The 142,087-nt window shown below is 43.9% G+C and overlaps 9 protein-coding genes across 13 annotated transcripts in view; 4 read left to right on the forward strand and 5 right to left on the reverse strand.

Moving 5' to 3' along the window:
* Nucleotides 1-9,125: 9,125 nt before the first annotated feature.
* numbl (NUMB like endocytic adaptor protein) lies at nt 9,126-73,723 on the reverse strand. 3 transcript variants are annotated; one of them, XM_030443460.1, is made up of 10 exons: nt 73,628-73,723; nt 73,285-73,468; nt 27,708-27,858; nt 23,725-23,799; nt 22,173-22,247; nt 19,001-19,141; nt 16,883-17,090; nt 16,145-16,414; nt 13,123-13,302; nt 9,126-13,006 (listed from the first exon to the last, which is right to left on the reverse strand). In XM_030443460.1, the coding sequence occupies exons 1-10, from the start codon at nt 73,698-73,700 to the stop codon at nt 11,814-11,816; spliced, it is 2,550 nt and encodes an 849-aa protein (XP_030299320.1). In that variant the 5' UTR covers nt 73,701-73,723; the 3' UTR covers nt 9,126-11,813. The 3 variants fall into 3 exon arrangements, with proteins under 3 accessions (XP_030299320.1, XP_030299339.1, XP_030299330.1); XM_030443479.1 differs by lacking the exons at nt 73,285-73,468; nt 73,628-73,723 and adding an exon at nt 41,429-41,631; XM_030443470.1 differs by lacking the exons at nt 73,285-73,468; nt 73,628-73,723 and adding an exon at nt 41,180-41,422.
* Nucleotides 73,724-77,517: 3,794 nt separating this feature from the next.
* Nucleotides 77,518-88,490, reverse strand: coq8b (coenzyme Q8B). The gene is made up of 16 exons (XM_030443539.1): nt 88,372-88,490; nt 87,599-87,780; nt 87,290-87,425; nt 86,535-86,740; nt 85,894-85,960; nt 84,327-84,401; nt 83,784-83,903; nt 83,579-83,664; nt 82,542-82,682; nt 82,365-82,446; nt 81,521-81,614; nt 80,786-80,927; nt 79,940-80,047; nt 79,742-79,807; nt 79,385-79,471; nt 77,518-78,533 (listed from the first exon to the last, which is right to left on the reverse strand). Coding segments are annotated over exons 1-16 (1,905 nt in total). The 5' UTR covers nt 88,373-88,490; the 3' UTR covers nt 77,518-78,221.
* Nucleotides 88,491-90,445: 1,955 nt separating this feature from the next.
* On the forward strand, nt 90,446-102,260 carry fbxo46 (F-box protein 46). The gene is made up of 3 exons (XM_030443489.1): nt 90,446-90,870; nt 97,877-98,509; nt 98,610-102,260. The coding sequence occupies exons 2-3, from the start codon at nt 98,024-98,026 to the stop codon at nt 100,425-100,427; spliced, it is 2,304 nt and encodes a 767-aa protein (XP_030299349.1). The 5' UTR covers nt 90,446-90,870; nt 97,877-98,023; the 3' UTR covers nt 100,428-102,260.
* A 476-nt stretch (nt 102,261-102,736) lies between these two features.
* Nucleotides 102,737-111,877, reverse strand: slc5a2 (solute carrier family 5 member 2). 2 transcript variants are annotated; one of them, XM_030443503.1, is made up of 15 exons: nt 111,422-111,877; nt 111,203-111,274; nt 110,434-110,538; nt 110,223-110,282; nt 110,003-110,107; nt 109,809-109,914; nt 109,173-109,253; nt 108,203-108,432; nt 106,761-106,896; nt 106,491-106,598; nt 106,231-106,381; nt 105,271-105,439; nt 104,934-105,149; nt 103,505-103,640; nt 102,737-103,421 (listed from the first exon to the last, which is right to left on the reverse strand). In XM_030443503.1, exons 1-15 carry the CDS (start codon nt 111,518-111,520, stop codon nt 103,216-103,218), a joined length of 1,980 nt encoding a protein of 659 aa, XP_030299363.1. In that variant the 5' UTR covers nt 111,521-111,877; the 3' UTR covers nt 102,737-103,215. The 2 variants fall into 2 exon arrangements, with proteins under 2 accessions (XP_030299363.1, XP_030299372.1); XM_030443512.1 differs by lacking the exons at nt 111,203-111,274; nt 111,422-111,877 and adding an exon at nt 110,662-110,813.
* Nucleotides 111,878-111,968: 91 nt separating this feature from the next.
* LOC115597523 (kelch-like protein 8) lies at nt 111,969-120,500 on the reverse strand. Its single transcript, XM_030443525.1, has 5 exons — nt 119,833-120,500; nt 119,272-119,425; nt 118,983-119,061; nt 118,234-118,461; nt 111,969-118,023 (listed from the first exon to the last, which is right to left on the reverse strand). Exons 2-5 carry the CDS (start codon nt 119,423-119,425, stop codon nt 116,526-116,528), a joined length of 1,959 nt encoding a protein of 652 aa, XP_030299385.1. The 5' UTR covers nt 119,833-120,500; the 3' UTR covers nt 111,969-116,525.
* Nucleotides 120,501-120,668: 168 nt separating this feature from the next.
* Nucleotides 120,669-128,544, forward strand: sars2 (seryl-tRNA synthetase 2, mitochondrial). The gene is made up of 16 exons (XM_030443551.1): nt 120,669-121,070; nt 122,271-122,366; nt 122,479-122,508; nt 122,620-122,760; nt 122,883-122,937; nt 123,024-123,087; nt 123,370-123,475; nt 123,571-123,618; nt 123,823-123,931; nt 124,999-125,044; nt 125,139-125,226; nt 125,503-125,615; nt 125,760-125,853; nt 126,491-126,583; nt 126,679-126,744; nt 128,166-128,544. Exons 1-16 carry the CDS (start codon nt 120,795-120,797, stop codon nt 128,304-128,306), a joined length of 1,566 nt encoding a protein of 521 aa, XP_030299411.1. The 5' UTR covers nt 120,669-120,794; the 3' UTR covers nt 128,307-128,544.
* A 397-nt stretch (nt 128,545-128,941) lies between these two features.
* On the forward strand, nt 128,942-136,712 carry LOC115597544 (cilia- and flagella-associated protein 251). The gene is made up of 6 exons (XM_030443566.1): nt 128,942-129,281; nt 131,600-131,640; nt 131,756-131,825; nt 132,286-132,351; nt 132,548-133,551; nt 134,808-136,712. The coding sequence occupies exons 1-6, from the start codon at nt 129,236-129,238 to the stop codon at nt 134,874-134,876; spliced, it is 1,296 nt and encodes a 431-aa protein (XP_030299426.1). The 5' UTR covers nt 128,942-129,235; the 3' UTR covers nt 134,877-136,712.
* LOC115597552 (inositol-tetrakisphosphate 1-kinase-like) lies at nt 136,178-141,735 on the reverse strand. 2 transcript variants are annotated; one of them, XM_030443586.1, is made up of 10 exons: nt 141,431-141,735; nt 141,008-141,032; nt 139,056-139,178; nt 138,636-138,753; nt 138,445-138,546; nt 138,090-138,130; nt 137,825-137,990; nt 137,468-137,535; nt 137,191-137,353; nt 136,178-137,112 (listed from the first exon to the last, which is right to left on the reverse strand). In XM_030443586.1, the coding sequence occupies exons 1-10, from the start codon at nt 141,598-141,600 to the stop codon at nt 136,931-136,933; spliced, it is 1,158 nt and encodes a 385-aa protein (XP_030299446.1). In that variant the 5' UTR covers nt 141,601-141,735; the 3' UTR covers nt 136,178-136,930. The 2 variants fall into 2 exon arrangements, with proteins under 2 accessions (XP_030299446.1, XP_030299436.1); XM_030443576.1 differs by having other exon boundaries at nt 137,825-138,130.
* Nucleotides 141,736-141,743: 8 nt separating this feature from the next.
* Nucleotides 141,744-142,087, forward strand: part of LOC115597562 (proteasome subunit alpha type-6-like) — a 6,916-nt gene continuing 6,572 nt past the window's right edge. Inside the window, exon 1 of the mRNA XM_030443598.1 lies at nt 141,744-142,070. Coding sequence (XP_030299458.1) covers nt 141,995-142,070 — 76 coding nt within the window. The 5' untranslated portion in view covers nt 141,744-141,994. The remainder of the gene's footprint in view (nt 142,071-142,087) is intronic.

Raw genomic sequence — 142,087 nt, forward strand, 5'->3', positions numbered from 1 at the left:
GCTGTTTACACGTCCTTGGTCGTCACATGCAATATATTAAGAGATGTACAATCAGCTGATTTGATCTTTCCTAGAATATTAATACCAAATAACTAAAGAGGTTCATTAAACTCAAAAATATATCATATCCTCACCAGCTATTGACATGTCTGACATGTCTGACATGTCTGGCATATCTGACATGTTTATATTTAGAGGAAGAGTGAAAGGATTACGCTTGTATACTAATCAACAATGCTTCTGTTTTGCCTATTTTTTTGAAACTGATAAATATCAGGGAGTTCATTAGCTAGTTCTATGCAGATTGTGGTAATACTGTGCCGCAATAAGTTATTTTTGTTTAATCAGATTCTCCCAGTACTCATAAAACAGTTTTTTCATTGGCATTTCTTTAGAGTCGTGTGGCTGTGGGTGGTGCTCATTCCTTTGTTTTCAAATCAAAGCTTCATATTAAATAGTTTAAAGTCTCTCTTTTCCATTTCCAGCCGCAGTAAATATATTTCATTTCATTGTCATCTAATCAAAGACTAAGAAGGTGGATCCAAATTCTACTTGGTGCACAGTATGTGCTCTCTATAGTGTCTTTCTTCTAGCATGAAGGCCCTTTCAGTCAGGCTCCATATGCCCACTTATGTTTCAATCTGTCTAGATGAGGTTATGTTCACGCACAAGTAGGTGTCGCAGGTGGTCCGTGAGGTTTTTGAAATGACTATCTTGTCTTCATTTATGTATAAGCTTCAGTCCATTAACTAATTCTCCAGCAATGTTGGGTTTTTTTTTTTTTCTCGGGCCTTGTGCCTTTCATTTCTCGTCTTGCTCCCTTTCAGTGAGTTGAGGTGCTGCAGTGGCTCAAACTGCATCTTTGCCTCACACCTGTTTGAAATTGCGTTGTTTACATTGTGTAATTTTTTCCCCCTTTCCCCTCACACGTATGTGATCGGCCACCAGCAGAAGGCTGTTGAGGTGACAGGTACGTACAGATCTCTCCTACGACCTCTGGTTCAAGGTTATCTGAAGCCCCTGGTCCCTGATGTCCAGCGCTCTAATGGATTGCTGACTGATATCCATGACGCCGTGCTCATTTCCGTCGCAAACTGATTATGCAAGCCTAAATTGGCGTAAGCCTCGCAAGCTATATGAACATGTGGAGGCGACAGAGAAAAGCAGAGCCAGCAACGTCTGTAGTCTGCAGCTTCTATTTTTACGGTGTAGCATACATCACAGTAAACCGCATTCTAAATGAAGGATGTGACATAACAGATTTGAGGTAAATAAGCATGAAATTATGCGGTTCTATAAATATAACCTCCTTTCATTCATTGTTGGCTTTGAGGTGCTCATCAGCCGTAGATCATAGTCTCCTTTTAATTTACCTCTACAGCACAAATCTGCTCCGTGCTCATTCTTCCACTGTAGAGCAGCCACACTTTAAAGTTACCGGGCTGTAAAACTGATTTAGTGCGAAAGCGTAGCCGTAGAAAGAGAGCACACATGCCGAAGTTTAGCAGAAAGGTTGTTCTGGTGTTGGTGTGGACAGGCGGAGGGTTTGACTGAGTGACTCTGGTGCTGCTACAGATAAATTACATCAGCCTGCGTGTCTGCTGCACCGCTGTTATGGTGTGTGGTCCCTCAAGCCGCTGTGGAAAAATCCGTCATGGAGCATGAGTTTGAGCAAGACGCGTCCAGCCAGTGAGGCTGGTTAGTTTTCTCCACAGACCTCTGTGCAAAGCCTGGTGGCTACTGGAATAGGTTGGAAACCAGCACATGATTTGATTGTTATGTGCTCACCATCTGTCAGCGTCCTGAGGAAGGGTTATAATTTGATATATCAGAGAGCTGAGGAGAGAGAGACGCTGCACATAATGTGTTTACAGTTTTAAATAATATCATGACCACCGAGTTAGAAGATATTGGTAATGTTCATAGCTTTTCTTTAGTCGCATATTGTAATATGTAGAGTTGTTATTTTGTGCTGGAGATGTGTTTGGAAAGCTGGCTCAGGGGTAGAGCCACTGTTTTGTTATTGGAAGGTTGCTGGTTTGACTCCCCTGGTCTGCATGTTGAAGTGTCCTTGGGCAAGATACTGAACCCCAAACTGCTCCTGATGTGCTGGTCAGCACCTTACATGGCAGCCACCACATTCAGTGTATGAATTACTGACCCTAAATGTAAAGGGTAAATTTCCTAGACTGTAGTTATACATAGTCTGCACCTTTTTTCCTTTTCAACAAATCTTAAAGCCTTTCATAATCATTAAATACATTACAGTATTGTGATGAATGAAACATCTGTGTATATTAACTATATTATCATCCATGCACTAATAATACTGAAAACACATGTGTTGGTGCCGTACCTATCGTGCAGAGATGCGAACAAAAGGGCTCCACAAAACAAGACTAAAAACATTAGAAATGACCATAAAACCACAAAACAATAGAACCCATGGGAAGAATCAAATAAAATAGTAAAAATCCGAATTGAGGAGGTGAAAGGTTAAGAGTCCCGCAAGCAGATTAAAAATGAAATGGGTCTCATAATGTAGAAATACAGAGGGAGCGTTCTCAGAAGCAGAGAGAGGGTATTAAACAGGAACGCAGCCTCGTCAGATTTCTTGTGGGAAACATTCAAAACAAATACACATTTTTTTAAAAAGGCAGCGGAAGATCAGAGAGTTGGAGTTCAAACATCAGTTGATTCAGTACATGTATGACGATCTGTGCTGGATTATGTAAAGCTAAACCGCCTGTTTTTTAACAAGTAAACAGAAGTGCATTTTGTGACAGTAGTTCAGTTTGTACAACATAACGTTAACAATCCACTTGATTTTGTGCTCGTGTGCCGGTGGTTATACGTCAATTTATGCAAGACGAACATGGTATTGATAGAGATTTATCACGGCAGAGGTTTGGATATACAGATGAAGTGAGCAGGCCCATTTCACAGAAGATATTTTCACAAGTCACAGGAGGAAACGAACCAATATGAATAATAAAACTAATCACGGCTGAATTCCATTTAGCTACTTCAGTTTCAGGGTGATGGTAGTGTTGTCATTAACCTCTGTACATTGCCTGAAGGGACAAAATTTCAGCTGTGAAAAAGTCTTGTAAATGTAAATACTGCTTGATTTGAGTCCTGTTTAGTTTACAAGATTATTATGGATTATGTTGCAACGCAACATAATGTTGTATTGAGTTATTACTGGAGTTTAGACGTGGTAATTGGAATCACAGCCAAAGAATTTACTTTTAATATGGGTTATTAGTTTAACATATCAAGCTCACTGAGCTGTACTGAGCCTCTGTGTTTATCAGGACAGTGTCAATCAGTGTGGAACAGCGTTTGTTATGCGATGTTATGCCTCGGTCAATTTTGAATGAGATCCATTGAGCCGTCTGTAAAGATTACAGGCGCTACTCAGAGCCTTTCGACATGCACAGGCAAACAAAGACCTTACAAGAATCCAGGCGTATTGGCTTGAGCAAATCTGTTTGGATCTATTTTGGTTGTGGGAGCGTGATATGGATTGAAATGTTCATGTTGTGATGCCTTGCTTCTACACAGGGGGGCGTCAGATGAGCAGAAATACTGTGGCTGCACCATAGTAAATTTTACATGAGACCACCCACTGCTAACTTTCCTGGGTGAGTCCCAGCAGGGGATTTTACTATGAAACTGTCCTATTTGGAAGTCAGGAAATTAACATCTGCCACTAAGTTATTCATACTTTAAGAAGCTCAAAGCGGCTCTTCATAACCGGAGCCGATGGCACAAAGAGACGGTGCGGAGGAATGTACACCTACTGTTGTAATCCACAGGGGCTCAGCACGAGTCACATGTAAAGCCAGCAGAGGTGGTTACGTCTGTGTATGATTACATGCATGTGCTGTCTGCAGCGATGATGCCACAAGTCATAATGCATCATCACCGTTACATACTCGGAGGAGCTTTATTTGTTACATAAGCATGAACTGTAATCAAAGCCCGACTTACTGCAGCATGATAACAGAGAAAGAAAAACATGAGTATCAGAGGATTTACTCGTATCATTGATAATCTGTCATACATGTGATGTCAAACACTGAGTGAGCAAGTCATTAAGCACGTGACAAAGGACTCTGATGACTTCATTTTGTCATCGCCATCTCCCGTAGGCTCATGGCGTAGAACACAGCACACAGGAAAGCCCCCTCTGTTCCTGCGGTTTAATAAATAGATGATTTACATCACTGCTGAGATGATTTGGATAAAGCAAACAATGAGTGAGCGAGAGCAGACTGGCTCTGGTCCTCTCTGGCACCCACTGCTGATGGGTGGCAGCTGCTGGCAGGGGGGTGGTGGAAGCTGACTCTGTGTTTGTGCATTTGCGTGCGTGAGCTGCAGCCCTGGGCAAAGATGGAGGTCTCGTCTATGCTCTTTCTCAATCGTTAACCAGTCTTTACTAAATAATCAGGTCATGTTCGTGTCAAAGGCTACGTACCTTAGTGACATGTTTACAAAACGAGTCATATCACGTCCACATTACATGTTAATGACCTGACCACCATATTGGAGTTACAGGAAAAAGGCTGCCAAACCAGTGATGTAGATCAGCTTTCGTTTCAACATTCGTAAGAGGGACGTTGCCAGGTATATTTAAGGAATCCTCCTGTTGAATTCCAGTCCTGTCTGTGGCAACAAAAACAGGCATTTTAAGCCAACACATGTTCCCCTAACCCTAACCAAGCGGGGGTTTGTGCCTTAACTTACCCAGATCACAAGCACAGCATTGTTAAAACACGACAACCTAGAGAAAGATGCAACATAAAGAAATGTAAAGCTTAAACATCTACATGGTTTGCAGAAATGTACATTGCCCACATTCATTATGCTGATTTGGTTGACATTTTAAACCTAAATGTAACCATCGCAAGTGTTAAAACATCCCAACATCTGCCGGGCCAATCCCAGCAGTTCTGCCCATTACTCTGATGGGAGTCATCATTTTGCAATGAGTCAGTATTGCCAAAAGAAACAGCAATGGTGCCCCGATTTTCCCTTTGACAGGCAAAATTGTTGTGTGTTGTGTTGTGGTGTGTGTGTGTGTGTGTGTGTGTGTGTGAGTGTGTGTACTGTTTATGTGTGTGGAGATGACGTGTATGCATGCACCCTTGCCTTGACATTTGAGGTGCCTTCAAACCCTGAGGGCCAAAGTCGGTATTTCTTGACGTTTGCATATTTCTACAGATACACATGCACATGCGCACTCACAAATACACAAACACACGCACACACAAACACACACACACATACAGACACACACACACATGCACACACACACACACACACACACACACACTGCATGCATACCCCTTGTAAGTCTCTTGTCATGGCCTGTTTGCTCAGTACACAAGCATTAAAACGGATCACTGCCTCACTTCTTTCAAGCCATATCCTCAGCGTTTACATTACTGGCCCTGTCATGCTGTTGGAGCCAGCTGTGTACTAAACAATAGGCAATCTGCTGCACTAATCAATAGCAAACACATGCAATTAATCAATGTAATTACTTCCTCCTAGCTTTGAGACCTGCAAGGTCACATTGCCAACACTATATACATTGCAATTAGCAGCCTTTAGACCAGTGTGTGTGTGTGTGTGTGTGAGAGAGAGAGAGAGTGCACAAGAAGTCTTGAAAGATTTTCTGATACGTTACTTAAAATGCAGGAAATCAGTAGATCTCAGTGTAAAAGTGTGTGTGTGTGTGTGTGTGTGTGTGTGTGTGTGTGTGTGTGTGTGTGTGTGTGTGTGTGTGTGTGTGTACCTTTGTGCGATCAAAGAGAGATAAATGAGTGTGTGTCTATGTACCATGGATACACTATCCAGTGCTGATCTGACAATCTAGGCATGGCCCATTACACAAACACCATTACTGAGTCTGCGCTCACACAGCCATCACGCAGACAGACGAACACACACACACACACATATATACACACACACACACACACACACACTTAAACGGACACGCGTATATCACATAATCAGGAACATCCTTCTTTTACATCCCCACTGAATTACCTATTTATACACACACACAGCGGTGCAGGGAGCTGAAAGCGGCGACAACCTTCGTTTTGTAGACCATTAAAAGCAGTGGAGGAGAGAATGAGCGAGCACTAATTGGAAGTGAAACAATGTAGCCCACAGTAATGTTTTCCATCCACACACTCAAAGATCTCTGCCTTGTCTGCTAGTATTAGCTGCAATGAGTCACATCACACAAGAGTCACACACACCCTCTTGTTTGATTATCTTGAAGTAATTTGTTCTGAAAGAGCCACATACACACACAAACACACACACACACACGCACACATACTTCAATTTTGAGTGACTGTATTTGCAGAAAACAAGACTTTAAAACACCCACAAAGGGCAGCGGACATCCTTCCTGTTTGTCCTGCCCGCCTCGAGATTCCTTCATGATGATATTGTTTTTTCAGCCACTATCACTTCTTCTGGCACTTTAATCTTACACACAAGGAGGCAGGTTTTTTTTTCCGACCACAGCACTTTTTTATCTGTTATAAATGAGTCTTTCACTGCGTAGCCATGGCAACCAAGCATCTCCATTCCCCGTGTCGGCTGTTGCGACCAACTTAACTGTGCATTGCAATGCACAGAGCACAGGTAGCTGGAGACACTGTCGGTTGTACAGGATTGAATTGAGCAGCACGGTGTTGTGGTTTCATTTAAAGGGTAACTCCACCATTTTTACACATTAAAGTGTGTGTACAGGTCTCGGGGAGTGCTACTGCACGTGTGAAAATACTAGTAAAAAGCCTTTTGTGGCTCCGAAGGAAGATGCATTTGATCTGATGAATTGCCCCCAGTGATGTAATTTAGTGGCTAAGTTGCATTGTCGGTAATGTGAACGTTTGTGCCACAGCTACTGAGAAAAACTAGTGATTTAGGCCTCATTAACACTGGCTTGGATTCAACTCTCATATAAGCAGCATGAATCACAGTGAATAAATTGTAGTAACATGTACCACAGGTGACGCAAAACAAAAAAAAATGTCTGTCTGCTGCAGTTTTACCACACTTATCGAGCTCTGCTGACCCTCTTTGACTCCTCAGCAACACACACTCACTGACTCTGTCCTCAGATCAGAGGACAATGGCTGGGAGAGTTACTGCTACCACCACTCAAGAGCTCAGTGTGTGTGTGTGTGTGTGTGTGTGTGTGTGTGTGTGTGCGTGCTTGCATCCGCCCCGCTTCTCACGGCCTTGAAGAAGAAAAGAGGCCTTGTCTCGTTCCATTAGTGACCCGAGCTGAGGCAGCACCACAGCTCAGCCCAGCCGACTGGAGGACAGTGCTGGTTAGACAGCAGTTCCATCCAGGAGCTGGGGGGGTGGGGCTTGGGGAGACTACTCCGAGAGGGGTGAGACAAGGTGCAGATGAAAGTGGAGGAATAAGGCGGCGTGCAATATAACAAAGTTATGAGGCGTCAACTGTTCCGATCTGTCATCACAGATATCTTCGTATGCATGCACGCTAAATGTATAAAAAGCAGTGACAGCTTGAGAGGAGAAGTTTTGGGAAACTTTCTTATTTGCTGTCCCCCTTTTTTTGTTTAGATATGAAGCTGACAAGGCATAAACACCAGCTGAAGCAGGGGTAAACAGCCCTGTCCAAAGTAAAAACCTTTAAAAACTGCTTTATGAGAACTTCAGAAGCCCGCTGATTAACATGTATCCCTTTTGTTCCATAAAATTGGGGGGTTATACGTTAATCTTTTTCTTGGTTGGACACAGTGACGCCAACAAAACAATTAACTTGTCATTTTTGTACTTATGGTTTTGACCAGGTTAAACAAACAGCATATAACTTGTTGTTTACTGATCTTTAGTCTTTGAGCCAAACTAGCTGTCTTTATGCAATGCTAAGCTAACCACCTTGTGGCTGTCACATATTTAACAGGCGAATGTGAGAGTGACCTCATCCAGGTCTCAGCTAGAAAGCAAGAAAAACTACAAAAAATTACGGTATTTAGGGTGCAGATTGGGTTTTCAGGTTTGGTTTTCACATGCAGCTGGCGGGGACAGCCCATTATTCTGACTATTTGTCCACCAGCCTGTTATCAGAAACAAACAAACAGCCATTGCTGAGAAAATGCACACTCTCCCTGCAGGCAGTGCAGGGACTGCTCGCCCGCCCATGGTTCTGAAACGGCAGGGTTTTGCCCCTGATTGGCTTCCTTTCTGGGGCTGTACCGAACAACATTTCACAAGGCTTTTCTGTCACAGATACCTTCTCAATGTGGGAATAAAGTCATAATAGTTTTAATAACAATAGTAACAGTTGGAGAGAAACAAAGGGGTTGGAGGATAAGGTTAGGAAAATCAACTGCAAGAGAGAGTGTATTTTCAAAGAAACTGGTGTTTGTTTTCAGGATGACAGACTCTCAGACAGCTGGGCTTTTGGTACGATGGGTCATTTTTTGCACCATTGACTCTATGTTTTCGAATACTGGGCCAATCGGAACAATGGCGTAGCCCCCTATTGGCAGCAAATGTAAGACAATTTTAAGGCCTGTGATTGAATGTTTCTTGGCATAAAGCACCTTTGGAGCTGTAGTTAACATTTACCCCTTATGGACACAGAAATCAGACATCATTCAAGCAGTAGAGGCGCTCTCACTGTGAGTAAGGAAAAATCGTCTGTGAGAGAAATAAATGTGACTTTTACTTGCAGAACCAGGAGCAACAAAAGCACTTTTGAATACTTTCCCGGCTTTCCACGGTGTCTTAAAGACATCGAGAAAGCTGTTTAACCTGCTCCAGTTTACTTAATGGAAATACTTCACAGTTTTTTTTTTACTTTTGACATCCATTTGTTCAACGGCTGGATGGAAACAAACTTGAAAACAAAGAAGGGGCAGATCAATAACAAGAGACAGCAGTTGGAATCCTGGGAGACAGAAATGAAACGAAGATGGAGGTGAGCGCAAAAGATACCGAGATTAATTGCACAGATCAAAAGGTCATGAGAGGAGTGATGGAAAAAGACAAAAGGAAAAAAAAAAACAGCAGTTGTTTGTGAAAAGCTCAAAAGCCACCACCACCAGGAGCCAGAGTAATATTATATTACTTTATTTATCTTTTGTACAATGTAATTACAATACAAATATGTAGGTTTAAATACAAAAATTCTGTAAATAAAGATTAAAAATAAATTCCACTGGTTTGCTTTGTTACCATCACTAAACTATGGTTTTACAATCAAGTTTATGAGGTCATTTAGTTTGCTTTAACGCGGAACACAATTAACCTACATTTATAATTTGGAGGGCGTGCAAACAAGTCGAGTCGAGGGCTAAAATATATTTTCACTGAAATAAAAGCGTTGATTTCATGAGTGAATCAGTCTTGTCTTGTAGAGAGAGGAGGGTAGAGAGAGCAACTCGGACTTCGTCTGGTCGGGAAGCAATATCAATTTGTCCGAAAGCGAAGGACAAAACCCTGGGAGGATCAGAGACGGTATAAATCAGGCCGGTGGCACATACATTTCGGTTCTCTGAGAAGGCAGCCTATCAGATGGGATCGCTGCCACAGGAAGAGGCCCAATAAGCTAATTAAACTGCAGGGAGTTAATGAGCAGGAAACTTAATCAGTGGCAGTCCATATCCATACAATCCAATTGCCGAGGAACATGGCAGCAGCGTCTCTGGTCAGATTACAGTTTTTTTTACAGAACATATAGACAAAAACCTGTTCGCTAAAATGGAAAAGCCCTTCTATAATAAACATCTCTACTTTGTAATGGAGCATCTTCTCGAAACGGACCTGAACTTTTATGAAACATGCCAGGAACTGCAAGTAAACACAGAAAGCTTTGTTGTTGACGAGTTTGAACTCTATAAGGAGTTGCACGTACTCTGAAAAAATCTTGTTTATGAGACTGCAGTTATATAATAAGCGGCTTTTTCTTCTTCTTTTTTTTTTCTAAAAAAGAAAAGAACATGATCAAATGTGTTGTTTGTGAGGTTTAAGGAGATGAGGAACATGATGCTTGACCTCGACACCAAAAAAGATGTAACCATGGCAGACAGTGCTTAGGTTGTGGGCTACGTGATGAATGCGTCTTTGTTCTCAGTTTTTTCACACACGCTTATCTCTTCGCTCATATCTTTTCTCCTTTCCCCCCCTCGTCAGACTTCCTCCGTCTCATTTATTTTTTTTAAAGATATAACTCCATTCTCTCCTTCAGTCTCTCACATACAGGTTATCCTTCCCTCTTTCCTCTTTTCTTCTGCCGTTCCGTATTTTCTCTTCCTCTTTATCTGTCAATCAAATGTCCTCAATGATTTAAACATATATCGTTTTTTTTCTCTCCGTTTTTTTGATTTGCCACACTCAGGTCTATGTCTGCTCATGTTCCTCTCCTCTTTTCACCTCTGATCATCGATCAGTGAGTGCAACTGATACAGTAGTAGTACATAGAGGAGAATACACAATCGTACTGTACGTGATGACAATATACCCTGTGTTTGAACACATTAAAGGATTTATGAATGTTGGAATGTAGTGCATCATCTTGTCAACCAGTTGCACAGTGTTGTAGAGTGTTTTTGTGTTTCCTCTGAGTTGAAGTTCCTTGGATTTGTCTGGAGAAGATGGAGTCCAAAGGACTGTTGTGCTGTATTGTCCGGAGTGTCAGTGTGCTGGATATCCTGAAGCGAGTTCCAGTAACCCTTTAAGGAAGGCTTTAACAACAGAAATGGGCTACAGAGCCAAAGTGAAGCCTCACCAGCAGTTAAGTGTATACTTGAGGGCTAATGGGTGGAAAAACATGCTGCTATATACATTTACTGTCTCACATGTTGCACTACACACCACTCCACTGTCAGCCCTTGCTATTTGGTTCCTCTACCACGACTCAGTTTCCCTCTACTGCTGCTCGATCACATCTGTTAGCCTTCTGCTAACTGTTTTCCCTCCTCTTTACGATTCAACAAATATAAATATAGGGGATGAAAAACGCTCCTGAAACACTGCTTTAAAAATTTGATTTTTAGGTATATATAACTTGATAAAAATAAAAAAAAGAAAAGAAAATACAATAAATAAAATAATTTTGGCCATAAATCTCTGCTATTCGTCAGTAAGTCCTTTTGTGTTGGTAAGGTCGGGTCTTACATCATTGGCTAGTCCTTTCAGGTGTCCAGACTTTTGCTGTGCTTGGCTAAGTTCACAATCAGTCTGAACATAAGTCAACAAATCGCTTCTCTGCTCCTCTGCATGTGTTGTAATGTAGTCATATCCACTTAATTCTCCACCAAGAAAAAAACATTTCATGGGTTTGGAATGCATCTGAGTGGAGTCCCCTTTTAAAGAAAGAAACCACTGAGCTGTCACCCCCCCACACACACTTGGTCCTCAGGGGGGCACTTACAGTACATCCAGGGGCTTGCAGCAGGTAAAGTAAAGCCAGAGTGGAAAAGTGTAAGCAGGAAAGAGAGGTGGCTAGCGGGTGGAGTGAAAAGATTCAGTCCATCAAGTCTAATGAGCAAGCGAACCTGATCGTCCAATGGCAGCCCAGCAACATGCAAACTTCTGTTGGAGTGTAAAGAAAGCAATTAAGATCATTATAAGACTGACTCTCAGAGAGCTTGAGGCAGGTTGCTAGGCCGCCACCAGTCAGATGCTAGGCTAACTTTCCGGGCCAGCATCCTATTCCAAGCAGAGATGCTGGAATTAGCGCCAGGCTTTCTCAGGCTTTAATTCGAGGGCTAGAGCTACAGCTTTGGGGGGCCAACTCTGACTTAAAGCTCAATCTCAAATGTCTTTTGAAGATTGTTGGAAAACGGGTTGGCTGCTGCAGCTGGTGCCTTATTTCCCGGCTGCTGCTGAGGCGCTGGTTTGGCCTCCAGTGCGGCCCACTTGGCCTCAAAACGATCATCGTCTTGGGAGGCGCTGGCTGCCGGAGCTGTTAGCTGGCTGCCCTCTGGCGGCCAGCTGCTACTGCCTCCACAATTACTGCCACTGTTGGACATCCCATTCTGGAGGTCCATCATGATGCTGCTGTGCGGTGGGAGGCCATTAATGGCTGTTGATAGTGGCGGGGTGGAGGAGAATGGTGGTGTTGAAAACCCTCCAGTATGCCCGACTGCACCAGGTGCTCCTGGGTGGGGATGGTGCAGCCCAACTGTCCCGAGGGCCCCCACTTTGGGTCCCCCTCCAACTGAACCAATGGCTCCACCTGCACCAGATGAGCCTGCAGCAGTGCAGAAGACATTAGCCACCATTTGCGATGGTGTGATGCCCACCACAGGCACACTGGCGTTGGGATAGGTCATACTGCTGGCCAGGCCTGGCATGTAGGTCTGCATGGGCACGAATGCCGGCTGGACAGGCTGGCTGGCGAACATTCCGACAGGCGCTGGAGTGGTGTCGAAAGCCAAGGGGAATGGCTGCATGGAGCTTGGAAGGGATCCTGGGGGCCCGGGGAGGGAAGGCTGGAGCATGGGGGCCCCAGACATGCTCGGACCGGACATTGTGGGGATCGACATAGAAGGTAGAGACATGGGGGGTCCTGACACTGGAGGGCCTGGTATTAGAGGAACTGATGATATTGACATGGGCGGGAGGGGCATTGGGGCTTGACTTGAGAGTGCAGAGGGACCAGAGATGAGAGGTTTGGACATGGTGCCAAGGGAGAGAGGGACAGTGGACACTGGGGCGGCTGATATGGCGGCCTGACTGGACATCTGCTGACTTGACATGGAGGGGGGTCCGGGGATGGTGGGGATGGTGGGGATGGTGGGGATGGCGGGGCCTGGAGGTGGGGTCTGTTGAGCCTTGACTGCCTTGGAGACCTCCTCCAGCCATCTCTCAGCCTCAGAGGGTGTGCGCCTGTGTCCACTCTGCATCTGCATCTGCATCTGCATCTGCATCGCCACGGAAACCGCAGGAGGAGACTGGAGTGGAGGCTCTGGCTGCACCCAGGAAGAAGTGGCTGGAGGGATAAAGTTAACGATTCAGAAAAAGGGTAATCATTTCCTCACCGCTGAGCTCTGTTCAGAGTGTGCACTGTTTTGAAAAAATCAATATCACTGCTGATCTGATGCTTACCCTGAACTGGTGCAGGTGGTGGAGGCAGGACAGGGGGCACAGTGCAGGTTGGAGGACCATTTGCAGCCAGAGTTGGGTTTGAGAAAAGCTCGTCCGATGGCTTGGTGAAGGAGTTGTTGATCTGACAACACAGGGCGTTGATACTACTGTCTCCCTCACAGGGCAAGCCCATTTCCATCTCTGGTACAAGCAAGAAGAGGACACACAAAGGGGAGGCGTGGTCGGAAAAGAGAGAAAAATGATGGTGAGAAGGAATGGGAGATGAGGAGGATTGAGCAGAGGGACAAACAAACAAAAAAAACGAGAAAAAACATTTAATCATTTGTGTAACAGACCCAGTTAGCATCAAACGCAAAGAAACTGGAGCATATGAAGACTTTGATTCTGGCCGCTATGACCTACAAAACATTAACAACACAAGCTTCTCAAGACAAACATGTGCTAATCAGGGCCTTCTTATTAAAAATAAAAAGGTTCATACAGGCCAAGATATACGGCGTCAATTACCCTTCGCCATGTAGCATCATATCCTATTTACATTTTAGCCTGTTATGTCATCACTTTGTGTTTCTTGTGCACAGGGATGACTCAGACAGAGGCAAATTTGCTTGGCTTATCCATGTTTTAACTGACTGTAACTGATCTGACCAGTGAGGGATTAGGCGGCATAATGTTCCCGTCTGACTTTGGTTTGGACTACAGCTTTAAACCTCTCCTGCACAGACCGCCGATATAAATAGATATCATATCTAATTCCCTCTTCCTTGTCCCCTGGTCCCTCCCTTCACAGACAGAGGAATTTTGTTTCTGCTCTCTTCCACTCCCTCATCCTTCCTGTTTTTGCTGTCCCAATCCATGCTCTGCATGCAAAGTTGTCCAAAACACTTGACAAAGAGGAGTTTGATGACATTCTTGACATTGTGGTAATAAGTCGCACATGCAGAGGAATGAATGAATGGACTGAGATTAAAGTAAAGTAAATTAAAAAATGTTCCCCACAGATGACTCATTGTGGCTCAAACATCCAATCCGATGTGTGCTGTGTCTCTTCTAATAAATGCATTTCTGTCTCATCTGAGTGGATTGTGTGGCAACAGGCTGCGGATCATGTTGGACGCACAGGGTGTTGGAGGCGCGTCTAAGGTCTCCCATTAACGATTCCTCTGTGCTTTGTTCGGCAAAGTCCGACCCTGTGATCCTTCTTTTTCCCTACTCTTGTCAGTGTCCCACAGAGTTCAGAAGCACACACTGCGTGTGTGTGTGTGTGTGTGTGTGTGTGTGTGTGTGTGTGTTTATCTCAGTGCAGGTTTTGAGGGCTGGCAGAGGGCTTGCTGAAGGCTAACCAGGACAGCTGATTGACCGCACAAATCAATACAGACATTGTTCAGAGAGTCACAAGGGAGCAGGGAGGCAGTTGAGTTGGCTGCTAGTGTGTGCATCTGTGTGTGTGTGTGTGTGTGTCTGTGTGTGTATGTATATATACATATAATATGAGAAATGGATTGAGCGGGAGTTCAATGTTTTAGTTTAGTATTCCAGTCAGTGGTGTCCCCTCGTCAACTCGCTCATCTCTCCTAATGACTATAATCAGCCTTGCTACTGAGTGCTATGATCCTGTGGCACCACACAGAGTAGGTGTGTCTCTGTGTGTGGGTTCGTGTGCGTGTGTATACATCAACCTGTGAGGGGTAAGTCAGTTTTTCTTAATTATTCTCTAGTAAAGAGGGCTTCCGGAGCCGTACATGCCCAGCCGTCAGCTCTGGCGCTGACAGCAATAAGGAACAGTGCTTCACACAACTGCTTTTCATCTCGGCCTACATTCAATGGAAGGCGAGCGTCGGGATTACACTGAAGAATTACACCTTCACTGTGATGAAACATGAATATAAATGCATCTGAGATTTGCTGAAGGTTTTGTTCTTCACTGTGATTGCACAGACATCTTTAGATGGGGGTCAGACGCTCCAATCATGACGCAAGTGGAACCAATATGCATGGTGTGAAGACTCTGTGTTTGTGTAAAGGCAGTGGTCATGTTCCTTGACCATGTTTGAACGCACACAAAAAAATTACATTTGCAAAATCATTCTGAGAAATGTGTATTAATTTCGCATTTGCAATCTGATTTCCCTGTGGGTACTGGAGAGACATTTTGATATCAAGAATAAGTTCCTTAAAAAACTAGATCAATGTTAGTGAAGGTAGCTGATGTCACGGCCAAATATCCTCCTTGTACATCCGCAAGTTAATATCATCAGCATCACCATTAGATTTAGGGCCCTCTCAGTTTACAGCTAGTTAAAGTGCTCCTATTTATTTATCTCTGCCAGGCATTTTCTGGTTCATTTTATTTTTTGTATTGAAAATCAGATCACTAATAAAATGTAGCCCAATCCCTCTAAGTGACATTATAAAAATGATTCAGTTAGGGAAGGGACATGTACTTTAGATTTCACTTTATCAAACAGCCATGCCATCCTAAGCAAGCCCTTCACCTTGATGACCAAAAAATCTGCAACACCCTCGCCAAAATTTGTCAAAATAATATAAGAGTAATGAATTGGTACGATCTGTTTTACCATAAATGAGAAATAGTAATTGCAATTGGTGCAACTAAAAATATAAATGGGACAATCATTTTCAATAAATCGCACATTAAAGATTGAATTAGTGAATGTTAAAGTTATGGAACAAAAACACTCAATTTTTGCACAGTGCAATGCACAGTTTCTCCAGTAAGTGAACCAGGCAGAAACACCAACTTTGTTTCTGTAGATGGGCTCTAAATAAATTTTTTATTAATTTCTTTCAAAAGGGACAGCTGAAATAAAATATAAATCAAGTTAATCCAAAGAGCGTCCTCTGCTTTCTCAAAAAATCAACTTAAACCTTATTATAACAGTGTTTCTACAAAAGGGGTTACAGCAGCAAAAGGCTGGGATCCAGGATAACAGAAGTTAGGAGGTCACAAGGTCCCTTCACCAACATTTGTGAGTCTAACTTCAAGAACCTCTCAACTCACCGGGGTTCTTGGTCTGGAAGTCGGTCTTGCGTTGCAATGTCGACGGCAGGTCATTGAGGCGGAGTGACAGCTGCCTCTTGAAGGGGGAGTTCTTCTGGCTGAGGGCAGGGAATCCCCTGAACGACCCCTGACGCACCAGCTGCTCGATGGGCGCGTGGCGACGTGGGATGGCGTGAGGCCCACCTGGTTCCGGTCGCTCCATGGGGGACGCAGCACCCTCGGGCGGGGAGGCGGTCCCAGGTGGGAGGGCTGGGATTGCAGTCGGTTGGTCTGGAGGAGTAAATGGGTATGGGATCATTTGAGACTGCTGCACAGTACAATTGAAACATTTACATACAAACTGTATAAGAGCAGATTTATGTTAATTGTGTGTCATGGTCTGACTGTGATTGGCCGGTCAGCCTATATAGTGTAGGAACCTTTGGGGGCTTGTCAGGTGTTTCCAACCGGAACAGGAAAAACAGTTTTTGACCGCTGCGCAGTATGCTCCGTGCGGATGTGTGTGTGTAGGATTGTGTGATTTAAAGCATGAGATGTAAAATAAATGGACTTGTTTGCATCTTAACAGAAAGGCAGGACTCTCATTCATCCGTCATGGTAAAGTAAACGCGCGCCAATTAGGTTTCCTGTTGAAATGCCTCAGTGGCTTAAAGCATTGGCTTAGCTTCTACAAACTGTATGAGCATTACTTGAAGGACACTTCTGCATATGTGCACGAATTTCGAAGTATCTTCCTACCTTTTTTCTTGTCCGGCAGCTTGTCATCTCGCTCGCTGCTGCTGCCCTGCTGGCTGCAGGAAGAGTTGGCGCGGAAGGAGCCCTCGCGCACAAACGAGGTGCGACTGGCGTCAAAGGAAGCCGTCACGCCGCACTCTTTCTCCCTGCGCTGCTTCCTCTCCAGACAGGCGGCGAAGGCACAGCCAACTGCATGGCTCAGCCTCTCACCCTGGTGAAAGCGAAACACAAAGACATGACAGACAGTTTAGAAGTCATATCCCGTCAGCTGCATGGAATGTGTGTTTTTCTACAGAGGCTTTACAATGTTTATATGCAACACGTGTGATTGTTGTTCACGTGACCTTCGAATCACGTTTCATACATTCACCGAAAATAGAGCGGTCACGGTGAAGATCGGATTAGGGTTCAGTTATCACCCTCAAATCTCTTTCATTGTCAAACGTCAACATGGGTTCACGCTCTGAGGCGCAGAGTGCAACTAATTCCAGGCTGCCTTCTGCAACGGATTTCTACCTTCCACAACCTCTCTCTCTCTTTCTCACGCCCTGCCTGTCTTCCTACACTCCTTCTCTCTTTATAGACAGCCATGGCGGCTACGAGAGAGAAAGCTGAGTTCGATATGAGCCTATAGAGATGTGGAGAGTGGTGGTGGAAATGGAGACAGACAGAGATGGACAGATAACTCCACAGGCTTCTGTCTAATCCCCCTCTCCTAATCCTGCAGGTCTGTGCTGCGCTCTCCTCCATCCACATTAATAATCCAACTCGCAGTCTAAGCTGATGAAACCACCATGGGGTTGAAGCTACAACGTAGGCATGACAGCACTGGTGCTACTGCGGTCGTCTTTACATTACAACCTCCTCATCCCAAGGTCAGTCAGCATGAAACAACAGAGGTGAGAAATACTACAACAGCTCTAAGAAAACAGAAAAACAATGCAGTGCATTTCAAGTGCACGCACTGCCAACCACAGCTGAACTTGGGACTTTTAACTTGTGATTCTTCCTGTGTATAAAATCTAAACGCGGGGAATGGTTTTCATTTGGTCTACATTTTGGACATATTCTTCTCGTATATAATAAAGAATTTTATCATTTAGCACAAAGGACTTTGCAGAAATGTGAGACTAAGTGAAACGGCAACATCCCTGTTCTGGTTCAAGAGTAACAAAACCTCATTCAAAATCCAACTGACATTTGTAACAACAGAAACTACTTAAAATACGGCCCTGAAACGTGTGTCACGTGGTTCCCTCTCTATGTGTAGATACTGGCCTTCATCAAAAAAAAAAATAACAGTCAAATATTAGCGTATATTCTGTAGTTCTGTTTTTTCCTAGCCTGCCTAAAAAAAACACCATTACCCACAGTCCCTGCACTGGTCAAAGGGACGCGGTAAGCTCACACATTTTTGGACACGCTACATGATCCCCTACAAGGCTGTCTGGTCTCCAAACCACAAGTGTCGATTTGCCTTAAACTGAGGCTTTTGAACTCGGCAGTGATGGAATGCAGCTATGTGCCTTTATTCGAGTTCTGTAGTTAAGTACAATGTTGATGTATTTTACCTGACTATTTCCGTTTTCTGCCACTTTATACTTCCACCCCACTACTAAGGGCAAATATTATACTTTTTTCTCCACTACACTTATTTGATAACATCTTACTTGTTTATTTGCAGATTGCATGCTGCATTTTCAATTTCTTTATTAAAACATTTGATTCCAATAACTGAATATTGGATCCGATAATCAGCCAGGCTGATAATCAATTGACCCATAGTATATAATATACATATATGAAATATATACGGCTGTATAATGACTTCTGGGTGATTTTGCTGGAACGCTGGAACTCAGCACAGCTTAGTTAAATTCATAAAGATTTCAACTTCTAATAGAAACTGCTGCAGTGAGGCCAATTTGTCATGACCATTGTTCCCTGTAACACATTAGATTTTTTTTCAAAAAGACAGATGAGAGAAGTACTGAATGAGAGACAGTATTGAATTACATAAGATAATGGAACAGAGGCTAGCTCAGACATGTCGTCTGGACTTCGACTATCTATATAGAGAAAATCCCTGAGGGGCGGATGGAAGGTTAGCTGCCCCCTCACCGAGTCTTTGAGAGCCATGAAGCAGTGGCACATCCACCGTCTGGTGGTACCGTCTCTGCAGATGTAGGAGAAGGCCTTGTCATAGTTACGATCAGGGGCGCAGAATGAAACCTTCTCTATGGTCTGGTCCACAATGAGGTCCTGAGAGAGAAGCAGGGAAAAAGAGACGCAGAGGTCAGAGAGAATCCGCTTTGACAGCGCACATAATATGCTCGAGTCAATCAAAAATGTTCCAGCAGGTAGATTGCATCAAATCACAAGTGACAGGGTTCTGTCTCTTTAACAGCAGCTTAGCTTAGCGATAGCGACAGACAGGGGAATATAGCTTCAGAACTGAGCACACTAGCTTGTAGACTGATCCAATACCTGACACGCTGCTTTCAACCGCAGTTAACCCCACGAAACCCCTCTCACACCAACCTATTCACACATCCACCAATGGCAGAAAAGAAAAGAAAGTGACTACAGACTAACGACACTGGATCCTCTTTTCATCTCTGAGATGTCTCCAGCATCTTGCCCTTCCTTTCTATAAAAGGGTTATTCAGCCTTTCTCCGAGTCTACTACAGAGGAAAGCTAAGAGGGGCCCTTCTCTTTCTCTGTGTACATTAAGGGGCCCTCGGCTCACCTCTTTGACTCACCAGGAACAGAAACAGAGGGAAAACAAGAGGCAAGAGGGACAAGAAAGGGAATAAAGAGCACGAGGGTTCACACACTCATCCACGCACTTCCTTCCTCTCCTCGAGTGTTGCCGAAAACAAAGTGACGGGAGGATGACGGGAGAGGAAGAGGGAGGACGAGGAGGGGAAAGGAGGGCAAAAGAAGGAGAAGGAGGTGGACGAATAATAGTCCATTCATTGTGGGCCAATTAGTGAATGAAGGGGGATGCTGGTGCCGAGGTGAAAGGCTGACCAGAGAGCAATGTGTGAGTCTGTGATCATGTGAGGTGTTTTTTTCTGACGAAAAGTGCAAGAAGAAAGTGTTTCTGTGTGTGTGTGTGTGTTTGAGTGTTTTTGCAGATAAAGTTGACTCAAATCATGTCCCACAACAATGACAGGAAGAATACGGCGGAGCAGCAAGTGACTCATCTATGCAGAGAAGTCTTTATGCCCTGAGCCCAAAAAGACCTTACTGCTTCTTTCTATTCTAATTGCATTATGAAGGTCATGTGCGTCTCCTACTCACTCACACACACACACACACACACACTTTGCATTCGCAGACTGTGGGAAAGCGTTTGAATTATGGTTGTGTGGGCGTTCTTAGGCGTGCTTGCTGATTCATGGATGAAGGCTGAACTGATGATAAAAGGTGATGAAGAGGCGCTGGAAGAGGGGAGGAAGGAGCAGAGACGCTAAAACACTGATGAGATTTATTGAATAGAACTAAAGTTTAAATGAAAGTGGAATTTTTTTGCATCCTCGAAGGAGCTGGTCTACTGCGGCTTCCACAGAAGAGGCGAAAGTGAAGGTGACTTTACCTTTACTTTATGAGAATACTGATAAGTAGATCTTTTGATGACAGTTGTACCATCCAATATTCAGTCTTTGTTACTTTGCTACAATCAGTGAATTAAGAGGACATGAGCTGCAAAATAAATTAGTCTCATTTAAAAGTTATAGTAATGTCTGACCTTCATAGAACTGAACTGAGGCTAGAGAGAAACAGGAAATGTTATTTAGACAAGAAAGCAAATGCAATCTGGTCGAACCAAGCCTCCTATTGGCTGCTTTATGTTGAAGCTATGTGGAAGATCCAGGTCATTTTATGGTCAAACATTATCTTTGCATTATATGTGCCACTGAGCAGCTTTCAAAGGAATCAAAGAGGGCGCCGCTGCTGATGCTGCATCCGGATTTCACTAGATTATCCAAGACACAAAACTCAGAATTCAATTTGCTCTAGTCTTCTAGTCTAGAATTTGCTTTATTTTTTTATTGACTTACGTTCAACACATCCTACCCGTATGAAAAGACCAAAGCAGAAGTTACTCAAACGGGAAGAAATACGTCATTTGTTGTGGGGTTTTTTTCACCTGCAGATTAATACCGATTTGTTGCACCAGGATGGTGTTTGCGGGACTGACTTAACATTAACAACGGTGCCCGTGTTCACCATAATAAAGGAAGTTGTAAACCTGTTCCACAGTGTGGCCCATTGGTGTGTTTTTACCATAGAGCTCTGTGGCACTGAGGAATAAGATTCACCCGGTTTTGTCCATACAGATAATACTTGTCGTCAGTGGGATCAGTTCAATAATGGCTTGAGGATTTGTTGACAAAAAACGACATAATGCTGCCAGCCTTATCCTTTAATATGTCAGGGCGAGATCTGTCACTGAAGGAGAAATAGGAGGGAGATTAAAACGGAGGGAGAGGGTAGCGATGGGACTAAGGGATTGGGAGAGGTGAGGTCGTGTCTGTGGCCTCTAAGCACAAGAAGAAAAGGGAAGGCCAGAGAGAGAGAGCAAGAGAGGCTGCACCACTGGCCTCGCTCTCTCTCCTCCATTCTCTGCTGCTCTTTATTCGGCTCTGATTTCAATAGAATCACAGCGAGCTGCACTCGCTCTGTCGGAGGCCTCCCTCACCACCAGACACTCCTCAAGTGTGCGTGTGTGTGTGTGTGTGTGCCCGGTTTACTCGATCTTTCCTCCCCCGCTAAGCACCTTCAGCAAGAAAGCATGAGTCACATTTGTCAGCTCGGGAAACACATGCACAGGCCCGGACGAGCCCAGGAGCATCGAGACGGTGGACGCTTCTGTGGTCAGCCGTGACGTGGCGTCATCAAACTGGGGCAGAATGACCCTTTTGTCGGTGGCTTGAGGACGGAAAATGCGCCTTAGCTGAATGTGAAAACATAAAAGAGGCTCGCAGAGACGGGTGTGTGGTAGAGAGATGACAAGAGCATCGGGGGGCTTGAGGAGGTATTTCTGTCTTTATTCAACCTGCATACTCTATCTCCGTAGGCAGAGGCGAAGGATGAAGACCGATAAAACACCTGTGTTGTGTGTAATCGTACATGACTGTAGGACACAAACTTCCCCCCCCCTTGTCCCGGTTGCCTGGTGAGTGATGAGGTAGGTTGAAAGCGAAAACAGAGGGGAGGATGAAACAAGGAGAAATGGGTGACACACACAAACACACACACACACACACAAATGTGTTTGCTTACCTTAGTTTTGTCATCCACCACCCTGAGGCCATCAGCTGACACCCACAATACTGCTTTGACTGTCTTTTTCCCACTCTGGAAAAAACAGGAAAAGTAAAATGAATTATTGAGCATATTTTTCAACAGGCATAAACAACAAGCCACTAGCATACAAAGCCACATGTACTACTACTCATAGTTATGTAAAGTGGTGATGACATCCTCACAGCAGATGAGGTAGTGGTGGGTAAAGAGCAGAGAGGCGGGCAGAGGTAAAAACTGTGCCAGCTGGCACCAAGAATCATTTCTCCAGAGGAGGGCACCAGGCAGAGCTAATAACACAGTCAGCATGGGCCGGGCTAAAAATACCAGGCTGAAACAGCAATGACTCCATGTGTGTGACTGTGTGTGTGTGTGAGTGTGTGTGTGTGTGCATGAGGCTGCATACGAGTTCGCGTGTAAGTGAGGGAAACAGAAATCCGGAGCACCGCAGGAAATGGCTTTGAAACCCGCAGCGAATCGGTGAGGAGCCTCAATTTTTGCATAATCCCATTGAGAGGAAGACAGAGCGAGTGAGAAAAGGAGGTGAAGAGACCCAGAGCGATGGAGGGAAAAAGAGTGGGGCAGGAAAGGGGAGCTATATGGAGAGACAGAGCGGGGGGAATCAAAAGGAAAGGATAAGTTTGGTAGAAAGTTCTTGGCGAAAACTGCAGAGAGGCGAGAGCGCTGCGAAAGAAAGGAGGCTGCTATAAGATGGAGGATGGAGAGAGGTAGAGTCGATTCCAGCAGGGAGAATCAAAGGAGGGAAACGAGTGAAAGAGAAATGGTGGCGAAAAGAGAGGGAGACGAGGCTAAACTGGCTGTGATTCAGTTAAGTCCGACAAAGTGGTCCCTTTTGTGACGTTCGCACTAGGCGTGTCAAGTTTGGCATGGGTGTACACTGAATAAAGAATATGCTCTGCAGTTTTGTTGTGCAGGTTTAATTCCTAAGAAAGCAGCTTACAGATGTGATGACTGTGGAGAGAGTGACACAGACTCCTGTTGTCTTCACCGCAGAGTGTGTGTGTGTGTGTGTGTGTGTCTGTCTGACACTGGCCCGTCTGTGTCACTCTGTTCACACGCTCCCTGTCCGACTACAGCTTCCCAGGGGGGCAAAGTCGGTGTGTGTGTGTGTGTGTGTCAGTGTCCGTTTATATGTGTTTATGTTAGCTCAGATCTCATTTTCCGCTCTCTTGGGTGTAGTGGCATCAGAAAGATAGACAGACTGATGAGCAGACCGACAGACGCATGGAAGAAGACCCACCAGCGAGTGCGATGAAGGAGATGAAAGTGATAAGGAAAAAGAAAATAACAAGACCATGGAGGTAACTGCAGAGAGTATTGAATATGTGTGTGTTTGTGTGTGTGTGTGTGTGTGTATGCTTCTCTGTTCGATACTTTGGTGCGTGAGCTGTGCGCAGCTGTGTCTGTAATGAGCTCCAGTAAAAGTTTGCAGATCCTTGGGGTTAGTATATATTATCGCCTCCATCCAGCAATGCAGCAGAGGAGGTATGTGTGAGTGTGGGATACTCACAACTTTTAGCTTCTTCACCGCCTCCTCGCACACATGCATCCCCCTGGACTCCTCCACCTCGACCAGCCCCAGATACTGCGGAGAGAAGGCAGAGGTATTAACATCCTAAAAACCCACAGAACAGATGTTGATTGTGAACATTTTTTTTTTTTTTCTTGCTCTGTTTTCACGTTTTAGAAACGCTCTTCATCCAGCCCCCGTGTCAACAAAGCAGCTGAACTGAAGGGTCGAGACAAAAGTGACACAAAAGCAGGCAAAGCCTCATTAGCCCCTTCTCAGTATTTCTGTAAGTGACAGGCAAGTAGCTAATAAGCACCAAGCTGGATTTACAGCCACATGTTGCTGCTGATAATAAGGACAGGAGAGAGAGAGAGGGAGCTGTAATAATTTATAGTCTCACATCCCCTTTTGTTGTCTCTCCAATGTCTCTCTGCACTGTGTTGTACGGAAAGCCCACAGGGACACAATTAAATCTCCCCGTAGCTCTGCTCCAGTCAGAAACCATGCGATGGGGAAAGAGGAAAATGTGTTTTTAGAGTGTTGAGGAGAGTTCTGAGTTTAGGGGAGATCAGTCCCTGAACTGAAATATCTGTTGTAAACAACTACAGCTGGACAAGTGTGGTAGATTTATGAATGAGATTTCTTTTTTAAATGACAGAAAAATTGCCTGTGATGTCATCACGAGATACACACCCAGACATACATTAACGTGAGAAACGGTTTGTTTGTGTCACGATGTAAACCTCTCTATCAGCTTGGAGCGCATGATTAGCTTTTAGCATCCAGCGAGCTCCGGATTTGAATAAGCCGCTGAGCGGTTTTGCACGGAAACAGATTTTAAAGTAAGAAATTAAGACTTATCTCCCTGTTACTGCCTGCTCCTGACGGGTTAATTAATCCTGCTAATGTTCACTCGGCTCTATGATCCATGCTTTGATGATCACCTTGACGTGAGGGACTTGGCGACAGCTGATGAGACAGCAGATTTATTATCAACTGATGCTGCAGCACCCTCAGCACCCCTGGTCCCCGCATCCATTACTGTGAATGATACTATTAACTCCTGCACGGACAAAGACTGTTTGAAGACTGTGAAGTGTTGCCTGTATACATAGAACTTTTGCCCAAGATAGGCTAGACATCAAATATGGATTGTTTCTGCTGTATTTTGATGGTAAACAGCAGGATCCATATGTATGCTATTGGTATGCATGTTTGGTAACGTCACTTGGGCGTGCTTTAATACTGTGCTGATCATTTCTCACTACCTGCGAGAGCCGACTGGGTTTAGTCTGGCTTTTTTGCTATCATCGCTGTGTTTGCTTTGTTTCTCACTTCAGTTTCAAGAGCCATATCAGCTAGCTAGAGCTGGAGGATGTTTGTCAATGCGCGGCATCTATTCCACTTTCGATAGACAAGGCGATGAGTGATCTGATGATCAGTCAGCCACTGATCTGTTGAGGGCCACTGTGATTTAAGTGTCTGTGAGCTTCACTTTTTGCAAACTTTCCAACAAGCTACTTTTCTCCCAAACTATCTGCTTTTCTAAAAGTCAAGCCTTCTCTCAGTATCGAGCTGGAGCCGGAGAACAGGGTTTGTTTCCTCTGGTTCAGTTCAGCAGCTCTGGAGGAGGCATTAATAGTGTATGACTTGTGAATACATTTGGAGTGAGAGAGAACAGAAGAAAAGGGGAACAAAGAGGTAGGAAAAACTACAATAGAGAGGCTGAGAGGGTTTTTTTTTTTAGGGAGACCATCCCTCGCTGCAAAGCTCCGAGCTGCACCCCACTGCCCATCTCATCGCAAACTCTGTGGCGCATTACCCTCAGGACCGTCCTCCATGCGAATTGAATTTTTTCTTTTGCTTCTGGTTTCTCCGCTCAATCCGCAGCCTTTCTCTCTCTTCACCTGTCTTACCCAGTTCTACGTCTCTCTGGCTCTCTCATTTCATATCTTGCAATGTCTCCCGGTCCCCTCTGTGTACCCTCATCCCTCACCCTGTCATTTCCTGTGGTCCCCTTAATCTGTAACTCCACCTCGACGTCGTCCCTCCCTCTCCGTCCTCTATCTCTTACTGTCATCGTCTCTCCCGCTCTTCAACAAATGACTTCGGCTCTCAGGGATAGGCATATGGTACACGCTCAGACTGGCGCTGGATATCAGTAAATTGGGCCATCAATTATGTTGCTTATTTGCATTGACTGCATATGAGACTGGGAGTCTGCGCTTTATATATCTCTTCATAAGACGATTTACATTTCTTTGATATAAAAAGCAAAAAGGCCGATGATACAGTCTATTTTCATGATGATGGAAATCAGAGTACAAAATATATCTGTCTCATACCCAGCCCATTACAATTAAAAAGTTATATCAGTTTCCTTGTGTTTTAAAAGGAACAGTTCATCTTTTTGAAAACATAGGCTTATAGGCCTGCTCTGATACTACTCTCATGTCTACACAATGACTACGAAGCCACACAAACAGCAGCCGACTGGCTTAGCCTAGCATCAGAGTGGACACATGGATCTGTCCACAGCTGTAAAACCATGTCATGTGTTGGTGAGTGTCAGAGTGCTCGTTGGCAGAATTGACCTTTGGATGGAGCCAGGCTTGGTGGTTCCAGTATCCGTGCTAAGCTAAGCTAATCAGCTCCTGGCTCCAACTCCACAGTGTACAAACATGAGAGCTGATCCGCTCATCTAACCAAGCTCGCCCACAGAAACGACTGGGCACCTGAACAGGACCAGTGAATGGACACTCCCCAAATCTACTTTATTCACATCAACTCAAATGTGTGCTCTTAATTTCCTACATAATTACAAAGAACATCTTAACTATTATTCACTTCATCCTCTCTCTCAGAGGTGGTGGTCGCTCCTTCGCTGACACTAGCTACCTCTTGGCTGGTAACGTAAGCCTCTTTCTGAGTTCACTGAAAAAAGCTGGTCATTAGATAATTATTTGGGTCAAAGCCCTGACTAGCTCCCTCATTTCCTTTTGCTTTCTTTTCTGGGATCCAGATTTATGTGCAGATGCAGAACATTAGCTAGTAGTTAGTTTAGATTAGTTAATTTCTGAAGTCACGTAGCATGTAGCCAGCTGCCTGCTGTGCACTTCTGATATTTTGATGTTACGTCCAAAAAAAAAAAAAAAGAACAGGCTTCACTTTATGAAAGCAACAATAAGTACAATGTTTGTTTTGTGATGTTTTAATAAGTAAAAGTGAGTATTTTGGTTTAAAATAACATTTTGTTGTCCCTGTTTCAGGTGAACAGGATAATGGAATGGGCTCCCCTCTCTCAGCTGGGCCCCAGAAAGCTTTCAGTATTTGTCCCCCCCCCCATCTGCAGCTTCATCTAAAGAGCAATCGTTAAAAATGGCAAACTTTTCCTTTAAGTAAAGCAAAAATAAACCAAACACTTATAAACATGTATGTTTGTCCATCACATCCATCATATCTTCTACCCAAACCACTGACAGTTTAGCTAAATGAAGGATATACTGTGCACAATTAATACAGTATGATGCTACATACAATGCTGTTGCATAACAGAACTCCTCGCATGAGGTGTAGATAGATCACCTCAAACAGCTCTGCCCTGAAGCAGATTGTGGGTTTGCTCTTCTTCTGTAACGTTCAAGGATAAAGTGTTGGATAAGTGAGGATCCAGTGCACCTGTTATTGTCTAGTGTCTTTATACAGCGCTGAAATGACCCGTGACAAATGCACTGTGTCTCATTTACCCCTTTTGTGTAGCCCTGTGATTTATTTAGTTGAGGTTCATGTTACTATATACGCGGAGTAAAGTGACTCCTCCCCTGCACTGGTCTGTTCTCTTCGGTCACACACAACGTTTTCATTAACAGAATGTTATTTTATAGCTCATGATGCAAAATGATAGTGTTGGTGATGTCAGATGTACGCTGTGACCGTCCGAGGTAAAATGTGACTTCTGTGTTATTCTGGTGTTTGATACTCACCCTGACAGCGAAGTTACATTTGCCCTTTCGTACAGCCTCCTCGTCAGCCTGCCACTGATGCGGTCTGCTGGCCTCTGGCACGTAGGTGGGCTTCTTCCTCCTCAGGCTCTGCCGAAGCTTGTTCATCTCGGGGGTCACGTGCTCCCTGGTACTGTGAACGGAGAAAAGGGACGCAGGTTTAGTTGTGTAGAACAGCCTGAAAGACCACAGGATAGCTCTGCAATGTGCACAAGACAATTCAGAAACACTGAAAAAATGACAGTGGCATCACAATCAACTGACGCACAAAAAAAAGAAACAATACAAACAGCTTTCATTTACTCTCAATTTAACAGTTGGCTCATTCAAAGTTAATTAAATGCAACAGTGCCAAACTATGTTTTAAAACAATGCCACCCGAGAGCTTTGTACAGAAACTGTAATCCTGTGTTCCATACAGGATTATGAGAGAAGTGGCATGGATTTCATTGATTAGCTCAAGCTCATTATGCAGTAATTATCCCTAACAAGGCCGTCAGTACATTAGCGTCATAAACACTACCCGCCTTGATGCTCCATTGATTCTCCATTCAGAGACAGGCTGTGCAAATCACACAGGTAGAACATTAACGCTAATGAACACAAAGCTTGCTTTCATCTTTCCAAGAAACATCAAGAATGCTGAGTGAATACTGATCAACGCACATGCACACACACACACACACACCCATACACTCCAATCCTTCCCTGCACACGCACAATTCTCACTGCGCTGCTTAATTAGACCATTCAGCCCGCTGGCCTGTTTAGCGATGCTAATTTCCCCGCATAATGAAACATGACGCCATCAAAAACATGACCTGCTTAAAAATGATAATTACTGTTTTCATTCCTCCACAGTCACACCCACCCTCAACAGAAGATCTGCTGTACAATAAACACATCTGTCCTCCTGTGCATCCTCCGTCTTTGTCAGGACTCAATTAACTGCATCACCAGCAGCCAAAGGTTTACATTGGACTCCGCTGTCCCTCTTCCTCCTGTTTTTTCCTGAGCCCACTCCCTCCAAACCACCTCTTGTTTGTCTCTCTACATGTTGTTTACTTCTGAGGCTTTTTTCCGGCCACTCTTGTCAGATAAGAGATGTGGCACAGGGCTAGGAAATAGAATAACAACTGCGGAGGGACATAGCAGATGTTTATCTTTGTCAAACTCCACTTTCATTCTTCAATATATCTTGGGTTAATCTGAGTAAAGAGAATACTTGTTTTCTTACCATCTGGTTGCCCCATGAATCACCATCCTGCCATTTACGGGGGGTAAATGCACACAAATATTACACTGAAGATATATAATGTCCATACGTAAGCAGCGCACTGAAGTGGAGAAATCTTCCTTCTGCTCTGCCACAGGTCAGAGTTTACACACACACATATATACGTATGCACACCGACACATCACTTCTCATCATCACTGCTAAGTTACTGGTGGTGGGCGCCACGGGCTGATGTACCGGAAGCGTCTGCAATTACCCCCCACCCCCGCCACACACACACACACAGACGTGTGTGTTATGCAGAGTATTCAAATGCAACAGATCGAGTAGCTTTACACATTTCTGGCATGTGAGGCATGCGCCCTCTGCCAAGCCCACACACACACACACGCACACACACACGCACACACAAACACACACACAGACCCCTCTGCAGCCGGCGTGCACACACATGTCGAGGCTTGTGCCAGTCATTTCTGGGCCAAGCGCCAAATGACTGGCACCTGGCTGGCACCAGCAATGCCGCAGCAGGTGTGAACGTGTGTGTATGTGCGGCTGGTGCATAATACTGCACAAGGGAGGTGGAGGGGGGGGAGTTATGAGGGACAGGGTGGGGGAAAGGAGGTGGTGGTTAGGGAATACAGGATGCCCTGTAACTGCCCTCATATGGTTTGGGACAGAGGGGAGAGGAGGAGGAGGAGTGAGCGAATAGGACTGGCATCTGATGCCAAGCAAGCCACACGGGAAAGAGAAATGAAATCATTTGAACCGAGGGTACTGGGACAAGTGAAAAATGACTGGAAGAAGCGGAGGAATGGGAGAAATGAGGTGAGAAAATGAGTGCTAGAACAGACAGTTATTCTGCTGATCATCCATCACTCTTCCACTTACAATAAAATGGAAATGTGTGGGGGACGGCTGCGTTGAGAGAAAAAGAGACTAAAGACAGACCAGCAAACTTTTTTGTCAACGAAACTGAATTATGTTTATCCACCTCAGACCGCAGACATTCATACCTTACATTCATATCGCAAGAGATATTACATTTTTGTGGCCGACACCCGATGAACATCTAGCGCGATTCAATTTCAAATCAAGAAAAGACCATCCCACACATTTTCCCTTGTGCTATTCTGTAAAGTGAAAAGAGGGTTCGAGCACTTAAATGCTTTGGATTAAACGAGGAAATGTAAATACTTTGTTGGCTGCTCAACAAATTTCAAGACAAATTTATGATGTTATTGGAAGATTACATTTCCAGGACGCCTTTTTCTATTAAACAGTTACACTAATGAGGCCATCGACTCTGCCAGACTATTAGCAGCTCATATCATAACTCTAGTGGAAATGTCAAAGATTCTAAGGATTGTATATATGTTTTTAAAGTAATTAGGTGTGAAAACTTGTTCTGCGATACAACCAATTATCCTGTCCATCATCCATCAGTCATCCTGTTTAATTAAAACAGAAATGTAAGGGGGACACGTGCTTTGACAAGCTGACCCGAGGGAGGAAAAACCAGATAAGGACAGAAAAGGACAGACAAACCAACACGAATACGAAAAATAAATAGCTCCAAGAGGGCAATCAGAGTAATGTACTGACGAGCAAACATCTGGCAAAATATGTGAGACGGCAGATGGGCAGCATTAATTCAAACTCTGTGCCTTAAAGATATATCATAAAAAGATGGCTGCATTAAAATGTGCAAAAACAACTTGACCTTTGTTATGTGTTCTGTTGTAGGTGTGTAACATATGTCCCAAATGTTTTCAACAATTGTTACAACCCAGAGAAAACGGTGTGTTTCATTTGGCCGCCTGTAGCTTCAAAACCCCCGGGATCCCACGCTACTTATGTCTTTTGTTTGGATTTAGAGGCTCCAAGATACATTTCCTGTAAGACATGAAATTGTTATAATACATTGCTTACTAATGAAACATTTCCTTAATGTTTTTGACAGAGTTAGCCCCTTCACACTGTCTCAAGTCATGATGTGGAGCCAAGCTAACCTGCTGCTGGCGGTAGCTTCATATTTACCAGACAGCATCGATTTCATCCCTCAATCATCTAACTCCAACAGAACACAGTGTAGTGTATTTCCAACAAATGTCCAAACTATCATAAAAAGAAAGAAAAGAACAGACATACGACATAAAGTCCATGTACGTGTCTCATTGTTGGGTGACACGAGAACACGACCTTCGCCAGACTGCACTGAAAACACGCGTGAAAACAAGCCGATGGTCCTGAAATGAACAGAAACCTGGTAGTAAGCACTCTGTGACAGAGACGCACATTAGGGTGGAGACACTACCCAGCATGCAACATGTAAAGGCCTTACATAGCGGTGACCTCACCCCGCACAACAAGAACCATCTGCGCGAGGCAGAGGAGACAGGAGACAGACAGAGGGGGTGGGCTGGCAGGCAGGCGGGCGAGGATGGAAAACATCATAATAAATCTATAAATCAATGGCACAGATGAAGTCCCGCTCTCGTCATAAACCCACGCAAAACTCTTCAGCGCTTCAGTGTAGACTACACAAACAAGAGGCCCGCTGCCAAAAAACACATAGTTGTTCCCCATCCAGTGTTTGAGCTAGCAGCCATCTGGAATGCATTGTTGCAGCGGGGATGGCAGGAGAGACGACTTACAATCAAATGATGTTATGGCGTAGACTTTCGAGTTTGTTCACCCGAGCTGACCTCCCCTCCGTCGGCGCTCGCTTCCCCCCGGTTCCTCCCCATTCTTCTTCCACGCCGGTGTTTACAACGCTGATCTCTTCTCTGCTCTGTTCTTGTGCGAAAGATGCAACGGCGGAAGACAACAAATGGGCCTGAAGCTGCATGTCTGCGGCTCTGGCGATGTGAAAGTGAGGAAATGGGTTTCACAGGGATGAATTCAGCGAGAAGAGATCGCCTACGCATGCAGTCCAATAAAATGTGGGGGGAAATTTTTGTGCTCCAGCTTGTAAGTTTTTGGTATTTTAATTGCCAGTATGTTGGAACAATTGTCATTAACAGTATGGGCGTGTGTGCCTCTTTGAATCGGAGCAATATCGGTTTATTAGCCTGTATTGAAGGCGCTGCAAAGTTAACATCGATGCCATTCTGCATTCGTACGAGTGTCACCTCTCCGTTCCCTCCGCATAATCGATGTTAAGACTGCATGAACTCATGTGTGTCCAGCTGTGTTTCGTGCTTGCCAGATGCGAGTCTGATTGATATCTTTGGCACTCTCGCTCCCTTTCACACACACTCACGTACACACAGTGTTCCTCCCTGATCCAGATGTTCTGTGTCGAGCGGCGGCTCGGAGATTTTGGCAAAACAGGACACACTCCTCCCTCACACTTCTTCTCAACCAGAAACACACCTCTTACAAGGGAGGAGGAGGAGGAGGAGGAGGAGGGGTGATGTCGCCGCACACACACACACACACACACACACTTAAACACAACACACATAACACAAATACACACAGTGACTCATTGCCACCTTGCATTACGGTAAGCCATGTGTCCGTGAAGCTCCGGGGAGACGAGGAGGGGACAGCGAGAGGTGGAGCAAGTGTTCAAGTGTGTGTGTTTGTGTGTGTGTGTGTGTGTGTGTGTGGCAGCAGGGGATTGTCTTGGCTTAGTCATCAGTGAGCTGACCACTTTACATGGACACAACGTACCTCTCTCCGTTTCCTTCTCTCTGTTCCGTCGAATTCTAGCGCTGATTTACTGGCCGTGCAGCTCAAAAGCTGGTGTGTTTTGCCAAAGCATCAAGCGTGACTCAGAGCACATTTAAAACCGTAGAGGAAGGGAAAGCATCAGAGGTCGGCACTACTACAGCTGCATACAGTGCGAAGTCTCTCAGATACATGCGCACAAGCCATATGCTCTGTGGTTCTGTTTATTGAAACCATTTTTACACGACCATCTGACAAGCAGAAACACATTCGACAGTAAAGCCAGTTCATTAATTCTCCATTTTAGAGTTTTTGTTCCAGACACTGGCACTCTCTGGCATACTGAAGACATTTGTTATTGTTTCCATCTCGGTAACTCTCACTGCTGACACGTCACTAAATGTGTTGCCATGAAACGGACTTTGTGGTGCCGACTTTACTCACACAATGATAAGCTCGAACGTTTGCTTTCCCGCAGGAGCATTTTTTGCTTGACTACATCAGTGTCACAAACAAAAAGTGTGAACAAGCATGACCATTTATGCCTCAACACAGCCCATGGTAAACCCACTGTGATGTGACCCACTGGTTTGAGGACTACTGCTACGAAGCCCCGAGATTGGCATTACAGCCGTCGCCATGTTGTTTTTTGGGAGACGAGAAGGTGTAGCTGGGGAAGACACGCAATGCTAGTGACTAGCGATCATATGCTCATTCAGAAACTGATTATTGAGGTAATAAATCAAGCTGAAAACAGGGTCGTTTTCTCGTAAGCTTACATACAGCCTGACTTCTTTCTGAAACCAGTGGCGTCATCCTTTGTTGGCCATTGGAAAGAATGCAGTTTTAAGGCACTTCCGCATTGGCTTCCCTTCTCAGACTTCAGATCATTAATAAAGGTTTTATGATGCTTCATCAGTAGTTAAGCAGCCATGAACCATGAACCACAGTGTGCTTGGTTCATTGTTGTCCACGGACCTTTGTTACATGTTATTCACCATATCTCTATCCTTAAGCTGGGATGTGAGAAATCCCTTGGACCAATTCTAACTTTTTGATAACGTTCCCCATTAGAAAAGGACAAAAATCAATTTATTACCAATTGTTATAAACATTTACAGCTGTAGATACGATGTTGTACTGAACAACCCCCGAGCTGTTGAATCGCCTCAAAACCTTTCATAATTAATCTAGAAAGAATGAGTGATTGATTTATCAACAGCTGAAGTTATTATCTACACCATCGTTGTCAAGTTTTTGATTGAACATTTTTACCTTCAGCAACTTTGTGATTGATTCTATTACGTACGTACATCTATTTTAGTCAACTCAGGCATGTACGCTCAATTAAACAGGCAACACAAACAAGTGTTCTCCCCCGTTCATTTAAGACCTGCTTTAAATGTCACTATAATGGTGACTCATCTCTGGGCTAATGGCAGACAACAAACAGTGATCTAGTTAATTGAATAAAATCCAACACACATTGGACAAAGGCGCATTAGCTGACACAAACACAAGCACACACACACACACACACACACACACACACACAGAAAACTGACCCAGTTTCTGGGCCCTGCAGACTTCAACTGTCACTGGATGACCCGGATAGGGACACTAACTCTTACTATCATCCAAAACTGTCTCTCTCTTCCTCTTTCTCTCACACACACATGGCAAGTGGCAGGTGGTCTGTGTTTGTGTGTGTGTGATTAAAAAATAAAGGAGTGTGACGTAGCAGAGATAAACCAGGGCACTTGTGTTTAGACTGAAGGCTGACCCAGGACAGGATGGCCTTATTTATTGCAGAGGTTGATGGGGCCGTGTAGAGGAGCGTGTATGAATGTGTGTGTAGCTCAGACATTGACAGGCAGAGAGAGAAAGATGGGAGCTCCTGTGAGGTCAGTGTTCCTTCCTGGAACAAAATTGTTTGCCAGCTCTGTATTCGACAGGCAGACATATTACACACATGCACAATTTAGTGTGGAATGAATGTCCTTGTTTTCTTACCCGGCAGTTCTGGTAATTGAGTGATCTCAATTCAATTAGTGATCATTAGTGTTAACTTGAGACAGACTTAAGATTGACAAATAACAACCTAGGACTTAGACATTTAGAAAATAGCCTTGACAAGACAGCATTGAACAGGTCTTGTAGTGCTAAATAATAGACAATATTATGAGCTAAATCATAGTTTAGCCACATAAAAACACTTTTGACGCAATATTCTGAAAGACTTGCAATTTGACTTACAAATCTGGTGAAAATTACTTTGGACTTGATTAGGTCCTGTACCCAATATGCTTAAAAACAGCCACGGCCTTCAGTACATAGGTTGAAGGGGTTTTAGCCTAGCTCAGCAAAATAACTGCTAACAAAGTGAAAAGCCTCGTTCTGTCCAAAGATGCCTCCAAAGTGCTCAAACTTACACAATGTATTTATAACATAATAGAATTTAAAATAAAAACAGAGGCATTTTGATTTAACAACTGGTTGGCTAGCAAGCAGCTAACTATTTAGCCAACTAGCCAAAAACAAATGTGGCAGACCAAAATGTAGCCCCTCAGATATCGTGTCCTGATCAAAAAGCAGATGGCACTGACGACAAGAAAACTGGTAACATGGACACAACATGTACATTAGGAGGTTTTGCTGTTGTTTTAAGGCGGATTTTTCTCTAGCAAGCCGTTTCCCGTGCTCGGCCAAAACCGTCCTCAGCTAATCCCTCCACTAAACACACAAAGAGGAAACTGATCTAAATGTTTTTGACTGACTTTTTTTAGTAAACAGCACGTAAGCATAATCTCTAGATTAAACAAATACTACAGTACAGACGAGCGGTGAGCTTAATTTTCCACCTCAATATCACGGCTGGGAAAACAACGCGGTCCCCGAAATTATTCACCGTCACGACACCAATAAGTCGTCTTCCACATAAACAAGGGGACCCACTGCAGCAGAAGCAAAACAGTAATGCACAGTCTGTGATCATGCACCAGCTACAGGGAGCGAATGTGGAGCCTCTCTAGCAACAGCACATACAGATCAGTGGAGAGCTGTACGTGGCACAGTGTGTAGGAGGCATACGAACCATACTTTTCTACAAGAGAGGGGGCAAACGCAGCCGTGTTACACCGGTAATGGTCCTTTCTGCGAGATTAGGAGTGTGAGCGAGCGGGTACACAGTGATATACAGTGACAGCTGAAGCAGAGCCATGTGTTTGACCATCAGCCTGGCACCCACTGTGACTATTGTCTCTGTCTTTCTCCTAGACACACACACACACACTCTCTCTCTAACACACACACACACTCTCTCTCTCACACACACACACAGACCTCAGCCTGCTCCATAAACTACGTCCTCTCTATAAAAAGAGGTCGGTGGGTTTGTATATCTGTCCCTCATTGGAATTCAGGGCCGATCCACAATCCATAGCACTGTATTTTTCGTGCAGCGCTCATACTGTAGAGCTGGTCAATACTGTTCATAACAGCATATGACATAAAACAGAGGTATGTCCTTGAATGATTTTCCAGACTGTAAAATGCAATATTTCAATGCTAGTCCGTTCTGTCTGTGTGGAATTACATTTCCCAGTGTTTCCTGCATTGTGTGAAGGGTTAATATTTTCTGAATTTGACGAGGGGAACGAGAGGAGGACTAGAAAGGAAGTCTAACTTTACGGTGAGTAAAAGAAATTGAACCTCCAGAAGCACACAAGTAATAAGGGTTAGCCTAACCCTAACCCTAACCAAAAGTGAAAAAGAAATTTGTTTCAAATGATGCGTGTGATTATTTTCAACTGTACTAACGCAATGTCTGAAAACAGATTTAAATGTTTTCAGGTGGCAACTCACACGCATGATTGAGCGTTTCTTGCTTTGTCCCACCATGTTGTTATACTGCCTGTGTTGTATTTGTCACTGAGCTCTGTGAGCTACAGCGTTTTGTCGGTGTCTGCAAGAAGGATCAGAAGCTAGATGAATAAAAAGTCAAGTGTGTGTGTATGTGTGTGTGTGTGTTGAGTAATAAGGACAACAAGGTTACACACAGATGTCAATTTGATTGACACTGACTGGCAGAGACACACACAAGCACGTCCTGTCCTTCCTCTGATCCTCTAATGTAATGTGATCATTCAGGGGGGCTTCTGGTCAGGGTGAAGCATTACAGAAAGCTGATATAATTATAGACAGTGTGTGTGTGTGTGTGTTTGTGTGACTGGTGGTCATCTTGCATAATGAGAGTGAATGGCCGTCTGTGACTCAGCGTGGGAATTTAGCTCTATCATGACAGCAACAGGTGAATGGAGCCTGAGCGAGATGGTGTCATCATGATGCGGTCACATGACTGGATGAAGAGGTGACTCAGCCCGCTGATCCAGGATCAGTTCTCCCGCTGCCAGTTTGTTCTGAAATCAAAACTTGTCTGCGACGAGTGACTCACGGTCACAGGCGGAAGGGGGAGAAGTTTACGCTGCATGTGCATGATGTGAAAGCAGAATATGAGCTTTTGGCAGGAGAATGCTGCGGATCAAGAGCCTCCAGAAGTCTTCAGGAAACAGCATCCTGGACGTGTTTAACCCTTGAAAACAACTATTCTGACAATTCACCGCTAAATCGTCTGTGTCTAATTTTCGGCAACATCATATGTCGCGAAAAAACACGAGCAGCCAGATCATGAGCCACAGTTAACAGTTTAGTCACACTGTCTAAATCACTCTAACTTGAGGCACCTGAAAGGTCAAAGAGGTTGGTGGAATTGTAAATGATGGCCGGTAATGATCGCGATATCGCTCCTGTTTCTTGTCAAGCCTGACTTATTTTTAGTAATGCTCCCTTACGAGAAGAGATACACTCGCTGTCAATCTTTATTGTCAGCGAATAATTGAATTTCCAGGAGCACACCAGCACTAACAAATTTAATATATTTAGATTTTTATGGGAGGAAATAGCACTAGCAAAGTCATTTCTCGGTTCATTTGACTCAGCACGACGGCTGCAGACTCGATACAGCACAAAGAACCTGGAGGAAACGCATCAGTGACTCAAACCAACCAAAATAAACATGAAGGTCTATTTTCAAAGTTTTGAACTAATTCATTACCAACTGCATCTAATAACAGACTGAGGGAACTGTTTCCTCAGGAAGAAAAATTCACTGGAAGCGCAGGAGTAACGGCTAAAACACTGCAGCTGCTTTAACTTATCCAAGCAGATATTATTTTATTTTTTCTTTGTATAAACAACAGCAGACATAAGGCATGATTATGGCACTTGCATGTATTTGATTGGTCACTGCAGCATTTTGGCATTGCACTGCAGCAAGTTAGACTTTCTTGCCGGACACTCCTGCGCTTTTTGCTGCGTCGGCACCTCAGCTGTACCGAGGGACTTGCTCCAAAAGAAACGATCCTTTAAGTTCATCCTGCCTTACTTTAAATCAAAATGTGAAGCAAACAGAGAGAGAGAGACGTCGGCATTGTTAATCTTGTCACGACGGAGTCAGCTGTCTTACTACAAAACGTATCATAAGATAACTGTGTCAACCTTTAGACAAGACAAGGTTCACTAAGAGAAGTTCTGGAAATGGAATGAGACGTCGACAATATGAAGATGGATGGGTCCATGAAGCCGCACAGCTGTCCAGAGACGACCCTAGTCATGGACTGTAGATAATGCTCCAAGACACACATGAGCACACTCTCATAATTTTCCACACATACATACAATCCACGTGCACGCATCATGTTCCCCGCTCTTCCGGGCCTCAATCGCTCGAGCCGCAAATCAAGTGATGGGACCGAGAGGGGCCTGTGGGCTGGAGCTGGGAGTCTGGGAAAACATCCTGCAATTAAAATTATCTGCTTCCCCGTCTTCTCTGCAAATAGGATTTAGCTGGGAAACTTCAACTGACATTATGTTAGCTTTGCAGAGAGAGTGTGCGAAAGCCTAGGAGACGCTTGTGCGCGCTGCAGCGCTCACACACACACATTCACACGCACTGTCACATGAACACCGGGAAACGCACACAGCTCCTGCACCTATTATCCTCTTCCTCCAGGCTTAACACGGTGCTGTGTCACTGCCCCTCCTGCCACTGTTTCAATTCCCACCCACCCAAGTTAAGCCAGGGGAAGATTGTCTGTGTGTGTGTGTGCATGTGTGTGTGGTAGTGTGTGTGTGTGTGTAGCTTGTGTTCCTGCAGGGCAACTCGCTTCCTGTCTCTTTGTTTTTTGCAACAAGTATTCGTGTCCTTCGGTCTATACATCATTGAATACATTGCATTTGTTCCCAAAAGTCTGTCCATGAAAGTCCTGGTACCTGTGTGTGTATGTGCACGTATGCATGTGTGTGTGTGTGTGTGTGTGTGTGTGTGCACGCGTGTGTGTGTGTCTGAATGGGTTCCAAGACACAAAAGAGAGGCAGATTAACATAACAATATCCAAATCCCCCTCTGCCCTTGGAACAGCATGCAAAGCGGGCACGGACCACGCTAGCTTTTACGTGTCTGTGCGTGTGCCTGTGTATGCCATTCATATGTGTGTGACATGTGCCCGCATCCGTGTCGAAGCACATCCATTAATGAATGAACGCATGCATGCACGCGCGTGTCTGCGACTGTGACTAAAACAGTGTGCGTATGCGGAAGCTAATCTAAACGCAGTGCAGCGAGGCATGAAGTGGAGCAGTCTCGTCGATATGCTGCAGTATCATATTGTCGTGCTGTGTTCCCACTTTGTATCCTCTCCTATCAGTCTAGACCAGAGGCACAGGCCGGCTTATCATATGTACCACGTCTCTGATATGATAGAGAAGCGCGCGGCACAATTTCATCTCCGGGGTGGGAGACGAGGCACCAAGACCAGAGACTATGCAGAATATAACCTGAGCTTGTTCAGACCAGTGCCCCAAAACTGTCACTTCTTTACAGGCGTCGCTTCAAGAGATCATCGAAAAACGCACATGAAACACAATGGCCCACTGGACTAGGGAACATTCAGGACTCTGAAGCTGCCAAGTTCACTTTGGTGATCTCAAAAACTGCCGCACATGATTTAAAAACACATTGTGACCTCACTCAAATGTTCCCAGGCTGAGGAACCCATTGTTGTTGCAGTAATTTCTCAATGTCTTGTCAACCCCACCCTTGAGCTTTGAATTGTGCAGATTCTACGTCAGACTCTTGGGTCAGAGAAGAATGCCAAGTGACGCATACACCACTGAGCTCTCACAGTCAAACGAAGCAGAGTTTACCCTTGGTTTTTCGCAGTTTTTGGCAAGTTCAGCGTGTATATTATATTCCTCTTTCCTCATGTCTTCTTCATCTGCGTTCCGGCCCCTCAATGTCCGTTTCCTCGAGTCAAACCTCTTACAAACTCATTTTGAAAGCGTTGAAATAATTCTCTCTGATGCAGGCCCCAGCGGTTCATATAATATGCTATTCTGCAAGTTCAGGTAATGATAGCAACCGAGTATCATGATCGTCTATCTATTTTTAATCTCCCGATTCCTCTGCTGAAAGGGGAGGAAATTCAGTTTTTGTCCATAATAAATCCACATTTCCCCGACAGTTTCCGTCTCTTCCCTCCTCCCATTTTTCACTCGTCCCTCTTCAAACTTCTACTTTCACACCCCTCCTCTCATCATCTCCCTCCTGTTGAGTCTCCTTCTTGCTGTTCTTCATTTGTCCCCGGGTCTCTATTATCCACATTATTCTCACTGCTTCGTTCTTTTCTTGTTTTTTTTTATTTCTTTTTTGCAACACACGCGAGAGCTGTCCTTCTCAATTATATAATCATGAGGGCAGAGGGAGGAAGGAAAAGAGAGGAAGTGTTGAATTTGAGAGGGGATTTAAGCGAACCTGTCCCTTCTGTCAGCTTGACGAGGCTTGGGAACACAAATCTTGAGTAAAAAACGGTCTACGGCAGGTGTACGCACAAATGAACACACGTATACGTGCGCACACAAACATGTGTAGGCACTGACGCTATGCAAGAAGAAAAAATGCTGGGCGTTTGTATCAATTTAGCAGGTTTAATCTCTTCCATATGGGCATGGGGGCTAATGCATCTGCTAAGGCTATTAGCCGCTATGAGCCCTGTGGATACAGGCTGGACTAGACCTATTATCAGTTTGGCAGTGACTGAGAATTTCCCCCGTAGCCAATAACCCGACAACAACAGCAACAACAACAACAACAACAAACCGCAGCTATCATGAAAAACCCCAGATCTCCTGTTGACCTCTATAGAGCCTGCAGATGTCTGCCTTGTTGAAACAGGGTCAACTTGATGGACAGAAAAAGAGGTGAGGCTGAGAAAAACAGCCCAAGGTGCTGATTGCTACGGAAACAGTCGACCCAGTTTCAGAGCAAAACGCACCCAGGTGCTCAATCACATGCAGAAAACTGATAAACGTATGCATATATGCACAAAAAGTGGTTTGTTTGGATGTCACCCGCCAGCTGCCTGACAATCACACACCCACGCCAACACACTTTTTCGCACCCCTTCCTCTGCGTTCGACTCACCTGAGTTCGATGGCCTCCCCCATCTCGCCACAAGAACTCATCTCACACGGGAACAACAGCGGATGAGAGGAGATGCACAGATGACAGGCTGAGACAGAGAGAAGTCCCTCACACTAGCGGCCACAGCAATAACAACAGCACAGGAAGAAGATGAGAGGAGGAGAGGAGCGAGAGAGCGTGTGATGATATTGCGCTCACAGAGAGGGACAGAGAGGAGAGGGAGCGCAGAGCGAGGAAACAGAACCACACCTCTTCTTAAGGGATTAACTTGGAAAAAGGAGCCCTGACACACTCACAGATCCGCGCACGGTGATGCACCCAAACACAATCAAACTGCCCACGACCCAGCGTGGATGGGCGTCTGGTGTGCAGATACACACTGTACACGCACGCATGTACGCTCACAGCTGCTCTAAAAATAAAGCCAAATCAATGTTTGATGCTCCAAATCCTGGGAGTGAGGGAAGAAGGGAGTGGGTGGATAGAAAGAGAGAGAGTTGCAGAGAGAAAGAGAAAAGGGGAGGGGTGATTAAGCCAGTCATGGCTGGTGGTGACACAGTTTTCTTTGCTCTCCATCTGCTATGGGCGCACTGGTCAAGAGTGCACTGGGGGAGAGGCCAAGAAGTGGGACTGGAGCCTGGGGACAGGCATTGGAGCTGGAGGATGTGTTTAACGTGAGGACTGGAACTCGGCCTGGTAGTATGTTTCCACAGGGGCGTTACTGGACACGACGGAGAGTGCTGCTTCCCAGTGCTGGATGCTGAAGGGCAGGCCATATAAATGCAGCAGGCAGAGTTCCCAAATGATGATTAAGTACTTGCTTTTCAAACTATTGAAACCCTCAGTCCACACCCAAATGAGCACCTGGATATATAGGAGCTTGCCATGTTTCGGTTTCTCTTTCCCGATTTCAAGCTGGAAAACAGCTGGAAACCTTATCAGTTAACGGTTTCCGACAACTCTGAGGTGCAGTTTTGTGGTGAGAATGGACCTGTGACTCATTCTATATCAACAGTCGCATTAATTCTAGTGCGACAGTTCGTGCACAAGGGCTGGCGGTTTCGAGAGGTTTGTGGTTTATGTTGCAAAGCCTTAAACACACCGTTTAGGTCAGCTCTTGACTGTATATCAGATGAAGGGCAAATGCATTTATATCCCGATTTAAATATAATGCAGAAGAAACTGCACCACAGGTAAAAGAATATATATACTGTCTGCTTTTATTCAGAGTCTAGCAATAGTGACATGTAATGGTCGAGAAAAGGCCTTAATGTATTTAATCATAAATACGTATCATGAAAAATGTACGTCCCCAACAGATGTTTGTTTAACCCCACACTCGTGTTAAAAGTCAGGTCAAAGCACAATCAGGTGCTCTGCCTTGTGGAAGGGTGGGGGCCGAAGGTCGAGGGTTACTGTGGGGGATAGAACCTTCAGGGATAAAGATAGAGATAAAGCTGGGACTGGAATAAAGACTAAAGCCAGGTCCTGACAGACAACACTACTGCTTGGAAAACACAGCCAGCTCATTCATCTTTACAGAGCAACTGCATTCTCACAAAAGGGGTCGCAAAGGTTTGGTCGGAAAATGAAAGATTGTGCTAATTCAAGTCAACAGTGATTCAAGGTACAAGATAAGCAGTGTTTACATTATTGGCAATCAGCTGAAAGCATGATCTCTTAACCAAAGTGCTTTTATTTTTCGGAGTTCGGAATTCAGGATTCACTACGCACATCTCGGCCTCTGGTGTCAGACTCCTGTGTATCACACGCACACCGTTGGCCCGTACCACCTCCTCACTGGTACCCAAAGCAACATGTTCACCACACAGCTCTTCACTTTGCCCGGATACCCGTCAACACTGGGTGTAAAGTTGGAACTGAAACTGTTGGTGTGGTCTGGAGAGAGAACTGATGATCGGAACTTTGGGACGAGTGATGCCGAGCAGCGCAGGAGCTGAGGTAAGAGAGGAATGGGGGAGGACATTTAGAAGTCAAGCGAGCAAGAGTGATGGAGGGCCGTCCCTAGAGACGACAGGTCTGGGGATTAAGGACTAACATAGGTGCAGTCATGAAGGAGAAACTGACCTTGAGACTTTACAAGGCTCTCAGAAAATGACATCCCTGAACTTGAGGAGATGTGTTGGTGACGAAGGTTAAAAGGCCCGTTGGCACAGGGGTTTAGGGACAGACATACACATCCTGCACCACAACGCACACGCCCGCGCAACTAAGTATAAGTGTACATGCCTCTTTAATGTTGTGGGAATTAGAATCTGCTCACAAAAGGTCACTCAGGATGGATTTGAGACAACTTCTGATGTCAGCCCAGGTGCAGCTGCAACTGGATCCAGACATTGGAGCCTGAACATTAGAAGGCCAGGCTAGTGGATAGGCAGCTAGAACTGAGCCTGGAGAAACTGTAACTCAATGCAGTGCTGTGTGTTAATGCCATCGCTCTCTTCTCACACATTTCTCGCCTTCCATGATGCCAGTTCATCCCCTAAGCTGTTTACCCTTGCAACACCCAGGGCTAGAGATCAACAGTAGATGAGACTGAGAGGGATCAAAATGTCCTTGTTGTTGCGCTCGCTTCGTTCACGCGTCTGTCACAGACACGGCATTCATTTGGAGCGGAGAACATCTCTCTCTCTGTCTTAATGCTTATCATCAGTTGTTTCCATTTTATCTATTAGGTTCACAAGCCTAATTATTCCGATTGTGATTCTGATGACAGGGGAAACCTGTCAGTAAATGAGCACACGTGAGCACCGAAAACAAATATTTACGACGTTGCGCAGCTGATACACAGATCTGAACACTCTGAACTGAAGCCCCCGACACACGTACACTCACAAACAACAAAAGCAACGCTGCGCAGTTTAGGTTTAATGAAAACCTTTGGGACGGGTGGGAAACTTTGGGAAACAAGAAAGAAAAGTTGAGCAGGAGACTATGTGGAGACTCGAACACGTGACTTTCTATCATGACATCATACCATTATTTCTGGACAGCGCGGCGCTTTTCTATTGTTTAACGGTGCATAGCAACAGCAACTGTGACATTTACAAAATCAGATGAAACCCCACACAAATGTCACTGCGGTATTAATGTTGCCAGTCGACTCATTAAATCTCATGTCACGACTCTCTATCCACATTAGATGTAATTTTCTGCTTTGGCAAGTATTTGAAGCCAAAAACAACTGTATAGACCCCATCTCTGTGAGTCTACGAGACACCCTCTGACGTCTCCATTTAAAGATAATATAAAGTGGGCTTGTTAGCATTAGTAGCAAAGGTAATAGCACCTCATTTTCTGCTCTGTAATCTATCGACCTTTAATCTTCATCTCTATTAACTTGTACTCCTTCTCTTTCCCTTTGCACTGCCGCGGGAGCGAGATGCACGCGCAGAAAGACGAGGAGGGCGAGAAAGAAAAGGAATCTAAAAATAGGTGAAGAAAGGGGAAGACGAATCCACAGAGGAAAGACAAAAGGGCCAGGATTTTTAGCTGATCAGAGGAAGGTTCTGTAGACGTTATCTCTACAGTGCTGTATCGTGCATGTGTGTGTGTCTGCGTGTGTGCAGGCATCTGTTTGGCCACGCATATTCATCTGTCTGAGTGTGTGTGTATCTGTCTACCGGGCAGACACGAACCCTAAGCCTATTAAAGCTGCTGTGTACTTATGAAACATGATGAGCTCACCAACCAGGTGGTAGCAGACACACTTCCTGCTCACAATAAATAAGCCCTCTGGCACATGGTTCAAGTGAGCCATTCCACCTTTTAGTGCAGAAACAGAGAAACTTAATTACGCTGTCTGTGCCGTGTGTGTGTGTGTGTGTGTGTGTGTGTGTGTGTGTGGGTGTGTGTGTGTGTGTGTGTGTGTGTGTGTGCAAACATGTTAAATCTGAGACTCTGTGGTTTTACAACCACCATGCCTCAGTGACTTCGTAACAGCCTGTTATTTTAACCAACGCTGTCTGAATGTAAATTAGGCTCCTTCTGATACACACACACACACACACACACACACACACACACACACACACAATTTACAACTACAATTAATTATCAGTGGGGTTACAAATACTCGATAATCTAACTCTGTGTGCAAATAAGCAATCTTCCAATGTGCCAGCGGCCTGCGGGGCCTCCAGCGCACACATGCTGACAGTAACAAACAATAACCTACATACTGCACCCGGACTGGAAACCGCAATATCACCACAGTAAATGATGTGTGATATCTACACAAGTCATTCATCTTGAGGATGTTAATTAGAGTTGTTGTCCCTCGCTCTTCTTCTTATTTCAATACCGTGCTCAGGTAATTAGGCCCATTTTAACCGAGGACACTGGGTGACAATCGAAAAACAATCTGACCCGGTAAAGTCGAGTGGAGAAAGGTGAACCCACTCAAAGACAAAAGAGTTGATTACATAGCACTGTATTTGTTTTGTCCTCAATACTCCGCCAGTCATGTGGCTGCTTTTAAAATAAAGCATAGGCTCACATGGACGACAAACACATGGACATTCTCCTCACTGCTTATTTGCGCATGTTATGTTCACCTCTTATTGTATATTAACTGTGCCACTTAAATCAAGCATCCTCTTCTCCTCCCTGTGAGAGCTCCAGCCCAGTTGCCCGAATTGAATGTTGGCATTTAAAGCAACAGTGTCTTGAGAAAGATGTGTAGACTGTTGTGTCTCTTTCCATCCATCCATCCATCCATCCATCCATCCATCCATCCATCCATCTTATCCTCTGCAGGATTTGGGGGGGGGGCTGGGTAAATGGCAGGGTACAACAGTTCTTCACAGGACTGAGTCTCATTTCTAGGTTCTCATATAACACTTTAGGTTAATGACCCGGGTCCGACGCCAAGCTAGGAAGGAGACTCGACAAAAACAGACAAATAACCTCTAACCCTAACCTCTAACCCTAACCTCTAACCCGAACCGTTTTTGCATTTCCAGGTATTCTGAGCAAAACATTATTTTTTTTCTTACCCTAAGCAGGTACTTTTTGTGCCTAGCCTAACCAGATCACAGGCAAAGCAATCACACAACACAAAATTGATCCGAAAGACACGTTATGTTGCAACATCAAAAAATGTAAAGTTTCAACGCATCCGTGGTTTGTAGAAACATACATTGCCATTATTATTTTTTTATAGACTGGGTTGAGAGTTCCTGGGTTTAATTTAGCAGACCCTGTTTTTGGAGGAAGGAGAAAAGACACGAGAGGCCAGGTGTACTTATCTTATGAGAGCTTGTATTGTTTAAGCAGAAGGAAGGATCCCTGTTATAACAGCTTTGATTTATTTTTGTCACTGCTTGAAGGAGAATGTGACGGATCGGGCTATAAAGGTTTGATTGTTACTTTATTCTTTGGCTCTTTGTCTCATGAAGGTACGAACCCTGCGAGACAGCTGCGTCAAAACTCTGAAAGGACTGCTTTGTTGAATTCACTTCAGATATGAGTGTGTCCTCATTCGGCCAAACAGAGATAATACTGGAAGAATAAAAACTTTCAACATTTACATTTTCACAACATTCAAGTCCATTACTCATTTTTCCCAAATTATATACTGCTTGTCATGTTTCCCTTAATAAAAATGTGTAAAATGACACATGACCAATAAATAAAGTTTTGTTTTCTTGCTTTCCTTTACTGTGACTAAGCCTAGCGGAGGAAATTAAAAACCAACAACTTCTTATGACATCATTTCCTTTAACATACCACATGCTTTAGGCCTGTTCCCAAAGCCTCAATAAGTGCGCGTGCATGTTTGTGTGTGTGTCCACAACGCATGGAATGACTGCTCCGTAATTTGGCAGTATCTAACAGTTCAGAATGGAGTGCATGTTTAGAGTTTGACCTGATGTGAAACCCACATTTTTAATGAAAAACCTGATACTGTACTTTCAGAGGAGGACAAACATTTCTTAAACCTGCATTACTTGTTTTCTTTTTTCGGGCCACATTTGGGCCAACGGGACAAGCTTAAAATACAACACTGACACGTTATCACCTATCAACATACAGTTGCTTCTTTACACATCCAGCAGATACTGAGCAACACCAGCACTCATCTGCAGTGTCTTGTGACACCTAGTGTGAATGCAAGGAATGAATGAATGCAATAAAAGGAATTCTGATTCCGATTCTGATTCTGAAGCGTGGACCATCACGACATCACCCACTGGTTTGTGGACTACTTGAGAGTGGAACTACGGCCGTCACCATCTTTGTTTTCCGGGGTCATACAAGTGACCATGCTTGGACAAGAGGGTGGAGCTCGGAAGGATATCCTGATGGGATCCGACTGAGGATGTGCCGTGGTAGAGACAAAAAATTGACATCATGTTGTATTGAAGAAGACTGTTTACTGAGGAAGTAGATCAGAAGAAGACAAAAGTAGGGTCATTTTCTCATAAGCTTACATACAAATGTACCTATTTTCTTTTGAAAGCAGTGGAGTAACCCCCTGCTGGCCATTAGAAAGAATGTGGGTTTAAGGTACTTCTATCATTATGGCTTTTATCCAGTTAAATCATGAATGAAAGTCCAGTATTCACATCCCTCTTTTTTTAGTCTCCGACTCCTGAAGGTAAATATCTGGCTTTTGTTGCCAAATGCTCCACTATGTTAACTAATGAGCCACTAATGTTGCTTGTCTGCCATTTGGTGCTGGACAGGTAGCGCACAATGAGTTTATTTGAGTTGCGGGCTTTCAAACCAAAACATTTCGCTGAAAGACTCTTAAACAAACCCCACATTCGTTAGGCTTGGAACAGTGCTGGCGCCACTTCTCACAATAAACCTGTGTTAAATTAGAATATTGACGAGTGCAGCTTTTGCGTAACATACTAGTAAACAGTGCACGTATTCAGACGAATTCTGTGAAGAGTTATGTCATTGTCAAACGCTGACTTCTTTTACTGCAAAGAAACAGTTGGATAATCTCAGTGTGGGTTCACTCTACATGCTCTGCGTGGAGGTTTCATTCACTGCAGTTCATCATCATCATGTTATATCACCGCCGCCGTGACTTCTGCTAAACCAAACACAAGCTATCCAATCGTCTGCTGAAAGGGCCGCCTGATACATTTTGATTAGCCAATCAGCTCTGCCGAAGGATCCACCCAAACTCCCTCTTTCATCCGGTCACACTGTGTAAAAAAACTGCTCTCGGATGGACGGGCTGTCCAATGAGGAGTCATGACAGCCGAATTCACTGCCTTATCCCGACAGGCTGCTTATCGATTTCTGCCTCTGGTCAATAGCACTCTCTCTTTTTCTTCTTTCTCTCTCTGCCCTCGTCCGTCTCTCCTCTCCTCAATGACTCTCCATCAACGTACGTCTCCGTTATACCCGACTTGTCTTTCTCTACACAGCCAACGCAAAAGCCTATAGTTAAGGACAAAGCCTCATTGACCAAACATAAGATGATGGAGGAGTGTGTGAGGGTGTCTCCAAGTAGCTTTGACACATAGGCTGGGTGTATGTCCACTGATCAAGCTCGGTACTACATTACATGATCGATAGCTTTCCGTCCTCTAGGGTGTGTGTGTGTGTGTGTGTGTGTCGGTGTCGGTTGGTATATGGGTCAGGTATTTGGGCCCAACTAGATGGCAGCGGCCAGTTTTGAAACCTCACATCCTAACTCCACACCTCTCCCCCTCTTCCCCATCAACATGACATCCAGACTCCGTCACGCTACAGTAGACACGCACACACACACGCGAGGACCATGTGAAAACCTCGCTGCTGCATGGCAACCGGATCCCATAGCAACCAATGGTATGGGTTTTTTTTTTTTTTTCTTTTTTTTGTGGGCTTGTAGAGAGAGGGAGAGAGAAGGGGGAAAGAGGAAGGAGGGGTGGATGGGGTGACAGATATTTGGGAGAAAAAAACGCAACTCTGGTAAAGAACGAAAATAGACGGAGCGAAGAAGGCAGAGGAAGTAGCGGAGCAGCATGAATACGTAAACACACACACACACACACACACATTTCTTTCAGTGTGCTGGGATCAGATGAGCATGAGGAGAGAGAGAGACGGACAGTGACAACATTGTGGGTGAAAGAAGACCTCCCTCTGCGCTGATCACAACAGGAGGGGAGGGACAGAGTCAGATGGAGAGGGAAAAAAAGTTATCCTCTCAGTCATTATACGTTAACACGTCAAAGCCCGTTAATGACAGTGTACGCATACATATAGAGGGTATGCATAAAATACTGGCTGGGTATCTGTCGGCCTTTTGAGAAAAAAGCACAGAGAGTGCATGGTACTTTAAGAAATTTAAGAGGGACCTAGAACTTTGTCAATACAATGAAAAAGTGGCTGCTTTTTGTACAGTCCCCATACACTGTCCTTTTACCATGATACGACATTTTTTGAATTTTTTGAGTGAAGAATACAGTACTTTTTAACCTGTATTGTGTCCAATAAATGGAATATCTTTACTGTCCTTGTACAACAAAATTTATAATGGAGCTTCTGTATACAATATTTTAACCCTGCATACTTTCACCGAGGCCCAACAGTCCACTTTAGTACTCACTCATTGAGACCATGCAGGCACCTAAACGTGGCTGATGGCTTCTTTCATCAGGATCCATGCACTATCCCCTGAAAAAATCAACAAAACTGTTGCAATGTAAAAGTGAGTGAGAACTGGATCCGTCCCTTTATCTGGATCTGCACCAAAAGTTAATGGAGTCTGTTCTGTGGGGAGAGACCCACCAAGTTTCCATTGATATCTATTCAGTAGTTTTAGTTTTAAGTGTAACTGGGAGGAGATATAAACAAAATAAAAGCCACAAATAGAAGAAAACATATGTTAAATACCAAAAATTAAGTAGTCGTAGAGGTAAGTAGTGCAGGAGCTCAGTTGTGCAAAACAGCAACAAACCAGTGCAGTACACAAATGTAGCCGAGAGTCTTCATAGAAACCTAATGTGGCTGAGTATATTTATCCCGGAGAACTGAAATTCGATAAAGACATCTTAATAAAGCTTTTGCGTGAGAGGCTGAGCCCAAATCTACATCACAGTCCCTCTGCATATTAAAGTGGACACAACTATTTCATGGCTGTCGCTCAACACACTCCTTATCCGCCCCATTGCTTTGATCCACATTAACAATAATCCTGTACACTGTCAATAAGTCATACATTAACATTTTTACAATGTCATTTACTTGTTATTTTTTGTGAGGTTATATTCAATTAAAAAGCATAATGAGATAAATTTGTTACTCCCTCACTCTCTAACCTAATTGGTACCCAGTAATTATTTTACTGAAACCTCACATGTACACAACAATTACGCTGTAATTTGCAGGCTGTAATCTAGTTTTCAAGTACAAAGTACACACATGGATGGATGGTGCTGACAGAATGTCGTCCTGCAGTGCCATTATTGTGTACTATTAATGAAGATGAGGAGAGGAGAAGAGAGGAGAGAAGAGGAGAGGAGAGGAGAGAAGAGGAGAGGAGAGGAGAGGAGAGGAGAGCTTGGATGCCTGTGTAACAGCGCCCCTGCTGGACTGTAGTGGTAACAGCAGCTGTCCTGGCAGCAGGCCAGCTGCATGTGTTCATGTTGTGTGTGTGTGTGTGTGTGTGTGTGTGTGTGTGTGTGTGTGTGTGTGTGTGTGTGTGTGTGTGTGTGTGTGTGTGTGTGTCATTATCCGGGTCACTCTCTGTGACCTCTCACCTCTGACCTCCAGTCAGATCTGTCCAGACGGAAAGAGTCTTTTCTTTTTTGCTGACACATACATTTCTGTGTTCGCTGACTGCACAACGCATGCTGTGTTACTGTGAACATCATGTAAAATCACCTTTCTTCAGGTTTCTACTGTTGACTGTTGATACAAAGCATTCATGAATAACGCATGTTTATGTATGTAAAGCAACTAGATACAAAGCCAGAATTCTAAAATCAATGAGGCTTTTAAAGCTTTTAACATCAGCCCCATCACTCTCTGTCTGACTGCCTATCTGACAAGCTCCTGTCTGTCTCTGGTCTGTGCATTCCTAAACAGGAAGCCCCTGGAGATTAAATGATGACATAATGGTCTGTATTTAAAGCATAGATCCGGTTAAAATCAAATATGTTGCTCCTAAATATGCAACATGTGTTCATTTTATACATCTGTTCAAATCAATTTAAATATGTTTCAAATCATTTTTCAAAATATTCTAGAATAACACATTTGAAATTGGTTGCCTCTTACAAATTGCAGCTGGTCAAAGGTTGCCCTGCATAAATGCATATATTATCAATCTGTCTGTTGATCCATCTGTCTGTCAATCTACCTATTTGCCTGTGTGACACTGACCATCTGTCCGCCTGCCCTCAAATTTGCGTGTCCTCCAGCATTTTCTGGTCCACATGTATATGTCCCCAAAATCATCCTCATAGCAACATCTGGTGACACGGAAAATTCAAAACACACACACACAAAAGGAGACCTTTTCATTTACAGTGCAGTGCAGAGACAAGACAAGAAAATTACAGTCATACTGTATTATCATTGTGGCTATAAACACAGCCAGTGGCTGGCTTTACAGTGGTTTGGGAGTTTGGGGTGTTGTGGGGAGGCGAGACTGAACGACCTTCACAGGGTGGTCGTGTCTTATCGACCAGCACTAAAAGCTCTAGCTGCTCACGCAGAAACACAGGCAGAGGAAATGGGTTTAGAAATTCAGCCAGACACACAATGTGGTGGCGCTGCAGGACACGTCTGATAGCTGATCGACACGTCTGATAGGCGATATCATGAATAAATATTCAATGATCATGGATTTTCATTCTCAGTATTTAGACAAAATACACGGTGACGGACATATCTGTTTGTTGAAAGCTATCAAATGGTAGTTTGTGGATTATAAAGCTTAGATTTTCTTGCCAAACAGAGTACAGGATGATTTAAGACATTTACATAATAATCTCAATATTGGCCTCTAATGGCCTCTTGACACAACGCAGGCAAAATGTTTCAGAATTATTGATTCACAGCTTTCAGAGCGCTGTCATCTCCTCATGAAAGGACATGCCCTGCCCTGTAGAATTCCCCGTAGCCATCTGTTTTACTGATGTAAGGATTGGGAGAGAAGAAGAAGAAGAGGCAGAGAAGAGATAATAAGGGAGGATTAGGAAAGAAAAAGAGGAAATGCCAATCCTAGGAACAAATAAGGAGTAGTTAATGAAAAAGTACTAGAAAGATAGATAGAAAAAATGAAAGAGGTTAAATAGAGAAGGACCTACGGAGAAAGAAGGATGAAGGGAAGGAACGCACAATGGGAAAGTTGGGAAGTGAATGAATGCAGGAATTAAGGAGGAAGCAAGAGGGAAAGAAAGAAAGAAACAAGTCATTCACCGGGCAACAAGTCGGGACAGCCGTCTCATATGTCAGCTCGGTGCAAACATCCCACCCATGGTGACTTCCAGAAACTCGCCCATGTTAAAGCCTCCAGTTCAGAGAACATCAGTTAACCTCCACAGAAAAGGGAAGTGGAGGAGGACCGTGAAGACGCAGGGTAAACACTGCCGAGGTGAAGACCCTGAGGGAGACCGGGTCGTCCGAGGCCAGGGAGAGAAAAAGAGACGGAGACGGAGGAAAGACAAGTGGACTGGTGTTTAGGCCTGTTGCTAGCAAACAGGCACTCAACAATAGTCACTTTGACATACAGAAGAGAGGAGAGGACACACAACATTCTTGTAGTCCCTCTCTCTCCTAGATAGCCGCTTCAACTTCAACCATATCGGCCCCTTTGACACACACACTCTCTCTTTCTCTCTCCACACCCCACTTTAGAGCAGGACAAAACCCCATCAAAAGCAAAGGGGAAGCCACCCCAATAGGCATCATGCCCTTAGAAAAGCGTGGCGAGACAAAAGAGAGGGATTCTTTTAGTAACCGAGAAGTGTGTGTGCGTGCGTGTGTGTGTGTGTCTGTGTGCAGTACCCCCAGTCACTACAGATTACAGACACGCACCACAGATGGCCAGCGCGTCTCGTCTTTTCACCGCCACCACCGCCGAGAATAATGGCCAGCGGTGGCCCCTCCTCCTCCTCCTCCACTCCCTTTCTCTTTTGACAGCACGTGTGTCCGTCAAATGGGAGCGTGTGTCTGGGACAATGGCAGCCAGACAAAGAGCCCGCCTACCCCCCACCAGGATGCTGAATAGGGGGGCACGTGGGCCTTGTCATCGAGGGAACAATAGCACTGGGGGAGAGGGAGAGAGAGGGTGTGGCAACCGAGCACCCACTGCAACCGGGGATGGTGAAGTGCAGCCTGGGTGGCCTGAGTTCAGATTTGAACTTGTAGGCTTTAGTGCTTTTAATGGAGAGCACATACACAAGCAAAATAGTCAGAAATCAATATGTGGGCCGGAGGATGAAGATGAAAAAAGAAAAGAAACACATCAAAGGCAGATTCGGCATCAGTGTTCCCCCTGAGCTGTGTGCATTTGCTCAGGCTAATAATTTACAATTCATTCGCCAAGTTATTACTTGCCGTGTTTCCAGATTTAAAGATAATACTGCATGCTTCAGCCCATTACCAACAAACTATGCATATGTGAAAGGAGTGCTGCCTTGTTTCTCAAAGCAGGTCATACAGTGTATGTTTTAAGATTCACCGGAGTCCATTCATTTCAGAACTGCATGTTATATATTCAACTTGCAGAGACATGAAACGCATGCATGAGATCAGTAATCCATCACAATTACGTCCAGCAGAGTTTTTTGTTGTTTCGTTGCAGGTGAAACACTTTAAAACTATTCAAGGAATCAGGGTTTGGGACTGCACACTTCTTAGCCATGCTAAATGTCATTCGGTCAGTCCAGTCCATAACTCTGGTCCAGACTGAAATATCTAATTAGCTAGCAGATGGATTACAACACAGTTTTGTAAAGGCATTCATGGTCCCCAGAGAATGAAACCTACTGGCTGTAGTCATCCAGTCGTTTCATATATTGCCAGCATGAAGCTGATGTTTGTGATTTTTAGTGAAATGTCTCATGCACTTGTTGTTTAATGTTTTACCATTACATTTGGGGCATGGAATGATAATCAAAATATGGACAAACCAATTAGCCAAAGCTTTATGGGTTTATGGCTGTCGTTAGCATGATAGCATTAGCTCAGAGCAGCCTCACAGAGCTATCATGGCTGTACCACATCTTTTTAATGCAATTTAAGAAACCATCCATTTCGTGACATTGGTTTTTCTTGGTTACGCTTGCTGATACCGTCGTGATTATTTCAGCAAAGGAGGAGGTCAGGTGAAGAAGTATGAAGAACGGTAAGTGCGAATAGGAGGGATTGATGGTCAGGTCAGGTCAAACAAGCACAGGACTTTCACGCAGGAACGCACTGTCGATGTCCTGTGTGAAAAATAAAGTACAACTGTGAGTTATTCTGACTTACTAATATAGTTAAGTTATGTCAACTACGTGACATAACTAACCCCAATGGTTTCCTAAACCTAACCAAGTAGTTTTGGTGCCCAAACCTGACCAAACTGTACTGTACTGTGTACAGTGAAGGTGCGGTGCGCCTGTCCATGGTACGCTGCAACTGTTACGTAGTCTTGAGAACTGTAATATACGCTGTTTTGGGGTTTACTGGCATTGACCTATCCAGTTGTTTATGTATGAAGGTTGTGTTCCTTGTTTGCACACAAAGCATTTGAATTTAGTGCTAACCATCAATATATCAAAGCAATTAATGTTCAATTTGCCATGTTACTGAATGTGATATCCTGTCATATGGGTGTAGTGCGGCTGGCTTTCCTGTTTGTTTTCTCTTGCCTCTGTATGTCACGGAGGTAGTGCCTTGTGCTATGGGCCCACATGCCTGGGCATCTCTTTGCTTTATGACACTTCAATAAAAGTATTCATTATAGTACTTCGCTGTTATTCTTGGTCAGCACCACCAAGTTTTCCAGTCACAATGCTGACGTGTGGCTGATGAGTCGATTCCTGTGAACAACTACCCATCCAGAGCTCGTTTCAAGTCCTCGCAAGTTGAGTTTCAAGCTGATTCTGAGATGGACCGAGTGACTATAAAAGGAAAATGGTCACCAGTGACATTAATTATGCAAAACTTGCAGTTAATCAACACATTGGCACGGCTCTTCAAGATGCGGGGATCTGCCCCACAGTGTAACTGATGCCCATAACCGAGCATTCAGCAGAAACACTGAAGTCCACACTGAAGGGCTCAGACCCAGCTGGTGGATTTACTCCACCCTCAGGCGTTTACTCACTGTCCAACACAGGCCTTACAGATACAGCAGCACTCCTGAGACACCTTTGATGTGACTTACGGGATTACCGACTCCACTGGGCAAAAATCTCTACGCGCTTATGTGTGTGTGTGTGTGTGCACACTCAGGAACGTGCACACTTGTTTGTAAATGCAGGGGGAATGGGGGTCTGTTTTTCCTGGGGGTCAGGGTGCATAGTGGCAGGGGTGGAGAGTAGAAAGCTCGGAACAGCTGGGCTGAGTCTGCAGGGGGACAGGACAGAGGGAGAGCTGGAGGGGGAGATAGGACAGAATGAGAAAGAGAAGGAGAGGGGCCAGCACGTACAGGCAGGCGGGCGGGCAGGCAGGCTGCTGACGGGCTCTTTTGAGGCAGCAGCTGGTTGGAGTGGGGGTCTCACCAGCTGTGCCTCCACTGACCTCTCCCCACACTTCTCCACCTCCTCTTCCTCCCCAAACTCCACTACCCTTCCCCCCACAAACTAGAATCCTCATCCAAATGTAGGCAGAAAGAGACACACACACACGCACACGCGCGCGCACACACACCACACCACACGACCATCTGTCAGTAGGAGGAGAGTTGCCTCTCTGATTGCTCCATAACGGTGTTGAGACACTCTTGGTAAAACACAGCACCACGCCCCAAACAAAAGCCCTGGAGACATGGAACTATTCTTAACCAGACATCTTCCAACAAGCCTCCTGTGACGCTTCCAGCACAGAGACAGGTTCCCTGGTTAGATCACTACGGCCCAAAGCCTGTGACTCATACACGATTGTGAGGCAATGCAGAGAAGCAAAATCATCTTCAGCAGCGCTGGAAAAAGATCGAAAGCGGACCGTTTTTTCATATCTTCCAAAAAAGACAGTGCCACATCACAAAGGTTTTAATAGTTAACAGTGCAACTTTTTGGTTGTTGTTGCATAATAACAGTCACTGAATACAGGTCATGCCTCAGCTGGCTAAAGCTGATTAGCTTTTATTATGCCTGTAAGAAAAAATAAACAATTTATGCCAGGTCATTTGGCAACTACCACGAGTCAGTGAGGAATCATTACTCAGTAAGGTGATTGTCTAATAAGCATCTTTAGATTCCAACAGCGGATCTCATATTTCACAAACCGAGCCTTTCGGGAGAGAGAGAGGGGGGCTGACTCACGGATCTCTCACCACCTCCCCGTTTGCCGCCTCCCTCATTCCGATCTGCATCGAGGCTGACAGCGGATCAGCGCCGATCAGCTCCGATTTATACGAAACAACAACAACAACAAAAGTCGCCTCGCCTGACGCGGCCAGCATCACTTCAGAAGTGCTTATTCAGAGCGCCACTAAATCAAGTGCATCCACAGAGTAATTGATTCAAGCTCTGTTCTTGTTTTTCAGTCCATCATGTGCGGCTGCTGGCGGGGCGACTCCGCTGTGTCGGAGGACAACGGCTTGAAAAAAAGATAAGAGGAGGAGAGGAGACCGAGGCCAGAACAGTGATTGCTTTAAAGAAAACGAAACTGGAAAAAACTAACAAACAAACAAAAAAACATATTAGGTCCCGGCTAAAGCGGGGTAGAAGCTGTGCCAAACAAAGCCGGGACTGTCACTTCACAGGGTTTTATTAGAAACAGCTTCAGGAGACCGAACCCATTTTCTATTTTGTCTCACTTGCCTCACGGAGCATCTAATTGTGTTTTATAACACGCACTGGGGAATAACTACATCAACATGTTTACGACCTCAACAACACAGGCAAACAATATAGGTGTAAATGAAGTGTGACTGGCTCATGCTATAGCACATCGCGGGGCAGAAGGACCATATTAAAAGGGAAGCAAAGAGGTTTTCTGTCAGTCTACAAAGAGCTTCTTCTGTCCTTCAATCTCCTCAGCTATGCCAACTTTATCCAGGCACGTTCCTTAAAGCCCCGTTAAAGGTGGTTTCAAGGCCCAAGTAGCATTAAATATTCAGGAATAAATGCAACTATACTGCATAGGATTTTTCAAGTTTGGAAGAAAACATCAACATTGTTATTATTTATTAATCCAATGTGTGTACTTTTCACGAAAAGTATAGTAATCAACTTGCAAAATAAGCAGACAACAGCGCGTTCTCACCCTCACATGTGGCGATTACAGCAGCCCCGTCAGCCGCCATGCGCTTCTCTGGTTGACGCTGTAGTTACGCAATAGTAAAGACAGAGAAAAGCTGGGCAGAGTGCTTGGACGGCATGGGTCACACTGCGAGCCGTCTTGTTTGCGACCAGGAGTCAAGAGTGATTTTTTTATGTAATGACGTTATGCAATGTAGGTGACGAGAGTAGCGAAAGCGACGCAAGCACGCGACTTACAAAGGGTGAAGTTATTCTGTCCCAAAGTGTGATCATTTCCCCCACCTAACCACGCAGTTCTGGAGTTTGTAACGTTGCGTCATAAAAGTCAAAGCGTCTTAGCATATCATCATGTGTAAAGTGTTTGTCAGCAAGCCTTATTTTGAAAGTCTAACCAGATGTTGCATATTATGGGTGTTTACTGACTAAACCATGAAGCCCCTTCGCACACAAAAACTGACGCTAGGGGGGGAAGTAAGAGCGTCATAGTTTGAAAGTGTGTCTACCATCGTTTGCAAATATATGCTTCTCAAACTTTGTGTTTTTAATCCACGTGCTTCTGAAGTGTCAGCAGCAGGCCGCAGACGTACTGTACCGTACTGGGGACTGGGCTAAGTGAGTGCAACGGCATTCGCGTGTGTGTGTGTGTGAGTGTGTTAAATCTGTTTTGTGTAAGATTCCCTTTTAAAGTCAGGAGACTTCCAGGAAGAGTTCTGTTTATTGGCAAGCAAAGTCCTCTCCTCTCCTCTCCTCTCCTCTCCTCTCCTCTCCTCTCCTCTCCTCTTTACCCTCGAGGGTAAGCAGTGTGAATATTAGATAGGGACAGATTGTATTAGATAACGCAGACCTACATAGAGCCATGCACAGATTCACACACACAGGGAGCTTTATGACTTGCAAACACACAGATGGTCCTGAGCGTGTACTTGAGGAACACTTCACGACCGCTCAATGCAACGAGAACGGCACCTGCAAGCAACGCATTTTTTTGCTAAATACACACAAAACATTTCTCATTTGGTGTTTCAATGCAAATGTGTTCATTTCCAAAATACTGTCCGTAATGTTTTACTACTGTTTTAACATGTGCTGTATTATGATACCAACACTGACATGTCTTTAAGAGGAGGGACAGTGTTAAAAGTAGATGATTAGCAGTGATTAGTCGATTATTCGGTTGATTGAATGAAAATTCATCGATTAATCATTTCAGCCATTTTTCAAGCAAATGTCAGATATTGTCAAATACTGTCATATATTTGTTGGTTCCGGCTTCCTCAATGAAAGGATTTACCGCCTTTCTTTGTCATTTATGATTTTAGATGAAAAGTCGTCGGGCTTTGGACCGTCTGTTGAACAAAAGCAGCGATCTGAAGACGTCACTTTGGGCACTGAGAACATTTGATGAGCGATTGTTAGGTGCAGCCCTAGCTAAAACAGAATAATGATAAGGTATTAAGGCTGAATACGAGGCAAAATTTCTTATACGTGTGTTGCAACATAACACTAACTGAACACTGTTTACGTCTCATCTCTGTTTCCATAACAATGCATATTTCTGTTCCGTATCTTGTAAGACACACATATACAGCAGTCAACTGATACACATGGGAAGGAGGAGCCCACACAGCACACTGGGGGGCCTAACCAAATCTCTCCCAACTTTACTTTGTAAAGCTGGCGCCTGAGGCAAACGCTTAGATTAGAAGATTTCTTTTTGCGTGTTAGTCAAGGTTTAAAAACTGTAGATGTGCGCTGAGGGATCTGTGCAAAAGGAATGAGTGCAGAGCGATGCAGAACAGAGCATGATGGGGATGTGAATGTGTATACATAATGCATGTATAGGACGGTTTCTGTACGCGCCTCATCAAAACTCCGAACATCTTATCTCAGTCACTGAACAAGACACGGAAGCACACACGCACACACACACACGCAGGTAAACTTAGCTTTCATATTCAGTATAGGGATCAAAAGATTATGGTGTTGCCAGAGAACTAAATATGGATCAGAAACTCTCCCCACTGTCAGTGGAAACAATGCGCAGCAGACATCACAGAACTACATGGACGCAGACAGCATGCATAAACAGCCTTACACTTCATAGGCAGCCGCTCCGTGGGCTGCACTTTAAAACCAGGAAAACGACAACACTTATGCCGTATCGCAATACAGCGGCATGCAAAATATAACAAGATATACAGTCTCATTTCATGATAACAATATAATATCGATACATATGCATACACAGGCCCGGATACACTTCACGGGCAGCGGGGGTACATGCAGCCACTCTGTGGGCTGAGAAGCTGTCCATCAAAACAAGTCTGCAGGGACAGGGAGGGGAGGGGAGAGGAAACCAACGTGTTCGGTTGTTTTAATAAAAAAAAAATAAAAAATGTTTGACGGGTATTTGTGCCAAAGCTGTGACTTAGTAGGCAAATCATCATCTCACGCAAACGCAGCTCGACGAAGCAACACCTCGGCAGGAGATCATGCCTACACTACCCATACAGTCCCTGTCTGTCTGTTACATGTGCTGTGGGAGTCGGCTGCCAGGATGTAAACAAAAATCCATGTGAGGGAAGAAGCTGTGCAGAGTGTGTAAGAGTGTGTGTGTGTGTGTGTGTGTGTGTGTGTGTGTGTGTAGATGTGAGAGAAGAGAATGAGAACAAAATAAAACTTCAAAGCTGGTCTACAGCTGAGGGGTGGGGGGGGTTAAAAGGGGTTGAGATTTTCCTCTGGCTCTTGCGGAATGCGGAGCAAGAGCAATAACACATTCCCTATGTGGCGCACAGAGTGCAACATGGGACGGCCAGCATGTCAACACACACACATATATACAGGAACGGGCAGTCTGGTGTGTCCTGGTCTGTTCACTCTGCACATTTAAAGCAGCCATCTGGTGAACTGGACGATCCAGGACGTGACTGAGTCAGACTGCTGTCCAGCCCCGCAGCCATTTATTTTTTATTCCCCTCACAAACGCTCACCGTCCCAACATCCTCCTCTCTTCTCTTTTCATGACCCATACCACTCGACTGTCACCCATCCTTTGAAAACAGGTTGGCAAGGGGGTGATGTCGAGGGGGGGAGGGGGGCCTTAAAGAGAATGGCAAATGCACGCTCACCTCTCCTGACACGCTGACTACACAGAGGGTGAAGCGGTGTTACGGGGTGAGCGATAGAGGGAGAGGCTCCACTAATCACACCATAGTGTTCCCATTACATCAAATCATTTCCGCGCTGGCGGCGTGTCGCCTTGGCATCTCCACAATATTCCTCTGTGATCCGAGGCGAGAGCAGACACAGCCTGTGGGAGGACAGTCTATATACTTTCTATTGATCTCCTTGTTAAGGCTTGTTGAAGCATGAGGTGCCTGGAGCCTCATCCATTAAAACATAACTAAAAAAGAGAGAGCGAGGGACAGGGAGAGGGAGAGAGAGAGAGAGAGAACTTTGGCTTTATTCTGGATTTCATCATGCTTGTAGAGTAATTTCAGAGTGTAGTCAAAGCTGAGAAAGTGATCTCAATGAGGATCATGTTGTGTGTGTAATGATGTAAAGTAATTTCAGCTTTTAGGCATAAAAGAAATGCAATCCCACTGGATGTGTTTGGTTTCCAAACCAAAAAAGGGGCTTTAGATAAGGCTGGGTGAAGAAGTTTGTGTTTGTCTCCTTTTCCAGTGAGAGGAGGGAGGTTATATGAGCTCCCCAACCAATAAGCTGCCGTCGTTGTAGTTTCAGGACCTCTTTGTGCCTCCTTTAGCGCCTCTCTTTGTGTATTTATTCAGTTGATCTGAAGTGTCACTTGTAATTGCCCCATTGCTACTGACTCATATTTCTGCGAAACTAGGCAAATAACATTAACGTCGGAGCAACCCTAATCTATAAAGAACAGTGCAGGAGAGAGAGCCAGGCAAACTATTTCCCTCTTTTTCCAGACTTTGTGCTATGCTAAGCTAACCAGCTGCCGGCTGCGTCATACTTAAAAGAGACATGAAAGTGAGACGTAGGCCTGAGTACGTGCATTTCCCAAAATGTCCAACTGTTATTGAATTAACCTCTGTAGCTTACAGGCTACATCTGCAACTCTTCTTAACAGGGAACTTCCCGTGGAGTGAGGATAGGCCTTCTGTTTTCAGGTCAGCATGTCAGTAACTCAAAATCGCAGCCCTTGTGTTTTATTCTAGCTCTTCCAGTAAAAGAAACCCAACAAAAATCGCTAAAAATGATTTTTCCCCTCATATCTGTGTATGAATTGTAGGTATTTTTCTCTATCACACGTCAAGTATCATCATACAATCCTACTTTGTGGAAGCTAACAGTCCTGCATGACAAATGAAAGTAAAAAAAAAAAAGAAAAAGCAAAGATAGGTATTATGAGAGTGCCATAATGTCATGTAGCCTTGTCAAACATCTGCCAGTTCCCACCGGTTGCGCTCAGTTCGAGGCATGAGGTAATAAATCTGGCTGCAATTATTTCACATTCTGTCATTTCTCCAAGTAAGAAGGGGAGTTTTTGAATGGCATCGGTTCAGGATTCAAAGTCACTGCGCATTGGAAAAACATCTCACCAGGGTCTGCAGTCTTTACGTCTCCGTCCGCACCATGCTTTCCCATCCAGTCTGTCTAGTAGCCACGAGTGCCTAGCAATATACCTGACTGACTGGCCTGCTAGCTATACAGACCGGAGAGGCCCAGGCTTGAGTGGCTGGCTGATTTACAAGCGTTCTGGGTGGCTGGCTCGCCGCAGACAAGCCCTGAATCCCTACTGGGCTTTTCTGGGCTTACTGGGTGGACGGGCTACTCATCTTCCTACAGTGCAGGCAGACAAAGGCAGGTCTGTTCCTCTGGGAGCCAGCAGGCAGCGACCGCCACTTCCCCTGACCGGGAGAGGCAGACAGAGACAAGAGGGGAAAGTGAGCTAGATGAAGAAAATTGATGTTTTGAGTGGAAAGGGAGAGGACAGCGAAAGATAAAGACCCGAAGAGAAAAGACAGAGGGAGCTTTTAAACAACTGAGCGCTGACAGGAAATTGAAAAAAAAAAGGGGGGGGGGGGGGTGTTATAAAGAAATTAGAGTGTGGAGGAGAGGTCTGCAGGTCATAACAGCTGTATACAGTCCAATATGGTTCTGGTGTAAAGACCCACAATCAATCAAAATGTTGCTTTCTATTGCCCTTTTCACAAAATATTTGCCTCACAGCATATAAGCGGTCACGACAGGAACAAGCCACTCTAAATGCTAACAGTATCAACCATCTCCACGATTGTTTTTTTTTTCTTTTTTTTTCTTCGTCGCGGCCGTGGCATTTTCCTCCAGCTCGCCTGCGAAACAAGACACCTCTCCGTCCTCCATCTTCCCTCCTTTCATCTCTCCCTCCGCTCTGTCCATCTCTCCAGCACTACAATGGCTCCTCACCTCTTTCCTCTTGGCCTCCAGCCTCATCCGTCTGAGACAGCCAGTGGCTGCTGTCGTTTTTGGATTCGGATTCTCATGGACCCGTTGTGCAGATTTCTCTGTTGTTAAAATGCTGCTCGTGTTTTGTCTTTTTTTACGTCTCACATTTCATTCATTCACTTGTAAAAAGAGCAGTTTTTGTGGCAGACAGTATTAACTGGTTTATTCCATATAGCTTGAAGCAATAAAACACTCTCTGGGCGAAGTTCAAAGAAAGTCAAGGGTAAATTAGCGAACACTTGTGCTAATTATACACTACTTTGAGCCAATAAAGTATAAAATGCATGCTTTTTTTTCTAGTATTTGTTGTGACCATTATTGGGATGAGTACAACAACACGTTTTTGACGTATATTAGAAATATAAAATACTTTGGTGTAAACATTCTTAGAAGATTCGACATTAGCTTGGTACAAACGAGCAGGTGGAACAGCTAGCCTGCCTCTTTGAACAACCTGTAGCCCCTCCTTCATACACAAGTGCTCGCTTGGCTTGACCTGAATCCAGAGATGATCCATGTCGAGCAGAACTCAGCACAACCTCGTTACATTTAAAAGGTGCAATATGTAAGAATTTGCCACCTGTCAAATTCATGCTCCAAACAAATAGAGGACAGCATCTCACCAGAGTAGCTGCTACTGCTAACTGTAGCTGCCATTAGGTAGTTAGCTCAGTTAGCTGTGCAGCTAGTGGTCCAGATTGGACCTCGGAGCAGACTGCTGCTGTAGCTTCATATTCAGTGGACATTCACAAGAGCGGTATCAGTCTTATCACACAGGCCTAACTTTCAGCAAGAAAGTGAATACGTTTTGTCCCCAAAATGTCCAGCTCTTCCTCTGAGGGCGAGAGGAACACCGGCTGTGTGGTTTCTCCGAGCGTTGTTCTCACTTTAAGCGGCTGAAAGGTTACGTTTGGCTGATATGTTTTCACTCCGCGGTGACACTCCTCTTCCTCTCCTTCACACCCCTACCTTTTCACCTATTGTATTCACACTTACAATTCAGGGTGTAGCCCCATTTCCCTTTCCCTTCTATACCTCAAACACAGCTAAACTAAACAATCAACATAAGGATTTTACTGAAGACATTTTCATAAACTCGTGCTGGGGTGTTGCATACTCTTCCGCATCTCTGCAATGTGGTTTTATAATAAATGCAACAAGCCTCTAACACTATTTAATGACATTTTCATCTTCTGTGTCATCACTTTAATGTTCCCATAGGGATTAACAGTGTGTCTGTGGTACTCACTACAGTGTTAATGACTGGCTTCTCTCCTATACGGCTGATCAATCTTAATAATCTCATATGTTATGGCCTCCCTCTACAAAAAAACACACCAAAATTATTGACGAAATCCTGTTAATAATTTTGGTGTGCTTTCTTTGTATTCTTCCTCTCCTCCTCCTCCTCTATCCTTCTGTAATGAGGATTACTATGCCCTCTTTTTTTCAGGAGAAATGATTTCCACCTCAGTCCTCTTTCCTTCATGGTCATGATGCCAACAGCTGGGAGAGCGGGCCTCATCTGGCGTGCAGCTGGCCACCATAGAAAGACAAGCAGAAGGATGGGAGTGAGAGAGGAGAGTCGCAGAGAAGAGGAGAGAGAGAGAGAGAGAGGAGCAGTGAAGGGCAGTGGTGTGGTAAGAAAATCTATATGAGGTATATTAAAGTTTGTTGAGTGCCGCAGAACTACAGCGAGAGACGTGACGAGGAGGAGGAGGAGGTGGAGGAGTGGGAAAAAAAAACACACAATGAAGCAAGGAGGAGAAAGATAGTGACACCTGGCCGTAGAAGTGATCGCAAGAGCGTCGCAGAGCAGGAAAAAAAGAGGCAAGAAAGGAAAAAAAGAGGCCGAGATGAGGAGCGACAGACTGACGGAGGCGGAGAGAGAGGAGAGAGAGAGACAGAGAGAGCGGAGTACAGTCATGTGGAGTCAGATGCTCCTAATCAGCTGCGTTGCTGTCAGAGCTCCTCGCCATAACAACCATGAGTCATAGCACCGGTAAACAGAAAGGTTGTTTTATAAACTGAAAGCCTCGCTGGCACATCCACACGTTCACAAGCATACTGTAGCAGGAGGCGAGCCGCAAACTGGTCCCGGCAGAAAGCACACACGTGCCACTTACAAGAGTAATCTCTCCCTCTGCCACTCGTTTTGTACAGGTGGATTTATTACAGTGATCACAGTCAACATTAGATGGGTTTCAGCAGGGGAAACGATTTTCTCTAAGTATGTAATATCAACTGTCAGCGATGCCAAATTAAAAAAAAAACAAAAAACTACTATACTACCTACGTTTCATGGGACAGAGGTAAGGCGATGACTGATGTCCAGCAAGAGAGTTTCATTTGGTCAGTATGTTCCCCGGATGAAATCTTGTTTTGTGGTTTTTTTTCTCAATTTCATCTCCGCTCTCCATCACAAAGACATAAATAACGTGATCACATTAAGGTCACAGAGGGAAACATCGGATTGGCGGTCTGGATGAAATAAAAGTGCCTGATTTACTACAGTGGCCAAAGATCACCTAAGAAGTGCCAAAAGTGGCGAAACAAAGAGTCCAGCTGAAAATCAACGCAGAGTTACACACCGTAACAAAAACCCACGGAGAGCGCCGTGTTCCCGTTGTGCTTTTCATTACCCAGTAAGAGTCATTTTATCCTTTTCACCAAGAGTTATAGCTGCTGGAACAACAACAGCCGAACAGAGCAGTCGCTGCCTCGCGAGAAAACATTTGTAAAGTCAACTTTGGTATTAAATCTCGACGAACTGTTGGCTCAGGGTATCAATTATTTGCCAATAAACAGTAGCTGAGGTAGGCCATAACCTCACAGCCCAACCAATATGGGATTTTTGACGCATTACATGAACAATCTTTTTTTATCATATAAAGACCAATTTAAAGAGTGGAAAAACCCCAACACATGAGTCTCATAAAGCTTTTTTCCAAGTAGTGTTGACACACCTGATCTCACATACAGGTATGGAGAGATATTTTATCAGTTTTTTGTATCCGATAAATTTGGCTAATAAAGGGGAACTGAACTCTGATTACTCGTCTTCACTACACATTTGAAAAAGGCTGTTAGGAGCCCGCACAACGCCTGATTGGTTGACTCAAGTGATGTCGCTATGTCTGCATTTAGGTGGAATCAACTGAGTTATCAGTCCGGCTGTAATAGGCACTGCTATAAGGAATGTTTACATTTCACAAGCATTTAGTTAAAACACTGTGCAAAATAACACCGTAACGACCTCACACCTCACCAGCGTCATTCCCTCACCTTGTGTAGACATTTCGAACAGTTATAATGTGCAGTCATGACCTTTAATTTGGACAGGTCATGATTTGCCACATGCACAACACTGCACACACATACAGTATGCACACGCATGAAAACAAAGGTGAAGACATGTACCCGTTTTCCCTGGTGACTCTTTCTTTTTTCAGATGGAGGTAACGTGTGGCTGCTTTCCCACACAAACTGAGACTTTCCCTCCTCTTCCTGACTCGAACACACACACACACACACACAGACGAACAGATGTAGAGCTCGATTACTATATGAGTTACCTATATGTGTCCTCTATGAGCAGAAGACTGCCATCAGCTGTCCTCCATCCTTCACTCAGTCTCTGCTTCAGACTGGCCCGTGGCACTAACACCGCACAGATGCAAACCGTCAACCGTAAAAAACACTTTAAGTGTAGTCACCCCGCTCCTCCCCACTTCACTCGCTGCCACCTCTCCCCCTCTTTCCGCCTCTCTTTCCCTCTCCACTCTTCGCACAGCACAGTGAATAGGCCCCTCTGTGCTCTGGAAGACTTAACTTAGGTTCTGTCTGACGCTAACAATCTCGCTGTCCCTCTGCGTCACTCTGAAATAGTGCGGAGATGAAGCCAGCGTCACATTAAATAGTGTTTCTTTCCACGCTGCGAGACTAAAGCTCAGCGGCACACACCCTGCACAGTCTTTGAGTTATAACAGAGAAGAGTAGTGGAGAGTCGTTGTGCGTGGGCTGTAGGTACTGTAAATCACACAAGATTATAAACTAAGAATGGCAGCGTTCCTCAAATGCATCACAGTGCAGACAGGCCATCTGGGCTCATTTAGCGCCGCAGATAGATCAAGTGGAGAATCCCGATTATGCAATCATTTCTTTAAATGCGGGGAAAGTCGAAAGCACCTTTACTGCTTTGCAATCCGGTCATACCCTCACACAGCTAAATGCAATCTAACTTAGTCCAGAACAGCCATAATCTTCAGACAGGGAACGGGGCTCTACTTATACCCTAGTGATGAGAAGGACAAGCCTTACTCAATCATTTCTGACCCTCAGTTTCCTAACTGGTTGGAGGAATCATACTGGCAACATTCATGATCGTCACATTTATTTAAAGGAACAACTTGCTACCTCTGCAGCTCACAACCACATGCCGAAGTGTAAACACGACAGGTTGTGGGTTTTATTGTGGGTAATGTGGCAACTGAAAGCAATTTTTTATTTTTTTTTTTATTACTTTTTGTTTCATATATACTGCTTAAAATGAATGCTGCAGCATGTTTTTTCAAGTAGAAAGATTTCTTAAATTAACAAATGGTTCCTTGCTTAGCTTATGCCTCATTCAGATTTGGATACATAAGACATACATACATAATTACGAGTTTAAAACTTGCTCAAAGTTTTCTTATCAGCATCCAAGTGAAGTTCAAGTGAAGTTCAAAAGTTGTTTAGAAGCATTTTTGTAATATTAGTCAGTCAATAAATCAAATCTTCTGGCAAAAAAGGAAATAAACTGGTGCCTGTGGCTGTTGCAGGCCTCTAATCAGCATATCTAATCATTTCATTCAAACCAAAGGAAATGATTGAACGGCCTAATTGCTTTTCAACCTATTTACCTGCCTCCCCATCGCATATCTGCCAATGAAATCATTGCACATAGATAAGCTAGATAGCCAAGCGAGCTAATCGCACAAGAATGGCAGAGAGGGGGAGAACACAGCCAAATGTTCCCAATGCTAACATGCTAGCTTGGCAGAGGTGAATACTAACAATAGCCATGTTTTTTTACATCGTTTTAGATAATATCAGGTGTTTTCTTAAATTTGATTGAGACATGAGTTAATTGGATACAGTTAGCAATGACAAAGATGCACTGCGCTCACGGTTCACAGGCCATGAGCCGGTTGTTCAGCAGCAAACACATTAGCACACAGCCACAACAAAAAGCAGTAACCCCCGCGCTGGTTAGCCTTTCCAGGTAGGTTCTTGAGAGCTGTGTTGACCGAAGCAGCTCACACTAGCCACTGACACACATCTCCCAGCTGGCTAGCAAGAGCTAAGGGACAGTTAGTGTAGTCAGGCAGTTCGCTTTTTCATTTTGGAGGAGCGGCTCTGAAGGGAAGGCTGAGGGGAAGGGGTAGGAGTCTAGCTGTTCTTGTTAACATGGTGATCTCTATCATCTCTGCAACCCATCCCTTATGATGTGATCGTAGCATTAGCACAAAGACTGGAAGCAGTTTACACTTTAGTTTTGGTTCACATCAAACGATGGAGATAATGTGTTGAGTGGTCTCAAGTATTTTCTTTTTGCCTTTACACAGAGCTAGCTGTCTCCCTCTGATTCCGGTCTTTACGCTAAGCTGAGCTATTTAACCCGTCGATGCTACTGTGATATGGATCTTCTCATCGAACGGTCAGCAAGATTGCTAATAGGTTCATTCTGCCATGAATGTCACACTGAGACTGTTAAACCTCCTCTGTAAGCCAAGCAAAGCCACCACAGCGGAGTGTTCACACTGCGGAGGGAGGTACGGGTTTAAAAGCATTCTGTATTGGACATTCATGGCCAGTTCTAGGCGTCATTTGGGACAAACTGTGTGAAAACAATCGACAGGCAGAAAGCAAAGCAGTTGCTAAAAGCCTGGAAAAGAACACATCAAATCAGACCCAGTGGGAGGGATGTAATGCTTCAGAGGCTTTTTTTTTTTTTTAGCATTTCAGTTTTTTTTTAACACACGTCCCTCATCGAGTTGTTGCATCTGAGCTTCAACCGCTAAACAGGCTGAAGTAGGTCATCACCAAAAAATAAATCAAGATGCCAATGAGACAAAAAAATGCAACCCTCGCAACTCAAAGTGACAGCTATTAGTTGCAATGAGCGCTCTGCTCGGATTTGTGGCTGGCGAGAGAGACCCATTTCCACTTTCCTTGTTATCTGCAGAGAAAAAAAAAAACGCCACTGAAGCAAAGAAATAAACTGCTGATCGCCGGGGAAACACGAACACACGCGCACACATGGTCAAACACACGGAGAAAAACACAAACAGCTACCTTCACACATGAGCGTCCGCTGGACAAGCGTTCAAATCCATTGTTCCAATCATTTATCAATCCAGATCAACATAATGCACGGCAATGAGAGCCCATCAACGCACACAAGCAGACACACAGACACAACAGTAGGCCTGTTTTTTTTTTTTTTTTGCACTGTAGGCATGCCATTAGTGTGTGCCGTAATGGAACTATATGGGAGAAAGGAGTGGTTGCATTTAACTAGCCTGCAGAAATCAGATAACTCCACTCAGCACATACTGAAGGCACTTAGGCATCAGACAGCGGAGTTGGAAGAGTGCGTGTGAGAGTGATGGAGGGAGAGTACGAGGGAGGATGACGTGGTAGTAAACGTTAGAAGACAAGTACATCTTCTGTGTCGCAGGTTTCTGTGCAGACTGTCACGATCACATCCAACAAGGAGGGGAGAGTCTGCCACAGACCGAAGACAGTGACCAAATGGTTTCCCTGTTGGCTGATTCCCACTTTTCCCTCTCCCTTCTGTTCGGTCCATCTCTCCCTTGTTCTTTCATACTGCCACTCCTCAGCCTCGATCTTTCTCCCTCCCTCTCCTAATTTCTCCTCTCGTCCCCAGCATCCTGCTCGGTCTCTGAAGCGCTTCCTCGTCCCGCCACTCGCCTCTTTCATCCGCCCTCCCCTCACCGTCATTTAAGTACTTCAAATGTCATTATGTTTTTTTTTTTTTCCTTTAATTAATTCCTAACTCCAGAAATAGAAGTGTGTAGTCAATTAAAGGGTTTTGATTGCAGGTTTTCATTCATTAACTCACTCGCACACACATATTCAAATGCACAGCACATGCAAGCACAGTGGCAATGGCACGCTGTGAGTCCTCAGCCCATGTGCGGTATAACAGTCAGTTTATAGTTCAAATTCAAACTTTTTGTGCTTCTAGTCTTTCTCCACAACGGCTCAAGAGTTCAAGTTTTTCGAGAAGAAGCTGATTACACGGCAAATATCTAGTCATGAATCAATTGAGGACTTTCTCTAAACTGGGCAAATCTCTGACCTGCAGTCTAATAGTGTCCAGAGGCTGAGGAAGCACAGTGTGCCTGCCGGCAGCAGTGGCAGGGCCGGGGCTGGAAGTGGAGCCGCTTGTTTAGCAGACCCACCCTGACCAGCACAAAGGGGGGCAACGCCCTCCTCCGCCACCAGCCAACCCAGACGGCACCCTGATTGGCCAGCTGGATGACCTTTGATCCCCGTTGCATTGTGGTCTCAGCTGCACCCACCCTCCCCCTTGTGTGCGTGTGTGTGTGTGTGTGTGTGTGTGTGTGTGTGTGTGTGTGTGTGTCTGTGTGTGTGTGTGTGGACAACAAAAGACAGCCAAGTCCTAATGCAGCAATCAGTGGAAGAGGGGAAATGGTCTGAGGGGAAATGGATAGTGCGTATGTGTATGCATTTATGTGTGTGTACTGCTGTGTGACGGGGGTGGTGTAATAATGTTCTAGCTGTGATGACTGAGTTGCAACACTGATTAGCTACATCAGAGAATCCAACCTGCCTCCAGTCCTATTTCTGGACCAAAAGGAAACTTCTAGTCACAGCTGTAGACCAAATTTAGTCTCCTTTCAGCCCAAACCTGAGACCAAACCAAGATTTCTTCCTGCCGTAGCTTTAAGCCAAACATGACCTTTCTCTAGGCTATCTGACCCAAACTTTGGACTATATCTAGACTCGTTTAGCCCCAACATGAGATCAAACCTGGCCTTCCTCTTGCCCCACTTCTGGACAAAACCTTGCCATCCTCTTGTCCTAGTTTTCAACCAATAGCCTTCTTCTCATCACAGCTCTAGACCAAATTTAGTCTTCCCTCAGCCCTGACCTAAGGGCAAACCTAGATTCCTTCTAGCTGAGGTTTAAGCTACACCTAACCTTTCTTCAGGCTATCTGACCCAAACTTTGGACCAAGTCTTGCCTCTTTAGTCCCAACATCAGACCAAATCCAGCCTTCTTCTAGCCCAAGTTCGGAACCTGACTTAGCCTTCCTCCAGTCATAATCCAAGAACAAACATGCCTTCATATAGTCCCAGCTCCAGGACAAACATTGCCGTCTCTATCATTATGTCTGGACCAATAGCCTTCTTCTAGTCAGGGCTCGAGAACAAATTGTGTCTTCCTTCAGCTCCAATCAGAAACCAAAACAAGACTACTAGCCTGAGCGTCAAGGAAAAACCTTTCTCTTGGCTACTTGACCCAGACTTTGGGCCAAATCTAGACCCTTTTAGCCCGAACACCAGACCGAACCTTCTTCTAAGCTTTAGACTGAGACACAGACTAAACGTAGCCTCCCTCGAGCGACAAGGTTGAGATAAAGCTAGCCGTCCTTTAGCCCCAGCAACGGACCAGACAAACTAAGCCATCCTCTACTCAAGTCTCGACATCAAATCTAGCCACCTCCAGGCCTAGCTGTAACTAAAGCCATAGCCTAAAACTATCCTTATCTAGCTCCTGCTCGCGACCCAATCTAACCAGCCTCTAAACCCATTTAAAGACCAAACCATGCCCTCCTTCAGCCCCAGCTCTAAACCTTCAGCTTGCCCTGATGTAGTTCATGCTCCAGACAGAACCGTACCATCCCTAATCTCAGGCCAGACGAAGAGCTTCACGGAGCCTGATCCTGGGATAAAACCTAGCCCTCAGGCCCGGTCCAGGAGCTGTCCGTGCAGGTGGTCTATGGCTTGTGGTCTGGGACACCCTGAACCCTCTACTCTCTTCATGAACCCAGTGTAACACACACACACACTCTCTCTCTCTCTCTCTCTCTCTCTCTGGCAGTGGGTCAGGGTGGCCCACCCCCAAACAGCATGACTGACTGTCTGAGGAATGCCATGTCATGGAACAGATGGAGCTCCACAGACAATAGATCCGCATGCATTTTACTGGGCCCTATATACGAAGGCATGTGCCAAGTGTGTGCGTTATGACTGCAATTTCTGAGTCCTCTGAATGCCATACTTTTTTTTTTTTCTTCTTATTAATTCGCTCTCACGTACTAAGAATTTCCCATTCATGTCAGGGGACAAGAAGTGTGGGAGAGATCACAGTGAGCTTGCCTGCAGCCCTCAAAGAATGAGCTCTGGAGAAGTTTGAGAAATGATGCAACCGAAACCAAGACGACTATCAGGAGCATGCAGTGTGTAGCAACGGGAGGGCTGAGATAATCCTGCAGCCAGGTAGAATTATGGTCGCACATATTCAAACTCAGGGCGCGTGTTTCGGTTGCCATGCTGTCCTGGAGGACCAAAAAAAAAAAAAAAAAAACCCCACGAACAGCCTGAGAAAACAATAATTACCCAGCAATCAAAGCGGGTCATTACAGCTCAATCGATGTCACATTATCTCACTCCCACGCCAATCGTGACGCAATCACCGACATTCCTGGTAATAACCGGCGTCATGACCTCATAATAAGGAGCTATAATTCAACCTTAAGGCCTGAAGGTACAGCTTTTCTTTTTTTTTTTTTTTGCTTTTTTTTATTATTATTATTCGCGTGGCTTCATTGGAGCATCTCAATGAGACCCTGAGACTAACTGTGTGCCAGTAGTTCTGTGTAAGAGCCCACCACTACTACTACAGTCCTTACTTATTTCTCTTTCGTTATGTACAAGACATGCACACCGCTATCAAAGGCTCGGGCTGCCACACTTCATTCATTCCACACATACGGGCCCCGCCGGCGAGATCCATATCCAAAAGCGCTGCAGTTGTGTCCAAACATTAGGATGACTCGATAACTCGCCCATCAAGCATTCAGCCTCATTACGAGTGGGCCGATCACTCCCAGACCGCCGATTCATTCATTATGAAGGCATTACCGGGCGTCCAGATAACCCTGGAAGTGTCAGCGGACGGGGATGCCAGATTGGACGGGAAATCCAGTGAACTCACCCAAGAGAACGACGGATGATCGGCTCCCCGCTCCTCCTCTGTGTAAATCCAGGACCCCGGGGCAGAAGACGCGTTACACACAAGAATACGGTGCGAAGTGTGTTAAATGTCACGAAATCTTCTTCATCCGCGCTGTGAGGGGCGATGTATGGAGGCGATGTGGAGCCGCAGATCAACCTGGTCGCTGCACGCGCATACGCACACACACAAAATACGATTTAAAATAAGATAAAATAAAAAAATAAAAAAAAACAGGTTCACAACAGCGATTCAAGGTAGATTTCGGTGAAATTGGTGAACCTGTAGTAATCTCGGATGCTTTGGTTGTTGACTGTGCACTTACTGGGCTGCTTCCCCCGGCTCCACCCGCTAACCCAGCCTTCCCAGTGCGCCCATTGGCACAGACGGCCGGACATGCAAATACACTCTCCCCATTGATGTTTTCCAGAGAAGGGGAAAAAAAAAAAAAAAAAAAAAAAACTCAGCAGGGCTCCGTTTCAGTCGCTCCACTGCGCCACCGTGCGGCGTCTGAGCTGCTGTGGGGATGAGTTACTCCACTCATCCCTGTGGGGTGGGGCGCGGGGGGGGGGGGGAGACTGCTGCTTGAGCTGGGAGAGAGTAGCTGCGGGGAGGTAAAGGGTGCAGGTGCCTTGCTCCAGGGTGCTTTGTCAGGGCAGTTGCTTTGCAGGTCAACACTGTGAACTTGATATCAGGCTTTTAGACCATTACATGAGAGGGGCAGCTTGTACACACACTTTGTAGTTTAGTTGAAGACTTTTTGATCACAAGAGAAAATATATCTTCACTGACAGATTTTTTCTTATGCTTAAACAAACTAAATTGACCAATTCCTTTTTCTTCATTTTCATGACTAAATAAAACTGAATAAACAAACTGACCTGAAAGGACAACAGACTTTAATACTGTTTATCTTTGTTTATACATGGCGGACCCTGCCACATTTCTAGCTTTAAACAGAGTTATGGGGACCTTATTTTCCTCTGAGAACAGCTTGTTTATTCAGTTATGTAAAGAAAAAATACGTATTTCTGAGTTTGTGTTATTACCTCATTAATATTGTAAATGTTGATATTCTTCGCTTCATTTCTTTTTCTTCCGCTTTTTCCGCGAGGGTCGCGGGGATGTTACCGCTTTTATCCCCCTTTTTCAAGGGGTCACGGTGGTTACTGGGGCCAATTCCAGTTAACTCTATGGGCGAAGGCCAGGGTACACCCTGGATGAGTCGCCAACTCATCGCAGGACCCTTACTGATGGCAGAGGCTGCCACACAAGGTGCCAACTGCACATCAGGAGCAATTTTTGGGTTCAGTATCTTGTTCAATGATACTTCGACATTATTGAAATTCTGAGTTTGAATTTCTTCTCCGAAACTGCATAGTGCTCCTTTAAGTATTTCAATCATCAATCAGTACATTTTCCATCAACCTTTTTTCTAATCATGTTGAGTCAGTGTGAATAAATTAATTACCTCTGTCAGAACAAAATAGATTAATGCAGACTTACACATGAACCTTGTGTGTTTTCTTTTACATAAACTTCTACATGTACATAATCTAAACATTTTTCAAGTGTTATTCACATTGACTCAAGGTGATAAAGACTTTTTGCAATCAAAGTGACTCTTATGTAATACATTTAAATGGAAACTGTACATGTAATTAAAATACTTAAAGTCACTGTTGGGTCAAAGTATTTTTCTGAGTGCAGGTTAAATGCACTCTGTGGACTAATGCCAAGTGGAGATGCACGATAATCACAGAAGAAAGGTTTTAAAATATACGACTATATACTGCGTCTGCAAGTGGGCCGTCAAGTTAAGTTAATGATTTTTTTTCCACTGCAGGAGAGACCTGATGTTTTCAGCAATAGGTGGAAAAAACTATGTGTACACGTATCAGTATCAGTGTCAGCAACGGGCCAAAATGAGTTGGAAAATATCGTTACATCAGATATTGGCAGAAATCCCAAATTGCACATCCCTGATGCTAAACTCTTTGTGGTCCAACACTTGAATTATTGAATGTATGAGTATAAATAAGTCATTTCTTTTCCAGAGATTTTGTTTCAAGTCCCTCTGCAGGCTGTCAAAAATAACATTCAGATACAGGAAAAGTCTGAATACATTTCAAACTTTTTGTTGCCCTTAAACTACTCAACTTAAAAAACAAAAACAAAAAAAAAACTGTCATTTTGTTTCTTGACTGTGATGTGTGAGCTGTCCAGAATGATGCATGTGCAGCGTTTGACACTCGTGGGTTGTTTCCACATTATCCGCTGAAGGGGGAAATTGTCCCTGCTCTCACCTGTTATCTCAGTTTAACACCTGGACATACAAGCAGGATACTTTGGGCATTTTCATGTGTCTCGGGGCCTGGAGGGGATCTTTAATGATACTGCCTCTAAAACTGCAGAATGTAAACTACTCTCAGATTGCTGCCAAACCCCCCTCAAAACCTTAAAGGCCATGACCTCAATCTCCACAATCGTTGCTACAGCCCTGCTCTAAATGTCAAAGTGATACCAAATGAGCTTAAAAATAAAAATGAAAAGCACACAAACATGAGGTTACAATTGCCAGTAAACATCTCCAGGGAATTCTAATAGTAGAAGACAAGTTCCAGGATAATCAAGGCACACCAGCCTGTGTAAGATAAACAGTAAAAGCCTACTGGGCAGAGAAACGGTCCCTTAATGTTCACACTGTGGTCCCTAGTAGGCCTTAACTCCAACAACGTTATATTATCTTTCACTCAGCAGCACCAACAACCATTAAAACCATAGCTGTTTCTCTGCACAAACATAACGTTAGCATATTCTTATCAGGTCTCATCTCTCCTGGTAGAAATAAGCCCTCACCAGTCCTGTGTTAGTGCCAATACAAAAGGCTGAGACTGGGACCAAAAAGAGCCAATTCCTCTACAATAAACTGAAGCCAGCTGCGTCTTACACGCAGAGAAAAAGCTCCAACTTTCCGTTACGTGAAACTCAAAAGAGAAGAATGTCCTTTTTCTTCTCTCAACATGTGCTGCAGTTATTAGCTGTGGCCCGATCCCAAACTCCGAAAAAGCAAACTGTGATTTTGATGGAGTGTATCCGAGGCGGCCTCACTGTAGGAACAGCTCAGCAGCTGTATCATACAGGATGTAACGAAGCTCAATGGAAGGACACTAACGGCAAGTGCTAATGGAAGATACAGTAAAAAGGCTGCGTCTTTTTCCATCAGGTTTTTTTACGATGTCAGTGGTGTCAACAGCGACACTGAGCTAGCAAAAAGTCCTGCATTGCTGTAATGGCTGGATTTTAGACAAAACAGACATCACTGCCATGAAACAAAAATAGCATCCGAAAAAAAAAATAGACCCATCAATGCCACCATTAGCTCTGAGTCTTACATTTCGTGAGCCAAAAATATTGTACCAAGATGCTTAACGGTCAATACAAGAACTGTACATGTGGAGAATGAGATCAAACATGGCCTCCACTCAATGACACTTCCCGAAGAGGACTATAACTGAAATGGAAAGATCAATACAGAGTGAACCAAGTCCTTGGTTTATGGCCTCTTCTTGACACTTGCCAGTAAAGCTCAATTTTGTGCTACATTAAAATATTTTATTTCATAACCAAAAAAAACACACGGCACACTGCCTTGTATCTTACAGTACACATCTCTGTCATAAAGAAAAAAGGAGTAGTAGGCAAGTATCTCCCATTATAGAGTTTTATGTCATATATACTTTGTAATGCAAGGCCATCACACAATTGGATTCAATAAAGCGTCCCCACTAACTCCTCTCATAATCTGCTCATCTAGTCTGCCAGTCATCACATGTAGGAGAAAGCTTTATTCTCCAGCTCTCCAGGCAGCACAAAGACCTTCAAACAGAAGAGGACAGGACAGAAGACACCCATTCTTTTGGAAATATGGAGGACCTTCCTGTTGGAGTGAATTCATTTTAGCCAGAAGAGCACAGAGAGAACATGCATCATGTCTTTAAGCTGCGCACAAAGATGACATTAATGTACGTCTGTATTATGTGATGTGTTTGCTGTGACAGAGATGTAACCATTGGGCCAATATGATCAAACACGCACACACACACACCAACACTCAAAACGATAAAGACAGTTGATAAGATTTATAGATAGTGTTCCCATTATGGATTCTGCTTATTCGGCTTATTGAATAGAAAAAAATTAGGCCTACACAGGTTTACAGTATGAACACAACCATTTTATTATCTGAGTCTGACTGTTCTTATAACACAGAATATTCATCCTCCTTAACCGACGTGCTGCTCAGCTGGAAAGCACCACTCATGAACAAAGTGTAAAAATCAATGTCATTTTTGGAGATTAAACCCGTGTTGAGTAGACAGATGTTTCAGCTGGCAGCTGGGACCTCCATCCTAACTCGAAATTATCACTTTACGGAAATTACAACTAGCACTGGTGTCATCTTTCTTTGCGAAATGAAGGCGGGATCTGGACCGTTTCTTCCTCTCCACTATGACCATTTCAGTTTCAAGCAGCATTAGATGCATGAGTTTGAGGTTGTTGTTTTGTCATGTGAAACCCTTGATGATCAAATGTCATGTCATAGTTAATAATTAAATATTTATGTTTGGCTGCGCATGAGTCTGAGAGTTTAGCCAGGCCTCAATGTTGAATCATCATTATACACATCACAATCATGATACGCTCACAGTCATGCCAAACTGTAGCACTGTAAGGAGACTCCAAGGCGTGGAAAGTCAAGCACACTCATGCTCCTCATCTGAGCATGTGGGCATTGTCTCTTATATATAACATGGTATAAAGTCTTAGGTAAGTTTGATCCAGCCTCTGCACTTGTAGACTCCATCTTTTCTGTCCCTTTCCCCTGATAAAGCAGCAGTGACCTTGTCCCTGAACATCTAAGCAGCAGCGTTTGCGGCATGCTCCACCTGCCTCTGCCTCCTCTGGTTGTAGTTGTTGTACACTTCTAGGAACATGTCTTTGCACTGTATGCGTGCATTCAGTTTGGAGCAGATGAGGAAGGAGCCGGCCATCTTGCGGTGGAGAGAGTACGTCTCCTCTGGTGGAGGGGTGAGGCGGTGGCGGAGCATGACGGGGATGAGGCTCTGGATGCGCTGGGTGGTACTCTGGGTGCCAAAGTCAAAGGGCTCTGCGGCTGCGAAGGCTTCGCCGAGGATCATCACCGCCTCCACGTGGGCGTCTGCGAAGGCCTGGTAGGGAGAATGGAGAGGCGTTACAATGGCTGTCTGTGTGCATGATAATCAACTGAACTAAGCCTTTGATATATTGATGCTGGAAATGAGAACGCACACAGTGACTTTAAGCTGCATTTTTAGTGTACATTCTGAGGTAGCCTGAGGAAATGTTTACTGGAGATGTTGGAACCAAAAGAGCACATTATATATTATGCAGACACAGAGTATATGTACACATTTTTATATTTCCAACTCATAGATAAATGACTGGTTTTCTCCCCATGTTACCTCTATCCAGCATGTTATCTTGTAATTCTTAGAATACAAAAGGTATTTATAGGTAACAGTCTAGTGATAATCATGTAATTATAACTGATCGTGGTCATATATTATCGATAACCACAGACTCTTTAGGAGTCTAGTGAAATATCTGGTATCAGTATTATTATACTTTTTTTATGATCATTGCTGACATGCACTTTAAATGTCTGCCTGGAATGTGACAACATCAATGATGACTGCTACAGATGATCTGCAGATAAGGCTGCTGTTGTTTGTGTCTGTATGTTTGTGCTGTATGACAAATTGCCTCTCAGAGGACATCAAGTTATTTTTGAATCAAAGTCTGGGTCAGCACAATAGGTTCGTCCAAACAGGCAAACCCACAAAGAATTTCATGATATATGTAAAATAGAAAAGAAATGTGTTAAGAGAAGCTGGAACATGCACCGTGACTACGGGGAAACCAAAAAAGAGCACATGGAGTGAGACCGAGGAAGGAATAACTGGAGAAGACAGAAGAGAGGGAGGAGGATAAATCATATCAAAAATAAATGGGTGCAGCAGCAGAGACTGAAATATCTCACCTTGGCTTCGAAGCCTGTCAGGAATTTCAGGTCCTTTGATTTGGAGAGAACAGTGGCTCGATCACCCACGGAAGCTGCGTGCACAACCTGAACACACACACAAGAACATACACACAGCAAATGGTGATATAGATGTTGGAATCACGTTTAACTCAACTTAAAGGCTCCAGTAGACTGAAGTGGCTGCAAGTAAAAGAATGTGCCCACATGCATTTGATAGTATGCGATCATTTTCCCCCCGCTGTTGCAAAATTTTTGCCAAAGACCTAGGTGCTTAATTATTCACAGCAACCCTGCTGCATAAATCATGTTGTGTTGCTCATAGGTGGGTGTTTTATAATTTCAGATGCATCATACCTGTATGTAGTCATCTGTGAATGACTCTTCGTAGCCTCTGCACGCTCCGAAGTCCAACAGAACAACCTACAGGCAAGACGAGCGTTATTCATCTGCTGCTCATCGTGGGATTTTTTGGCAGAATTAAATAATTCGTCACCATGATATCCTTTTCTGTGTTCAACTAATTTAAAAAATTCACTCCAAGACTGCCCTTACCTTGTTGGTGTCTGAGTTGTAGAAGAAGTTGGACCAGTTTGGATCAGTCTGCATGAACCGGAACTCAAACAGCTCCCTGAGACATAACTGGAGGATATTGAACGAGATCTGGAGACGGGAGGACAGGAGAGGAGATGTTCGTGTTTACTGTCATGCTGTTCTTAACCAACGTGATATTTTCCTATTTTTATTATGTGGCTCACAAACCACTGACACAGTCTAATTTTCATTGCTGCAGTTCTATTCACACTGTGTTTTGAGGTCCTGCTGCATCATTTGCCAGCAAGTAACTTGAAGTTAATGAGTCAGCTCAGCCCTGCACTTGTCACACTGCAGCATATGTTGCATATTTTACAAATAAAAGTGATGTACATTATGCTTCCTGTTGCCAACAAGGGATGGACTACAGATATACAATACACTAATTAAGTTGCTCTTTCTACTTGTCACAGGTTTCAGCTCTAATGGGTGCTGCAATTGAGGTCCAGACTGCAATGGGCGACATCTCTCAGCTACATTGTGTCCTATGGAGCCCTTACATGAGATTTCACAGCCTTTGCCTCTTTCAGTCCAAAAGTGATAGATTCTAACGCTTTAATTACTTAGTACTGGTTTGTCTTTTCCAGTTTCCTACTGTGATGTAGCTTTGATAAAGATAAAATTGACACAATCATATGATATTCTGCTATAGCTGTGCAAAACTCATTTGACACATTTTTTGTAACATCTTCAAAATGCCAAAGAATTCCCTGACTCTCCCGGTCTCCACCGCACATTTACATTTCAATAGCATTGAGGAAATACCACAATAAATGAGACCCTTGTACCTTCTGAGTCAACTCATACCTCGTTCCTGGTCTCCTGGTCCAGGTCTACACAGCGGTCCAGCGGGACTCCCTGTACCAGCTCCATGGCCAGCACCCTGCGGCCTGACAGCTCATCGATCACCTCTGGTACTTGGAAAAGCTCATTTCCCTCCAGCAGGGACCTGGAGGCCAGATGCAAATAATTACAAAAAAGAACATAATAAAAGAAAATCAATTCATGACATCTGTGAAACCAGTTAGAAAACATGCACATAAAGAAAGTCAACAATGACTCAATACTGTGACACAATAAAACAATGTGTCTGTATTTGAGTAAACGAAATGTACTTCTTTGAAATGCAGTCTGTGCTCAAAATTGTTATTACAATAAAACAATATGAATGATCCGAATTAATAATATTATTGGTAGTGGTAGTGGTAGGAGTAGAATACATTGTAAATGAAAAAATACCCAAACAATTTGTAGTGCAAATCCTAAAGGCCAAATTTCTATTAGGACTCCACATATTAAGGGAATAGACTGATTTTGTAACAAAAGAAGAAAGCTGTATCAAGTCTCTTTCTGATATCTATGCAGTTTTGTAGCAGTAGCAAACATTGAGTGAATAGTTGGCTACTTTTGAGTGAGACCGTCCTGAAACTTCACAGCTAACCTGGTGTGGTTTCCATTCTGTGTGGTTAAATGGTGCACAACGGCTCACCCGAGGGCTTCAGTGTAGCAGGCTTTATGGTTGAACATTCCACATGAACCTACCTGAACTTCTTGGCACACTCTGCTTCCCTCTTGTAGTCACATTCCCATGCCAGTTCCCTCTGAAGGACCTCTAGGCTGCTGTCTGCAAACAGTCCTGTGGGAAAAGAAAGGAAAGAAATCTAAAGAAAACATACAGACGCCAGCATCTTTAAACGCATCAGTGTAGTTTCTGCAAATTATCAAAGCGTGACAACTAGTGTTATGCTGTACTAGGGACTGTAGAACATCTTTGACTGGGGTTGGCATGTAGAAAGCAACATCTCGATAAATGATTCAGATGTCCTCATTCTCACTCAGTGGCAAATGTGTCACCCAGTTCTGACCTGACACTATAGCACCACCTCGTGGTCTAAACTGCAATACCAAAAATGCTGGAATGAAAGAAAAGACCAAAGAAATCCAAATTGCATCTGTAGTCAGCGTCCAACTTAATGATGGGGGAACAGTCTTGAAGGATACGCATCTGGATTTCTTTCCATCAATGTGGTGTTACTGCCAAAGCTTCAGTATTCAGATACTCAAACAGTGGAACAATATTTGTTGTGACTCACGCGCTTCAATTCTGGATCATAAAGCTATTAAATAGAAGAAAAAGAAATTCAGCCCATTTCTGCTGATAAATAATAATTAGATCATTTAGGATAATGTTTGGCTTTGAGTAATGAATGCACTCTTCAACATGCAACAAAGGATAATGAAAACTCCCAGGGCCTTTCATATGTAAATATATATTGTTGACTTCAAAACAGAGCTGTATTTTGATATTACCATATGTATAAGCAGTTATTCACTGAACAAAGTCTTGAGGGGACAAACAAGCACTTAATATGAATGTGGTTGTTACCTTCTGGCAGGATAACACTCATTTTCAGAACTGACATCAGGTTGTTTATGTCACTGTGGATGCTCTCTGCCACTCCAGGGTACTGCGACAAATGTGAGAGCAAGAAATGGAATCAGTCGAGACAGATTAAGAAAGAGGTTGTAAGGGAGGCAGAAAAAAAACTGCGTGTATGAATACCTGGATCTTCATGGCGATTTCTCTGCCGTCTTTTAGCACCGCGTGATGCACCTGGCCGATGGATGCTGCAGCAAATGGTTTGTCTTCAAAGGATGACAGCTTCTCTCTCCAGCCGGGCCCCAGCTCCTCCTCTAGAACTTTCTATATCATCAGAGCCAAACAGAAAATATGTATCCAACCTTCAAAATCTACTTACATCTATCTGCACTGAAGATCTTGCAAACAGTTGCAAACAGAATTGGTCAAACTATCTTTTGTGCAATCTCATCAGAAACTGCATCACTTTTCCTTTGAGGTTTTTGACACTATAGATACATATTATACTGTATAACAATCTTATACTGATGCTAGTTCACACAAGGACTAAGCACACCAAATGAGGCATTGCGGCAGTTACTGCAGGGGTGTGCAGCATCGACAAAGCTGGAAGAGTGTCATCATTTTGTCTATAAATGCCACTTGTATAGTGCAGAGTTTCTGGCCTCTGGCTCGGAAGTAAAAACACTTATAGAGTATTTCTTAATCTGCAACGAGTCTGCAGACTTGCTAAGTATCTCCTCTCCTCCCCTGCCAGTGTCGTCTCCTGGCAGCACATTGTTCTTTGAGGCACCGAGCTACATATCATATACTCAAAAAAATGTGGGGGACCTCTGAATGTTCGTGCATGTGTCTGCTCTTCGTGTATATGACTAGCTAACCTTGTTAGTTGCAGCCCTATATGACAGTGTGCGTTTCTTCTTGACACGGATGTGTCATTTCAACAAGAAAACATGCAAAAACTTTCATCATAACTATTATAGTGTTGCGCTATATTAATAGTGTCATTTCATATATTCCGTGTCAGTGGTTTAATTGATTGAATGCATATGTGATGGCCACCGCAGTGTGTCATCTGGTTCTGCCAGTTGATTCTGTTTTTCTGTTTGTTTTTTTTTTTAAATCAACCGCAGCAGCCTAGACGCATTTCCCAAACTCAAACTTAATGGGAAGATTTGCATTTTCATGTGGGGATGGGGGGGGGGTCAGTTCATGCTTACATTCATCTGCCAAGCAGGCATAAAGTCTGCGCTCTGCCGGACCCTCTCAAAGATCTTCTGCAGCTGGGGGTTGATGAAGGTGTTGTCTGAAGAAAACATAATGGGAAGTTGTCAGAAAAAAAATGCCTGGAAAGCCTCTGATGTGTGGACAAAGGGAGGACATCTGAACACCATTTTGCAGTGACGCCATCGTTACAGTGTGTACCTTGAATGCTGAGCATCTGTCCTATCTTGAGCGCGGCCCCACGGACCTTGCACAGTGTGTTGACAATTCTCTCAGCATTGGCCTCTGACAGTAGAGGAGAGTCTAACAAGGCATTCGCATCTAAAAAGGCACAAAAAACACAGAATAGGATTATTAGCAGTGATTTAGAGCACATGGTATTAGAAGAACAAGAGCAAGAGTAATTTGTCTAAGCAGTTATCTTCACACTGCTGCACGGTAATTAAGCTTCAGCTCTTACAAGCCAATTGTTGAGAACAGCGTGTAAAAACTGACAGCAGTACATCATTAAACACCGCTCATTTAACACATATTACAGCCTCTGTATAAGTTCTTGTTAACAGGTTTGATTTAATGCCTGTCCAGCGCCTGGCAGGTGCTGACACACAAGAAACTTCTCCAGGGTCCACCAGCTGCCCGTTGGTCTGCTGGATCTGCCAAGCGTGCAGAGGACCAAAAGCTAGTTTACATAGGAAGAGAACAGCAGAGGACAGAGGAAGAGAAGTGGGACGAAGATATGTATACCTCCTTTGTTTTTGCCTCCTAGTGACTGTTTTGCCACTTCTGCAATGGCGCCAATCCCCAGTCCTACTGCCAGTCCTGCAGCAGAGAAACACAAGTGATTTAGATTTAGGGCCACTCAACAGATGCTTGAGGGAGGCGCTGACATGACGCAGCTGCTACTGCTGCTATTTTAGTGGTGAAATTATATTTCATGTCTGGTATCTTCTGTAAAACATTTTTTAAATTCAGACACTTGAGAAGAAATTTAATTAAAACAAGTACTCATTGCTTGACTGTTCTTTGTCAACACAGAAAGCCCTTAAACAATAATTGTGATTAGAGCCGCAAGAATTAATGGATGAGTTATGAACCCTTAAATCAGTGAGTCTTTTGATAATCAATTAAGGGATAGTTTTTTTTAGAAAAAGGTCAACATTCTCTAACTCCACCATCTTTTTTTTGGTTTCTTTATTTCCTCTATGACAGTGAACAGAAAATGTCGTTGATTGCAGACAAAACAAGATATTTAATATCACCACCTTTGGCTTTGGGAAGCACTGATCAACATTTTCCACAATTTTACAACATTTCCTAGACAAATCACACATTGATCATAAATAAAAATAAGAGTTGCAGCCCCAGATGTGATTAAAAATATGCATGTACTGTATATATAGTATGTTTTTTTACAGCAGGCATGGAGTGGAGTCAGTTATGTCATTCATCATCTTGTGATATTTACAGTGTTCATTGTTCGTCTGATAAGGGCAAAACATTGTCTTGTAGATTGGTCCATCGATGACTGACTAGGGAAGTCTGAACATTTGGTTTTATAGCTACACTGTATGTGTGTAATTACTGCTCTCTATGCTCTGTCAACCGTGGTATTTCACATTTTATTGCACAAGTTTTTATTACTACAGCTGTACTTGGAGCCATTTGACAACCTGGATGACAAAGGGAAGGACTCTCTTGAACAAAAGGGTAAGAACAATGTGTTTTACCACACATGATATGCACAAAAATGGGATAGTATTAGAATTAGTGATAGACCGATACATCGGCCGGCCGATATCATCGGCCAATTTTTGCGTTTTTTACATGGATCGGCATCGGCCGATGCAGGCTGCTGCGTTCGCCGATCTGGCATTATTTACAGACAGGCGTCCACAGGCAGCTCTGTGTTGCTGGAGACGCTGCAAGAAATGGCAGAGCAGAAAACCAATCCAGTGTGGCAGCATTTCACAGAGCACTGTTCTACCTCACCTGTTTTTAATATTTGTTAAATATTGTTTACTTGTTCTTGTTCTACCTCACCATTTTTAATTTCAAAAAAGGTTCCTTTTTTTAAAATTGAGACTCGTAACATTTGTTATCATCATTGTGTAATTTTTATGATGTAAATTGAGGGAGCAAAAGTAGTATCGGCTCCAAATATCGGCTCAAGAAAATCGGCAGTCCGTTTCGGTCATCGGCTAAGGCTGATGGAAAAAAAAAATCGGTATCGGCATCGGCCCGAAAAAATCCATATCGGTTGATCCCTAATTAGAATAGAAAATAAATAGTATAAAAAGTATGTTCTTCTTACCTCCAAAATTAACCAGCCTGCTGATTCTTGTGGCGGGTACCTTCCTCTCTCTGGCACGGTCGCTCAGCTGAGCAAAGACAAACCAGATAATAAAAACAATTTATACATTTACTTGTAACCATTTCTAAAGCCATTTTAGATTTTTGTTTCTTAACACTTAAAATAAAGGGCAAAACTATCCAGACAGTGACCTTGAATTAGATCACAATGGCAAACATACTGTAAATGACAGACATTACATAACATGGGTCAACTCCAAATATTGTCATAGCAACTGCTTTGGGTTGTCTACTCTTGGATTAGATTATGAATAATATATTACTGTGTATTTAGTAAGCTTGGTGAAAACCCCCATTTTTTTTTCCTTGATGACATTTTTTAATTCATTTAGTTGGTGAGAGTCTATGACAACTGTTTTTTCCTGAATTCTTATAATGACTTTATAATGACTTTATTTGAAGCATATTTTCTAAATGTCTGAATGTGCAGTCATATGACTGTCTCGTCTTTACATGATAAGTCTTTATGTACTGGCCTGATGCACATATTAAATGAATAAATATAATAAACCAATAAAATACACAACAAAATAATAATCTGCAATGACACATATTGCCCCCCTCTCGTTTCCTTTAACCAACCTTCTGTCTGACAGGTTTGACCAGCGCCTGCTTGGCCTCCCTGGCTTTCTTGATGTCCTCTGGTGTGAGTCTGGCAACCACCGTGTCATGAACAGACCTGGTCTGGTAGTAGTGCCGGTGGAAGTTGTGGGTGGTGTGGAGGAAGCGAGCGCTCTGTCCTGGCCAGCCTGCCCCTGCAGGAGATGCTCCTGAGGGGGGAGGAACTCCTATGGTGGAGAAAGGAGAGGACAATGTGTTATTGAATACACTGAGTGAATATGAGAGAACCATGATGTTACTATTTTGAAGTCTTGTCATTTAATCTGTGTTTAACCTGTTGAAGCATAAGAAAAAAAAATCTTATATATTCTTATATATACCTGGTTATTATTATATACTTATAGTTTTCAATCAGTGGAAAATTCAAAGGCAAAATGCTGACAATGTTAGTAACAAAGGGTATATATGCCTATTTTTAGGAAAAACAATAAGGATACATTTGAGGTCTATACATGTCCTAAAATTCGTCTTTTTTGCAAAGACCTTAATATGTTAAAGACGTGAAAAGGATTTCTAAAATGTGAATATTTTGTACTTGATGATTTGTCTTCAAATAACTGTTGACGCACAGTTGATACGAATGAGATAAAAATGTCATGACAATTACAGAACAATCATTGCAATAAATGAAAAAAAGGACCTGCAGCATGAAAATATTCATATACAAAAACAGTGTATGTCACTTCGAGTAGTTAACAAGCTTGTATTGACCATACCTCCAACTTCTGTCTGGCTGTGCTGCGAAGCATCAGGGGGGAACTCGGAGCCCACGGACCATTTTCCTACTTCATCAGGGTCCATATTCTCCCAACCCTCCGCATCCGGAAACACATCCTCCTTTACTGACTGTTGCTACAAACGCAGCAGAGTGGGACATGTCATTTAGCCATAAAATATAAACAAGACTATATGTACATACAACTTGGGCTGCATTTATTCTAGCTATTTTCATCGTCAATTAATCTACCAATTACTCCATAACACCACGTTCCCAGAGCCCAAAGGAACATAACCAAGATCCTTACCTCACTGCTGCCGCCCATAAAGGTGCCCACCAGTCCTTCCACCACATCCTGAGCAGCTTTGACCCCTGCTGCCATGGAGGAATTGCAGGCCATTAATCGGAGCTGCTCTCCCTGGGTGGTGACCAGGGCAGACCCCACTTTACCTGCCCCACGCAGCACCTGAAGGACTTCTGATAGCATCACTTCATACAGAGAAGGGGAGAGAGGAGGGAGTCAAGTTACACGGTGTCAAATGGTATGAGAGAAAATAACAGAAAGAGTTAAAGTACACGGAGTACCAGACACACCCACTACACATCTTTAACCAAATATACACATGCTTAACACATCTATGAAGATATCTGTGAAGTAACTGATCAATGTAACGATTGTTGGGGCTCATATGTATGTATTGGCATATTCTTCACCCTGTTTATTGGTTTAACCTTGGGTGTGATTGTCTGCCCATGTGTCAAGACATGCTAAAGTGTCATGAACACGTGTCGCCTACAATAACGGTGCAATATCTGACTTGCGGTCTGCTAAGTTAAAAATTGTATCTCAACACAAGACAGCAACAATTATATGACAGAGTCTGTGCTAGGTTAACTAGCTCACTGGCTAGCTCCTGTATCATGGTTAGCGTTTACCATGTTGTGTAACGTCAGCAGCTTCATCCTGAGGCTTAAAATGATGCTAGCTACATCCAAACACTTACACATAATGTTTCTCTCCTACATAAAAAATACGTTACTGAAGGAGAAACGTTGCTGTTAATATATTTAGTGACTCACTTTTCAAAAAGCGACGTTATCCAGGGTTTTCCCGGTGTATGTCCTCCTCCACCACTGTTTTGCAACGATTCCACACCCGGAAGTTCAAAGTTGACTGACTTGACCGCGCACCAACCACAGCCCGACTTTTAATAAGTAGGCGGAACCCAGATGTGACGGGAGGAAGGGGTGTATTCATTTAACCAACAGTAGTGCAGAACACTTGATGATGGACGTCTAAAGTTGGACTGTTGGATCAATTACAGTCCACATAAGGCGGGACTCAAATGAAACAACGTCCAATGAGAAGTAAGGGGGTGTTGCCGTTTCTGAAGTTGTCCACATGCACGTGTAGCAAGGTACAGTTACCAAACAAGACACATAACGGGCTGTAGTGTTTACTAAGAGGTAATATGCAGTTACACATTTCAGCTTTAATTCACGACTCTTTCGAAAGGTGTGTTTTGTAGTCTACGTGATCGGTTCCGTCCATCAACTTATATTAGATGTAGACTTTACGGCACCATTAAAAGCACGTTTTGGCCATAGTGTATTTTACAATGTAGCTTACTAGCTGTGATTAAAGGCCAAATTACCAAGTGTTAAGGCGTCACTTGAAATCAATCCAAAAGACCGACACAGAGGTCATCCTATCAAGCATTACAGGCAATCCCAATTTGATACGTCGTAGTACGCTACATTTGTGTCTCACAATACAACTTGTGATTTCTTAACTTAAATTAGGGATAGTTTAGAGGACACTAAGTGATGGGGCGTACAGGAGCTGCAGATCACAATCAGAACTCAGTGCAAAATAAACGAGTAACCTGGTGTGTAACCTACAGAATGCTGTGAAAATACTCACAATGATACTTAATTACAGAAATTATCACTGTTGAAAAAAATAATGACTGTGAAATAATAAAGTAACTTAAGGTGTTGCCATTGATGCACTGTGAATAACAGACAATGATAATCACCAAATCCTAGCCCACCGTGTATCTTCCTCTTATTAGAAGAATAGTCAGTTGTTTCGTATCAAATTGACAATGTAAAGAATCATAACTGGGCTGCATCACACCTTGTTTAGAATAATTAATCAGTGAGGATCTGCAAGATCATCTCTTTCAGTACTATAGAATAACACTATAGAATAAGTACTCCTATATTTGATTGTGTTAAAAAGGAAAAAAAAGAAAGAAAAAAAGAAACAATGGTGATACTAACTGAGAGAAATACTGTTTGCAGATGGACCAGGCACATGTACACACACTGTAGTAGTGTCTGGCCCTCTGCTGGACTGAGAAGGTGCCGCTCTAATCTTTTGCTCCTCTCCAGTTTATCTCAAATGCAAACATGTGCAGAACATACTGACCACTATGACACACATGCTGTGTTTCTCCATCACTACTTATCTAAAGATAAAGATTTTGATGAGTACAATAGCTACATGTACATTAAAGTTACTATTTTAATAACAGCTGATGCAAAAGAAAAAAAAATATATTGTTTCATTTCTTAACCCACAGGTTTTGGGAGATAAGATGAAACTTTAATGATCCCTGTTGGCAAACTGGGTCATGGTAGCAAACAGAAATAGCATGCAGAAAGTTTGATATGGTATTGAAACAAGTGTATAACACTGGGACAACATTGTCAATATCAACAGTGGAACACTGCAATATATTATAATGTTCCAAATAAGCTGCACAGTGGGAAAAAAGAAAAAGAAATGAGAGTTCATGATGAAAGAATGACGAAATGTTTACAGCCTGGCCAGAAATGCAGGCAGTATGCATTGTGAAATATTTCTGATGAAGAAATGCTGGGACACAATTATAAAGTCAATGAAGGCAGAGGATAGAATTACCCAGTGGGCAACATGTGGATAGATTGTAATTAGTTTACTATCAGGGGAAATGTTCCTTATAGGTGTATTTGGATTTTCCCAGCTGTCTTTGACACAGTGACCTTTTGATGTTGCGATTTTACAGTGTGGTCCAGTGTAGTGAGTGTGGGGGGGCAGGGGGCAGCAGAGGGAGGGAGCTGAGCAGACGCCATATATGGGCACACCACCGACTCTGCAATGCTATTGGCTGTGGGCCTTATGCAGCTGCTTGTCAACAAGATGGCCTTCCTCCTCCTGCCGTTTTGACACTGATTATTTTGGTATCCCCGAGAACATACCGTGAAAGCTTGTGTCACTTCTAAATGGATAGTGGGGGAGCGACTGCTCAGAGTCCTAACAAGGCGTACTGTCAGCTAGACTTTGTTCAGATAACTGACAGGCACACAAGCCTCGATAGCAGACATCACTAGACAAGGCTGATAACAGAAAGTAGCTGCTGGCTAATGTCGACGTTAGCAAGCGAGTGAGCTAGCCTAGCTACGTGGACACGGATAGTTAACTCGTGTCACCTGCATTTAACCAGACAAACTGGTTTAGTTAGAGTGAGATACGGCGAGGAAAAACCTGTCATCGACAGTTTACAAGGCTGTCTGGAGATTAACGCTGCTAAGGTGAGTAGGCTAGCAAAATATGAGGTTGAGGGTTTTTTTGTCGTGTTAGCTTGCTAGCAAGCGCTGTCATGTTATTATCCAGGTAAGTTGTGCTATGCAGTTAGCAAGCTCGTTAGCTAATGAGCGTCTATTTACTATGTGCAACTATCTATGAAAAAACTGAATAGAGTGTTAAAGCCACTAGATGTGTTGTTGCTTCGGGTCTGGTTAATGTTAAATATGAATTGACCACTTGACCAGTAAGGCGCTGAACAATTTACTACGACGTTAAGCTAACTGTTTGCTAGTTGGGTAACTTGACCAGCTAGTGGTTGGCCAAAGCCGTCCCATTAGACGTCCAAAGGTGATCGCTGCAATTAAATTAAACAATCAGATCAATGTTGTTGCTGTTATTTGTCGTTTGTGACACCACACTTGTTGGATGTCACTGGAGAAGCTGGCATTTTTCCCGCTTGTCTTGTAGGGTTAGAAGGTTATCCAAAACAGAAGCAGGAAAAGTGATAGTCAGGTGACCTCCAGGAATCTAAGAAACGTAATCAGAGTAAGGACTGTATGTATATTGAGTGTTGTATATGCAAGTGAACGAATAATCTAATTGACGCATTGTATGGCACACATTAGTTGCTGCTGGGCGACATGTACACGCTAAGATGAACAGATCTAGAGTGATTTCTCTTTCGAGGACAGAAGCATATGAAAGTCTGACGTTGCCATTACTCCAAAGTCATCAGTTTTACCTCTACTCGCGTAGAGGTAACTGTCAGACCTGATATTGTGAGGCCATGCATGATTTGGCCTCTTTCTTCCAGGTGTTCAACTAGGTTAATACACTATGTTGACACAGTGGCCTTTGTGAGTGTAGTATCAAAGCTTGCATCGAAGTCTAACTCGTGGTGATGTTATAGCACTTACAGGCAGACACTCCAACACACAGACAGCCCTGTATCGCCAGTCGGCCACTTTCTCTAGGTGTCCTGACAGAAAGGCAGCTCTTGATGTAACGACGTTCCTAAGCAGACTGCTGGATTGATGCACTCAGCGCCATTGTTCTTTTGACAGTGTGCCGCAAAGCTGGCCTGCTGGCTGTGCGTCTGTGGCATTGTCTTCACAGGCACACATGCTGAGAAGGAGATTGAGCTAAGACTTTTTGGCATTCGTCCGCATTGTCATTTGTCAGCTTTTGGTCATCTGTCTGAAATGCTGTGAAAGAGAGTGTGGGAGGATCATATGAGGGGGCTGAGTTGTGATCATCATGCTTACTTTTTTGTGTACAACTAGCCTTAGTCCTGTGAGCTAATAGGTTTAAAGGGAATAACACAAAGTCACAAGCTTTGGAACTGTTGCTCCATTTGCCAGTCCAACTAAATATTACTGTTTAAGAGGGTTGTGGTACACTATGTGTTCTGAACTACAAGCACCTCACATAGTGTCACCATTATTCTGGTCAGAGTGCATGCTACACTGCTCTTGATTTGTATAGGGAAATTAGTCAGTCCAGCAGAATTCAGTTTTAATGTAGTGGGACCAACCTGTCAATCTCACTATGCAAACAGCAGGATAGTAATTTGTGAACTGATCAGTATCTCCCTGTCAGTATTTGTGTGAATGTGTTGTCTGGATTTTGGCTCCAGCAGCATTCCACAAGCATTTGCCTCTGACACAACAGTGCGTAAGCTGTTTGTGTATGAAGACATTTTTCGTAATGTCGTAAAAACTTCAAAATATTCCACACAGAGAAGGAATGATGTCCTTTGTATTATTGACATAATGTAGGATACTTGTATGTAGGTTAAACAGCGGAACTACTGTGTCTCTATCAGTCCACCTAACACTGCCCCTTTTTCATATTTGATGGACAAATCTGTAGTAGGATTTGATTTAGTATACCTTCTGTTATAAAGGCTCCAGTAGCAACATCACTGCCCACTGCGGTAAAGTCGCTAGTGTCATCTAGGTTCACATGTCCAACCTGCAGAATTCTATATATGTTGAAGTGAAGTGGTAAGTAGTACACACAGAGAATCTCCTTCTCTTTTGACAGTTGCTTTGTGAGACAGCTTGGATACCTAATGGTGCAGACCCCAGCACTGTAGTGCTGTTGTGATTTCGCTGGCTGCCGCTGTGCTTGGACAGGATTTGAAGGATTAGGTTGAGGCAGAAAGCTTAAAACCAACTCAGGCTTTGACTCGCAGAACTGTTTCAGATGAAAAGAAAAAAGTAAAAGTAGCTCAGTACGAACTCAAATCAGTAGAAAATTGATTGAGAGGCTCTGTAGCTGTGTCTGGATGTGAGACACTTGAAATGACAATGTATTACCACTTTTATCACCAAAATTGTCGGTTCTACACAGGTTTTTTCAAATACAGGTTGACCTGCTAGAAATTGCCTGTTGACCCCATTCCCACAGGCAAGGCGATTGTGATTTTTACCTGAAGCATTAGGTTGTATGTCACTGACGTCACGTTTCACATTACGGATGCGCCAGAAACAGGGAACAACACCAGCTAAAAAGTAAATGGTAGGCAGCATGGAGGCCGGTTACCATGCTATGTTGATCACTGTTTTTTTATATTTTACTACAGTATCCTTATTTATCCGCCTCCACCGGATGTTTGTAATGCATCAATTCACGTTGCGGGACATCAGAACTTGGCCATGTCCACACGTACCAAAATGATCTTTTTTCCCCCGTCTTCCCTTCCTCGTTTCAAGAATATTTGCGTCCAAACGGATCCAAACGACTCAACGCACTTTAGTTCATATTCCATAGGAGGCGCTTGAAATTCACTAAAAACAGAAGAAGAGACGGAGCATGCGCATAAAGCTTGCGCACTCTATACATATACAAACAGACAGTAGAAGGAGAAACCAAAAACAACAACAAGACGAAAATGGCTAGTCGGTTGTCCATAATCCTTTTTTGCTCAGCGTAGTGGCAGAGGAGCATATTATTTTTCCCTAGTTACCCTAATAGGCTCAATATCCTCTGCAGCACAAACACAAGCATGTAGTCCACCGTTGTTGTTGTTGTTGTTGTTGTTGTTATGAGACGTCATAGGGGTAAGAGGTTGAAGGCTAAAGGTCGAGGGATGGGGCGATGGCATCATCGATACGCAAAGTATTCAGATTTGCTGTCCACACGAGACCGCAGCGTTTTCGAATTTTTCCAACCTGAGACCAGGTTTCTAAAAAGTGCGTTAACAGGATCTGTTTGGTAGATCGGCCAAAATGATGCAAAACATGTGCATTTACACACAAAAGCATTTCCATGTGGATGTGTGTTCATCCGGGTCTTACGTTTAGATCATAGCCAAGCTAGCCGAGGTGTTAAATATCTGCGTCTACTGCAGAGTCGGTTGATCTGGGTTTGAATGCTGAGTGCACACATTCCCACTGCACATAGAAAACCTGGTCTTAGCGGGTTTAAGTGGGATTTTTGACCAGTAGAATCACAATATCTGAAATTCTGGGTGTCTATTCAGTTGTTCATTTATTGTTTTTGGGATCTGAAAATACTGGTGTGTAATGTGGACACAGAAAATTGGGCCAAAAAACAATGGCACATCCCTGCATAGAAAAGTTTGGGTGCAGCATTCTGTTTGCATCAGATCTCTATAATCACTCTTGTTGAGTACCAGTGAACCTGATCACACATGCAAAGTGTTCTTCATTGTCCGATGACATTTCACCAAGGGGTTTGATTGACAGAGCAAAAGCACAGAAATTGCTGTTCACCTTGGTTATCTGGAAGAGTTTATGAATCGCTGTCAGCTGTATTCAGTAAACAGTTAATGTGTTAAGATACTGTGTTTTGAAACACGATATAAGTGATCGTAGAGAGCAGGCAGGAGGTGACAGAATTTAACCCGCTGAGACCAACAGTAACCTGGCTGTGAGTGTCGCTCTCCTTGCCAAATGTTGGCTGCACTGCACAATTTTGTTGTTTGCCAACCAACAGGGGAGGAGGAGGAGGAGGAGGAAGGGGAAGAAGATTTGAGTTTGAGTTTTGAGCTTCAGTGTAGATAGAGGACGATCCAAAAACACTGTGTAGACAAAGACATTTTTATATCTAAGCAATGATTTTAGATTTATCTGCTCCAGTGTGGACATGGCCTCTCTCCCAAACACCCTATATTGAAAGGAAAGTGAGAGCTATTCTGCACTGTAGTTTGTTAAGGTGGATGATGTCCTGTGTGTGTTTGTTTGTGTGTGTGTGTGACTTTGTAGTGGAGCACTGCAGTGGGCGGACCCTCTCTCTTCTGGCCCCTCTTATAATACCTTCCAATCTCTTATGAGAGATGGATTGCATGATGCAGTGAGAGGCAGGGAAAAAGATGAGTTGATGGAAAGGAGGTAGAGAATAAAAGTGGTTAAATAGAGAGTCACAAGGGATGATGGAGAGAAAGGGCAGTTAAAAAGGTTCTCTAGCTTTTTTTCTCACTACAGTATAATCTGCCTGCTCTTAGCTGAGTTGTTGCTGTGTGATTATAGAGGAAGCATTTCAATTGGTTCACCACACTGTGTGGGCGGTGTTTGCTTTTTGCACCCCTCTGAGCCATTCCATTTGTCCAAATGTGCAAAGCACCACCCATTCAGTGTGTCACACAGAAGCACAACAATAACATGAGTTAAAAACCTGTGGATTGAAGAAGTCCAGTGGCTGAAGCAGACTACAGTGTCATCAAAACTTAGAGAAACCAATCCTGAACAAATATCAGACATTTGCAAAATAAGCTCTTTGATCAACCTTGTGTTATGCAACACGATTTTTTAAAGAGCTCTGCACTGATCGCATGGAGCACTGTGGGATTTTCAAGTGCTGCAATACTAGTTTTTATTGTACACCAAAACACACCCTGTGTGAACTTTTATGTTGGCATCATTCCTTGCTACGACACCTTGGAACATTTATAACACTACTTTTCAAGCCAGATTTATTTTGGGCTATTGCTACTTTTGTTATGTGTTTTTAGTGTGCATATATACATCACTCTGAACCAGTCCTAACAATCCGTTACCTGCCGATAATACAGACTAATGCATACGTTGCTGCCATACTCCAAAGATGTAACAGGCAATCTGTAAAGTTAATTTTGTCAAAGATAAGAGGACAAGTTAATCCAAGGTACATGATCTCACTTGAGATGACCATAGATATTGATATATCTGTATGGAGCTGACTACATGTCTTGACCTGTAGAGGAGAATGAGAGAGACACCACACAGAGAGACATGGGACCTAATTGGTTGTCATTTATTATGTATGGTGAAAGAAGAGGACATGTCAACAAGTGATTTTTTTTTTAATTTGTTGTGCATCATTAAAAGATCAGTTTTACTCAATATATTGTACATGAGGGCTAATTATAATTTATTGCAAAAATAATCAAAATTGCAAGAACTGTAATTGTTTTACAAAGGTAAAATGTGTCACAAAACAGTGTTTTAATGAAGTTTTTATAGATGCTCTGGCCAACAAAGCTTGTTCTCCAGACGTAATAAAACATGTTTGGCAGAGACCAGGAGAAATGCCACATCATCATGATTTTAGTAGTTTTTCAGTGACAGTGAAAATTGTGATGTAAAATGTAATCATCCATGATAAACATGAATTATATCGCAATGGCAGTATCCGTCAAAATATTCACAATATTACTTTTCCACCACATCGTGCAGCCCTATTACTACTGTACATGGGTTAAATAAATTCAAATCGATACTACGGTAAATGTTTAGAGTGCTCACCTTTATCATTTCATCTGTTTCTTCTGGATGTTGTGCATTGTCTCTCATGTTAACAAAAGTTTCCAAAAAATGTATGGCATTATCTTGGTGTTTTATGTAGGATATGTATAAGCTGATGATTAAGGATATTCTCAGCAGTCTCTTTTCAATCAAACCAGCAAAAGATTTGACTGTAGTCAGTTATGTTTTGTGTTTTTTGTCTAGACTAACAAAGCTATAAAATTGATATGGAAATTGCATTGTTTAGAGTCAGAATTTGATATGAAGAAGAGAAGTTGTGTCCACTTTAATCCTACAATACAGTTTTAAAAGTAAATGTGTAAGGAGTAAACCTAAAGAAAGAAACTCTGGACGGACAGGTGAGGCGTAATTGTGGTACCAAACTGTTCTCAGATGCAGAGGAGGCCTTCATATCAGCTGTGAGCATGAACGTGTTGCTTCATTGCCACTTGTTCCTCTCCTTAAGCATGCCGGCACGTTCCTGGCAACCCCTACAACTGGCATAGTTGCAGAAGCAAAGCATGCTGGGTGGACTAAAGGCTTTCCCTCCTAGTCTGTGGCATAGGCTGTTTGGCAGCGAGAAAGGGGTGAAGACAGGGTGGACAGCTACAGTAGTTTCACTACTACCCCACCCCCGCCTGCTGTTTTCTAAAAATAGGTCCAGCATATGCCTGCATGCTCCTCCCTGTGTTGCCTCCTATTAAGCAAGTCCTCTTTGAAGCACTGAGATGCAGGAGAGGAGCAGAGGGAGAGAGGGGGAGAGTCCATTTGGAGCTTTTGTGTTCCATCTTTCATCCCTTTCATCTACAGGCCGCAGACACCAAACCTGAAATGGAATCCCTTTAATTTGATTTAGAGGCTCCAAAGCTGGGAGATGATCTTAGTACACAGTAACAAATGTAATTGCTAATTGAGTTTGGCCAAAGTAGAAGGCGGGCCAGTTGTGTTTAGTTCAGTTAGTATCACGACCATAGTTCTACTCTCCCCAGTCTTGTGGCTGGGCTGCTGGTGTACAATTCTAACACTTTGTCTGAATTGTACCTCGAGGCAACTATTCAATACAGCCTCAATTGGTCATTGATTATCTGAACTGAACCTGACGAGCATTGTTGCTGTAGAGATATGAACTCTGTTTTCAGTGACTGAGCTAACATATAACTTTGTTGTTTCTCTCTTTTCTCTCATTTCGCTCACCCTCCCTCCATGCCTGTTTGCTGTTCTCCACCCCTTCCTCTCATCTCTCCCTTTCCTGTTGATGCAGTTTGTATGCCCAGTGTTGCTGGTGAACTTGGTGACAGACAGTGCCCATCAGGTTGGCACTGGGACAGGGAGCTGACAATGAGAGCTCTGGCTCTGGGTGTTTGCTGGCCTGCGTAGATGCCGATATGCCCCTGGGGTCCGCTTCCTGATGGACCGAGACACTTTCTCCCACATCCGCCTGTGGTGCCCACGTCCCTTTGGCACCTACTCCCAGAACAAAGCAAGGAGCCCGGGCTCAGGGGGCAGTGGTGGGGGTGGGGGTGGGGGTGGGACAGGGTCCCCCTCCCTCTGCAAGGCTGAGCCCTCTCCAGATGCCAGGAGGACAGTGGATGGGAGTGAAGATGGGAGGATGATAGTGGGAGTGCAGGAAGAGAATGGAGAGGAGGACGATTTGGGCTCAGAGAACACTCCACCCGAACCTGAGCTTGTTTCCAGCCCCCTGACACAAAGCCAGGTGCCTCCTCCCTCTTCAGCCCCTCCCTCTCCACCCTCTTCCGGATCCCAGATGGAAGATGGCCGCGTGCTGTTAGACACCTGGTATGTCATCAAGCCAGGCAACACCAAGGAGAAGATTGCCTTCTTTGTTGCACACCAGTTCAGTGGAGCAGGCCAGCCTAGACCCAGCGCCATGAAGGTAAGGAGCTGAAATAAAATCTGCACCAATGATTTTTCTTTTTAGTAAGAGATCTTGTTTTGTTTTTCAACTAAATATGAATTATTTTCTCTCTCAATAGGTTAAAGGTAACTGGGCAACTGACTGCAGTAAAGCCAAAAGACGAAGACGATGCTCATCCTACGACCCTCCAACTCGCTCCCAAGCGTCAGAGCCACACCTCAGCCATGACTCCTCCCCTACACTTCAAAGCCCTGATGAAACACTTTTAGGCGGGGTGAATGAGACCGATCTGTTGTCGGTGGCAGAGATGGTTGCCTTGGTTGAGCAGAGGACCGCCATGGCCCTCCAGGGAATTGTGGCTGCTCACGGGAACCAACACCAGCCCCCTACTACCCCTCACAGTCAGGGCCTTAACACCCACCAGCACACCCTACTACGGGGCACAGTATCAGACCCCAGTCCTGTTGTGTTTGTGTCAGACAGTTCAAATAGCCAGCCCTCCAAAGAGGCAGAGGAGTCAACATCTCCCATCCAGACAGACCAGGAGCTGGAGGAGCAGCAGGAGTCATGCAGGGTAGCCCAAGCCATCGCGCACTTTGAGTCCCAGAACCTGGAGAATCGGCTGCATCTGGGCGCTGGTCCTGGAACAGACTCTTCTAATCAGGACAGAGAAAGGGAGTGTAGGAGAGGAGGGGAGTCTGGCATTGTAACCCCTCCTCCACCTCCCAGCCACAGCCACGGTGAAGTTAGGATAGCTTTCAGAGTGTCAAATCTGGACCCGCGGTCTCAGTTGGAGCCAGCTGGCAGGTCCCGCTGTATGTTTATGAGCTGTGGTGGTGGAGGTAACCAGGCAGCAGCCAGGGCCAAAGAGAAAATCACCTGTGACCTCTACCAGCTCGTCAGCCCCTCATCTAGAGACCCCAGTAGTCTGCTGCTTGCCGCCACAACTGCTGCCCCCAAACCAGATGGAGATCACCCAGACAGGCAGGCCTGCGGCAGCCCAGACCCAACCCAGGAGCTTTCCTCTGGGGAGAAGAAAGCTGTGGGTGTGGGACGGGAGCGAGTAACAGGCTTCCATGTGGAGGTCGTAGTGACAGGTGCTGTGGACCAGTGTGTGTTTTATGGCAAGGACAGTACAGAGAATGTGCAGGAGGAAACGGTGTGTTTCGCTATACCAAGTGGGGGAGGGGGTGGTGGGGGTGTTGGTAGCTCCACTGACCCTTCATCAGATGATCCCCCTCCTGGACAACTCTTCTTCCTTCAGGCCCCTCGGTGCCCAGAGGAGGATGTAAAAGGAATGGGGACTGGCAGCGGGTCAGGAATGTGCTCTTTGGACTGTGCCAACAATAATGGCCCCGGTACTGGAGTGGGAGTGGGCTCAGGAGAGCGGGCACCTCGACCAGATTCTCCCAGTGTTGGGGATGACTGTTCAGACCCTTCGCTGTGTCGCCTCTACCGCCACGTGTCCCATGACTTCCTGGAGATCCGATTCCAGATTCAGCGCCTCCTTGAACCACGCCAGTACATGCTGCTGCTGCCAGACCACATCATGGTCAACATCTTCAGCTACCTGCCGACACGCTCACTGGCAGCTCTCAAGTGCACCTGCCACTACTTCAAGGTGTTGATTGAGACATATGGGGTGCGGGCAGTGGATTCACGCTGGAATCAAGACCCTCTCTATAGGGATGACCCCTGCAAGCAGTGTAAGCGGCAATATGAGCGCGGGGATGTTTCCCTGTGCCGTTGGCACCCCAAACCTTACCACCACGACCTGCCTTATGGACGTTCCTACTGGATGTGTTGCCGGCGTACAGACAAGGACACACCAGGTTGCCGTGTTGGGCTTCATGACAACAACTGGGTCCAGCAACCTGCTGACGGCTCTCAGCCCATTCGCAGCAAGAGGGAGGACAGGAGGGAGGAGGCCAGGTAGAGAGGAAAGGGTACACCTCACACATACCAATTCTCATCTCCTCCTGTTTGCCTCCTTCTTTCTCCCTCTCGCCTGTTCAGCGGAGTACAAGGAGGAATCAGCACTCCAGGACTGTTGCTTTTCTTTGCTCCAGCACTCCCTTCTCGTACTTGCCGTCAGTGGAGGGCGGTTGAGAGGTAAAGAAGGAAGAGAGGTGTGACACTCCTTGCCCTTTTTTTTTTTTTTCAAGCGTTCCAGAATCCCTCTCCCCCCCACTGTGCTCCAGAGTGGCACCTTTTAAAAGTTTGCATACCAGGGTTGGGGTCCCCTCCTGCTGCTGTCAGTCAGCCCTCTTTCTGCCTCTCACTCAATCGGGTTTCTGTCTAACTCCATACATGGTTTGTTAGGTAAATCATGTGAAAACTTTGCAGTGTATTTGATTGAGATTAGCATTCATAAAGTGACGCATAGAAATGTAATGCCCTAGAGCCTGCTTACTGTTCCCAATACTTGTTCTATGTTCTGTGTTGTATCACAAACCTCCATGTTAGCTGTACAATGGTGCTTCAAGGAATGAGCTGTACTGAGTCCAACACATGTAAAAGTTTTCAGTGGTCGAATGTCCAGCATTGCTATAGAAATGTGATTGTATAAAGCAAACTTGATTTTCCGTTGTACAAGATTGCCATTTGTACCTGTCCTGCGCCATGCGTTTCTATTTCTCTGAATGTGCTGTAACGTTGTACTATGTTGATTAGTCCCCTGATAATGCTGCTGAAATCATTGCCTGTGTCACTGACGATAATTCTTAAGTAGCCATACCATTGGTTAATGACAGGCACAGTCTCACATTATCGGCCAGTCTCACTGGCCACTGAGAGCTGTTCTTGTCATTGTTTCAGAGTGGACCCTAACCTTGCTGACCAGACATAAAGAGGAGCCAACGAATACTTTCTGGTTTACAGAGAATTCTGGGAGATGGACTGAAGTGATAAGGACCAGTGGGATTGAATGGGATTAAAAAGAGAAACTTGATGTCACTTTGGAAAGGCCTGATGTCACTTTGTATGGTTTGATTGAATTGCTTGTTTGCCATTTTGTTTTTTTGTTTTTTTTTTGTTTGGCTGTTTTATTGGGGTGTGTGTCAGAATGTTTGCTGTTGTTTTTGCTTTTATTCTTGAGGACTGTGTTCTCCCTGTATCAGCCTGTCATCCTACTCAACCTGCAAAGATGTATTTTTTTGAATACTCCATCTTTGTTTTAACCCCCAGCTCTCTTCCTTTCCTCTCCCCTCCGTCCTCCTATTCGGCAGAGGGCAGCATTTGCCAAAGCCGTCATTCATGCTTTGAAGCGGGTGAAACAAACTTACCACAAACCGCAGAAATACTCTCTACACCAGCTTCCAGCCTTAAAAGCCCCCCTACCTCTTACCCACCCTGCAGGAGATTGAGGCGTCAGATACCTCACAGATCAAGAGTATTGGGAGTTGCACAGGACCCTGTAAGTGGCTAGATTTCAGATGCTCGATAGACTCTACTGGATCCACCCATAACTCTTAAGTGTGGGAGTGTAAGATGAACAGTGCCTGGTGACGGCTCTGACTCTTCATTCTTGGAAAAAGATCTCTCTCTCCTCCCCCACTCTCCCTCGCTGTTACACTCCCCCACTCCTGCAAGCTGACAGACTGGACATTATAAAACTGATGTGATGAATGATGCTGAAACTGCATGGAGGTTGGAAGATGGTTGGGTAGTCTTGGGAGAACTCTGTAGGTTCCAGACATGTACAATGCTAATGGGAAATATCTGCTTAAATAAAAACAGAAGTGATGATTAAAACTGGAAATCTGAATCACTACCTGGTCTGTGTGGTGTCTGATAAGTATAAACCAGCAACCGATGATGGCTTTAAAGCCATTCCTTTCACTGTGATTGATTTAATCATTTGACATTGACAATGACAGTAACAATGCACATTAGATGTAATCAGAGCTGATTTTACTGTGACCAAAGGCCAAAACTGCGTTCAAATGTACAAAATGGGTCAGAAAGCATGCAATTGCTTGTATTTTTTTAAAGCTAGAACAACCAAATAATTGTAAATGACTGAATGCAGTCTTATGATTAGTCTTACGTTTGAGTAAATTAAAAAAGCACAGGTAAAAACTAATCAGAGACTGCATTAACAGGAAAAACTAGACATTTACATTATCCTACAGCATGAACCCATGAGTAGTAATGAGAGTTTTAGAATATGTCATTACATTGCTCTTTAGTGTCCTGTAAAGTGACTCTGTTTAACCCTTTTCAATAATTTCTGAAGCCAAAGTATTTCACGGCAACTTTTGAGTTTTATTTAGTTCACATTTTACCTGGCTTCCAGATTACAACTTTTTCTTCTAACACCTTTGATTTCAGTGCTGGAAGCAGGCACAGATTGACAGTGATTGAATCAACATGTAATAGTATACAGTAATGGCTTTCTAACCTGATAAAACATTTTTAGATTCCATTACACCTGCTCCGCTAAACTGGAGAAATGCAAGTGAAGGATCAAAACCTTTTGCACTCTGCACAGAACTCAGACAGTCGGTAGTATATTTGCACGACTGTCTATTTGGAATCTTATTTTTAATTGCAAAAACCTTTGATATACAGTGCAATGACAAGTGATTACCAACAGAGGGCAACACTGTTGTATGTATCTAAAAGCCCTTTTAAAATGTACTGTGCAATGTGATTAAATCTAGTCCCATCAGGATACCAACTCTTATTTTAACATCCACTTTCAATTAGAATCAATAGGACTGTTAAGCATAGTAACCCCACATAAAAACTGCTACAGCCATCATAATGAGAGCATTGGAATCCACAGTGTACTTCCACACCGGGTCCTCGCTGATGTCAGGCAGCTTCTCTGGTGCCTCAGGTGTATCTTGCTCCTGGGCCTGGGAACCCCCGCCACACAGCCGACCAACCAGACTACAGATACCAGACTTTCCTTCCTCTTCAGCCACTGAGGGGAAGATGGATGAGTCAGTATTTTCGGTTGAGTGTATGTGCATTGCGTTTATCTGTCCATTTGACCTCCTTTCTTACCTGCATCCCTGTTGTCATTCTCCCTCATCCTCTCTGCAGCCTCTCTCCGGGCTCTTCTCCCTTTCTCCTCCTGCTCCCAGTCCAAATCCTTCCTCTCTTCTTTGGAATGGCGCAGGCTGAACACCAGACGATAGAGCTACAAGGAAAACACGAGAGCAAAAAAACAGGGAATTTTCACTTAAATGCTTCGTCATCTGATTTCAGATCAGGGCTCTCAAAATGTTTTTCATGTCATGGACCCTTAATGAATTAAGATGCGGTCTTAAGAAGCTTTATTTAAGTTTTGTTAGTACTGAAATGTGTATCGTATATACTCACATATGTGGTCATAGGTCTTAGTCAATGCATCTGTGCACACAGGAGTAGATTTCGGGGGAGGACAGAGGGGACGTGCCCTCCGCAGTAAAAAATTGGCAGAGGACTTTTAATTTGACGAACCAAAATAACGTCTCACAGATGCAACAAAGCCTCCAGCAGCAACTAGTTTCAACTGTGATGGCTTGTGTGTTCATTTGAGTTTGGAGCACAGAGTTGTTTTTATTTTTTTTCTTGAATTATTTAGAGGCTATAAAAAGGGCTCAAGGCTCTGATAGATCTGGTCAACATTTTAATTGTTTATGACCAAAATGTGTTGTAATCTTGTTTTTAGCCGGCTTCAATTATAGTTGAGATTCATTTAAAATTTAAATTTAAAATTCATTCCAAAACACAGGTTGCTCCTCTACCCATCAGAAAAACTACCATATGGGTTAACTGTGCACACAGCTTATGACAACCCCTATTCATGCTTCTTGTTAGACCGCGACATCTAGTGGCTGAAGTGATTACTACAGCAGGAAAGGAGGAAGTCAGATGGCATAGCTAGCATAAAGTGCGACAAAGTCCACGTAGGGAGGATGAGTGAGATAAACGTTTACCCAGGAGACCGCTGGTTGTGTTCCATGGGAAACCAAAGGTCAATGGTGAGTTATTTTAACTTTCAAAGTTAAGTTGTTCAAGTAACGTACTTATCTTAACCCAAGCCAACCTGTTTTCCTAAACCTAAAGACATATTAGTGCTCAAATCAAACCAAGTGGTTTACTTTCCTGAACTCAACCAAACTGCGTTCCTGTGCCAAAAGTCGAGTTAACCTGGTTAGATATATATGTTGTTTTAGGCATTCAACCTATCCAGTCCTTGAGGTATTAAGATGTGTTGCTGATATGTGGGATATGTCAATATGGAGTAGGTTTTAAACATTTTACTGAAAATGTGCCGCATGCACATTTAAAGGTGTGGTGATCGATAATTCACCACAATCCAGGAAATTAAGCTTTTAATGCAAACAATTTCCAGGGGAAGGGTTCTCCTGACCGCCCTTAAATACACATCTCCCCAGTGTCACCTACGCTCTCGCCCGTGAGCACAGGAGGTTAAGAAGTCACTCACATGTTGGTCGTCTATGGGCATGCTGCAGTAGCTGACCAGCAGCACCAGCACTGACGTACAGAAGAAGAGTATGATTCCAAAGTGGAGGTAATGGATCCCACACACCAAGAAAGGGCAGTTGGAGGGGAAGATGCAGCTGCCGGTACCGAACCAGAACTCAGGCAGCATCCGACACAGACCCATCAGCAGGCCACCTATCAGGCCCCAGAATGCACCCTGGTGGTGAGGGCAGATAGGAAATCAAATGTTCTATTTACATGATTTCAGTAGGTGTTTCACGGGTGATAATATGCCTTAATATGATAGCATGTTACCATGTAGTGCTGTGTCATCTCACCATTTCATTGACCCTCTTGACAAACACAGCCAGGAGGAAGACTGAGGCGATAGGCGGAGCCAGGTAGCTCGAGACTGACTGGATGTAATCAAACAGCTGACCGCTCTGAGCCGCCTGAACAACGGGGATCCAACAGATACTGATGGCTACGATGCACAAAACCCAGACTCTAACGAAGAGAGGACAATTAATATCAATAGTTAATCAACTGGTCAAACTGGTCTAATTTAAACTCATGGTATTAAAGCACTTTCAATTTAGCATTTATGTCCTCAGGTGGAGCTGAGAAATTTGCACTTTTGCACTTGATGGCATTTCATTGGCCACTCTTTGGAGAAAACTTTCATTAGGACAATGTACTGTCTAGTTTATAATAAGGGAGCAAATGGGGAACATTATGGATGTTTTGATCACCAAATAGTCCAGTTTCTAAGCTCAAACTAACAACCACTTGTTAAGTGCATGCAAAATAAAAATTGTAGTTTAGCTGACCCCTAACTCAAACCATAGCATATCATACCATTTATTCTTTGCTTTGTTTGTTTTCATATATGTTTATTCCACTTTGTCAAGTGTCCTTGGGTACCCTGAAAGGCACTATACAAATTAAATCTATTATTATTATTATTATATCAAATGCCATCACCTATACATGGATTATCATCATAGCAACATGAAGAGGACTCCATGGCATATGAGGAAGTAGTCAGAAGGAAATGTTGCAGAGGAAATGTGTCTTTATATTCTACAATCATTTTTATGCGCATAGAAAACTGTCCAGGAACACTGAACTGCATTCGGGACTGCATTATTACGTGTTTGGGAGTTTGCAAAATGTAGTACGCCGACAACCTCTCCTTTTCAAGTGGTCCAGTTACATATGGTTTGTAATCGAATAGTACAAGAGGAAAGCACATCTATCTGAGAAGAAAGTTCTTTACCATAACACTGTTCACTTACCTGCCAACAATAATGAGCTCGCGCTCGGCGGCCTGTGGTCGGATGCGAGTCCAGATGTCCATGGTGAACAGAGTGCTGCTGCTGTTAAAGATGGAGGCCAAAGAGGACATGAGAGCCGCCAACATGACAGCCAGCATCAGTCCTCGCAACCCTGCGCAGAGGGAAAGGAGAAGAGGACAGAGCGAAGATCAGAGGAAGGTGCTGAAAGGAACGATAAAACTTCTTTTTTAAAGGTATGCGCCATTGTTATGTGTCCTTACCATTGGGCATGACTGACACCACCAGTTTAGGATAAGCTATGTTGGAGCAGCCCACCTCAGTCCCACACACTCTCTTACACACCTCAGGGACAACACAGCCAACCTCATCTGCAGGTGGACGAACAAGCACACAGACGCAGAATCAACCTACTGCTAACACATTTGCAAGAACGGTGTCTACTGCAGAGCTTTTATATGAGCTTTTATATTGTTTCTTCTAATATTGCTTTTGTCAACCATGTATAAAATGGACAAGTGTCAGCCACCGACCTGGGTAGAGGACCCTGCTGATCATGCCGGGGAACACCATGAGGAACATTGGCAGCAGTTTCAGGTAGCCACACATGATGCAGCCGGCCTTCACATGGGTCAGACTACGAGCTGCAAGGCACCGCTGGACTATAACCTGGAGAATTACAAGACAGCATGGTTTGTTTTGTGAGAGGTATTTATATTATATATTTGTTGTTTTATACAAAGAGCAGGGGGAAGAAATCTAGTGGAGGCTTGTAGGGAGTTCGGGTTCAGTTTGTGAGAAAATACCCACAGGGTTTCATCAATGTTTCAAACAGATGATCTTTACTAAAGTTGTGCATGGCTGTGACGAAGGTCGCATGGCAAAAGTTGCACCCGGTCATCAGATTTACCTCAGCCGGGTTTAAGTGGTGCATTATTGGTTTATTAAATTACATTTAAGTAACTTGCAGTTAGTTGCAGAGCCACACTGACTTGCAAATGCAGATAGCAGAAAGAGTGAATTTGAAAAACAAGGGTTTGAAGTTTGAAGGCGTTTAGCCCGACTAGAAAACAGATCATCATTTTTAGTCTGATAATTAGCTTCAGCCTCGAAAATACTTCCAAAAACAATGCAAGACAGCAGGGAAAAACACAACTGCAAACTGTTTCTTCTTCAGCTTTCTTGTTTGTTTAATTGGTCTTTAATGTGACAATATTGCCATATCAAAACATGTGACTTCCACTTGAGCCAGAAGCCGCGGTTACAGCTTTTGTGCCGAGCTAGGCACATCTATCTAGTCTATTTTCCCCATTATGATTGGAATGAGCTGCTGCATTATTTATGTGGTATAACAAATTCAGACGCCGAGGTGTTGGAGCAAAAAGGGGGTAAATTAGCTGGAGCTTAGGCTTTCTCACCAGCTAGCTGTAACTAGCCACTGCACTCATTGCACATTTCTTGGATAATAATGACGTAGGCTTGGGTATGTAGGATTCTCGTTGACATGTCTTTACATTAGGCACTACTACCACCTCTCTGTGCGACTGGTTCCACGCATTGTTCCAACAAAACTCCATTGTCTGAAAAATGTCCCACTAGACAACAAAACAAAGAGAAGCCCATTTCTGTGAAAGGCCCACTACAGCCTCCCTGCAGTTGTTAGCTCAGTGACTGCTGGCCCTGTCCATGGTGCTGAATCAGCAGGGGTTTCACCCTTGATAGGCTGACCCTAACCCTAACCTGACATTAAGGGCAAAAGAATCCAAGTAGAGTGTGTTTTCGGTTTTGGGAGCAGTGGGAATTTGTTTTCAGGATAATGGAATGTCAGATGAATGGACTTTCAGTCCAGTGGGACGTTTTTTGGACTACTGGGGATTAGTGGGTGTTGGAACAATGAGCAGTCCTTGAGTCACTTTCTGCCCTTTTCCTGACTTTGAATTTCAACTGACAGGGTAAGACTGAGCGAGATACTCACCTGGTCTGTACACCAGTACCATCCTCCCACTATAGCAATCCCAAACACCACTCCAGGCCAGGGCAGGTCCCCGGTGGTGGGGTCCCTCAGCAGGCTGAAGGCGTCCGGTCTGGGGGTGTAGCAGTCGGGGGAGATGTTGTAGCGCCGGGGATCCATGGAGGAGAAATTACTCGGAATAGCAGAGCTGTATTTCACCACCAGCGCGCTGTAGCCTCCCACTTCAGCAAAGGCTTGAAGTGAAAGGGAGAAAAGGGGGACTTCTTGGTCATTTAAAGGCTCATTCCAGGCAAATTATAGAAAAGAAATCCAAAAGGTGTCTCCAGAAGCATAGTTTCATCACGGTCATTCACCAAGTCACCTACAGATTTAATCAAACTGCCTTAAATTCCTATTATATTAACATGTAATATATCAGCATGTAAACAAGTCTGATTCATGTGAAACAATAAGCACACTGTATTTGTTCTTTCCTAATCAGCAGTCCAGAGCTCTCTTGTTGTGTGACAGTGTCCTGCCTGAAGATATGAGTCAGCTGCTGATTCAGCACAATGTTCTCAACGCACCACCGATTCACAAAAGGAGGTGGCTGTTGTTTCCCCCTCCATTGGTTTCTTGCCCACCTTTATCTTATCTGCCTCCCTCTCTGACTTTGTTGTAATCTGCACCAGGATTACACTGATATATATTGACCCTTTTATGACAAAATCAATAAGGTTGTGAGCGGGAGGCTGCTGTTCCGTCGGCTGGAGGGAGAGAGTTTCGCAGCCATGCAGTGTCAGCAGACTGTACACCGCAGCGGCGAAATGAATGATTACTGATGCCTAGTTAATCTCTTTCCTGTTGTGAGCGAAGATAGCCACAGGCCTGCAGGGACTGACAGGGGCGGAAAAGATAAACTGTGTGCCGTGTGAATGAAAGGAAGAATTATTTGAGGATCAAATGTGGAAATGCTTTACAAAGTTGTACTTACAGAAGCCGGTGAGGACGAAGGCGCCGGCAATGATAACAAAGGTCTGAAATGTGTCGGTGTACATCAGAGCAGCCAGGCCACCTGGGTAACACACACACACACACACACACACACACACACACCGAAATGTCATTCTTAAAGGGTCAGTTCAGTGTTTTTGTATTGCACTTACATAAACTTACAAGAGACACCCTGAAGCAGCAGAGGCCCTTTGGTGTTTAAAGTAAAAAAAAGTCCAACATTTGTCACAACGGCAACGCAACAAATTACAACTTTTTATTAAACCATCTCTGCCCTTCAAATCTTCCCAACCACACAAGCTCAGTTTGTAGCAGAGGTTTTGTGGTCTAAGCTATACACTTGTAGTATCCAAGCCTGATGACATCACTATGACATCACAAGGGTTATTTTCCTAAAGTTCTTCCTTCCAGAGTCACAGATGATGTTATTTGACTTTCTTCACAGGCTGGGGAAAAAAAATCACATCAAATTCAGGTGTAACAAGGATCACTACCATCACGACTAGTAAACTGACCCTCGTCTCACATTGGTGGAGTGCACCTTTAAAAGAATAGTCATAGATAACTTTATAGGAGCAGGTTCAGTGGATACAAATACACACATTTGCATACATACCCGTGACAGTGTACAACGCTGTTATTAACAGGAGGGTGATGACGGCCACGTAGATGTTCCACCCTAACGCCTGCTGGATGAACACAGCTCCTGAAAACATATCCACCTGGAGGGAGACGCAAGGAGGGACGGAGTGAAGGGATGAAGAAAGAATCTCTCACCGCTAACTTTTGCTCTCACACAGGATGACTCACCGAGATCTTGGTGAAAATGTAGAGGAACAGGGAGATAACGGAGAGGTAGAGGCTGATCCTGGACCCTCCGAACCTCTTCTTCAGGTACTGGGGCATCGTGATCACCTAATTTCACGTGATGTGTGTCAGTGTAGGAAATCACAGCAAATTTCAGTGAATGATACACTTGGAAACATACATGTTGATGCTATAAAATGGTCAAACAGCCTGAACGACTCACCCCGGCCGTGAGGTAGACAGGTACAAACAACCAGCCTAGCAGCAGCACGATGAACAGAGCCTGACACGTGAGACAAACAACACGCAGTAACATATGACACGTTAGACCATTTTTCTAGTCCTCCGTGAGACAAGTCTTTTATGCATCTGTTGAGCGTCGAGGAATGGGAACTGCAGATTTGTACCAGTTGTGAGTACATAGAGTTACTTACATTCCATTCAAACCCTCCCACAGCGATGCCACTGGCGGCCCCGGTGCCTGCCAAGCCCACAAAGTGACCACTGCCAATGTTGCTGGCAAACAGAGATGCACCAACCTGAAAAAAAAAGAAACCCAACAAGTAAATCAAAACCAAATTGAGATAAATTAAGACTTACAGGAGTACAGCAAAGCCACACAGTATGATGACTATGACCAGAAATGCACAAAACAGACATACCAGTGCATTGCGATGCATGTTGAAGAATTCAGTGCCCTGCCCCAATCACCTTCTTTGAAAAATATTATAAAAATCTTCATAAAGGTTTAAAAATGGAGCCATATAATGCTCTTTTCCTCAAAAAAGAAACCCCACAAGATTTGGCTGCTTATCCCGGATGTGACCAGAATGGGGTCAACCTTGACAAACTCAACATCCTTCGGTTTTTGCCTGAACACGGGTTTTGTCAGATGGATACAGATTTGAAAATTGAAAGTGATTTATAAAAAAAATAAAAAATGACATACTTTTTTTTTGGGAAGGATTCTCTAAATGACCTTTTATTCAAAGGCATGTACTGAGCAGGACATTTTAAAGTGTAGAAATAAACTTGTCACCACCCTCTGGTGGACAAATTATGGAATGGTAACAATGTCTCTGAATGACCTGCAACATGTCGCTCTGTCTGCACTCCTGCTTCTTATCAGTCAACATATAAGAGGATACTAATAAGCTTCAATTGGGCCACTTATTTATTGGTCCAGCTCTACACCGAACTCACCGGCCACCAGGTCATGGAGCGTCCTGCCAGAAAGTACCCTCCAACTGTCCCACGTTTGGTCCGAAACATGGACTAAAACACAGACAGGACGACTCTGTTACTCTGACAAACCAAATGCAAATGTTCTCCGTGTCTTCTCCTCCTTTCCATTCTTTATTCAGCCATCAGAATCTCCTCGCGATTAATAACAATAATTCAGACTAACAAAGGTGCACTCACCCAAATGCCCACGCCAATCACCATGATGAAGTATCCGACAATGATGGAGAGGTCTGCTGGGTTGTTTACGGACACTTTGTCCGACAAGGGATTCTCCATTTCTCCACTTACGCCTGAATACACTCTGCTGAACCTGAAAGCCTGATTTTATTAGCTCTCAATAATAGACAACCTAATTTTGATTATCTTTGCCTTTACAAATCCTAAAAACACACCTAAACTTGTATATCAATATGACAACAGGGCTCAAAGGCAACACTGCACTTGCTGAAGACCGATGCACAGGCAGGATATGGGTGGTCAGTGTAAAGTGAGAACTTTGACCAGCCGTTTCAATGGGCAGATTCAGCAGTTTATTCATTAGAGTAATTATTAACGGCAAACCAGTTTCAGTCATACACTTCTACTGGATTTTCCACATTTTACAAGGAAAAAATGTACCCTTGTATCTCTTGTGGGCCTCTGGTCGCTGTATGTGTCCCCACTGTACAAATGTTTACTAGTCAGGTGCTTCATCAAAAGTCAGTAAAGTCATCACCAAAACACATGTAAGCAAATAGTCCTTTAATCATTTGAGAGCACTGCTTTCATCAAAACATCCATTTGCCTTTCTGTTCACAAACTTCATTAGATTGTACAAATGAGGGCAGCTTCACGTCTCTGAATGGACACACAGCGTGTGGGTGTGCATATGTGCAGAGAGCTTGTGTTGGACACATTTACGCCTCAGCTTAGAAAACATGCATGCGCACACAGTATCACTTTTCACATCATACAAGCTGTAAGCACACAGGGAAAAAAAAAATCATTTGACACTTCAAAGTGAAAATTCAGAGCCTGTAATGGATGAGTGTGTGAAATGTTTTTTTTTTCTTCTAGAAACACAAGCTGAAGCTCACATCTCTTGACAAGACAAACTAAAATGACTAAAAACATATGTTTGTTGTGTGTTTGACTAGTGACTGTACTACTTAAGTTCAAGAAAGCCTTACAGATTGAGGATTTTGGTCCACCACACAGTTCATGTTGTACCCAACAGGTATATCAATATCAATATCAGATGAGCCCTAAAATCTCAGCTATCCCCTTTGACTATTACTATTGTCTTCAGGACTTAGAGATAACTATACCCTTTTATATCACTGATCTACCCCAATCACCTTCTTCAGAAAAGGACCCTCCATCTAACACTGATGGTCTCTGCTGATGGTGCTGGCAGAGCTGAGGGCAGGACACAGCACAAGTGACAGATATCTGCACCTTTACTGATCAAGCATCTTCTTTGTGGGAGTTGGCTGACGCAAGGATATCCTAGAAAATACCTGAAAATAATGGTGATATGATGTGCTGATTACATATAGGGGAACTGAAGGTATGTGCTAGAAGCACAATAATATGCATTAATTTGAAGATCACAATGTGAGGATCACAGTGTTATAATCAAGCTGTTAATATTTGCTGTGTTGAAGGGGGAGCTCTTGTGTTCGCTAGAAATAGCGTTAACACAGTAGTGTTAAGGAGCTGCTATTACTGTAGCTGGGAGATCGGGGAAGTTCCACTATTCTGCTCTCTCGGGAGCTAAGTGATTTTAACAAAAGCTCAAGATGGGAGGGTGGATTCACTAAAATGTACTTGTGATTCTATTGGTTGGTGGTCGCACTATAAGCTAATGGAAAAGCTGAGTGATGAGACAACCTGACTGCCTTTCTGTGGAGAGATCTATGAATTTGGCTTCAGTGGTCTGTTTTAGTTACTACAATGGGCCTGGGCCACAATACAGTACCTGGCCTGCCTCTGCCTTTGTCTTTTAGGTGCTACCTGACTCTCCCACAGCACTGACGGAATGGCCTCACCTGTTTGGAGCCTAATTAAGCTCTGTGGTTTAAAAATGGCTCCCTCTCTTTCGCTCCTGAAAGGCTAGGGTGTATCAGGCACTTGATACCCTTACCTCTCTACCATTAGGTAATGAAGTGTGGGTATTGAGTGCTTACGCTGCTTAAGTTGCGTTATCCCTAAAACATTTATCGTTTACTTAAAGGGTGACTCCAACAATTGTATACATTTAAGTGTGTTTACAGGTTTTTGGAGTGTACTGCTGCATATGTGAAAAAGAAATATAAAGCCTTTTGTGGTTTCTGAAGTTGCACGTAATCTGATTAATTTTCTCCGGCCATGTCACTCAGTGGCCGAATTGCATTATGGGTAATGTAGTCACCCAGTTTTGCCATATCCGGAGCTGCTGCAGTGACTTTGACCGTTCATAATGTTCAACTGTTCAACTGTTCAATGTACACATCAGAGGACTGCTTTTCAAATCCTTTTACCTACATTACCCAGAATGCAACGTAGCTACAGAGTGACTACTGCATTACATGCAGCTTCCACTGGAGCTACAAAAGGCTTTATACTACTTTTTCCACCTGAGCAGTCATACTCTCTGTAAACACACTTTACTGTATAAAACTGGTGGAGGTGCCTTTTAAATGGATGCTGTGAGGACCTGCGAGTCCCAACAGTTAGGTTATGAAAAAGCCTCAGCATCTCACCAAATGGGTTCTTTCTAACAGGTTTAAATTCTTGTGTCAGACTGTCAATGATTTACTAATCCACTGTGCAGGTCAGATGAGAGACACACGTTGTCTTATCTCAGTAGTAAGAGCCGTTACAGACACACATCCTGTATCTCTATTTATTTTCCTGTTTTAGGCTGAAAATGTATTTACAGTCAACTATGAATGTTGCTCAATAATCTAAAGTTACATCAGAAAACTAATATCTGGCCTGCAGCGATGAAAACTCACCAAGCTCTCAGTGAAATAACTCCCTGCTAGGATTTATAATATGAAACTCGTTCAATTTCATCATTCATTTTCTCTATCTGACATAAAAATTTCAGCTTCATGGATTGCCTCAATAATGGCACAAATCCAAAACAGGTGTCCTAAACAACTCTAATACCACCCCTACTTTTTATTTTTTGACCCGCTAGTTAGCGATGTGAAAACATCGGTAGATTTCTGACATTTTTGCTCACAGCTGGCAGTGTTTTCCATGTGCACATATCTCCCACAGAAGTATCTGGATTTGATCAATAAGAAAGGAAAAAGGGAGAAAAAGAAATCCAAGAAAAAACACAGTGGCTTACAGCAAAACAATGCTCACACATTTCAAACTTTCTGACCTTCCATAAGACAACAATTTAAGAATTAAGTTACTACAAAACCCTCCGTCCCTTTCGCATCTGAACACATGTGCTCCGGTTTGACAGGTCCGTCAAAGCTCGTGCCATCCTAACGTACAGGAAGTACACTGCATTCAGAACCAAAGTTACCATTTCAAGACATCAAAAACCTTTAGAATACATCTCAATAAATTAGGTGCAGTGCTAATGTGTTCAGATAATCCACAGCCTCCATGCTAAACACATTCACAAGTCCTGTGGCTGGAGCAAATTGTAACAAAAAAAAAATGTCAAGTTGACATGGCAGCTGGATCAAGTAAAGACTACTGTTCACCTCAGATTTTGGGAAGGTGCTGGACTGAGCGTCGGTCTAGACACAAGGATACTGTCAGTCATCTTCACAAAGAGCTTGTACATTTACCTTCTGTCTCAATACTTAATGCATGGAGTTGATGGTTACTGTACATTATCATTTACACCATGTGAATAAATTCATTCAGTATTTATTTCTTTGCACTATTTGTATTGTTGACAACTTACAGAAGACTTAGACCTTCTGTAAGTTCTTTCTTTTTACTCACTTTCTAAACATTCTTGTGTACTTTACAGTCTTGACCATTATTTACCTCAATTTGTTTGATTTTATTGTCCTTGTTCTCAGGTGTATGTCTATGTCTGTGTAAGTACACTGAGAGCAATAAAAAAAATGGAGATGAATTCCTAGTATGCGCACACATATCTGGAAAATTAAAGCCGATTGTGATTCTGTTTAAGAATGCTCGCTGAAAAGGACAGACCAAGTTTTTTTTTTGCAGCACAATGTCATGAACATCTCAAAAATCCAATGACGAATGGATTCCATACTTCTCAGCTTTCATTGTCTTATATATTAATATGGAATGGCATTCTGGCATCATTTTTGATGTTTTGCATATTATCTAGTCCTATCTGCAAATTCCTCTCATCGCTATGCTCCACTTTTTTGTGGCAGGAACTTTCAGAGCACATTTAAAAACATGGAACTTACACAGTTTCTACCAAGTATAAAGACACTATGCGGTCCATGGTTAACACATTGCCTCCCATATTTGAGATCAGTTGGGAGGCATCGGGCTGCCTGTGAAGTAACACCATAAAAAGGGCTCTACAATAGTTGGGCAGTGTCTTGGGACATGTAGGTCAGACTGTCCTGTGCTCTGAAGAAAGAACCTAAACAAATTAGCTAAGGGCTTCAAAACATAAGGAGAACAGGACATTTACCTCTTCATTTTAAACAAACTCAAGGTACATGTAAAGACTGTCTAGTGTTATGAAAAATAGTTGTGTTTCCTATGATATGTTTCCACTCTGGTGTATTTGTATAGCCCTTAAATTGCAGTTTCAAAGGGCTTCAGAGGCCCACATTAGACAGGAAGGTTTAGGCAAGTAACGTGGCACACAGTATGGTCAGAAATGTGCCTGTATCCTTGTGTCTAAAGTAAACACGTCTAAAAAATTCACAGCATTGAAATGGTTTCCAAACATCCTTAAAATATTACACCAGCAAAAAGCTGAAAATAACATTACACTTTAAAAAACAATTTAAAAAGGCCCATTTCTCTCTCAAAAGGACTTTACTGTTCTGACAAATGGTGGATTAGGTTACATTCAGGTGCTTGTTGCCTGACTTTTAACCAGTTTCTGGCTCCAGCTCCTCGCTGCCTGTACATCTGACTATCTTTTAAGTGTTTCATAAGATCTGTGTGCGTCCAGTCCATTACAGACATGCACTCAGACTGTATGAAATAATCTCTCCCTGTGACATCATCGCAATACCAACGAATCATCACGTCAAGGAGGAGCAAATTCAAACTCAGCACGGAGCTCATCTCTGTGTCACATGAACGGCTGCCTCGACTCAAGTTAAACTGCTAACTAACTAAGCTAGTCGGCTGCCTTCTTGCAGTTTTCTTTGGCTAGTCTCAGTCTGGACAGGATGTGTTTCTTAGGGAACTTTAAAGTGGTGCACCCAAACTGGCTCACCCCTCCAGTGTCTCCTGGGAGTTTCTCACGTCTCTGCACCCAGCTGCGCCAGCCAGGCTTCCAACAGTAAACACTGTCGTAGAACCGTGAGCCATTTTCCCCACCCAGCACATAAATCCTGCGTTTCCACCTGGCCACACCCCCAGCTGCAATCCGCCGTGGAAGCCCGGGAAATACCACAGGGCTTGGGGCTCGGTCACTTCCACCACCTGCACTCCCCCGCTGCTCCGCAGTGACCAACACCCCTCCGCCAGTCACCTCCCTCTCGACTCCAGACCCTCTGCCCTCTCTGAAAAACAGCACACGCCCAGTGGCGTCTAAAGTCTCCAGATTGGTGTAGTTTCCATCCAGGAACTTTGTGGTATCCCTCATGTACCCCCCAATGGCACAGACTCCTCCACGCACTGCTACTCCTCCAGCGAGGCAGGTGGCGCCAGAGTCCAGAGCCACACGTGTCCAGCAGTCTGTTAAGGTGTGATAAATAAGCACCCCTGAGTGTACCACAGCCCGGTTCTGTTCAAGTGTGGTTCCACCCAGCAGGTAAAGCCGTCCACGTAATGCTGCGCAGGCGAAGGCGCGCAGAGGGAGCGGCAGCCGAGGCCCCGGAGCCCACTGAAGTGTACTCAGCTCCAGGGTCTCACTGGAGTCCAGCAGAGCTGAGCGGTTACTACCACCCAAGGCATAGAGTGACTCTCCACAGCCCAGCAGGCCTAGCATGGCCCGGGGTTGGACCATTGAAGGCTGCTCTATCCAGCGGTCCAACACAGCATCATATTCATGCACAGCTGCAGACACTGAGCCTGTCCGCAGTATCCCCCCTGCCACAAACAGCCGGTCACCTACAGCCGTGCAGCCGGGACTGACTAATGAACCCAGTGCTGCTAACTTCTCCCACTTCCCTGTCCTAGGATCAAAGCAGTCCACTGTGTAGTCTCTTGCAGCTAAATTCTCATCTTCCCGTGGTGTCAAGTCCACGCACACAATTTTTTTCTCAAACATGCCCTCCCGTGGTCTCAGAGGCCCCCCAAGGCCCTCACCAGCTGCAGCGGGGCCCAACTCCTGGCTCAGTCTTCGGCTCTCTTCCTGAGACAGCAGTCCCGGCCGCAGGTGGTGAAGCAGGGCCGGCATGTGGGCGTAGCGATCCAAGGGTTGGTGCTCTGCCCATCGACGCGCGGCGTCGTAAACCTCCGCTTCGGAGTCCACCCCCAGGCGGTCAGAGCTCAGAAGGCTGCCTAAGGTGCCGTGGTCCAAGAGGAGGAAGTCTTTCTGTCGGGCCACCCGGGGGAAGTGCTGAGCTACGAGCCGCAGGGAGGCACGCAGCAGCAGCTGGTCATGGTGAGAGCGAGCCAGAGAGTACATCCCCAGGCAGTTATCCACTGAGAGGTGCTCAAAAAGAAACCTTGGGAAGAAGGAGAGAGAGACAGAAAGAGGGAAAGAGGGAAAGAAAGACAGAAGAAGTGAGACTCGAGGTATTAAATTAATAGAAGACAGAAGATGATTTCTTAAGAAAAACCTAATGTCAAAGTAAAATTCATAGCTACCTGAATCGTTTTGTCTAACAAATGAGGCTGTGAACTTGATTATCTGTCACTTTTTACAGCAGGTTTACCTGGAGCACAGGTCTTGAAGGGGCATGACTTGAAGCCTGTTGGCAGCCACAAACAGATCCTCAGCTGTGTCCAGACAGAGCCCAGCCTCACCGGTGTACACAAACTGGATGACAGTCTCCATGACAGACGGCGTCACCTCCTCCAGTCGTATCTCAGTGAGGCGGGACTCAACAAGCGGGCTTGTGAACATGGCTCGAAAGTACGGGCTGACGGCTGCCAAGAGGACTCTGAGGGATGGCAGATTGAAGATAACCGTTTATGTGAACAATATGTCAATCCATATCACATGCAGAAGTCATCTCTTCTGTATTCCGATGTGATTAACCATTACATCATTAACCAAACAAAGACCGTAAATAGTCTTCTGCAAGAACAGAACTGGTCTGTATGATGGCACCTTCATTACATGTAACATCTGCTTTGCATTCAATGTTACGACAATACAAATATACAAAATTGTTATTAAATTAATCTTTCATATGATTGGAAATGGAAATTAATCATTAATAACTTTGATAATTATGCTTAACATGCTTTAAATCAAAAATATATTACATCTGGTGGCTATAGATTACAATGGAGTACAATACAGGGGTAACAAAATGGTAAAGAAAAACATCATCCACAAATTTATTTATAGTAACAATATTTGTGAGCTGCAGCCATGGCTAAAATGCTTTTCTTAATTTCTGAACATGAATGTTTCGTTTTTCTTTATCAGCTTCTTTGCTGGATGTGGCAGTCATACCTGTGACACATGAACTTCTTTCCCTCAACAAGCAGAGTAACATCACACAGCTGCTGAGCATCCAGGAGCTGCTTCAATCCTGAGAAACGAAGCAGAAAGGGGACGCAGAGATGGAGATGGAGGGCAAGATGGAGAGATGAATGAGTAAGAATTAGACAGAGCAGAGGGGGCGGCGATAGAGAAGGAAAAGCCAGCAGAGAACAACGTTGGAAGGACAGGAGAGACTACACGTGTCACAATGATACTACAAGGGCTCGTTTCTTTCTAGCCTCTCCATGTCCTGTCTCACCATGTGTTATGTAGTCCCCCAGCGGTGTGGTGCTGTCATCGGGGAAATCCTCCTCCTCTGAGTCGCTGTCCGACAGGGGCTCTCCTCCTCCACCGTCCCCATCCTGCCATGGCTGGGGACGCCAGGTGACTGTGCCCCCGCGCACAGCATTCATCTGAGGAGCAGCAAACACACAAACACAGAAATTCAGGCCAGAGAATTACACACATGCATATGGGTTTTAGTGTGTAAACCTTTATGCATGCAAGGCCTGCCTTTAACCAACAAGCCTATGTATTGTAGATAGAGGCCTGTAACATAATATATGACCCAGATGACACTTGATAGCAATGTTGCTTTCTAGACAAAACTCATGACACAGCTTAGTATTAAACTACATCATTCTAGTCTGTTAGACATGTATTGCAATACCTTGACACACTATGTTTGCGTTTGCATATTACCAGCAGGATAAATATAACGTCCCCTAAAATACTGACTATGACAGATGACAAACACGAAGCATGCTGTTGCTGCAGCATCTGTTTACCGTTAAGAGGCTGCATTTTTAGCTCACATTACCTTTGCTCTTCTTCTCGTTTCCACCGTGAAGGCTGGCCGGGGCTCACTTTCAACAGGAATTGGCGAGGCAGTCTGGGCCAGGCTAGCTGTATCCGAGGACCCGGTTGTTACCAGAGGCTTCGAGAGGCTTTCCTCGCTCCCATCTGGGTGTCTTGGTCCTCCGGGTTCAGCTGAAAGGCTCGTCCCGGCCTGTGGAGAAGAAGCGTCAGGCTACTTGCTGCTCATCCAGCCCCGAGCACAACATCACCAACGCTTCTAACTGACGGACCAAACTAGCTTACAAAGGACCAGTTTCCCCGCTGTGCAAACGGTTCTCTTCGTGACAAATATCAGTCCACCATGGCATTATTCACGCATGACCAGCTCGGTGGTAAGGCAGTGCAGAGTGTAGTTTGTGGAGCCTTCAGGGGAGAAAAATGAGACTGAGTTCAGGTCCAGTCGGCCGCACTTGTCACGTCTGAACCGGATTACCGCAACGTTAGACTTCCGCCCATCTGATTGGCTGACCTTTGGCTCGTGACGATTGTATGGGGCTGTGTCGTTTTCTGTCAATGGAGAAAATAAAAAAAGAAGTCCGCTTCTTTTTTGATATTATGTTACACGCGTTAAGGAAAATGGCAGCTGTGCTTTTAGAATATCAGTTGAAACCACGACATTCGTTTTATTTTGTTTCCAATTCCGAAATACTAATTTCCGCATTCGTGCTGCATTCACGGGAGATACATTTTTTTCAAGCGGCAACAGAGCTCCGTGGTTCCTTCAAAAGCTGAAAAGAAAAGGAGAAACGCGATGACATATGAGACCATTATTTGTATTCACACACTGTGCTTTTATTTAAGGGATAATGTCCAAACAATCGTTTGAGGTGTAAAGAGAAAGGTGGACCATGAGCCCCCACGGCCTACAATAGAGTTGCCATAATTACTATACTCCGTGAATGCAACATTGACGACAGGACAAACATGGCGACCTGCATGGGCATGGTCGTAAGAGTTGGAGGCACTGCATGGACTGTGCTGAAGCCAGTGGCGAGACAATGCTCAAGGCAGAGGACAAATGTGTTCATCCCACAGCGCCTTTCACATGGAGCCCGGAGCAGTTTGTACGAGCATGTCCGTGAAGGTTACAGTGACAAGCCCGAGCTTGACATGAGAGCAGTGTGTGAGGAGACCGACAAAGTCATCGCAAATGTAGAGAGCAGGAAGGGTGACCTGCGAGGGGACGATGTCAGGAAAATTGTAAGTGTTTATTCTTCTGCTAATCAAGTCCTCTTTGTGACATAAAGATAGAACTTTATATCTTCTATCGAAATTATGTTATCGGGATTTGACAGCTCAGTTTGAATGGACAGTTTTCGTTCAGCTTCCAAAAGCCACTGGTAAGTACAGAAGCCTTGGAGGGACAACAAGCTGTCACATCTGCTGGTTACATTTGTCATGTACAGCACCACCAACCAGCTTAATCCTCGTCAAACTATGCTTGGTATGCAAATTATTCAATGAACTTACTTGCATATTTATCGACCAAGTATTATTTGAGTGGTGAGTCCACTTCTCCCCCCAGAAAAAATCCAGAGGCTAAGAATATACAAATATTCTGAATTTGAAAAGCTTAACTGCTGGACACAAGATGTCTCTTAAGTCACTTAACTGTCAAATCCAAGTGCATGTACACTGTTGCAAGTTTTTTTTTTTACACTTGTTCAAGATGCATGCCGGACCATGACTGACCCCAAATTAGTTGTGATGTCACAAAATCCTGCTCAATTGTACAATTGTAAGGTGAGCACAGAGAAATGCGAAAACAGCTCTCTAGTTTCAAACATTACACATACATGCACACACACATCATTCTGCACAGTGACACTCAAACATCCAAGTATAGTAACAGTTAGCTAAAACATTTTTTTGTTCTTTTTGTCTCTCAAGATAGTAAATGAAGAGTCTTTGGGTTTTGGATTGTTGGTTAGACAAAAGAAGTAGGGTGAGGCTGTAACTTTGGGCTGTCCAAAATCTTGAAGAGCATTTTAATCAATTAATCATAATAACAATCAGCAGATTATCCAATAATGAAAATTACTGTAAGTTGCAGCCCTTGTTTTAATACTAACTACAAGCACAATATTACTTCATAGAAATATTGGAACAAACAAATGAAAAGTATTTAGAATCTGACCCAACTTTATTGTTCCACAACACTGACACACAAAGAATCTGAGTCAGCTGTCCAAAGCTTGCAATATACTTCCATACAGTATATATGCTTTGAATGATAATGTGTATATATATATATATATGCCTTGAATAATGTTTTCAATTTCATGCCCACTTTTCTGCTCGCTTTTTAACTGATCTCATTGATTCTGTGTGTTGCATGTATGTGTGTATGTGTGTGTGTGTGTGTGTGTGTGTGTGTGTCCGTGTCCGTCCTCATTTTAGGTATGTGTGTGGCAAGAGCTCCAGGCAGTGAGGACAGAAATCTCCGGGCTGGAGGAGGAGAAGAGTCACATCAGTGACACGGTCAAAGCACTTGTGGTCAGTAATGAATATGACAGCACTGTGACCTGTTTTTTAGATGTTGTTTGTATTATTTGATTTTAAGGTATGAAGTTGTGCAAGTAATTGTGACATAATCTTTTCCTCGCAGACAAAGAAGGACAAGAAAGCCCTGGCCAATGTAAGTGTCAACTCCCCTAATACTTTCATATTGATCCAGTCCATCTTGGCATTGTTGCACTAGTGAGTGGTAAATCAGATTTTGGACCAGTCCTTGTTGTTTATTGCGCAGCTTCCAGAGTACACCCAGGCACTGCAGAGGGGTCGAGAGATCCGCAATAGACTCATTCAGCTGTTCCTCAAAGAGACTGAGTTGGAGCAGGAACACTATGGACGAGCTCTCAGACTGCCCAACACTTCACACCCAGATGTGGTGAGGATGCATGCGCACACTCTGTACAGAGCATCTGGGGGGAGCTTTTCTGTGAAATGCATCCTTTTTTGAATTAAGTGTTGTGCAAACTTCCTCAAGTTGCTCTTTGTATCCTTTGTCAGCCAGTTGGAGACGAGAGCCAGGCGAGGGTGGTGGAGCTGGTCGGACAGAAACCAGGTGATTGATGTGATCCATGCTGGTATTGATAGTAATCAGATCTCATTGATCTCATAATCGGCTCTCTCTATCGCTCTCTGCTGTAGAGTTTGACTTCAAGCCCAGAGGCCATGTGGAGCTGGGGGAGGAGCTGGGTCTCATCAGGCAGAGGTGAGGATGACATTGATTGCTTGTTGTGAGTACTTGTTCCACTTGATTTTCCACTTGTTCACTATTGTACTCACTTGTGTATTACAGAACCTTTAGTTCATATGACTGAGAGAAAACTGGAGAAGAGAGTATGTTTTTCTGTTAATAGGTTGAAGGCAAAGAAACGCAACATTTTAATGAATAAACTGCGACTATCGGGATGTTTGATATTTTGTCTGATATTTATTTCACCTAATGGATATGAATGGTTCTTGTACTTTGTTCCCTTGGCCTCTCCTGCAGACATCTAGCTCATGTCTCAGGCCACAGATCCTACTATCTGAGGGGAGCAGGGGCCAGACTTCAGACTGCACTCCAAAACTTTGCCCTTGACAAACTACAGCGACGGGTAGGCACGTGTCTGGAAATATCAGATATAAAGTCCACACAATAATTGTTATGTTAACATGTACGGGAGCCAAACTTTCCTTTTGACTCCTGCAGGGCTTCATTCCTATGGTTGTACCCGACATGCTGAAGGGGGCAGTATTTGTAAGTAGAAGTCTGTGCCATCTGTTTTTGGTGTAGTCATGATAACTTGACTTTGACCTGATAAAAGATGCTATACTTAACATGTGTTGACATTTCAATGATTTGAATGCACATATATTGAGCATACAGCATTTTAAAACCACAAATCATCCCACTCTCCCTCACCTTTCTTCCTTTTGATTATTCTGTTTCGTCCCCCTGCAGGAGGGTTGTGGGATGCAGCCCAACGCCCATCGCTCTCAGGTCTATTCACTGGACCAGGCACGTTTCCCAGACCTCAACCTGGCTGGGACCGGAGAGGTCGGGGTGGCAGGTGAAACTTCATTCCTCACAAATTTTCTCAAAAGACTCAAACTGTGTATTTTTTGAGTTATCAGTCCTAGCTATCAACCAGCTGTTTAAGGCACATGCTTTAACTAATCAGTCAACATGTCAGTGGTCCTGATTCTTAAAGGACTAATAAGATTAGCTATCAAGCTTGGTTGTGATCCCTCCTTGTAGGTTGTTGTGGCCATATAGGCACGCGCCCATCGAGTAGGCTGAAGTTACCCACTTTAAACAAGTAGAAATTGGCATTTTGTATGATTTTCCCACAGTTTCTGAGGGCAACGCCACTGTCTTAAATACAAATCCAATGTCTGTAACAGTTTGTCAGATGTAATGTAGGAGGCTAACAAACAAAACTTACGCTACGTCGTGACAATGTGATGCAAAACGGGTTTGTTGAAGTAAACATGTATGTAACACTGTGATCCTCCCCTCCCACTGAAGTTGCATAGTGTAGAAACAAGTGATAGTGGTGGAGTGGCTGAGACAGAGACACCATTCAAGTCAATCACAAGACACTGTACCATCACAATGATTTTGAAGCAAGAAGAAAGTTACATAATGTCGCTTTAAAATGCCCAACAGCACATCATGCCCACCCTCGAAAGGTTGCATGAAACAACAAAAACACAATCGTATCCAAAACAAAACAGTGCACATCATGTTAAACATTATTGGCTGTCATTCTGATGTCAGAACACACCTGCTGTCTATTTCACCAAAAACTGCACAGATGTTTTGGATTATGTGAATCACTGGTCCGTAATGACAAGATTTGGACACTTGACTCCTTCAGAACTGTAATTGATGCATTTTGTTGTTTTCTAGGTAAACCTAAAGTCTTACACCTAGATAACTGACTGTCAATCTTGAGTCCAACTATTCACATGAAATGTTTTAGCATTTTCCAACAACCATTGGTTTATTGCAAAATGTGCAACACATCAATATTTGAAGCTAACAAGAGATTTATAAATCAGAATCGAGAACTGGACGCATCTATTGTACACGTGTAGTAAAGTTGTGTAATGATACATTGCCTCTCTTCTCCAGGCTATTTCATGGATCATGCTGTAAACTGGAAGGACCTGCCTGTCAGGTTAGAAGAAGCCCTCGCCTCCAGCTTTCTGCAGATAGTGTTATGTTAATAAGCAGTATTAACAGCTGACATGATGTGTCCTCTCCCACTGCAGGACGGTGTGCAGCAGCACCTGCTACAGAGCAGAGACGGACACAGGCAGAGAGGCATGGGGGCTCTACAGAGTACATCACTTCAACAAGGTTCCAAAGACATCACTGTTATGTCAGAGAGACAGGAGTTGCTTAGCTGAATGTGTATTCAGAACACACAATGTCCACTAATTCAAACGTCTTGTAGAGGATGTGAAAATGTGCATGTGTGTTACTAGCTGTTAGCTATCTGTTGGCTGATAGCAATTGATTGTTAGTCATTTTCAAGAGCATAAACTAAAAATAGCACACAAATAAAGTCTCTACTCGTTAATCATGAAAAATGTGCGTTGACATAAAACTGTGTGTGTGTGTGTGCGTATCCAGATCGAGATGTTTGGAGTGACAGCAGATGAGACGGGAGAAGAGAGCTCTCAGCTGCTGGATGAGTTTGTCTCTCTGCAGAAAGAGATATTCTCTGCACTAGAACTACACTACAGGTTAATATAAAAACACATGCACACACGGCCCCAATCTGAACGGCCCTGTTCCTCAATACATCCATTCAATTTGACATAATGTTTAGATTTTTTGTGTCCGTTTATGGCTTGAATTTTTGTGTTTCGGTGTGTGTTCTGACTCAGAGTGCTGGACATGCCGACACAGGAACTGGGTCCTCCAGCACACAGGAAGTACGACGTTGAAGCATGGATGCCTGGGAGGGACAGCTACGGAGAGGTCACTTTTGTCTTATCTCCGTAACCTACTCATCTTATCTCAACATTAAGTATATTAGGAACTGACTAGATTAGGGCTGATGATGTGGTGAAAATAAACCAACAGAAACATATTGTGAGTTTGACAGGATTCATGATTTGTATGAATGATCATTTTCCCACCACAATTTTTTTATTTTCACAAGAAAAAAAAATCTATTAAAGTCCCATTGGTGTGACAAGTATGTACCAAACATGTTGTCCTACATCTAGAGGACAAAATTTGTAGGACAGGACATCTCTGCCGCCTGACAGCACTTCATTATAATGCTGTTTTGTCACTCATTTTTACCTTTTATTGAAAAATTGCAGCTGCTGCGATGTGGATATTGTGCTTGGCCATATTGTGATTAGGATGATATTTTGATTAATCGTGCAGCCATGGACTGGATGTCCACAGATATATCTGCTGACTGTTTAACAGAAATGAGCATCTTTTCATTAGTCTTAAAAAAGCAATAGGAGGTGAACGTTAAACACTTGGCATCAACACTGGCTTCAAAATGCTGCTTAGGAAGTTGGTGGGTAAAAATAGTGCTGCTTCATCGTGGGTGCATCTGATTTTAACTGCAGCTCTTCCCTCTCTATGTATACATCAGATTTCCAGTGGGTCCAACTGTACGGACTACCAAAGCAGACGCCTCAACATCCTGTACGAGAGAGAGGACGGCAGCCTGCAGTACGCCCACACAGTAAGACTGCATGATGAGGCAGACTGCCGTACGTTCCTCCGGGTATAGCATACAGCAGTGTTCCACCCCATGATGTGTTGTTTTTATCTCTCTAGGTGAATGCTACAGCATGTGCCATCCCCCGAACCGTCATTGCTATCCTGGAGACTCATCAGACAAAAGTAAGACACCAACAGGAAGGCACACATGAGGGGGTCCTGAACACGTGTAATTCTTTAATTCAGGTTTCTTGACATTGAATCGCTCTAGGAAATGACAAAAATGTCTTAAAATTGTCCTGAAAATGATGGAATGAGCAACGTTATTACAGTCAGGTCTCTATATGAACCATAACAAGTATCACAAGGCCCTACATTTCTCTTTGCCTGGTGTTCCTACACCATGTGAGACAGCTGCAAATGTGGCTCTGTATAGGGAATAGGTAAAATGATAAATACGATCCTTGTAGCCATGCTTTTTATCCATATATATCCAGCTGATATCAACTGAGAACTGTCAGTCGCTAGAAAGTTATATGTCAGAAATTACAGCAAGTTCTATATTCTTCTTTGAAAGACAAGTTTTAATGAAAATATGTAAAAATAAATAAATAAATAAAAATGAATAAGGAAAAAAACCTTCTTACAATCTTATAATCATCCTCTCTTATTGTCTCTTCCAACAAAAGGTGACCTTGTCCACCTGCTACCATATTAAATATCTATGTACATGTTGGTGTTAAAGTGGCTCCCCCTAGTGACTGTTTTCAGTGAAAACACTGTTATACAAACTGCAGTGTATGTCATTAAAAAAGCTTAACTAATACTGACATTTGCTGTATATTACTAAACAGTTCAACTTTGTCTTGAGACAGAGTTTTATTCTGGATTACTATTCGGATATTATTCCATATTTTAGTGCTCAAACAACATCAGTCAGTAATGCAGCACTGTATTCCCCCTCTGTTTGAGATGCTCTTCTTTGAGGCCCACCCTTCTGAATATCCAGTCTGCTCTGATTGGTCAGCTCACACATGCCTGAGCCACTGTGCCAAATCAATTCTTGCCTGGAAAACTAGGCATAGATTAGTAATGTGTGACTCTGACAAGGATGATTTCAGGAGCTTTGTTTTCTGTGGGAGCGACAACATTCTGTTGGCGTGGACTGTTACCTTTTTAACTTTCAAGATCTTTTACAGGCATAACACACTGAAGGAAAGGGAAAAAACAAAACAAAAACATTGTAGGTCTCCTTTAATATGGCATGTAAAATCATGAGGAACTATCAAGTTATTATAGAAAGTGGCTAGATAATTATTTCACAAAAGTTTTTAATTTAATTATGATAAAAATAGATGTTGCCCCTTTCAAAAGAGAAACTAGATGTCACATACTATTATACATTTACAACACTATTTTCATATTCTACGGGGTTTACTGCAACCCAATTGGTTGAAAGCCAGCTAATTTAAAAAAATCAAGCATTTTTATTTCAAGACTTTATAAAGTCCACTTGACTAAAACATCAGAGTATTTTTGTATACTAATTTTGGCTGCTGCTTCTTCTTTTGTCCCTAATATATCTTCTCCCTCCATCTACCCAGGAGGGAACGGTGCGTGTCCCCCGAGCCCTGCAGCCTTATTTGGGTCTAGAAGTGATCGAGAAGCCAAAGTACTCTCCGCTGAAATACATCGGACCCAACCAGCACAGTCGACCTCCCAGGCCTTCTCCCAAGACCAGATAACACACATATAGTGTGGTGCTGTAAAGCCAGTTTACATTCAACGCCACCAAACCAGACAGGAAGTCAACATTTAATACAGATAAGGATGATTCCAGGCGATGGATCACATCTGAACCTTCCAATTTACTGTCGCTGTAAATATATTGTCTTATTTTATTGAATCTCGTGAAATTGTGAACGCGAGCCTGCATCTGTCCAGCTCATGAGGAGGAAATAAGTAAAACAGATACGTGTTGAATGTCTGTCTCCTGTATTGCTTGCTGTGCCTCCTGCCCAGAGGTGTCATATAGCTACATATATATACTGTACATACATTAGCACACAAACTCCATAAATGACATTGCGACCTTGGGGTCTTTAAAGAATTGCTCCCAGAGGTGACATACAGGCCTGTTAATGTGTGTTACATTACCAGCTGTTACAGCTTATCAATAATTGATGTGCAAGAGTAATTAACTAGCAGCTCTGGGAGGGAGGGAGGTTGTTTGCATGGGCTTTTCAAATAAACTGAAAGTTGTTATAATAATATTCTCACCGGGTATATTTAGTGGGATTTGAAAAGAGTGGTTCCAGTTTTTTGGGGGGGGGGTTTCTGAGCAGCATCTTTCGCCCCCTCCAGCCCTCCACATGGGCCACAGATCCAGATATTCACCCGTCTACAGATTAATCACAGCAGATCCTTAGTCGTTTTGTTAACGCGCTGTAAGTACAGGACGACCATCTGACTCCTCTGGCACCTTAACAGGGTTTGGGCTTTGATCTGGTCTCAGTCACCTGACACCACACACACATACACACACACGGTACTCGGCTCCACCTCGCTCGGCGGGTGTGTGTGTGTGCGCTTATGTGTGTTTGTGTGTGTGTGAAGAAGATCCAGCCCGTCATTTCAAGGTTATCTCCTGCAGCAGCCACACTTTTCGGATCCTATGGGAATTTTGATAACCGCAGTTTTCCTCTGGGCTGTCGTCGGAGGTAAGCATCCATCGCACTCATTTACCCAGCCTCTGTGTGTGGTGTGTGTGGTGTATGTGTGTGTGTGTGTTTGTCGGGCGCTCGGTGTGAAACGACGGTACAAAACGGGATGATCGCTCTCAGCGGGCTCCGCCGGAGACGAGCCGCATCTTTCACACACTGCTGCCTCAGCTGGAGCCCTTGTTATTCTTTGGGAGAAAGCAACCTTGTGGTATAAACAGACGAAACTACAGGTTTTATTTCATTAATTCGCGGGGCAGACGGAGGCTGATGCTAACCTAACGGCGAGAGCCTCCGGGGTTTTAGACTAATAGGCTCAACACAAGCGTTGTTACATAATTTGTTGTGCGCCCACCTTTCCGTCTCTGTCTGCTGGCCCGACGATGACAGTAGGCTACATGATTTCTGAAATAAAGCGCTCTTGACTTTTTGAATGACTTGATAACCGCTTTTCCTCGACGCGACTGAAAAGCTCCGCACAGGTGAGCGGAACGGCGCTCATGTGCGCCTCCCGCACGTGCGACAAGCGCCAGCCGCGTGGGAAAAAAAACGTGTCAGTGAGTTCAGAATGTGTGAAGATCGAGGAGGAAGGAAGCCTGCGCCCCGCAGAGACATGCGTGGAAACGCGGTAAATATTAGTCTGCGGTGGTGTTACGCGCGGTGTTACGCAGGGACACCCGCCATGACCTACACAGAGCCGACTGTAAACTGTTTGGGTTCATGTTGTGTGGAGCCGAGAGGGAGAAACGGTGCAATGCGAGCCGTGTGCAGTGTGCGTCCAAAGTAAACAAACATGCTAACGGAGAAACAGCAGCTATAGGCTCATCATAATCTCACAGGACCGCTAAATGCCGCTGCAGCTCGACGTCCGTGAAATGTCAGGAGGAGGAGTGATATCATAAACTCATTAGTGCGCATCTCTCGGCCCCTACAGGTGCATCCGCGCCCGACTCACATGCGCTCTAGTTTTATAGTCAAGCACAACATTCCGCAGACGAATCAGTCAAATCGTTTGCTCGCTGAGCAACCTGCAGTCCCTCGACCTGCTTGGATGCTTTTTTAAAATTTCTGCGTGTTTAACGTTTGGTTGGACAAGTCGATACAAGCAGAGCCAGACCACAGTGTTAATTAAGGGGCCAGAGTGTTCCAGCTTAGATAGAGTGTGGACCACACACACACACACACACACACACTTACCATCACATGGACATGCTGAGCATCACAGGGCCACACTGTTGGCAGCTCACGTGTCCGTGGTTGGGTTCGTCAGTGGACATGGATGGTGTCAATTAGTCCAACTGATCCTGATCTGTGCTGATCTGGCTTTGTGCTGACTCACAGTTCAGATCAAACCTACAGCCACATATGTCTGAAGCTGAAGGAGCAACTTCACCTCAAGTCTGCAGAGTTGTGTTTTCAGTCCGTATCGTATCTTCTGTGGAGGAGTAATAACTATGGTCTGGGTGATTACTGTAAGTGAAGTTTATCAACAAAAAGGTCTGAAGGTGTTCATCTGACAACGAGTCGGAAATAACCACATCAAGCACAGAAGGCCTGAAGAGTGAAGCAGATTGTTTTGATCGCCCAGATGATAGTACAACTATCAGCTGTGAAATATGCTGATGATGGCGATCATGGATTGAATATATTTAAAATGGCTCATTCTATTTTGGGTGTTTTGTTAGTGACGTTTCGTGGATTTACTTGATTTGCATAAACATAAAAAATCTTTCCAAACTGGCCGACATACAATGAGCTGACATTTAGATTCATGTCCGAGTAAAAGTCTTAGAATTGATCACCGTCATATCTTGTGCCTCAGCCAAATACACGACAATAAAAGAAAAGGTCACAGGCTTGCGGGCTGAACATGGATTGTGATCTATGCTGACATTTAGATCCTTGTTAGACTCTGTGTATCTCCATGAGGAAAGGTGCTGATGGCACTGCTTAGTGTGCCTTTAATGATCTGCTGGCAGAGCAGGGATTGCGGACTGATTTAGCCCTGGTGGGAACCGACCTGTGAGCTAAAGCCTTCGGGAATATCTGCATCCTGCAGAGAGAGGGAGACGGGGTTAAGCTTCTTTGCTGTGTCGCTTTACCAAGGTAACTGTGCTTACCTTAATGAGGCCACAGCTCCACCCACGCCGGTGCAGGACAAACCACCGCTAAGAAGACAAACAAAGCTCGCCTGTGCTGATCTGTAGCATAGTTTGGTGCAGTTTTTTTTTTGCTGTTGCAGAAATGCTAAATATATTGACTTGTGTTCCCATTCTCCCTCGCACTCCATCTCTGTCCCAACTCTTCTCCTGCCTCAGTGGGAAGCCGGCCAGTTACCTCACCCCTTAATGATGCAAAGGTCAGAAACAAGTCCTTTTTTTATTTTATTCTATTTCCCCTTACCACTCAGTATCATATGAATACATTTTATTTACTCGACCTGTAATTGTGTGTTTTTCGTACTGTGCCTCCAGGTTGAATGTATTATTCAGGAGACACTGAATGAAGACGGGTCCCAACATGAGTGTGGCGCACAGCTAGCAGGTGACACTTCTAATTATCTGCTCATCAGTACTCAAGTAATATCATGTCGTGTTTAGAGCTGAATGAATTATTTGATCAATGGACAGGAAATTAATCATTAACGCTCCATTAATCAATTCATCTTGAAAATATTTGTATGCAAAGTTTCCAAACACTGTCCCGATCAATATGGCCATTTTTGTAGTTTTCTCTGTGTTGTGTCATAGTAAATTAAACAATTTGGTGATTTTGGACTGTGGTGGGACAAAACAAGACATTTGGACATGAACTGAGATTGTTTGATTAATAAACTATCAGCGAAACAATTCATGTAAATAAAGTCTTATATGCTTAAGTTTAACATCATTTTAGAGTGTGATGGGCTTTTGACACGTTCTACATCTACAGATCCCCTGTTGGTGCTTTGTACTCTGTTTTTGTTGTGATATTGTTTTGAAGTGTTGTGTCTTTGTTTTTGCAGAGGAACTTGATGAAGTGCAAAGACACCACGGTCTGCTCAGGGAGCTGCAGAAGCTGGCTGTTGATGGTACCAGCAAAATCCTTTTGACGCATTTTGGCGTATTTTGAACAAACTTTTTCCCAGCTAAAAAGCCTGATGTGGTGTTTAATTTCCCTTTCTTGGCATTAAGTTAATGTGAAAGTCTCTTTGTTATAAAAGAGATCTGTTTACCCGTGCATTTTAACACCCCATGTGACTGACCACTGCAATCTGACTGTTGCAGAGAGAGAAAGGGAGAGAGATGATGAGAGGGAGCGATATGAGTACAACCTGGCGGATGATGAGAGCGACTTTGAGCAGGGGGATGAGGAGGAGAAGGAGGAAAGAGACGTGACCAACAATCCAAAACAGGCAGAGGACAATAAAGAAGACAAGACAGAGGTGGATGACACGAAGCAGAAGATGATGGAGGAGCCACGGATCGAGGACCGAGGGAGGGACAATGAAGAGGAGCGAGCCAAGGAGCTGGAGGAGCTGCTAGCTGAAGAGATCACCAAGAAAGGGTCGGAGGAGAAGAATGACGAGGAGCTCAAAGAACTGCTGAAAGAGCTGAAGAAGAAACGCTACGAGGCGTCGAAGGAGCGGGAGAACCTGAAAGGCTCTGGAGCAGAGCAGAAGGAAGAAGTGGAGGAAAAGAAGGAAAAGGGGGACAAAGAGAGGGAGGCGGAAAAAGAGGAGGACATGGAGAAGCAGAGGATGGAGGAGAGGAGGAAGAATGAGGTGGAGCTGATGGTGGAGAAGGAGAAGGTGGAGAAGGAGCTAAAAGAGCTGCTCAAAGAGCAGGACAGCAAGAGCAAGCCAGAGCAGGAGAGGGTGAGGAAGGAGAAGCAGGAGGAGCTGGAGGAGCTCGTCAGGAAGATGAAACGGGTGCAGGAGGAGGAGGAGCAGGAGACGCAGGGCGTGAAGAAAGGGGACGATGAAACGTCGACGGAGGACAAGGGCGAGAAAAAGGAGGGCGAAGAGGACAAGGAGAAAGGCAAGACAGCAGAGAATGAAGTGAAGAAGGGGGAGGGGGAGGCCGTGGCGGAGGTGAAGGAGCCGCAGCAGAAGAGGGAGATGGAGAAGGCGAGCGATGAGGCCACGCAGCAGTTTGAGCGGGAGAGGTTCAAGGATGAGGAAGAGGAGGACGAGGAAGATGAGGACGAGGATGACTTTGTCAGAGAGGATGAGGAGGGGCCAGAGGAGGAAGATGAGGAAGAGGGTGATGCTGAAGAAGATGAAGGGGAGGTAAGTTGTTGCAAATAATATATCATTTGTTTACACTTTATGTTACTGCACCAAAATGACTGTGTAATTATTAGTATTAAGTATTCACTGTGTACTTAATGTAAGTAAGGGGAAAAGGACGAGAGGTAAGGGAATGAAGGGGTAACATCTTAATACATCAGTATTACTCCCTTTCAGTGTCCTGTCAGTAATTATTAATATAATATATAATAATAGTATACCTTATTATAGTATGAGATTGCAAGTTATTAAATAAACTCCTTGTTCACCCTTTTTCATGGAATTACAGTGTTGTAACAGGGTGTCGAACTATAAATAAAGCTACGTTATATCGGCTCTGCACACTCTAAAGGTACCATTACTGATTCTGGTGTTCACAGCACAGTTGATAGTACAATATGAATGCAATCCAACAGAAAACAAAAAGGTGTCCATCTCCCTGTTAAAACAGATGTCAAAGTGATAACGCTAAGTAGAACGCACAGAATGTTTTAGTCTGCTTGTGAAAATCCTCCTCACCCTCCCTCTTTCGGTAACACACGTGTGACTCATTCAAGTGATTCGGTCCGAGTCTCAAACAAGCCCCAAGTCATTTTTCCTCGGGCGAGCTGGGTCAAGCCGCAAGTTGTCTCAAATCGAGTCGAGTCGCAGGTTAAGTCACTTATTTCCCCCTAGATTCTGCAGTGTCACCTGCACTGTCTGGTCTGAAAAAAAATAAAAGACAAGTTATTACTACCTGTCTCATAATGATATCACTGGCCGATTAAGTGTTCAACACTGTGACACACTTAATTTGTTTTATATAGCTTGAACTTGAAATGATTAAACACTTCATAAAAGCTTATGTGTTTCCTAATCTCTTCTCCATTAAAAACCTCCTCGTCACTTTAATGCAGTGAAAAACTGACAACCAGACTGAAATAAAAATGTAACTGAAAGTGAGAAATGAATACAGACGAGTCATTTAAGTCATTTAATGTCTCAAATCAAATTACAAGTGTTTAACTTTCGAGTCAAAGTCGAGTCGAAATTCACTTCTTTTATGGTCAAAGCAAGTTGCAAGTTCAAAACGGTAACGTGAGTGAACTTGAGTCCAGGTCAAGTCCGCGTCTCTATCGGCATAATGAGATCTGTACCAGGTAGTTATGTGCAATGTAGTTCTTTGTCCCAGCCTACCAGCAGGCACCCAGTAATCTAAAGCATTACCATGTGTTCTGTATCGCTGTGTCATATATTCTCATTTTGTCTGTTCACAGGAGCTGCTGGAGATTGAAGCAGAGCTGCGCAAAGTCGCTGCAGAGCTGAGGGAGCTTCGTAGAGGATAAGACACGAATACACACTCACACTCACAGACACACACACAGACACACACACACACACACACACACAACACACACAGAGCAGACGGACAGAACCTTTTGTTGCATTCACAGTCACACATTCCTCTCACCCTTTTTCCATTTAACAGCCTTCAAATCCCCACAGTACTCAGAAAAATGTCTTCGGATGTGAACCTGTAAATGGACATTAGTAGAAACTGTTGTTTCACTGCTGCTTTTTAGATTGCCTGGAAAAGGCTGCCACAGTTTCCTCCATGCTCATTCGAATGTTGGCGCGTCGAGGGAAAAACACGCATTTTTCCAGAGAATCAGAAAGATCGTTGTGTCCATTTCCACTCGTGTTCCTTACTCAGTCCCTGTAAACGCTGTTTGTAAAGTAGACGGGTGATTTCACTCCATTTGTAAGCTGCCATGAATGCAAAGCATCCAGCACTTTCATTCAAATGTTATTTTGACTGCTGATTGCCAACCACACAAACGCCATCATCTTTGAAATCTGAGTTATGAACACTGTCCAGCAGTGCTTCTTCTCTCTGAAGGTATCATCCTAGATGGTGTGTTTTTGGTGGGAAAAAAACCCCCCAATTCCCTGCTATAAGTAATATACAGTATGTACTTCAATATATATTTTGTGCAATAATTGATAACTATGTGTAAGCTGTTCCTGCTGTTCTGACTGTTAACGATATGCATTACTGATATTTCTAAACAGGAGTAAGTCATTATTTCCTCCTCGTTTCTTCGGTGATAAAGTAGAACCAAGGATTGTGTTTCATTTGGCTCACGCACTGTTAAAACCAGACTGTTTGAGACGAACCAGGGTGACACGGACAAACCACGGGGGGAGCTGAAATTCTGCCACGTATGTCAGACGTTGTGTTTGTCTCGAGGTGGTTGGTGTGGGGTGACAGTACGTGATGTACTTGGAGCTTACAAGGTCTAAAAGTGTCACTTCAGGTTCTCAGCCAGCTTTGCACTCTTATCTTAACAAGCCAAGGAGGAGTCGAAGGGAAGAGGGAGACACTAAAGCCATTTTGTCGTCTTTTTGGTAACAATAACGTTGATAAATGCTTAGTCGTGCAACATCACAGTTTTCATGGCTGTCGTGTCATTCGTGTAAATATAAATCATGGTCTCTAAGCCAAGGTCATAAGAAATATGAAGCAACATCGCCCCCAAGAGGACGCTGGGTAGAAATGCACACAGTGCGGGATTAACAGGGTTACCACTGGAGGCCCATTTACTGCAATAACACAAATAGATTACAGCACACGCGAATGCAATAATTAGCCAAATAAAGAATTATTTAATGTATTTAAATATGTATTCACAATACATTATATAGTACTCGTATAGCATATATAACCTCTCTTTTTTCTACACTGCCAAGATTTACAATACGTTTCTGTATTTGAACACTGGCGAGGCAGTCGGTCAACTTGTGTAAACGCGTGGTAGTAACACACATGATCAGTAAACACTGATGAGCTCATTACTGTCTATTCCAAAGATGACATGTTTGTTCACTTGGGTATAAACGAAACAAATAATGTACTGTAGTTTCCTTTTTCTATAGAAGTGCAAAATGTTTCCACAAAATGTATCTTACAAACCAGCAGGAAAGATGTAGGAAATGTCTGCGGGAGGGGGGGGGTGACACAAGGGCATAAAGGACATTTCGAACAACGGGAGGAAAAAAAAGTTATAACAAGATCACCATTTGTAATATTACTGGCCAATCGGAGTGCTGTATTTTGTGCCTGCTGTATCTTCTTCTACGCTACCTGTCAATCAATAAACAGAAAGGGTATTAAACCATCACCTGTCGTCCGTTTGGTCTGTCTTGATTTGTGAAGAGAGCAGAATCACCTGACAGCACCTCATTATTAGTGTGATTTACAGGGGATACGGTTGAGAATTAGGTCACAATACACATTACAAATAAATAACTTCTCACAATTGAAGCAAAACCCTACAAACAGCTGAGTTTGGTCCCAACAAAAGAGTGAAAAAAGCCAGTGCTGATGACTTCATTTATCCTAGGAGGCTGAGGAGGGCAATCCCTGCGCCGTCCCTGAGGCGTCTGAGAGACCAGTTGATGCAGCAGATGGACCACCTGTAGTCTGTGCTGTAGGCTGGGGGCCAGCAGAGGCCTGTTTGTCCAACACTGACTCAATGTGGCTGAGCAGAGAGGGGAAAAACTGGGGCACTCCCTCATAGCCTGACGGAGAGAAGAGTGTCAGATCATCAACGTTTATGTGTGTGTGTGTGTGTGTGTGTGTGTGGACAGCTTCAGTACCTGGGAAGATGTTGATGTCGATGACGGTGAGGGTGTGTGTGTGTATGTTGATGATGATGTCCACGCCGAACAGGGTCATGCCAAGCAGGACTCGGAGCTCTCTGACCAGAGCGGCCACGGCCTCAGAGCTGGGAGGAGGCAGGCAGGGCATCTGCTCATCCAGCTTGGAGAACAGGAGGAGAAAGGACATGTTTACAGTGGACCTCAGGCTAAGCCAACGTGCGACAAATGGGTAGGGTAGTTTGTGAGCACGTGTGATGCCACCTGTACTGCTTACTGCTGTGAGATCAGAGCTCGACTCTGGCTTGGACACCTGGTGGCTGTTGAAGAAGATGGTCTTCCTGTCTGCAGGCAAAGAGAAACCACAACTTGAGTGGACAAGGTCACATAACATAGGACAAGGCGATTATATCCGGACAATACAGGACAGGAAGAGAGACGAAACAAAAAGGACAACATGGAAAAGAAAAAGCACGAGGCAGGAAAGGAAAGAATTGGAGAGAGAAGGAAAGGGAAAGAAAGAAAAGAGAGGAAATGAAAGGAAAGAAAAGGAAAGGAAAGGAAAGAACAACAACACAGAGAAGGGAAGGAAAGGATAGGCAGAGAAGGACAAGAAGGTCTGGTGCAGACTGACCAGAGGGACCGGAGGGGAAGTTCTTGAGTGAGGGCCTCTCTACGCAGAAGTGTCTGTCCCCTACAACAAACACCTTGTGCAGAACAGCTCCGTGGTTGACGAAGCTCTGGAGCACGCAGGGAGGTTGGACAACAGCCAGACTCCCTGCACTGAAGATCACAGACATCTGCGCAGACATTGCACAGACGGCAGGGAGCGAGTGTACAGCAGTGCATGAACAAAAATAATCCTGACTTGAGGTGACATTTTGAAGCAGTCCACTCACCTCATGGGAACGTGCGCCATGGGCCACTCTGGTTTTACAAACTGGTGATCAACAGAGACAAAGAGGAAGTGTGTGTGTGGGTTTACTCATACTTCATGAGCAAGCAAAAAGGAAAGGACAGCTGACTTCAGAAGCATGAGAATCAGAACAGCCTGGAGGGTTAACAAACCACTGACCAAAAGACCTACTCCCTAATTCTGTTATCTCTCTAACTAATACTGTCCGTATACTTTTTCTTCATTTGCAACATGAGCTTTTAGGCTTAATTTAAATACACAAAGAGGCTGAGAGGTAGTTGTAATATGAAATTATGAGAAATAAAAAACGTAAGGCTACAGATAGAGAGTGAACTGACTGAGAGGAAAGCTCAGGCCCTGGGTCGTCAGAGCCTGCTGAAGGGATGGCAGGTCGCTGGCACTGTGGATCTCCAGGTAAGGAGGACTGCAGATATGCCAGTCTATCAAACAGAATATAATAGGAAAGGCGGGTGTTAATTATCTACAAGCTGCACTTAACTACTGTAAACACTATGAAGCTGCAGTCCACCTTGGAGTGAGTTGTGCAGCTTGGTCATGATCCGATAAGAGACAAAGCGGTCTAGTAGCTGGCTCATGGCAGGCAGGGGGTCCAGAATAACTGTACTGGGATTAGCTGAGACATAGCTCTGGAATTGTAAAGACAGATGAGGAAATAGTTTCACTAATGGCATGAATGAACGAGTAATTGCTCACTGACAAGCATACAGCTGCAAAATCAATCAATACTCCTCTTATAAAAGGCCCCTGTGCAGGACATGCGGACAGTGTGGACGATGTATTCCACTTACATTTCATCCAAGCGGCCAACTATATGTTTTCCTCTCCTCGCCCCGCCAGTAATCCACTCACATCTCCTCCAGCAGGACCAGTAAAAACGTTAGATTTAGGTCGCATGCAAAGCAGCTGTTCTTTTATAAAGCAGTATTACCTGGAAGTTGGCGAGGAGCTGCTGTGATTGGCTGTCATGCTCAGCCTCCACGATGACATCGGACAGCTTGTGAACGATGACATCGAAGGGTCCCTGGGGTCCCAGTGGCTTAGAGAGGTCAATCTGACAGAGACAAAAACACTTTTACATTCTAGATGTAGTGGATCTATCGAACTACAGCACCACACTAGTTTTCATATTGCTTATCTGTGGGAATGGATGTAATAAAAATATTTAAATGTGCTGTATTATGCAAATTGTGCACTTCATACAATAAATGCTCAGATGACATCAAGTATCAGGATATTCTGACGCAATACCTCAATATCAGTATCGTGACAATGATGTAGGAGGGAGATTTCTTTCACAAAATATTATATACATCTACTCAAATTACTGTAATCAAGTCATTTTTTAGGTACTTTTTTAGGAGTACTTTCTCAAGTCTGTAAGTCTACTCCTACTCAAGTATGCATTACAACATGTAATGTACTTAGTTACTTTCAAAATCATAATTGAGTGCTGAGTACATTTGGAATTAATATCCACAGCTCTTTCCTCTGTATTTGATCACATACGGGCCAAAGAAAACCGTGACATACGGACAAAAAAACATAAACCTCCGCAGCAGGCCCGGTTAGGGAGAGGTGACCATGATTTCAGAGTAAAGATTTGGAGAACCAGAAACCTCTTTGATTGAATGCCTGCTGTTGATTATGCATTAAACATCAACGGTTCAATGTAACTAACACTCAGGGTAGTGTTTGAGAAGATTACTTTGTACTTTCACTTAAGTATTATTTCAATACCAGTAGTTTCACTTGTAATTGAGTCATATTTCAGTAATGTAACTGTACTCATACTTGAGTATAGATTTCCAGTACTCTTTCCACTGCCGGCCTTGTATATAGTCTGATATCACGATAACAGTGTAATATCAACATATTACCCAAGCCTACCTTCAGCGAAATTAATCTTATATGTGACAATTGTGTCCGGAAATTAAATATGTCAGCATAAAGCCATGGAGATGTCAAAAAATATTCATTTAAGGCCTTGTTTACACAATCATTTCAGTTTAGGTTACCATGGTAATATATCAAAAATGGTGTCACCTCAAAATAAGTTGAAAGCCACTGCCCTAAATAATGCAATTTGGGTTGAGGTGGGCGTAAATGCAGACATTTGTAACATCTTTATGTTGTGTGTCTCCTGCGACATATTTTCTACCACCGCTACTTAAATGTGCAACACTCCGCAGTTGTTGTTTTTTGACTAAAGCTAATTTCTCTTTAAAAAAAAAAAGAAAAGTAAAAGAAAAATCTAATTAGTTAATTGTAATTTTGACACTATATACTGATATATGTGCCAGGTTTTTTGGTCTGTATGCAAAAATATCTTTTATGCTTCTGTGCAGATATTTAGCCAACATTCAGTGAAATGTCTGAGCAGTTACAAGACAGGCACCCATTGTTCCTCGGTTTTGCTGCGCATAGATTGTAGGAGGGGGCTGCAGGTGGCTGTGACATGGATTACTAGAGTTGTAGACATCTGTACATGACGCATGCGTGCGTGTGTGTCCGTAGGTGCACAGGGCTCCCAAAGTACAATCACTAAATGATATAGTTGAACTGAAACTGCTTAATCTTTGGTATGAAGCGATAACATGCAATATGTACGTGTGTGTGTGTGTGTGTGTGTGTGTGTGTGTGTGTGTCTGTGTGTGTGGGTGTGGGCGTGTGTGTGTTTTGTGGCATTTAAAGACAGACACGCTCCTATCGCTTGTACACGATCACAAAGCCACAAACAAAGGCGGACAAACAGGGTCATCAGGTACAGCTTAAGAGATGCCAAGTCCTCTTCCTCATTTTTCACTTTGCCTGTTTTTCATCATCAATAATCTTTAAGGTTGTATTGATTTCATGTTTAAAAAAAAACCCCAAAACACTCACCTCCACCACTTCCACTCCATGGCCCCTGTAGGGAAAATAGTAGCATGTTTATAGCCTGAAGGTAATGATTACACAGAAGTCTTGTGATGCCAAATAGGGCAATGAATAAAGCTTCTGGTGTAGCAATAAAGCCTCCTATGGACAGATTTTTATTACCGGTGATAAAGACTTGCACAACTGTGTACAGTAGATTTTAGTGAGGGTGTCACCTGCTACTACAATAGTCATCGGTACATGTTTCCTAACTGAGATTACACGCATTGCCTTAAATATAAAATGAAAGCATAAAACACATTCCTCATTTTGCCGTGGGACCCCACCTGATGGGGGCCCGTTCATCTAATAGAGATAATCACACCAATCAAAAGCTCCAAAGTGCTTTTCAAATAAATAAATAAATAAATAAAGTCTTTATCAACTTACGCACAGATCTCTGCAAAGACGTCCAAACCTATCTTCCTGCGCTTCTTATCGCTGAGACAGAAGCCGACCCGGCGGCCCGACATTGGGCTGTGTGTGTGGGGGCCACCAGCAGCCAAGTGACAGCACTCACACACAGAGAGGGGGACGTCTGAGCCGCTGTGTCCATTCATCCTTCCCCCCTGATACTTCTGCTGACCGGTCTTCAACAACCCCACTGTCTCTCACGAAGCGCTTTTCATTCTGATTTGACAACACAGGTGCAGAGAGAAAGGGCCAGTCTAACTGGTAAAGTCATTCCACTTCCTTGTTGCTGCCATCCAATAATAACGTGAGTGGGGCCAGTCATGGAGCTGCACCTCAGAGCCGCAACTGAAAGAGAAAGTAAAATCTCTCAGGGAAGTGAAGCAGCACCATTATCCCTTTTGTCGTTCAGCGGGAGCACACAGGCATGCTGTTTCAGATTTGCTGACCGTCCAAAAGAAAAGGAGTGAGGATTAAACAGGACCGTAAACGGAAACTTTCAGTGCCGCGTAGTTCATCTGAGGTCACGACTAGAGAAAGAAAATGTCCCGCGGTTCAAACGCAGGTTTCGACCGACACATCACCATATTTTCACCGGAGGGCCGCCTCTACCAAGTCGGTAAGAGACACGTTTCC

Source organism: Sparus aurata, chromosome 2, assembly GCF_900880675.1.
Source record: "Sparus aurata chromosome 2, fSpaAur1.1, whole genome shotgun sequence".
NCBI lineage: Eukaryota > Metazoa > Chordata > Actinopteri > Spariformes > Sparidae > Sparus > Sparus aurata.

Excerpts from the sequence above, each read along its gene's own strand:
- fbxo46 (XM_030443489.1), top strand. The coding sequence starts at position 98,024 with ATGGACCGAGACACTTTCTCCCACATCCGCCTGTGGTGCCCACGTCCC. Across the intron at positions 98,510-98,609 it reads CTAGACCCAGCGCCATGAAG|GTTAAAGGTAACTGGGCAAC; the intron begins GTAAGGAGCTGA and ends CTCTCTCAATAG.
- slc5a2 (XM_030443503.1), bottom strand. The coding sequence starts at position 111,520 with ATGGAGAATCCCTTGTCGGACAAAGTGTCCGTAAACAACCCAGCAGAC. Across the intron at positions 109,254-109,808 it reads AGCGTTGTACACTGTCACGG|GTGGCCTGGCTGCTCTGATG; the intron begins GTATGTATGCAA and ends TGTGTTACCCAG. Across the intron at positions 103,422-103,504 it reads GAATGACAACAGGGATGCAG|TGGCTGAAGAGGAAGGAAAG; the intron begins GTAAGAAAGGAG and ends TCTTCCCCTCAG.
- LOC115597523 (XM_030443525.1), bottom strand. The coding sequence starts at position 119,425 with ATGAATGCTGTGCGCGGGGGCACAGTCACCTGGCGTCCCCAGCCATGG. Across the intron at positions 119,062-119,271 it reads GGGGGACTACATAACACATG|GATTGAAGCAGCTCCTGGAT; the intron begins GTGAGACAGGAC and ends TTCGTTTCTCAG. Across the intron at positions 118,024-118,233 it reads CTTCAAGACCTGTGCTCCAG|GTTTCTTTTTGAGCACCTCT; the intron begins GTAAACCTGCTG and ends CTTCTTCCCAAG.
- coq8b (XM_030443539.1), bottom strand. Across the intron at positions 86,741-87,289 it reads CAGCCAGACAGAAGTTGGAG|GAGTTCCTCCCCCCTCAGGA; the intron begins GTATGGTCAATA and ends TCTCCACCATAG. Across the intron at positions 81,615-82,364 it reads GAGTGTTATCCTGCCAGAAG|GACTGTTTGCAGACAGCAGC; the intron begins GTAACAACCACA and ends CTTTTCCCACAG.
- sars2 (XM_030443551.1), top strand. The coding sequence starts at position 120,795 with ATGGCGACCTGCATGGGCATGGTCGTAAGAGTTGGAGGCACTGCATGG. Across the intron at positions 121,071-122,270 it reads GGGACGATGTCAGGAAAATT|GTATGTGTGTGGCAAGAGCT; the intron begins GTAAGTGTTTAT and ends TCCTCATTTTAG. Across the intron at positions 122,367-122,478 it reads ACACGGTCAAAGCACTTGTG|ACAAAGAAGGACAAGAAAGC; the intron begins GTCAGTAATGAA and ends TTTTCCTCGCAG.
- numbl (XM_030443460.1), bottom strand. The coding sequence starts at position 73,700 with ATGTCCGGCCGTCTGTGCCAATGGGCGCACTGGGAAGGCTGGGTTAGC. Across the intron at positions 27,859-73,284 it reads ATCATCCGTCGTTCTCTTGG|TACCAGGGAGCACGTGACCC; the intron begins GTGAGTTCACTG and ends CTCCGTTCACAG. Across the intron at positions 16,415-16,882 it reads GCTGCCGGACAAGAAAAAAG|ACCAACCGACTGCAATCCCA; the intron begins GTAGGAAGATAC and ends TTACTCCTCCAG.
- LOC115597544 (XM_030443566.1), top strand. The coding sequence starts at position 129,236 with ATGGGAATTTTGATAACCGCAGTTTTCCTCTGGGCTGTCGTCGGAG. Across the intron at positions 129,282-131,599 it reads CCTCTGGGCTGTCGTCGGAG|TGGGAAGCCGGCCAGTTACC; the intron begins GTAAGCATCCAT and ends CTCCTGCCTCAG. Across the intron at positions 132,352-132,547 it reads GCAGAAGCTGGCTGTTGATG|AGAGAGAAAGGGAGAGAGAT; the intron begins GTACCAGCAAAA and ends TGACTGTTGCAG.
- LOC115597552 (XM_030443576.1), bottom strand. The coding sequence starts at position 141,600 with ATGAATGGACACAGCGGCTCAGACGTCCCCCTCTCTGTGTGTGAGTGC. Across the intron at positions 137,536-137,824 it reads CTTCCCCTCCGGTCCCTCTG|ACAGGAAGACCATCTTCTTC; the intron begins GTCAGTCTGCAC and ends CTTTGCCTGCAG. Across the intron at positions 137,113-137,190 it reads CGACATCAACATCTTCCCAG|GCTATGAGGGAGTGCCCCAG; the intron begins GTACTGAAGCTG and ends TCTCTCCGTCAG.